Source organism: Ambystoma mexicanum, chromosome 3p (genome assembly GCF_040938575.1).
Source record: "Ambystoma mexicanum isolate Mex_15411 chromosome 3p, UKY_AmexF1_1, whole genome shotgun sequence".
In the NCBI taxonomy this organism is placed as follows: domain Eukaryota; kingdom Metazoa; phylum Chordata; class Amphibia; order Caudata; family Ambystomatidae; genus Ambystoma; species Ambystoma mexicanum.
The window spans coordinates 408,472,175-408,616,353 of NC_090925.1; positions in this window are offsets into that span (position 1 = coordinate 408,472,175).

A 144,179-nucleotide genomic window follows, 5' to 3' on the forward strand; every position below is an offset into this window, starting at 1 on the left:
TATATGTTTTCTATCTGTATGTTATAAGAGCGCTTTTCCGTAATCTTTGAGGTTTTGTTTCAATGTGACATGAGCGTTTGCATATGAATGGTGATTTTTAACATTGTTGTCACGCGGGAGGGTTATCTATGAATTTAAAATGTCTGCATACATGTATTAGTTTATATGGAGTTCTTGTTGTTGTTTAGTGAACTCAAATTCATACCTGTTTACTGAATAATCTGAAATCTCATTTTTTTTTTTCAAATTACAAGCAATGTAACCCCAATGGCGAAGACGAAACCATAGGTTAATATACGGATGTAAATCATTGGCCTGTTGCAACAGGCTCCACTATTGTTGACTTCACACATCAAGTGAATCACCATATTTTAGGGTCCTGTAAAGTGGTGGCGCACAGGAGTGTGGTGGCGGGAAATGAACGGGGAAGCCTGCCGCGCCTCCTCTTGAGAATGAGGAATAAAGAAAAAAGGACCTCATTGATATTGAGTGCCTGGAGGGAGGATAAGAGCAGAAGAGAGACTGGAACAGGCAGGGAAGCAGACGGGTAGCCCTGGAGGCTCGAGGGGATGGCACTAAATGCATATGGGAGAATGTGACATGTGCTATGCAGGGAGCCATGTGCATAGTACCATGTGTGCCTGGACATTCTGTATGATGGATGTGAAGCAGAACCAGGGCTGGTGCTGTGACAGGGGAAATTGAGGTGGGTTCCTAGGGCGCCACTAACAGAGGCGTACCATTTTGGTCCTGAAAACATGAAATCTTGTCTCACTCTTTCGAGCGAACGGGGCCAAAATAACATTTCCCGGCGTTAATCATTGAACCAACGTCACGCATTACAACCCACATCGCCCGTTCTAAAATTCTTGCGAAATGGCAACCTGAAACTCCCATCCACCCTCAAAGGAACTAGGCCTACTGCAATTTTTGAAGACATGAAGAATGAGGAACATATGGAGGGTTGGATGAAGCTTCTGGGGGGCCAGGTGCAAGGAATTTTGCCACCCTAGGCAAACTGTCACATTGGCGCCCCTCCCACTCCAGATCCTAACCGTTCTCAACCAACCATCATTTTGTTACCGATTGCCGCAAACCACCTTCTACTTGGTTCAGTGAAACAGTGCCGCAAAGTCCTCTTCCATCCAATGTGATGAGCTGTAGAAAGACCAGATTTGTGGCAGCTATTTACCAATTTTATAAATGTTTTAAAAATTACTGTACCACATTTCCTGAGAAGGCTATTTAAATCACCCCCTAGTATCATCCTGAAGGCTGTTGGATAATAGGCATTTGGGAACAGGATTGAATAATCATCTACAGAACCTCCTAGAAATGCAACTAAAACATAGGAAAGTAAGCCATAAAATAGTGGGTTGAGCACTCACTGCTGCAATCTGTGTGTGATCTGCAGGTCCATGTTGGAATCCCGGCATGGCCATCTCAGCCTTTTATTCATCCGAGGACGATAAATGAGTACCAGCTTTGTTTGGATGATATGTTGTATCTAAATATGTTTCATGTAGGTTCCAGGTCTATGCACTCACAATGTAGGCACTTAAGTAGACTGAGTGACAGAGAGCAACTGTGATCACACCATTTTGGTAAAGTGGGTCATCCCGTTTTCTGAACCAGTTCTCCTGTTACATGCATGCGTTTCAACAGTTTGACACAAATATCTCATAGATCCTTCCAAATAGGAGGGATTGTCTTTCGAAGTCCCACCTTACAGAAAATCTCCCCCAACAAACATAGCAAAACATTTGGTTGGCTTTTCTGGGAAACAGCTGCGGCTCATATGTGAATCTGGCAATATACAATATAGAAGGTTATGGAAACATGTTATGCAAAACATGGCCAATTTGCTTTTAGAGGAGAAATGACCACAGGGGAAATGTATATCTTCAAAACGTTAACGCCGTAAAAAAGGTTGCTCAAAACATTAGAAACACATCTGTGTAACTCTACAAAGTGGCAAGGTAAAAAACGAGGAAGGACATGCTGAGAATTAAAATTTGAAAAGTAGACAAACTTAATGAAACAAACCCCACTTCCACATTTCAAAAAAGATGAACTGTTCATTTTTATTTTTAAAGCGCTAAGTCACGTAAAAGCATGCTCCCAGTTTAAAGGGCTGAAGACAGCTGTTGGCACTTGTCGGCCCCATTGATTTTCCTGAGCCACCTCCCTCCTTTCTTGTAGCCGGAAAGAAGTTGGAGGGGACACTGGAAGCTCAAATGGGCACATGTTTCCGCACGCAGGCAGATGGGGTTAACTCGGCCCGCCCAGCATGAAAATTGTGGTGGAGACTAGATTTACCCGGCATTGTATTATCAGATTTATAGGTGAGAGGGCAACGAGTCAAAGATGGGAGCATTGCTGTGAGATGTGGGAAGACAACAGTGGGAACAGGACAGGAGAACAAGAACAGGTAATAATAGAAAGAGAAAGGGGGGCATTGGAAACATGAGGGGATCAGACAGGGACACACACATCCAGGATAGAGAGATGGTAATATGTGCATAGGGGACAGGGGCAGGTGAGTGGTGGTAGAAGGAAGCGGCCAGACAGAGGGGTGGACTAAAGGACACAGGGATGAAGAGTGGAGATAGAAGGTCATGTAAAATAGAGAAAGGGAGATGGCACCCCAACCACAGTGTTGTGGACACCAAGATGGTTCCAGGGAGCATGGCAGAAGGATGGACGGTGTTAGGCATAGACAGAGCAAAGCTGCAAAGGCACATTGACAGGAAGACTAAATAGGGGAATGCAAAGAAGGAAAGGCACAGGCTACAAAGAATGGGAGAGGAGTGGGACAGTGACAGAAGAGCGGAGGTGTCTGGGGCTAAAATACAGGAGTAAGGCACAGACGGGGGGCAGCCAGGCAGTGAAAGAAAAGTCGTCATGCTGCATTCAAGAATATGGTCAGCCGGTGGCAGCGAGGACTGTGCAGTGTGCAACTGAGAGAGGAATGCAGGGGTTGAGTGTCCTGGCGGGCAAAGGGTCAAGTCATGTCCAGATAAACACTTACAACCAGAGCACAAAGATTATGCAGTCTATGCTAATGATGTGAGCAACTAATACAGCGAAAGCGCTTTACCAATAAAATAATTATCAGTAAATGCTTAAACAACTGATTCCATTATTTTGCATAATATTGCTGTAAGCCGCAGTGGCAGACTCGAGGCCGCCTCATGCCCCTGAGGGGCTGTTACTTTTAGAGCCTGAGCCATAGCAGGCCAGGCATAGGCATAACATTTAATTAAGACAGAGAGTGGGTTGGGGGAAAGTGCATGCATGATGTACCATGGTTTTGGTCAACAGTAGTCAGCAGGGCACATCGGTCCTCACCTGCATCAGACTTGACACTCTCTCAGCACAACATATCATAGCCAGGGCCCGGCCTCTGGCCGCTCTCACAGGCACAGCAGGGGCCGACGCCACCAGGATGGATTGGGTGGCCTAGTACGGGCACTGTCCTGGTGCACCGCACAGCAAAAGGCTGCTGTAGTTCTGCAGCTAGTGAAGGGTGCGCAGGCGGCCACCACGTCTGACCGTCCGGACCAATTCAAGTTAACAGGCTCAGGGAGCTCAGCCAGGCTGCATTCACTGACTCATACCATTGAGTCGACAATCGGTCAAGGGGGCACGGGCAGTGCTTCATGGCGTGCTAATGCGCAGATGACATTGCTGTCACGCCAATGGCACTCGTGACCCTAACTCGAACCCAAGTCCCAACCTTCATAGCACCACCTGGTCTGCTGCTGTTGCAGCAAGTCTGCAGTCAGAATAACAACAGGACAGGGACGGTGCTATCACTGCAGGCAAGGCAGTAATTAGTGTGGAGGTGTTAATGCAGCATTTTGCCACTCTAACATTTCCAACATATAGGCAAGTGCCTAACTTTGCCTAGTGATAGCACCGGCCCTGAACCTGCGCACGGTGCCCGCAGACAGACAAAACAAGCAAGTTACTAAGGGAGTTTTAGGTTTTCCCTTTTTATCACAGTCAGCTAATAAGCTCTTTCAGTAGCTTTCTCATGTGAATGTCCATCTTGTGTTACTATCCACAGAGATAGTCCGTATGGAGTGAAAAAATAGTTTTAAAATAACCCAAAAGAAAAACGATTGATTTAGAAAGACTGCTCTGAGTGGTCTTACTTAATCAAACTGGCATGCCCCTGTCGCAGAGGAGTGTGTGCAGGGGCTGACAGGCGCGGCCAGGCAAGGGAAGTCGAGGGAGCGAGGTAAGTGTTATTGTGTGTACAGGGCTGTTCAATGGGCCGGCTCTCGCCAGATCCAAGATCCAGAAACAGATGTGTAGCTGGATCTCGGGATCCGGCCAGAGTCAGCCACCCCAAACCCCTGCTCTGCGCTGGGGAGAAGAAAAAAAAGCACACGCAAGCAAACTGTAACTTCCTCTGGTGACCCCATGCAAGAGGTCACAAGAGGAAGTTACAGTCCTGAGCCACGACAAGGTTTATTTATTTATTTATGCAATGTTCGTCGGATACATGGACCCGGATTATTTATTTATTCATGCAATGTTTGTCGGATACTTGTATCCGACAAACATAGCATGAATAAATAAATATACAGGTATTCGACATACATTGCATAAATAAATACCCCCATTAACATCACACATGATGCAGCCACCCAACTGCTTTCAGAGGGGAGCTGCAGGAGCAGTGCTAGGTCTGGTTCAAGTAAAGGAAAACGTTGCTTATGGCGAACAGAAATCACTGTGTTTGAATAGTACCCACGGGGGAGTTTAAAAAAAATTAATAAATGGAATACAAATTGTGCATTTTAAAGCATATTTACTCAGCAACACTGGTCAAAACTATTATCCGCATAGTGAAGTCTGCCATGGAGGTGGTTTAAAGTGTAATTGATATATAGTTTGGAAAAGAAGCAGCATGAAAGAAATAGCGCCATTTGAAACTATTATTTTCGACATGTTCTCTGATCAGAGGTCAACTTCGAGCTCCGCCCCCCTTAATCCCACCTCCTCATTCACCGCCCCACCAAACTCCACCCCCACCCTGGCCCTTGTGGGATCCCCCACGCGTGTGTGTGTGATGTGTGTGTGAGAGAGAGAGAGAGAGAGAGAGAGAGAGAGAGAGAGAGAGAGAGGCGGTGTCTGAGTGGTGGAAAGTGAGGGGGAAGGAAAGTGAGGGGGAATGTTTTGGTCTGTGAAGGGGGTGGGATGAAAGGGGGGATTTGGGGGATAAAATCCTCCAAATTCATTGGAATCCAGCCAGCGGGGGTGTGAAAGTGTTGGTGGATTGCCTTCGAAAGGGATGGGGGCGGAAGTTAGTGTGATATTTAGGCATTTTGAAGGCCGCCACACAAAATCGACCGATTATGTTCGCCCTTCAAAATGCGGAAACATCACATAGAACCATATCGTTATGATGGTACCCTACCAATTAGGCAACTCACGGGAAGGGCACTAGGTCACCAGACAGTGCCTTCTAAATGCTAACATTTTAGCAGAACAGGAGGTCCTTTCGTGCAGCACTAACTGCAGTCTGTATGTCTATCTGCCTGCACTAAGCTCATGACAAAACGAGTGCAATGTGTACATTCTACCTGCAGACTCCTCGCCGAAGCACAATACACTATGAGCTAAAAACACATGTAAAGATGAAGCCAGATCTATTGGCTGTGCATATGTGTTTCAAATGAGTTATGTTACTGGCAAAAACAAAATCTCAACTCTCTCTGATGGTTTCTTTCTGAGCTTGTCCTTAGCTTCTGCTCTGTGCTCGAAACATATGCTTAGTATTCAACTTTCACTGGCTCATTGTTTTTTGTGGCGCCTTCCATAGTGATGGCATGTCCTGTGGCACTGCCCTATGTACAAATGAACAATAATCATGACTCAGTGCAGAGGGTATTTGAGAAGGCCTCGCTGGGTGCCTACATCGGAATCCCAGGGTAAGGGCAAGGCCAGAGAGTCACCCGGATGGTGGTTTGCTCTCTTTCTATTCAAAGAGCCAGTGGTTTTCCTTGATGATAAGAAATGTGCCCTTCAGATGCAAATGTCTGCCTTAAGGTTTACGCAGAGAGTCAGCAAATGTCCTAACATGCACTGATGTGCCCCAGAGGTCAGGTTTATGCCATGCGATTAAGTGGGTCACCTTGAGAATCAGGGATTTTCTGTGAGCATCATGAACTCACCATGAGGTTAAGCACTTCCCTCAGGGGGTGTATTTTTCAGGAATGCTGGTGATTTGCACGGAGGACCAGGATTTTCCCCGGAAGCCAAGAAACCATGTGGATAAGAGAGTTGCTCTACCTATCAGCTTGGTATTTGCTCAGAGTTTCAGAAAATGGCGCCAGTGATCAGATATTTTCGCTGCATTTCAAAGACACATTCTTGGAATTGAAATAATATTCTGCCTTCTATCGCAGTAATTGAATATGTATTGGCCTACGCCAAGTTGTCTAAAATATCATGTAAATAGACTCCGCGGCAAGGTCTTGACCTTAACGAAAAGTAATGTAAGTCGCCATCTTGGATTTAGCCGCCAATTTAGGTTCTCTTGTAATGTGGAAGTCACCCTGAACATCAAAATGGAGGCTGAATGACATTCTGAGTGAGATTCTGGCCGTTGTGACCTCCGCACACACGAATAATTAATATGCCTGCAGGCCACTTGTCGGGGCTGCGAACTGAGACCTTGTCCTATCACTGACCTATGTGTAAATGAACAACTGTATCAGCGGAACTGATCAAAATGCATACATTATAGGATTGACCTGGCAAGGAACCCTAGGCCTGATCCCAAGAATGGTTAACCCGCGAGAGGGTTGGCCAAGGGCTGGATAAAGGATATAAAAGCCCAAGTATTCCGAATGTACGGTCTCTCTACTAATGCATCGAACCCTCGTTGAAGTTCGTTACGTTACTCTGAGAGCCGAATAGCTATCCGTTTGTCAATTGACTTTGGTAACTGTTGTAGCTTTTTAATAAAGCACTTGTATGTCCTGTGTAACCTGTGTTGGTGTGTTTCTTTTGGGCTTCCCAGCCTCATATCAATTTTTATGTTTCCACAGTTGGCGCCCGAATAGGGACCCTCAAGATTGATGCCGGATCATTGAAGGTTGACGCAGACTATCGAAGCGGGATCGGACGGTGTGATTCTGCAGGCCCGACCGAACGAGACGCGATACCTCAGCAGCGCTGCACGATCCGATCCTTGGACGATAGTCATGTGGTCTGACACGGCATCTTGACGAGGGTCAATTTTTGAGGCGGGCAGATTTGTCGAAACCACCAAACACAAGGTAAAATTTGTTAGGTAAGTTCTTTGATAAACCGTACGGTCCTCCTTTGGTCAGGTGCAGTCGTGACCCGGCTCTTAATTTAACCCTGACATTTTGAATTTGGCGTATTGTATCTGCAGACACAATTATTGACCAGGTAACACCAATTTTTTGTGAAATGCCTGGGAAATTGTGTAGCTGCTTTAGGGCTCTGTTCCGCAGTGATCGACAATCTTTGGAATTTAGCCGCCCGGCACCACAGGAGGGGTCGCCGGCATGTACTATGTACTGTAAGTATGGCATTGGTTGTATAGTATTTAATGATATTTGGCACAGACAGACCAGACATGCCTCTGAATTTCAGTGGCCAATCAATGGCAGTTTTGAGATCTCCCGTATTGAATACCTAGAATCGGTCTTGCTAAAAAAGAAGGCTAGACCTGCAGCCTTTGATGTTTTACAGAATTGGAAAAAAGAAGCGTTACAGCAGCTTAAAAGTAGGGATAAACATGCACGCCGTCATAAAACAAATGCCGAAAAAGCGTTGTTATATGATAAAGAAAAACATTCAGAATCAGTTAAAAATATGGATAGGGCTTTTTCACTTGGAATCCAGAAAATGTACCCCTCTAAAGATTTTCATGTTTCCGAAGAATTTATTGAAAAATTGTTAAACGAACGCAGGCCTGGTGCCTCTGCGCCACCTCCGTATGATCCTTTCTTGGGCGCTCTGCCCATTCCTGCTGTTGTTCCTGCTGTTATTCCTGTTCCCCCTGTACAACCTATTGTTCCTATTCCTCTAGTCGTTGTCCCTCCACCTATCGCACCGCCCCTTCCTTCTGCGCCGATAGTTGCACCTTTATTAAATTTACCTGCACCTCCGCTCCCAAGTGGTCCCGTATTGACTGAAGTTGATCAAGGTGCAGGATCAAAGATCGTCACTCGTAATACTGTTTCTGCAGATAAGAAACAGTAATTGTTTGCATGGGCTAAGCACTGTATGGAGAAAGGTGATCAAGCTGATGTTTTTTCCACATTATCTAATTTGAACAGTTTTCCCGAGAAAAATGTTTTTATCGAAGGTTTGGGGACTCATTTATGTGTGATGTGGGGTACATTACAAAATTCGGATCTTCCACAAGGGGTGAGAGATCTAAATGCTTTATGTTTTTCGAGGGACACAGAGCAGAAAGTATATGGTCATGTTGGAAGATTGTTTGAGTATAGGAAGGACTTTGAAAAGTCACGAGATGAGGATGACGAAGACAATAGTATGTATGTACAGAAACGGTTCCTTCCGTGTCATAGATCGGCACCTGAGGAAGTACGAATTTGTACCAAAGATGCGATTCGATGGATCTCGGATTCATCGATTCCGCCAGATGAAGTGTATGACACGTATAGTCAGTATACAGTAGAAATACAAAGAAAGGTAATTCAGGTAATGGTACAGTACCTGCAAGAAGAATGTGTAAGAAAGAAGGTTAGTTGCCCCATAGAATTGTTGGGGACTTGTAAAAGGGCTTTTTCGCCCGACACTTCTTCGGCCGCCTTAGCGCTCGACCTGGCTCTAATGCTTAGTAAGCGGCCGGAGGTACCTATATCTCAGTTGCCTATGAGAGAGGTTCCTCCGACCTTTGTCCCAAAGGTTGAGATTCCCGCCAACGCTGGGACTGGTGCACCCGCTGTGGATATCCCTGCACATTATGTATCGCAATTCCTTCACGTCCCACTTTCACGACAGGAAGTGAACACTATTAGACAATCAGTTCCCGATATCAGGAAAAACCCGACGGGGTTTTACAAAGAGATAGATTCCGTCTTGCAGTCCTCTGTGTTCACCTTAAGTGATATTGACTTGCTATTCCCTGTACTCCTACCCGTAGATGTATGGACGCAGGTTCGAACAATAGACGATGTGCCAGGGTTGGGAGATACGTGGGCTAATATGATTAGGATTGATGGGGAAAGACCAGCAGGTGAGAAACCACCACAGGTAATACTTACTTTGCCTGATAGAATTGTCGCAAAATTAAAAACTATAATTCCAGAGAAAAGAATTATTTGGGACAAGCTTACGGCCTGTGTTCAAGGGAAAACTGAAGGTGCCACCGAATTCTTTAACAGATTCGAGCAGGTATTTTCTGACTTCAGTGGGCAGGATTTGGGTACAGAGTCTGGGAAAAGGTTGTTTGTGGACAAATTTGTGCGTGGATTGTTGCCCGACATCCAGTCACAGATTATGTCCTCTGAGAGCGCTTGGCAGGCAAAATCTCAATCTGAGGTTTTGCACATGGCTCAGTATTATGAGAACCGTGCTAATAATGAGAAGGAGAAAATAGAAAAGAGGAAAGGAGATTTGAAAACCAAAGTATTATTACAACAAATTGTTAGAAACCCCAGAGGAGGCACGACACAGACCAGAGGTCAGTATGTCCCAAAAGGAAATGCTCCTTTGGGTTCTGTGAATATTAATCAATGTGCTTATTGCCGCCAGGAAGGTCATTGGCGAGCACAGTGCCCCGTCCTTCGACAAAGGTCAAACAGTGCATTTGGGAGTATGGGTAGACGACCTAGGGGCCGCCCTGGAGCAGGGGGCCCTGATAGAGGTCAGTTTTTGCAAGATCCTCAGCAACCTTTTTCATGGGAAAATCAGACCTCGAGTGTGGACTCGAGGAACATATTTGATCACCCTTCTGCTGCCTACCTTTCTGAAGAGCTTCCTTCTGACGATACTCTATTTCATTAGGACTGCCCGAAGCAGGGTTTGGAACCTTCACCTATTCCCGTTAATCAGAAAGGCCCCTATGTTGAATTATTAGTAGGGAATAGGAAACACCAGTTTTTGATAGACACTGGAGCACAGAAGTGCTCCATTGATCATTCTCGGGCTCCAAACATTCCACTGTCAGGGCAAACAAATGTTTCCGTAGGGTTTTCTGGTATACCAATTGTCTGTCTGGTTTCTTCACCGGTGTCTGTTTCTTTGGGTCCCTTTACGGACCATTGCCCTTTTCTTCTCACTTCGAACTGTGGAGAGAATTTGCTGGGGTTGAATTTGTTGAAGAAATTGAATGCAGTAATTCATTGTTCCTCTGATGGAGTACAGCTGACGGTTTCACCACAGCAACTTCCTAATTCTCAGTTTCTGATTCGACCTTTACCTCCTGAGTTTAGCATTGTCCCAGAATGTTTATGGGTGGTTGACGACAATGATGTTGGGGTACTGCAGATTGAGCCCGTTAAAATAGTTTTGAAACATGGAGTTAAACTACCACGCATTCCGCAGTATAAAATATCAGTTGAGGGCGAGCGTGCTTTAAAATGCATTGTCTCCGATTTTGTGCATCGTGGGGTGATCAAGGAGATTACAGGTAGTTTGTGTAACAGTCCGATCTTGCCTGTATATAAGAAAGGCGACAATGCAATCCCATACCGGTTCATAATTGATCTTCGTGCTATTAACAGAGTTGTCGCCCCACAATTTCCAATCGTGCCTGATGTGACGACGATATTGACAATGATCCCTGCTACGGCTACGCACTTCAGCTTTGTGGATTTAAAAAATGCTTTCTTTAGCATTCCTCTACATAAGGAAAGTAGATATTTGTTTGCGTTCACCTTGGGGGGACGCTCATTTACATTTACTAGGGCACCTCACGGGTATACTGAAAGTCCAAGCATTTATAGTAGAGCTTTGAAAGAGCAGCTCGACACCCTTGAGTTGCCACCTACTTGTACACTGCTTCAATATGTTGATGATTTGCTTTTGGCTGCAGACTCTGAAAGTGCTTGTAAGGAAGGCACTATACTGTTGCTTGTTCATCTAGCAAAAAATGGTCATAAAGCTTCGCTGAAAAAATTTCAATATTGCTGTCAGGAGGTGGCCTATTTAGGGTACCTCCTGTCAAAGGAGGGAAGAAGATTGACACCTGAAAGAATAAAACACATTTCTGGCATGTCTGTTCCAAATAGACAGAAGGAAGTCAGAGCCTTAATACGTATGGCTTCTTACTGTAGGTTGTGGATCCCGAACTTTTCGCTAGTGATAAAACCGATGTTGGCTTTGACGAAGAAGGGCATTTCTCTGCCACTGCCATGGAAATCGGAACATCAACGATCATTTGAGCTTCTCAAAACCGCGTTATGCTCTGCACCGGTTCTGGGTACTCCAAATTATGACAAGGCCTTTGTGTTGTTTGTGCATGAATGTGATGGATGTGCTTTGGCTGTGTTAACACAGGAACACGGAGGGAAAAATAGGCCGTGCGGCTACTACTCCTCCGCCCTTGATCCTGTCGCATGCGCTTTGCCAAGATGTTTGCGAGCTGTCGCTGCTGCTGCCGCATCTGTAAAACAGAGTGAGGGAATGGTCCTAGGCCATGATTTGATTTTGATGGTACCTCACTCTGTAGATATCCTATTGAACAAAACCCAAAAGCAACACCTCACTTCTGCACGGTTAACAAGGTATGAATTAATTCTGTTTGCCCCGCACATTCAAATTAAGAGGTGTTGTGTTCTTAATCCGGCTGAACTCTTACCTTTCCCGCAAAACACTGTTTGCGGTGATGAAGAATTACATGACTGTCTGTATACCACTGAACAAGAAACGAAGGGAAGGATAGATCTTATAGATACTCCTTTGGACAATGCAGAAGGGGAGCTGTTTTGTGATGGCTCTTGCTTCAAACTTTCAGATGGTACATCTACAGCTGCTTACGCAGTTACTACATTGAGTAAAGTTGTTGAAACTAAGAGAATTTCGCATAACTCCGCGCAGGCCGCAGAGATTATAGCATTGACCCGAGCTTGTGAACTCTCTGAAGGGCGTATAGTAAATATATATACTGATAGCCAGTACGCCTTTGGATGGCTCACAACTTTGGGAGGCTCTGGTCGGAAAGAGGGTTCCTGACCTCACATGGGACCAAGATTCAGCATGGCCCCTTGATAGTGCAATTGCTCTCGGCACTCTCGCTCCCTAGGCAGTTAGCGATCATGAAATGTGCAGCACATCGTAAGGTCATATTTGATGTGGGAAAAGGGAACGCCTTTGCGGACCTGATAGCCAGGCAAACGGCCACAGACCTTAGCACAGACATGTATGCGCTAAGGGAAACAAAAGATGCCTATGTAATGGATGAAGGTATTGGGTCTGTGCGGGATATTCAAACTGATGCTACAGTAGAAGAATCTAAAAGGTGGGCCGAAGGAATGGGGAAACTAGATGATGATGGGTGTTGGGTGGATACATCTGAAGGAAAATGGTTGCTCCCTGATTCATATGTACCGGCAATTGTTACGATGGCCCACGGTCCTACACATGTGTGTGCTCAGCAGATCACGAAAATGTTAGAACACGTTTGGGTGAATAACAAGATTCTGGAGACCTGCTAACATTTGGGGTCTCCCAAAACCTAAAACCCTGAGAGAGGTGGAAAATGTATTGCTTGTAGACTACTGTAACCAGTTAACTAAAAACCTGTATTTCATTTATCACCAGGTGTATTCAGCTTTACCTGTACGGTTCACGGGCCCAGGACACGATATACAGCCTGGAAGTTGGGTCCTAGTGAAGGCCTACGAAAGCTCTTCCTGTCTCGCTCCTCGTTGGAAGGGACCCTACCAGGTGCTGTTGGTCACCCGGACAGCAGTGCGGGTGGCTGGGAAGAAACACTGGATCCACGCGACGCATGTCAAGAAACTTCCTCACCCGACGCCACACGTTACAGAAGAAGCAGATCCCCTCGCTGATGCTACAGTCCCTGATCTTGGAGTAGCAAACAGCGCTGTGAGTGCGTCGGAGAATTTCTCTGAGCCCGTGGAGCTTGGGGAACAGTCCATTTCGTCTCCGCACTCTTTTGAAAAATCACTTCCGGAAAACATTGTTTCGAGTTCTGCGACTTCCGTCGCCTCCAATACGTCACTTCCCTCAGGAAGTGATGACGCCTTGTTTTCGGATCAAACAATCTTGGGTACCACCAGGTACAACCTTCGACGAAGAAAATAGAACTACGGCACGGGTTTTTCCGTGCATTTGGGAAAGAGAAGTGATTGAAAGTTTTCTTTTGTATAAGAAAGTTTCTGTTGAACAACAGGAAGAAAAGGGATTCTGCTGGCTAGGGTTGGGAAGGACTAAGAAATCACGCGACCGTAGCGTCGCCAGCAACGAACATTGGGGTCGTCGATTGAGGAACTACAATGCCTGCCACCTCCACTGCTGCTCCCCGCACTAGACTTGTGAATAAGGGGGTGACCAACTTTGACAATGAACAATGTGCCTGGGCCCCGAAAACGTATTACTGTGTTTTGATAACGATAATTGTTATTTTTGCAATTACTGCTGTAGGACTTTGGTACTTTGAAGAAATATATCCTCTAAAACCTCTACTACCGACCGAGATTGTACCAACTGCTTTGACTCCCTCTGTACACCTTCACACTCTGTCCCCTAGAGACTCCCAACATAGACAAAAGTATCATAATAACACTCTAATGATAGTAATGAATGCAACGCATGCCATTTTTAATAAGAGTAATTGTTGGATTTGCACTCATTTACCGCAACATGGGAACAAGGGGCTAGGATGGTATATTCACCCTTTATCTTTAACGACTGCTTGCTATGCCTCTCTTAGAGCACTATTCTTTGGCCGTTGGAATGATAGCATCTCAGGGAACTTTGATGGAACTAATTTGAATGATTTCGAGAAACGTGAATTAACTCCCCTGGGATGCTCGCTTTTTGCAAATAAAAGTAAACCTAATGTCGCTTCTATTAGGCCGTCTGATAAACTGTCTCTTCCTTTTCAAACTTTAATTTCCTTTAAAATGGCTCCGATAGGCAATAAGGACGCCGTGCCTCCTTCTTACTCTATAAATCATAGCCTTGACTCGGTCCCCTTTTGTGTACAAAGAAATGGCACTCGGCCAATGGGAGATTTTGAAGGTTGTATGAACATTGTAAATTTGACTGGAGAAAACAGGCCTCTGTATGTAGGGGGGCCTGTTTATTTTGTTTGTGGTAGTTTAGCATTTCCCTGGTTGCCCAAGGATTGACAGGGAACCTGTTATTTAGGAATCCTGTTAGCCGGGGTATTTGTAGCTAGTACATTGGAGGTTTCTAGGGCTCGCCCACGGCGGGACAAGAACGGAGATACCCCTGGGCAAGTATTGGGAGATATAGCAAAATCAGTTGTGCCCTTTTGGGGACAAATAACAAACTCTGAGAACATTAGGGGATTAGCAATGGTGCTGGAGAGAACGATCAACCGGACCACGGACATACTCTACAATATGACACTAGAACAAAAAGCAATAAGATTGGTAGCACTCCAAAATCGGATGGCATTAGATGTCATTCTGGCAGAACGAGGTGGAGTATGCAAATTTGTGGGGTCCGCTTGCTGGGTTTTCGTTCCAGATTCCTCGCCGACAATTTTTAAAGCAATACAGAACTTGCATATTCTTAGTTCTGAAGTACATATCCCTGTAGGAGATTGGAATCTTAGCACCTGGTTCTGGGATTCTTTACGATCTTGGGGTTGGAAGGTGCTTTCTGTTATTCTGGTTATTTTGGGGATCCTGCTATTCCTTTGTTGCTGTTTTCAATGTCTTCCGAGTATATGTGGAATGCTAGGGGGATGTTGTGCCCAAGCAGTGAGAACAATAGGGCATAGAATATATGCCCCAGATACAGCATCCAAAGAGTTTGTGTTACAAGAGGTTCTGATGAACGACCTAATGGCTATAGATATTACAGACAATGATTCGGGATGTATGGATGACAATACATGGAGTTATTTGCAAAAGTATTAGAAATGATATTAGCACTTGGCATAGGCCAAAAGGAGGGTCTGTTGGAATTGAAATAATATTATGCCTTCTATCACAGTAATTGAATGTCTATTGGCCTACACCAAGTTGTCTAAAATATCATGTAAATAGACTCCGCGGCAAGGTCTTGACCTTAACGAAAAGTAATGTAAGTCGCCATCTTGGATTTAGCCGCCATTTTAGGTTCTCTTGTAATGTGGAAGTCACCCTGAACATCAAAATGGAGGCTGAATGACATTCTGAGTGAGATTCTGGCCGTTGTGACCTCCGCACACACGAATAATTAATATGCCTGCAGGCCACTTGTCGGGGTCGCGAACTGAGACCTTGTCCTAACACTGACCTATGTGTAAATGAACAACTGTATCAGCGGAACTGATCAAAATGCATACATTATAGGATTGACCTGGCAAGGAACCCTAGGCCTGATCCCAAGAATGGTTAACCCGCGAGGGGGTTGGCCAAGGGCTGGATAAAGGATATAAAAGCCCAAGTATTCCGAATGTACGGTCTCTCTACTAATGCATCGAACCCTCGTTGAAGTTCGTTACGTTACTCTGAGAGCCGAATAGCTATCCGTTTGTCAATTGACTTTGGTAACTGTTGTAGCTTTTTAATAAAGCACTTGTATGTCCTTTGTAACCTGTGTTGGTGTGTTTCTTTTGGGCTTCCCAGCCTCATATCAATTTTTATGTTTTCACAACATGATGACAGCCAGATATATTTTGTATGGCCAAGGCTTTGCCCTGAGGGCTAAAGATTTCCCTGGAGGGACAGGGCTTGGATCTCAGGAACGGAGATTTCACTTGAAGAGCAGAGCTTTATACTGAGGGTGTGAAATGTGCCTGAGGCCATGGGTTTATGGATGAAACCTTGGACGTTCAGGGTCATTTTCTCCAAGTCTCCTGACTGTCCCTTGTTCACTTGTTCTTGTCGTCAGATTCCTTTCTGGTCATGCCAAGAGAACATAAAGTTCACAGGTGCATGTATAATAATAAATCTACTTATGTAAGTATCCATTCATTCTTGTAATATCTCGCCTTACATGGGGTTTACCTAAGACACATGTTGAAGACCCACTGGTCTCTGCTATGCATGTGAGCTGGTGCTTTGGATTAGTTCTGCTGGCCTTGGCGTCACTCCTTTGATCCCTTCTCCTGCAGATATGTAGCTCAAGCCACAGACAAGCCGAAAATGACCAAAGGGTAAGAATCAGGAGGCTATACTCAGCAACCACGCTCCTCTGTCCTCAGATGTCAGCTGCTGTCCCTGGGAGCCCCCCCTGCTTATTATTCTGAGGCAGTGCGGGCCTTCCTGAGGAAGCACTGCTTTCTCTTGATTGATGTCTGGTCTCAACAGAGGGCTATTGCATGTGCCTGATCTTCTGTCCTCCAGGGTACGCCTGCTATTAACGGTGCCGGTGCTTCCGTGATGGTCTGCCTACTGTCGCCGCTGTGCCTCAGACCTGCCGGGCACAGCAACTCCGGCAGGCAGACCCGTAGTGTGCCTGTCTAGTAACAACGGTGCCGTTAGGCTTACCGGCACCATTGTTACCAGACCGGCACACTTGTAATGAGGCCCATTTTGGTTGCTTTCCTAGGCCTGACTGGGGATGGCCCGATCATGAAGCGCATCCAGCCCCACAGCAGAATGGAGCGCTTGGGGCGACTTATAAATGCCAAATTGTTTCTTTCTGGGCATGACAGAGACTAACGTTGAGCAGCCACTTCATCTAATAACAATCTGACCAGTAGCTCGAAACACTGGTAGAGAGGCACAGAAACACCGTGTCCCTGGGCAGCACATGGTGAGCGTTGCGATCTTATCCCATGAGATAAGTTAAGAACCTCATTGAATGACTGCCAGGCTCCCGTAGCCCCGGCACATGGCTGAGGAGAGAAGACACGAGCTCTGATAAGCTCTCAGGGTACTTCATTCTTGAAAGGGACACCAATGGGAGGATACACTAGGTGGGCGGTATCAACTCATTTTGTAGTTACCCTTGCAGTCTCATTAACCTTTGCTCTGTACATGGGATATCAAAGGGACAGTGGGCAAGAGGTTTTACCCCATGCTGGCCAGTCCCAGTTTAGCAGGTATTGTGGCAGTCTTCATATGTGCAAAAGAACATTCTGTTTCATTGTATCTCATTCTTTTTATACTTAAATAGCCCTGGGGCACCAACCACGTGGTTACAAATCGACCTAGTTAGACATATTTCAACAATAGGTTTGCAACCATGCCCCATGTGCATGTGACCTCATGCCATCACCGAGAGCATATCACAGTCCTCACAAGGAATGTCATTTACCTTGCATACGTCTACATGTAGGCCAGCTTAAAATAAGTATCACATGTGCTAGGTGCATGAATACATTCAGACCTCATAGCAAGCATAACCAGGCTTCGTTGGTGATTTGAGTGACATCTCACCCCCCTTCAATTTTACTTTGAAATTCTCCAAATGGAAACCCTTATGAAAGCTTAAGGACTTCAGCCCTTAGGGACAAAGCCACAATCACAGACAGCTCTGCATTTCACACACCACCAAGAAACCTGAAGCATGTCTGGGGTGATCAGATGGATCCATTCCACCAGGGTACTTTGCTTACAGTCCTCTGCTCATGTTTAACCAGAACTTGCTTTCTGGAGTTTGTAGTTTTGATTCAGGTTAACTGAACCCACTGAATGATTTCACCAATGTATGGTTCCTTGGTTGTTATGGCATGTGCCTGTCTATATCGCTGGAGTGGATACGTTATTTCAGGTGCACCTGTGGCCTATGTGAGTGTTGGAAGGCTGTGCATGGAGTAAAGGGCTACAATGGAACTGGATGGCAAGAGTCTCTGGACTAGAAGGTGATCATGACTATTGGTGGGTCGCATGATGTTTAGGTGTTCCACGACCGGTAAAGTAGATAAAACCACAACCTTAGTCTGGAACATCATTATGGCTTTGGAGATATGGCGTTAAACAATTGGAATGCCCCTGTTAGAAGCCCTGCATTCCACTGAGGACCCGGCGTATCGCTGCGTGAAGTCATACACCCTAATGTATCAGAAGTCAGCAGAAAGAGTAACCTCTCCAGTGTGGTAAGAAGAGGGGCTGCAACTGATTATTCATTTATTTATGTTCTGTGGGTTCTACAATACATTTTATGACCCCTGCTTCAGAATACAAAGCACAGCGAGAGGACAGAAGAGTGGAGAGTGAATGGGGGTCAAAGGGAGGGATGGCATGAAAGGAGAAAGGGTAACTCATTATCGCTAAAGGAAAGTTGCATTCCTGCAAACCTAAGTACCTATGTAGATGGTGATTTATGAGACATTTTTAATGCTGTAAATAAGGCAACAAGTCACAGCCTTATCATCACATGACTCCCCAAAACAGTGTTAATACTGCCATTGGCAACAGCTGGCATCATTTTCACACTGTTGTGCACAGCTTCTTTTGTCTTGCCAAACACTGCTGTGATTGGATTAGACACATTGGGCCTCGTTAGGACCCTGGCGGTAGGGGATTAACGGGGCCGGTAGAACTACCAGCCCCGTTAACCCCCTACCGCCTCATTACGAGGTCTGCTCGCCAGACCCTCTAAGGACGCCTGGTAAAACCAGGTATCCTTAGCGGGTTCCGCGAGCTGACTAGGATGCTAACAACGGGCCCGTAATTAACGGGCCCGTTGTTAGCATTATCCCCATTCCCATTGAGCCTTATGGGGGCTGAAATGGGAATGGGGATGTACCGGGTCCGGGTTCCTTGAATGGGGAAATACCGGGCCCTCCAAGGTCGGAATGGCCCGGTATTTCCCCATTCAGAGAACCCCGACCCGGTACCCGGAATGGGGAAGCCATGCCGCAAAAAGCGGCATGGTTACCTCCAGGATTGTAATGAGGCCCATTATCTTTGGCACCCATTACTGTAATGGCCAATGCATCTTCTGCACCAACCACCATATCCGAGTCCCTGCAAACCATCTTTTCGGACGGCTAATAAAGTATTGGGAGCTTCTCCTCGATGTTATCGAACCCCATCAATGCATAATTATTGGCAACTGCAATTTGAGGCTCCAACTTCTGAAGGATTGGCATAGCACTGATGATGGCCACTGCCGTGATGGCCATTACTCCTTTTTCTACCACCTCACAAACAGACTTCAGATAAGGGTGATGCTCCTTGGTGTTAAAATATGCCGAGGACACCATTCCGTAGGTTGAGCTCACCAGCGGGGAGGCTGACCCCTCCTCGGATGCAACATTCTGCTGATGTTCAACTGCTACCAACAACATGCTGGCACCCCAATCTCAAATCCTGTTTGCAATAAGATCAGACGCTTGGGTTCCTCTACTGCACTTTCACTGCCTATCCAGCTAACACAATGACCACGGCATTATAGTTACATGACGTGTCCCGTAGCTTGGCCTGGGCATCTCCCAGGGAGAATGATAAGTGCTTAAAAGGCAGACTAATTTTATTATCTTTGGCCGATGGTGGGGATTGATGACCGAAAGACAGTCACCGTGAGTTATGGGAAGAACTTCATTGAGATGACGGTGGGATTAGGCAGGCAAAGGATTGTTAGACATGCTAGAATATATCTAATTTCGCAGAGCCTCAGTGAGCCATTATGCACTTTGAGGCCACCGATGAAAGAAGTCTACTGCTACTCATTTAAAGAAATTGCCCTGGCGGGGAACCAGTAGCAGTTGGTAGGGTGTAGAGAGCAGCAAAGGTGGTCAGACATTTAGACCCAAAGATCCAAATTGACCTTTGGATGTTGAAGATGACCCTGTGCACCAATGGGAGGCAATGTAGGTATTTAAAGACTCAGGAAATGCGCTGCTGTCCCCTGATGCCCATAATCATCAAAGCCTCTCTGGTCTGAATGAATCACAGCTGCATGAAAGTTATTTAGGCTACAAGAGACTCAGCTTTGGGTTCTCTTCGGCGGCGGAAATTTTCCAGAATGAGATACACCAGGTAATTAAGCACGTTCCAGAATGTCTCAATTATAGTGATGACATCCTAGTGTTTGGTGCCACTCAGGAATCTTATGATGATGCATTGCGGCGAGTGTGCATGGCACTGAAAGAGCCAAATCTAACCCTGAATGTTGACTAATGTGAACTCAACAAGACAACGCTCAAATTCTTTAGGCACATGGCCTCATTACGAGGCTGGCGACAGCCATGCTTGTAATATAGGCACGGCTGCCGCCGTTATGCTTTTTTTCCGGCATCCATGAATGGGCAATTACCGTGTCATGCCGAGTTTGGCGGACCCGGTAATTGCCCATTTGCGGGTGCCGGTAATAAGGAACTGCCCATCCCCATTTGGCCCCATAGGGCAGAATGGTAATGGGGAAGGTGGTAGCACCGGTACCGTTAATAATGGTACTGGTGCTACCATCATGCTCTGCTCGTGGGTGCCAGTACGGCCACCAGGTCAGACCTGGTGGCTACAAGGGAACCCGAGAGCAGAACTCCTAGTATGGCGGCACGGTAGCAAAGGTGCCGATAGTGATACCAGCGCCATTGTTGCCTTACTGCCATACTAGTAATGAGGCCCATTTTCTTGCAAGAAGGCCTCCAACCTGAAATGGAAAAAGTTCAAGCACTTGTAGAAGTGCCTCCACCACAATCTGTTTCAGCCATCTGTTCTTTCATAGGGAATGGCTGGTTACTGCACCAGATATATACAGGACTTTGCATCCATTAGCACCCCGCAAAGACATCTAACAGGAAAGGGACAAGAATGTGCATGGTCAAATGACTGTGAGGACACTTTTCAGGAAATAAAACCCTGAATCGCATCGGCCTTGTACATGGTGTACTACGATCCAAACCTGGAAATGGAACTGACCATTGATGCGAGTCCAGTCGGCTTAGGGACAATCCTTGCACAATTCAAGTCTGGCTCTCCTTCTTCAGAATCACACCGAGTCGTAGCATATGCCAGTCGCAGCCTATCGCCATCAGAATGCGCGTACTCACAGCTAGAAAAAGAGAGTTTAGCTGTATTATGGGCCTGTGAGCCCTTCCACCTATTTCTGTATGGACAACATTTCACCCTCATTACAGACCATCAAGCCCTCACGCCCATATACAGAAAATCAACAGCAAAAATGCCCCCACGAATTGCCAGGTGGGTACTCCGCCTCCAAGAATACTCCTTCAAAATATTGCACTGACCCGGAAAAGAAAACAACGCGGCCGATTTCTTGTCAAGATACCCTCTGCATGCAAAAGACAAATCACAATCTCGCAAGGCAGATCAATATGTAAATGTTATCATCACCAACGCACTTCCCAAGTCACTCACCATTCCAGAACTACTCCACAACCTGAACAAGGACAGGGTCCTCTCCATAGTGAAAGAAAAAGTACTTTCCGGCAGATAGCTCGATGCAAAACAAATGGAAATGACACTGTCGGAGCAAAAACAGAAACACCTCTGAACACTCAATCTTCTGAAGCATTTTCTGTCACTGTGCCAGGAAGGTCTGCTACTAAAGGAAGACTGGATAGTGATTCCATACACACTACAGGACCGAGTCATTGACATTGTCAACACTGGACACAGGAGAATAGTTTCCACCAAACGACTACTGCAAACAAAAGTGTGGTTTCCCCAAATGGACACGAAAGTGGAAGAAACCTTGGGGAAGTGTACAATATGCAAGGCGGTTGCTTCGTGCACATTCCCAGAACTTCTAAAGATGAAAGCCAAGCCAACTCAAGTATGGAGTGAATTGGCACTTGACATCTTTTGTTCCCTTCCTTACGGCAAGCACGTCTTGGTAATCATGGATGAAATGTCACGGTTTCCATAGGTACACTTGATACGCTCCATGGCAGCACATGCTGTCATTCCAGCTGTAGACAAAACTTTTACTGATTATGGCATCCCAACATTCGTAAAGTCCAACAATGGTCCACTGTTTAGCAGACAAGAATGCAGAATGTTTGCCGAACACTTAGGATCCCAACACAGGAAGATCACACTGCTATGGCTACAGGCGAATGGCACCGTAGAACGTTTTATGGCAAATCTGAAACACATCCTGCAAATATGCCACATCACCAGATGATCACTCATGCAAGCGATCTTCAATTTACTGCGGGACTATCGGAACACACCTCACAACTCCACGGGAGTGTGTCCGTCAGAACTCATGTTCGGCAGAATCGTCAGAAGCAACATCCCGCACTCTAGCACAGATGAAACAACCGCGGACACAGAAAAGAACAGAGAGAGAGCAAAGAAAAAATGAAGACATACTCAAATGCAAGGAGAAGTGCAAAAGAACCAGAAGTATGCATCGGGGATCAAGTACTTGTGCATCAAGAACAAGGGTCCAAAGAGACACCGGCATTTAGTACCCAACCCATGACAGTCCCCCACATCAAGGGATCCATGGTGAGAGCAGCAAGTCCGCACGGTACGGTCACCAGAAACGCCTCGTTTTTCAAATGGATAGAAAGTGAAGCAACCCTGCAGAATGAAGGGAGTGCTTCATCTGATGTTGCCTCCGACAGCTGCTCTGATTTCATGGACGCTGATGTGGACACAGACAATAGTGACAGTGAGAGGGATGATCACCTCGCAGGGATTTGCAGCCCATCCAAAAGAACAATACGAAGACCCACAAGATGGATAGAAGAGATGGGTTAAAGTCAGAAGTTAATTATTAAAGCGAAGGGGAGATATAGTGTCCTCTTTCTATATCCTCTGTGTTAAAGGAGGACACAGTCCTCTGTCCATGCGTAGCGCCTACGCTCGACATGGGTAGGCGGAGCTACCGCCAAATGTTTCAGCAGTTGCCGTTTGGGATTGAAGAAGTTAACACGCAATACGAAACGGCTCATTGTCTTTATTTGATATGCATGTCTAATATTTCAGTGTCTCCGCATAGATTTAACAATGTAGATTTTAAGGAGCCAAGATGATATTGTCAAACCTTGGGGTAATGCGTAGGGGGAACACCATTAATTGCAGAGTACTTAGCCCTGTTCAATTTTTCAGGGTCTATCTTTGAGGCATGATGGCAATCATTTATGGGTCTCTCCATTAATTTCCATCACCGGTTGTAGAATAGTCTACCAGGTCCTAAATAGCAAAAAGTCCTAAGTGAATGAGGGCCGCTGGGCGGCTGTTGTCCAAGGAGCAAAGGAGAATGTCACTCATATACTTCATCTGTTATTCCTGACCATCCTGTGTGGTGGGGCCTGATTGGCAGTTGTGGAAATGAGTATTCACTTTGCGGAACTTCTGAACTTGGAGTCAGATGGCTATCTTCATAATTTTCACTTCCAGGGAGAGGTTAACAATTCAGCGCTATTTAGAGAGGGTCGTTGGATCGACCATACTATTCTTTAGTATAGAGATGACTATTGCTTGCCTCAGCGGGGCTAGACACACCATTGCGTGAAAGTTAGAGCTGTAGAAGGCGGGGTTTCAGAAATCTAGCATATCAATGTGTTCTTTCATGAAGCTGATAGGGCACAGGCATCTCTGAACAGAAGAAGGAATTATCCAGGTGACAAATTCCAGATTTCCAAATAAGTGGCACATTGGATCGAGCTGTAAAGCATGACAACAGGGTGCTCAAAGTCTTGGCTAACATTGGGTTGGAGTACAGTGCAACGCAGTGTTCGATATTGGCGATTTTGGACACACATAAATTGGGTAGCTTCTGTGTTGGCTCAAGATTTGACTGCAGGATCCTGGGTGAAGGCTGTTTATTGGTAACATTAAATAGTTATCTAGTTTTATTGGGGTAATTCAAGATGCTCCCGTGAAAGCACTTCCTCTTCCTGAAGAGGATAGTGTGTTTGTAGGTGTTTGCTTGTATCAGAAAGTTGTCATGTCATCATTTACTAAAGATTTTAACCCTTTGCATTCCAGCTACCTCCCTGTCGTTTTAGCTGTGTCGATTCTCTATTAAACCATCCATCGGATGCCTTGGTAGGGGGGTTTCACCCTCATAAACACTCATGGTTCTAGGATGTATATGGAATTGCAGACTTTATCAAGCGAGTTCTTGACAAAGTGATCAGGAGATGAGGACAACTAGAGTGCGGTCAGAGGTGTCACAATGGTATTGGTGAAAGACTCCATACTAACGACTGGGTGAACATAGGTTGCAGACTAGAATTATTAGATTTGTTTTGCCTCTATTCCGGGGGAGTAAACCAGGGATCAATGGGTGCACTGAAAAATCTAGTGCATTGTGCAAACCTCAATAGGAGGCAGGTTAACGGTGAACATCCGATCCAAGTACGGCCGTGATGGTGGGTTGGTCCTGTTAGCAATATTGAGAAGTCAAGGTTGATATTATCGATTCACAGATTGAAGTCTTCTAGTGCTATTAGTTGTATGTGTGTGTGTGCACAGTCTAGAGTGCTAGACATGGACTGTAGCCAGTTATCAGTAAATGCTGAATGCAGACATATCTGTCCTGGTTAAAGATAAAGACAACAACTAACATAATGATTGGACATTGAATTAAAGCTAACAGCTGTAGACTACATTTGGTCCTTTGGTAAAGAGGTAAAAAAGCAAGATGAGATCCTCGGCTTACACTGTTGTTGCTAGGAGTAAGCATAGTATATGCAAGACTTCAGAACCTCAAACGTGCTTGTGTGTCGGTGATGCGCTCCTTGAAACTGGTCTCAGGAGGTGGTGCATCCAATGTAGTGTACCGCATTCATTTTCAGCTTGTGATACAGGTGGTGGCCTTTGAAACTTTTCTCAGTGAATTAGCAAACACAAGCAGATTAGTGCTCAATGATGCTGCAATATACTCTATTTACAAAAGACTAGATATTTGGCAAGGCCAGCTAATGAAAAGATGGCAGATAGTGGTGTGGCCAATAAGCCATGCAAAAGAGGTGATGGCTGGAAGGTTTAGAATAAAGTTTAAACTCTGGCATTGCTCTGGCTTACCTCTCCATTGGACATCTGTTGCCCGTGAACTAGCTTCCTGCTGCTGCTGCCACTGCTGCTGGTTGGGATACCAGCTGTCTGCCTTCAGTGACACCATCTCACGGCCTCACGCTCGCTTCCTGGAGGAGGCGGAGCGTCATCACGATCACATGACAGGTCACGTGATTTCAGTTGCCGGCACAAAAAGGAGCACAGACCACCCTTGCGGCGTTAAGCCCATCAGGGGTAAAGGCCGCTGACTGTTGTGTGACTGTTAGGTGGCTGAGAGGGGCAGACCCGTGGGGTGTGCCGAGCAGTCTTTAAAGACACATTTCATTCAACCAGGAGATTGAGTTTCCCTCTCTCCTGGTGCAAAGAGAGAGGAGCTGCACGACGATGGGACGCCTGAAAAGTGACACCTCAGATCCAGGGGCGGATGAAAGGGTGAAAACCCGACAACAGGTAAGGCAGCGGATTGCTTCTTATCCAGTCCCTGCTGGGGGCCAATCACCAACTACGGAAGGCCTCAATAAAGGCATGTTGCCTTGGAGACAAAGCCGATTGGCCTTCCCGAATAAAATAGTCCCGGAGAAGGACCAGCACCTGGAGACTGAAACGGCCAGTGAAGACCTCGCACTGACGGCCGTAACACCCGATGATGGAGATCATGACCAAATCACTAGCAAGGTCAGATTCGCCCAAGATCAGACCCCTCCTGGAGTGGGAAAGGGCCAGGCAGGGGTAACGCAGTTAGTTTTGCCAAACGAACAGGGTGACAAGAAAAGCCCCCAGAGGTCTCTGGAGACTGATGAGGCCCTGAACGAGTCCATCTATTCAGAAACGCTCAGTGGGGAAGACCTTGTTGAGGAATTGCCCGACACAATCGAAGAGAATCTGACCATTGAACAACCAGAGCCGGAGGCTCCACTAGAGAAGGTGCTGTGAGTGGGGGGGAAAGGGGTCAAAACATCTGACCCAATCACAGCAGAGGAGGGGGTTGACCAAAAAGACAAATCAGGAGCCTGTCCCAAAGCAGGGGAGGCAGTAACCCCCCGGGACAAAACACCAACCAAGAAGGGGGTGACCACAGTACCCTCGATTACTGAGAAAGAGATGCCCCAGAAAAAATTGACCACCCAGTGCATACTCTCTAGTTGGGGGGAACCCCCACGACCAAATGAGGTGCAGGGGCAGAGAATGTTCGACGCAAACATTTTGAATGTCTCGTGATCACAGGGAACAGAGAAATGGCCCTTTGCCTACCCTTTTTCCCCAAAGTGGCTGCAACGGCACGACCCAGGATAAGCTTAGTAACTCAAATCTCGCTGCTAAATTAATCCTGGACATCTCAAACATTACTGATAAAATAATAAGGGAGAAAAGGAGGAGTCGTTCATTCATCAAGGATAAATTGGCAGCGCTTGATGACGAGGTGGACCTGACAGACCAACTGGATGCAAATACCTCACAAAGAGGGGGAAATTTACAGCAAAATACAGGTCCCAGACAAACGGATAACAGAAGTAAAGCTCCGCAGGGGCCGTTGAAAATGATACAGCCTATGACTATTGATGACAATTCTATGGAAAAAATAAGCGATCTATTCTGCAAGGGAAAAGGGGACGACATGGCTCATATTCAGAATGTGATGATGGCATCCTTGAACATCACACTTGCCCCCTTCTTGAAGCTTTATGAGTCCATGAACGAAAACTTGCAGTTCCTACACACCTTAGCATTAAAAACTGAGGAAGGAATGGGGGAAATTGTAAGCTTCACGAAGCAACTGGATATGAGACTGCAAAAAGAATCTGACTTGTCACATCAGTGGCAAAATCGCCTTTGTGACCTGGCGCGCCAGGAATCCAATGATAAGCAACTCTTGATGGAAGCCATACTTGAGGATCATAAGTGGATAAGGAAGCAAAACCAGCAGTCCTCTTTGAAAACAGATCCCAAACGAAACTCTGAAAGGGATCAGGACCCGGAAGCGTCGAGGGGGAAAAACCCTGAAGTGATCAATGCAAAAGAAAAAACAGGCGGTCCCCTAATATTAGGGAAGGGCTTAAAGACAACTAGACCCAATAATTCAGACTGCCTGTTGATAATAGACGACGAGGAAAAGAAATCAACGTATGCGATCTTCAAAGAACCTCCGTATCAAGCATAGAAAAGGAGTGTCTGCCCAGAAGATCCTTCCAAAGAAAAGAAAGGAATAAGTCAAAAGAAAGCAAAAAATCAAGCTCAAAAGCGCAAAGCAAATGGATCCAGAGCATTCTTGAGGAACATCAAATTGCCTATTGGGGAGAGGGAGGAGCCCTTACCTAAGAAGCCAAGGAGAGAATTCAGTCTGTCAGGACCATCAAAGGGGAAACCAGCGAGCCAACAGAATGAAAAAGATTCTGATATAAGTGTCTGCTTGAGTGACCTCATAGAAACAGCTGAAGAACTCAAAGAGGATGAGCTGTGGGACAACATCAGCTTATCTGAATGGCAAGAAATAGACAACCATTTGGACTATGCCCTGATGGAAAAAAAACAAGAAAACCCGAAGACCAAAGGAAAGAGAAACCCAATGAAAAAATACAAACTATGAAGTTGACAACCAAAGACTCAAAGGTCCTGTAAGCGATATTCAATCAACACTACAGCCAAGTCAATGCCTAGTCTGGGATGCTGAGGAAAACCCTTATTAATGTATTGTTATGTCTAGTCCAGTACTCTGGATGACCACCCTTGTATAACACCCCCCTCTTAGAATCCCCCTGACCCCACTGAGCCAAGAAGTAGGTTTGTTTTGCAAATTAAAAGGTTTATTTGAGAATTTAAACAATATATATATATCACACTTTATAATAAATTAATATCTGATAGTACACTTAGACATATGATGTTGATCAACAATGGGTAATCTGGCACTAGCACACTTCTTTACAATCAATGAGGAGTTAGTATAGGATGGATAAAGTAGCAAAAATACTTTTATGGTTTCAAGGGAAAAGCAATGAGGAATAAAATGCAGTACAGAAATACTTGATATGATTTTAGCAAACGATAAGATAATCACTTTTTCTCTGGCAATTCACCCCCCTACCCTATGCAATGTAAGAAATGGAAGGAGATGGAAAGAGGAGCACACAGTTCTCAGGAATGCAATCAAATACAATACGTAATTCAGTTCCCCCCCAGCAAGCTTAGAGGAAACAGGTAGGAGTTTGAAACACCGGCCCAAAATGCTTTTTAAATGTGATGGCAATGGATGGGAAAATGTGCCAACTGATTTTAATTCCCTCTAGAGATTCAGGGTGAGTGGGAGATGCGTGTTGGTATTAGTTCAGGCTCACTTTAGCGATGCTCTATGAGTTATTACCAAGTTGCAAATGGATTTTAACAAAAGAAAGAATGGAGCTGCTATTTTGACAAGTGGAGAAATTGAGCCAAAATCGCAAATCGCGGTAAATTTCGCGAGTGTGTGAATCGCGATTGCGGTAAAAGTAAAAGGAGTAGGAAGTCGGTTCTAGGCTTGTTGGAAAGCTTAGATACTAAGCTTTCAGAGGAAAGTTAAATCTCGTTCCTAGCCCAAATGGCTCGTTCCAGAGATACGGACGATTAAATAAAGGTAGTTTTTCGGATTTAAAGTAAACTCAAAATGACAGGTGACAGCTTGCAGCTGCAGAATTGACAGGTGACAGTTGTGCAGCTTTAAAAATGACAGATGACACGATTTCTAGGAGGCAGTTCTACTTAGGTTAAAATAGTTTGGATTAGATTATTTTAACTAAGAGATTGGTTCTGCACAGTTCTGCTAGGTACTCGCAATATAAATTTGAACTAGGCCTCGTCACGGATCTGGTCAGCATGTCTGGCTGCGGTTCTGTCTGCTCGGCGGGTCAATCAGGCACCGGTTCTGCTCACAGCTATCTGGGTCAGCTCTGCTCTGCTGGTCTAGCCTCTCTGGATTCTGGATGTAACACTGCTTTCTGGGTACTGCTACAGGTTCTTGCAAAAGTTCTCGGCAAAACTTCAAACAGCTCAACCGGCTGTTGAATAGTTTGGTTAGTTTTGAGGCCTGTTGAAGAGGATTCAGCTGGTGGATTCAGGCCTCTCTGCTACAAATTCTGGAGTTAATTTCTGCTACAGGTTCTGGAGATTGATGGATTTGAAGTCTGGATCTCTTGATGTGAAGTCGTCGGTCAGCATGCTCCGCAGCAAATGGAATTGAATGTCTCTACCTGTCCCAGCAGTCTCTTTTTATGTGTTTTGGAAAGTGGGTGTGTGCGTTGGTCATAACTAAACCTGCCCCTCTCACTTATCATTGGCCAATTCCTCCTCTCTCCCTTGATTGGGGGAAGGAAATGTGAGTCAGAGTGATGCTGTAGGTTTTATGGTCAAAGGAACCTCCCCTTGTCAGATTGCACACAAATCTATTTCTGACCCAAATACATATTTATCTATGTACCATTTTTCTAATATTATAGGTCCAGTTAACATATTTTCTGTAGCACCAAACCATCCGATCCCTGTCTTTGTACGATGTTGTGTCCACTGATGACAGAATTCTCCCCTTTTCATCCAGATAACGACCTCTAAACCTTTCCAGATTTTACACAAATGTGCACCAGGGATATGGGTTACAGATGATAAAGTGTCAGATTTTTAACATGCATACATTTGGAGTGAGACCCTATTTTCCGCTAGCAACCCCCCAGAATACACCACAGGGTCCTAACGCCTCTCAAAATGTTCACAGAAAAATCACAAAAATAATGATATTACTTATATAATTCTGACAAGTCCGCACTATGAGTTATCTATCTTTTTAAAATTATGCCCTGGTCATAAAGGGGTGTGGCTTCCCCCATCACAGGGTGGAATAACTGTTTTATCCACTTCCCCCAAGCCAGCTTGTTCACAGAGGCACAGCTGCCCCCCAGTTTCTCCCAAGAGGAAGCTATTTTACGACGCCCCCAATATAACATTTGCCTGAGTCCAGGACAGGCCTTTGTTCAACTCCCTGTAGTCCCCAGCTGCTCCACCCCTAATCTAATCAGAGAGGTGACAACTCCTTTTGGCAAGGGGAAGAGTGGCTGAGCAGGTTTCAACTCCTGTCGGGGGTAGTTGTCAGGCAGAATCCAGTTTCATTAAGCCAGGTTTCAGCTAAATGTCACTTTTTGTTGCCAGTTTTCTACATTCAAATCAAACTGACAATTTTTACATATACATTAAATAATTACTTCCTTCAAGTCATTTCAGAATATAGTTTTACATTGTATCCACCTCTTAGCAAGTCTTTCCTTGGCCTGGTTTTGTTTCATTTGTTCAGTTTTACACAAAAGTCTGGTGGTTTTAAAACGCCGGCTTTCTGATAGTGGTGAGTACTGGTAATGCAACCATTTTTGGGATTAAGAAAATGAATTCCCCACAGTTCTGAATTGCTTTTTGGCAATCAGCATTGCCATTCCCAATGGTTTCAGGCTACTGTGTGTGCAGCCCAATGGTGGTTTTAGGCAGTGCCCTCCTGTGCTCACATAGGCAAAAATGGGTGGCAGCCTATTCTTCATGTTTTCCCTGTGCACTCTCTGGGGAGTTCTGGCCATCATGATGTTTTCCATGCCAGTACTGCACAGTTTTTTGGTAGGGCTTGGATGCATGGGTAAAAACATCCCACAGTCCCAACCGTCTGAAAGAGGAGCATCGAAATGAGAAAAGAAGCCCAGTGAAAGGTACCAAGAAAACAGATCTCATAGGAGGTGTGACTCTCGAAAAAGCCACCAAAGGAAGAAAGGGGACAGGTACCATGGAAACAGAGGGAGATCTCCCCACGAATATTGTGACGAAAGATTTAATGATAGCAAAGAAAGGAAGAGAGACATCATAGCTAAAGAGCCTCGATTAACTATAACGGACTGGAAAAGGAGCCCTAATAACACAACAAAAAATCCAGAGTTATTAAAGCAGCTGGAAGTCAGGCGAAATGAAAGACTCCGTACAAGCCAACACAATCAGCGGTATTCGAAAGAGAGAAAAACTCCAAGACATAGGAACCGAGAAAAGAAAACCAAAGTAAGCCAGCAAGGAGATGAACGGGACACTGTGGGTAAGCAAGGTCAATTTCATACATTGAGACTGGAACGGATGTGGAGTGATAGAAAACAGATAGTGCTGAACAGGGTGAGGGTGATGGCACTATTTAAAGATCTACCATCAACCTTGAGAATCCATAGTGACGATGTGGCAATAGTCGAGTTTATCGATGAAAAAAAGCCGGACGTGGTCCTACTACATCTGAGGACAAGAAAAGTAAAAGAAAATCTGTGGGGGTTAAGGTATAACCTTGAGTCCTGGGGATACAGACTCGATGACCCAGGAAGAAAAAGTGATCAACGAGAGGTAAAGTCCGTCAGACCTCCTACAGTGAGGGTGGAAAACATTATGAAAACCCTTGAAAGGAAAGCTGAGAACACAAGGCAAAATGTAGGGTTAAAACAAAAGTCAAGTGCCAGACAACACCAGGCTACAAGGGATCGCTGCTCAGATCCAACGAGCAATATAAACACCTACCAAAAGGCCACAGAGGATCATTTAACAAAACTGAGATATACAATTGATAATTCAAACCAGAGGGAAAAAGGGACTGCAATCAGTACTCAGAGACTGAAAGAAAGGGAAACAAGAAGCAAACCCGCTATCATACTAGAAAAAAGAGACAATAGACTAATTGCAGTGGAAAAGGAATCAAACCACTATTGGCATCATGGAACACACAGGGTTTTGGTCATCTCTACTCGGGGGAGAGTAATTTCCTAGTGAAATATGAATTAATTTGCATACAAGAGAGCTGGATCAGAAGAACTCCAGTGTGTGAAGGCTATCAAGTCTACATAAATCCGGCACAGAAAGGACCCTTAGGAAGACCGAGGGCAGGGCTGGTAACCCTAGTGAAGGAGGATTGTCAACTGCAAGTACTAGAACAGCAAACCCCGAACCCGTTCCTACAGATACTTAAAGTGGTGAAAAACAGAGGTAGAAATGAAAGGAGACTCCTTCTAATAAATACATATTGAAATAGCCACGAGTAAATATCTAATGGAGATAATGAGGGCTATCGATGCAGCAATGTTAGAGGATGAGGGCCAATTGATTATTTTATGTGGGGACCTAAATATTAAACTGCTGGATAAAAAGGGACTGTTGAAAAGAAGACAGACTCTGCCGCCTAATGAAAAACTCTGGCTCGCTGAAATGGACACCAGGGAGATGTCTATGTTGAATGGTCAAACAGTAGGGGACATCCCAGGATCAAACACCTGGTCAGCGAACTCGAGGGCGGCCTGCCTTGACTACTGTTTCGTCGCCAGAAATACCTTACCCTGGATAAACTCCTTCAAAGTAGTCCATCAGATGGTCAGTGACCATGCTCTGCTTGAAATTGAGCTTCTCTGGAAGACGGAAGAGCCTAAGTACCGAAACTTTCCTGAATTGGAGTTATCGGGCGGACGCACAAGGCTAAAAATCAAAGCAAGCGCTATTCCCCTACTAGTAGAGAAACTGAAACATAACGTCGAAGAAAACCAAGACACTGTGGACTATGGCTGCCTTTTGAAGGAATTTGAGATTAAGATTGGCCCTAACAAAAAACAATAAGGAAACATGCACACAGCAAAATTTTGGTGGTGAAACGAAGAGAACACCGTACAGAATTGAGGCGTCTCTGGAAAAGCTCCCTCATTAATAAAGAGGAACTCATAAGACTCTGTAAACAGGCCTATAAAAACTGGCTAAAATCCACCAGGATGTGGAGAGCACAATTAGATGCTGAAAAAATGATGGCAGCAATAACCACGTCTAACTCAAGGTCCTTATGGGAGATAATCAATAAAGGGGGAGAAGTCCAGGCTGCATTGACATCTAGTAATGTGTCAAAGGAGGATTGGGTGAAGTTCTATACAGATCTCTTTCAGCAGAAAGACCCGATTAAGACAGAGCAAAGATCAGGAAAGGTATGGTCAATTGACATTGATCGGGAAGATATCCTAGCAAGGATACAAAAGTTGAGTTCATCTCGAGCGGCAGGCCCGGACGGCATCTCTAACTGCATGCTCAAGGAAAACAAGGAAGAGTGGGCAGATTTCATCTTAATATTATTCCAGCAAATCTTAAGAACAAGATCAATACCCCAATCCTGGAAGGAGGCCCTAATAGTGCCTATATATAAGAAAGGAGATCGTAACAACCCGAGGAACTACAGGCCTATCGCCCTACTCGATTGTATAGGGAAATTGTTCTGCTCCATTCTGCTGAGAGATCTGAAAAATTGGGCAATAAAGACAGGGATCCTCGACAAGAGGCAAACGGCATTTATGAGCGGCGTGGGAACATCATTGAACCTATTCATCCTGAATATACTCAAGCTACGAGCATTAGAACAAAAGAAAAATATATACCTGGGCTTTGTCGATCTGGAACAGGCCTTAGATGGGATCTGCAGAGAACTCCTATGGGCTAAATTAAGAAAGTGGAATTGCCCGCAGGATCTGCTTGAGGCAATTCAGGAACTATATACCAATACTTCAGTTCAGATAGTTGTCACAAAACAAGGAGACCTGACAGAAAAAATACCGACATCTAAGGGCATAAAGCAAGGGTGTGCACTGGCACCTTTCCTGTCCATTCTGTACTTAGCAGACATGAGAGAATCCCAGGACCAAATCTGTGCATTTCCTCCATTATTTCAGGATGAAGCCCTCTCATGGATGGTATACGCAGATGATGTTGTATTTGTGGATCAAACCACCATAGGTCTACAAAGGCGAATTGTGGAATTTAAGTCCTACTTAAATCAAAATCACCTGAAGGTAAACGTAAAAAAATTCATGATCTTAATTATGCAGTCGGCGCATGGAGCAAGAGCCAGAAAACAGAAAAAGGGATTCATCTGGTCATTGGACAACCACCCACTGGAAATAGTGGACTCAACAGTTTACCTGGGGGTACTAATCAATAAGAACATCAATGAGCAAGGGCAATTAGATTCCATCAAAGCAAAGTTGAAAAAACTAACTAATCAGGCTCGAGCTCTCCACCTACGCTACGATCTTTCTCAATGCTGCCAGTAATCACATTTTACAAACAAAAGGTAGTGGCAAGCTTAACATACGGAGCAGAATCCCTGCTAAATCTCCATTGGAAAATATGGGATGTGCTAGAGGCATCTTTCTGGAGAAGGGTACTCAGGCTCCCGAATTGCCTCCCTGTCTCGATAATAAGACACAAATTAAGATTACAATCGATGGAGTCAATGGTCCTGTGGAAGACCCTTTCTTTATATCGGAAGTGTATCCTCGATAAGCCGTCCATTCCATTCGAACTACTAGCCAAAAAAGAGATAAAAAAGAAAGACTTTCCTTTTGAGACTTGGAAACAGAACTGTCGCAAAATATTGGAATATTACCACTTCAAAATTGCTATGCTAAAAGAAAACCCTGAAAAAGCGAAGAAAAACATGCGGAAAAACGACTGGATCTCCACGGAAAATCGGAAAATGCAGAACAAACTGCCACAACTTTACGTGGGAATGAAGAGCACTGAACGAACCTCCCCCCTATTTACGCCGATTTCCCTCTTCAAAATAAAGGGATTTATTGATGAGATGCAGATTAAACATCCTGCCAACAAGAGAGGTCCAATGGATAAGGAAACAAATCCTAGTGGAAGACGCAAGATGCCGTTTCTGTAATGATCCGGAGAAACAGTGGAACATTGGCTGTTTTTTTGTCTACAATTAAGCGCCCAAAGGAGCCTATATTTAGGCGAATGGGTGGTTAATATCAATGCAACAATGGCTGAGGAATACTGGGAACGAATCATGATGGTGCAAAAAATCGGCCCCACCCTAGAAGCCCTAACATTCATAGAATCGATCCTAAAGGGACCAAAGGACGGAAATGTGGAATCTTAAAAGGACGGACTAACATTAAAACATTAAGCATAAGGATGGGGGGGCTGGGGAAAAGGACTTGGATCATCTTTCTTTTGTTAAAGGTTGAAAAGAAATTTAACCAATAAAAAAAAAATAAAAAAAACTAAAACAAAAAATTGCTCTGGACAACCCTGCATTCCATCGTTCTTCACCTGCTAAGTCATTACAAAAGGAGAAAGACCGTATGCAAATCAGGTTTGGTTCCACCCCCAAAGGGCCAGTCCAGCCCAAACTGTTTGGTCACATCCCTTCTGCATGAAACCACAAGCATCCCCACAAATGTATCGGCCTCATTGGGCATCATCAGGCGTAGAATACAGGGACTAGAAATAGTAGAGTGGAACCGAGGACTATCATGTGTGGTCAAAGCAAACCTGTGTGCTTACATCCTATATACATTTCTATCCAATTACAGAAGAAATACAGTAAATGTTTGAAACTCATTAACTGCTCCTTTTAATCTGACAAAGCAGGAATCATTTTGAAAAGAGCGGTTTAGGAAACAGATCCAGTCCTGTGACTTATGAATCGCCCTCAATGTCAGTATCATTCTCCGTTGTACGGGAGATGTGGGCACTGCCAGTGTTCAGTTAGAAGTAGAAGTGAGACTGTGGGATCACCTGTGCTAAGGGAGGCATGTAGTTGTTCACGAAATGCAGTAACATCAGGGGCGCCATTATCGACTCTACATGTGATGACATGTATGGAGGACAAGCTTGTAACGATTGGAATGTGCTGGCTTTGGGCAATGAAGAAGAACTGGTTGCACTTTTGGTTTTCCCGATATATAAAAGACCACATGGGCACCTTATTCCATATACCACCCATTTAGAGTTGCAGTTGGTGAAATTTCTAAGTTCGCACTTTCTACCCTTAAGATCTACGTATTTCATATTGGATGTAAGCCATAGTGTCGACACTATGGCAACTACCACCAGTAGTGGGTCATTATACCTGCGGTAACTGTTCAGTATGTAAACTTACATCCAATATGAAATACGTAGATCCTAAGGGTAGAAAGTGGGAACTTAGAAATTTCACCAACTGCAACTCTAAATGGGTGGTATATGGAATAAGGTGCCCAAAAGGCCGATACGACAGAGGATCTGTGAACACAGGTCCTGTGTAAAAAATCAGGTTCCTGAAAAACCTTTGGTGGCACATTTTATACATTGGTTCATTATTGAAGTGATTCTTCCACAACCAAGAGGGGGAGATAGGGATCTCAAACTCAGGCAGGCCGAACAGAAATGGATTTATTCATTAGATACGGTCAAAGCTGGTTCGAACATTTCCATTGAATGGGCTCTGTTTATTCATTCTAAAAAATAACAGACTGATACTCATTGGGATATATGGAGGAGAAGAGATGCCCAATTTCTGTATGAGGTAAGGTAATGTTTCATGCGCCTTGACCGCCGGGCTATATGCACCCACATTATGATTTTCCTTGTTGGGCACCCAATATAAGCAACAGTGCTTGGGCCGAGCTCGCCATTCAAATTCACTTATGGTTGTGTAAGGTATCATGTACCAATAAGATTTCACTGAGGTATTTAGTTAATACCACCAGATTTGATCTTTCTTGGCATCGGTTTTTCCATTCTTTATGGGGTTGTGCGGAGGCCGATACATAAGCGGCAGATTTTGCTCCCCGTTCCAATATGGCAGAGGGTCGTAAGTCATGTGACCTTGCACGCACACGTACGTCACATGTAACGTGATGCTGTTTACCCTTTAAACCGGAACAGGGAGTCTCACAGGCACACAGCACTGGAGACGTTTGAGGTGTACCCATTGATGGACAGAGTAGTGCAAGCACGCTTTTCCCGTATGAGGTAAGAACCATGAAAGAGAAACTTGGCAGTCGATAGACACGGACGATCAGACGTTTCTGAATCCTCTCCCCCTTCTGATTCTACAGGCATTAGAACCACCGGCACTCGTAAAGCGAGAACTCAGTGAAAGTGGAGTCTCCCGCGTGCAGCTAGTCAGAATAAGATATATCTTGAAAATCTCTAAACCGGTAAGGTGGGTGAAGGATAATATGCAGTGTCTTATTCCCATTAAATGATAATCATTAAACTTAGAGAAATGTATTTTCTTTGTCTTAGAATTATACGGCTTAAGGCCGAATGCAGACAGCAAGAATAGCCACTTTGGTGACACAGAGAAGAATGTCTCTCGCCGAGGGCAGATGTAGCGTACAGTCCACCTAATATTTTGGCGAACGAAGCAACTTCTAGGTAAATTATGATGAAGTTTGAATCACGAGTGATCCCGGGTTCATAACATTCAATGACAACGGTTAGGAAAAGGATGTAAACACTGGGAAATGTTGATATACCAATCACATTGGCTAGAAGTGATACATATGCAAACATTCAGAGAAAGATATAGATATGCGAAATACAAAGAGACCGCAGGTTAAAGAAATGAAATTGGAGTGGTGTACAAAGATACTATGATGTAACATATCCTTTCACTTGTATTAGAAAATAGAGATGAAGTTGATACAGATCCGATGTATGAAATGTCATGTTTTAAGTTATATTACCATGTTTTTTAGAATGTTTATATGTTTTTATTTATTTCTTTGTGTCTTTAGAAGTATTGGAACCATGGCTGATACCACGCAATGTTATACGTGACACACTGGAAAGTATAAGTGCCCTGAAGACAGAACCAGCAGAATATGTATTGGGGATGATTCCGTATATGTATTTCTGTAACAATTATGATCTATGCTGGTCCTAGAAACACATAAACACAGTGTTGGCACATTTTTCTTGCCCATGTAAATTAGGAAGGGCATAAATAACATCATTGAGGGTTAACACACAGACCTCCTAGTGGAGCATGGAAAGGGCTTTTGACATACGAATTCCCAGTCCAGATAGACAAGTCATATATAACACAGAGGAATGTATTCCAAATGATTTTGTTGTATATTTGTTTTTAGTACAATACTGTTGAGTACAATATGTTGTTGAAAATATTTAAAAATTAAAATATGTATATTTTTTGATAAATTACATGGTTATTCGGCCTTCTTTTGAGTAGGGGGTTATCATGACTTGATACATTGGTATCTGTGAACACTCGCTCTTAGTGAAAAGGATAGGAAGTTGGTTTGTGGGAACTTGCTGTTTTGAGGTCTGAGTCATACCAGGAGTTGCACTTGTCTTTGGGCTTCAGGCAGATCCTCATGACAGGGGCAAGAACATCGGGAGTATCAGATATAGCAGAGTGGAAACTGGAGAGAGCTGTGTCAGGGTGTGAAAGTGGCAGCAAAAGCCTCAACTGACACACGCTTCATGGGTTGGATAACTGAGAAGGTAGATTTCTTCTTACTTACAGGACCACAGTCTCGGGAATCCAATTTGTCAACAGCGGGGCACACCACCCTAGGAAGCAGGTATGCCGAACATGAGTCTCACTCCTCTGACACCAGCCCGACGACCGGCAGGAACACAGACTTCACAGGGCCATAGGAAGGGAACAGGCACAGCAGATGCCAACCAGACTGTGTAGGTGAAGCTCCACAACCACCAGCGAGTGAAAAGGGGGTGGGGCTAAGCAGGGTTTTTAACTCTGTGTGCCACTGTAGCCAGCCCCCTGGGAAAGCACATGGGTAGATTGGCCAGAGGTGTCAGATGCTACTAGGGACCAGGGGGAAGGAGGAGGATGCAGAGAGCAAGGAAAGCCCGGGTATAAAAGACCTGTACTGACAAGTGTGGACGAAGCATGTTTGGGTGAGTTCAGGAGGAGAGTTGGAGGACCAAGAGACCAGCTATACATTGGAGCACAGTTCTGAGGGGTTGCTGGAGACATTTGATGAGAGTACAGGTAAGGTAGTGTGTGTGAGAGAAAGTGGTACCAAGCTTGAGAGAGTTAACTGTTTGTTGTGGCAGTGTATTATTAATACTATTATTATTATTATTGTTATTTTGATTATTATTATTATGGTATTTCTTGAGTGTGGACCCAGCTTTGAGAAGCAATGAAGCGCATTACAGAGGTAGACAACAATACAAATGCATAACAGAGCGCTTTACAGCGGTAGACAACAATACAGATGCATAACAGAGCGCTTTTTAGAGGTAACAACAGAACAGATATACAGTGGGGGGCAGGATACAGAGTGGCACAGAGGAGTGGTGCAGCTGAACCAGCTGGCGGGGAGGACACGGGCAGGTGGCATCTAGCAAGTCAGGTGGTGCAAGGTGCAACGTGATGGCCTAGGTTTTGAGGAGGAGAAACTCCTTGAAGAGGTGGGTCTTGAATTTCTTTTTGACGGGGAAGAGGGTCCATAGTCTTGGGGCATAGACAGATAAGGCTTGTTTTCTGGTCCTTTCCTTTTTGCAGCATCAGATTTCAAGTCTGCACGTGTCCTGGCTTTTGGTGATGCACTCCCCACCGGAAATGCTGTTTTTCTCCACAAGGTAGCTGGTTGACGTGAGGGCGATTAGCTTATAGATGATGCTGCAGGACTTGAAGGAGATTTTTGCATGCAGTGGGAGCCGGGAAAGGTTGATGAGGGCTATGGAGATATGGTTGCATCTGCGTAGACCCTTGATGAGGCGTGCAACCATGTGCAGGACCCTTCTCAGGGGCACAAGGGAGGCCTCCGAGGAGTGCATTGCCCCCATCCAAGTGGGACAGGACCAGGCCTTGTATGGTGGACTAAAGCTGAGGAACTGACTTTCTGCAGAAGGGAAAGCTGATACCAAGCTGTCTGAGTTTTTATGGAATTTGAGTGATTTGGCCACGGCTGAAAGTACCGCTGGCAAATCATTCGCATGAGAAAGGTGCGAACTACCAAATGTTTGCACCTTTCTCATGCGAACGCACATACATTCTCACACCCACACACACAACACACCCACAACACACCCATAACACCCCCCCCACCCACACCCTCAGCACACCCCCACCCACACCCAACATAAGCAAACCCCACTTACCTTCATCTTCACGCTGGTTCCCTGCAGTGCCAGTTCCCTTTCACTTCCGTGATCGGGAGCCGGCGCTGAAGGGTCCTTTTGTTTTCTTTTTTTTGTAATGGAAGGCTGCGGGGGTGGCCCCGCAACCCCTGCTCACTATACCATGAAGGATAGTGAGCGGTGCGATGCGGTGGACACCCCAGCAGTCCCCGTTTGTTTGTTCAATGCTGCCACCAAAGGTTCAAACTTTTGGTGTTCGAACCTTTGGTTGTAACATTTTTTGAACTTTTTTTTAGGTACTTTCAACCTAAACCGTTTTCATGTGCATCTTGAAGGAGAAGTGTTTGGCGATGTGGAACTCGAGGGACTTGGCACAGGAGGTGAGCTTCGGTGTGAAGCCCTCAGTGTTCATGGTTGATTTCCAGATCTGTATGTCTGAGTGTTCAGTGTTGTTGGTGAGGAGTAGGAATTCGGTCTTGGAGGGGTTGAGCTTCAAGTATGCACTGTACATGCAAGACTGGATCAGCCAGAGGTAGGTTTTAAGCCTATGGATGTCCTTGATGGAGTCAATTTTGAGGTATAGCTGTGCGTCATCGACATATTGGTGGATGTGGATGTTGTGTGTGGCAAGGGGGGCTCCCAGCAGCTCCATGCATAGATTGGAGATCACTGGGGTGAGGATTGAACCCTGCAGGATTCCACAGGTGATGGGTAGCATTGGTGACCTAGTCCATCTAAACAAACTGCTGGCGTTTGGCAAGGTAGGACTTGAATCAGGGTAGGACAAGGTTGCTGATACCCAAGCACCGATGTAGGGTGTCCGTAAGCGGCTGGTGGTCTACTGTGTCGAAAGCAGCCGAGAGGTTGAGTAGAACCAGGAGGCATGGGTGGGCATCATCATAGACATTGAGGGTGTTATCGACGATCTCCATGGTTGCTGTCTCCATGCTGCATCTGGGTCTGAACCTGGATTGGAAGGTTTGGAGGAGATTGTTGGTGTCGATATGTTGCTGCAGTTGTGTGGCTACCGCTTTCTCAATGAGTTTACCTAGGAAGGAAAGATTGGTAATGGGGCCATAGTTACCTAGGTTGTCGGAATCCAGAGTGGGTTTCTTTAGTAGAGGGTGGATTTGTCCTGTTTTTAGGGTCGATGGGAAGGTACCTTGAGTTAGGGAGCAGTTGATGATCTCCAGGTAGAGAAGGACAGCTTCTCCAGGCAGCGCCTTGAGGATGGATGCTGGGATGAGGTCATCTATATCCGATGTGGCTCTGAGGGTGTCCAGGGTTTCTACCATGTCCTCTGTTGAGAGTGTCTTGAATGTTGACCAGGGTATGGAGATTTCACAAGAAGGGATGTGAGGCGGATCTGTGGATGCAGAGCTAGTGTCTATGTGCGGGCAAATCTTGCTGATTTTGTCGAAGATGGTGTAGATTGCAGTGGATTCTTCGATGGAGTGTGGTATGGCAGGGTTGGGTAGCCGGTGGACGCAGTGTTTGACCGTTTTGAAGAGGGCTCTGCTTTGTTTGTCGTCTTCTGCTATGGAATATTGATAGTAGGAGGCCCTGGCTGTGTTGATTAGTTGTAGGTGGGTTGCTCTGAATTCCTTGGTCGGATGCGGTCCTGTAGCAGCGCCAGGTTTTCTCTTGTTTCCTGATGACTCTTTTGCTGAGGTTCAGTTATTGCGTGTACCAGGGTGCTGATGATTTTGGTTTCCAGGTGGGTTGTTTCAGAGGCGCGTGTTGGTCGATGGAGCTTGAGAGGGTGGAGTTGGGTGCTTCCAGAAGAGGGTTGCAGTTTCGATGTGGGTGTTTGGTCCATGTAAGGTGGAGGTTGGCGAGGTTTTCCATGAGGGCTTCCACCAGGAAATTCTTGAAAGACCTCAAGGTTTGTCTGTTGAATTTCTGCTGGGAGTGCTTGACTGGTGTGGGGTGCAGGATGTTGAAAGTCACGCCTAGGTGGTCAGACCAGTCAAGCGGGAGAGGAGAGCTTGAGTGGAGGGAGGACAGTGCAGTGACGATTAGGTTGTGGATGTTACCTTTCTCGTGTTTTGGGTCTTTGTGTGCTCTGTGAGGCTAAGGGTGTCGAGAAGGCTGAGGAGAGCTTCCTTCATCGATTTGGTGCCCTTGTTGCCTGCGAGGTTGAAGTCACCTAGGAAGATGTTGTTGGTGTGCGTGAGTGACATGGTGGTGACCAGGTCGGTGAAGTCTGTGATGAAGATGGTGTTGGGTTTGGGTGGTCTGTAGATTAGATGGAAGGTGACTGTGTCCACTGGGGAGAGCGGGAAGTAGCAGGAGAGGACATTGAAGGAGCCAATGTTGTCAACGTCAAGTCTGGTCCAGGGCCAGGAGGTCTTGTGGGTGACTGCAAGGCATCCACCTGTCGGGTTCAGCCGGTCTCTGTGTTGTAAGCTGTAGCTATTGGGGACAAGGACGTCTATGAGGTAAGTGGAGGTGGGTGTCAGCCAAGTCTCTGTGATGAAGATGGCATCAAGGTTGTGTGTAGTGACGAGGTTGGCCAGGTCTGATGCATTAGTTATAACTGAGCAGACGCCGGTGAGCATCAACGTCTGTGTTGTTGATGGTGAGAGGGTGCTGATGGGCTTGGGGCTGATGCGGGTGAGGTTGCTGCATTCCTGAGTCCATGTCTTAAAGGAGGGGCGTTCCTGAGTCCATGTCTTAAAGGGGGGCCATGTTGTTGATGCTGGAGTTGCCTGGTGATGATGGGGATTGTCTGTGGGTGCAGAGGTAGAAAGAACATGTTGGCGCATGCTTACCTGTTGTCTGAGCAGAGGTTCGGTCCCTGAAGAGGTGCAAACAGGAATTGGCCTTTTCTTCATCTGTCCTTACCTTTGGATGCCTGGGTGAGGGACACCCTTGATCTAAGAGTTAACAGCTGAAAGGAAGAGACAGGACTAAGAAGGTGGGTGGGATTTAGGCCACGTGACCTAGATCCACTTGCACCTGCTCACCAACTGCAAAGGAAAATAGGCTTTAGGGCTGCTTACGTAGGGTACAAGGGCAGAAAAACAGGAAGGCATCAACAGTTTAAACTGTATGTTAGAGTGAGTGATAGCAGAGACAGATGGGGGTTGGAGATATGAAATAGTGAGAGTAGAGGGTGAAGATAGATAGTGGGAAGAGGGATTGGTATATAGGCAGGGCATGAAAGAGAGAGGAAATGTGAGAAAAAGAGAGAAGAGACAGATGTAGAGGGTGAGGTTGGAGAATCGGAAGGACTATTAGGAAGGATAGAGAGGGGGAAAGAGGGGAGGAGAGGGAGAAAGATCAGAGGGACATAAAGGCAGAGAGAGTCAGTAGGGAATAGTAGGAGGGAGCAAGAGAAGGAAGGAGAGTGAGAAAGTTCAGAGGGATAGAGATGAGCGAGAGTGAAGGGGGAGAGTGAGTATGACCAGAGAGGAAGAGGGAGAGAGAGAGTGAGAGAGAGAGAGAGAGAGAGAGAGAGAGGAAGGGGGGAAGAAGTTGGAGGTAGAAAGAAAACAAATGAAGAGAACAAGATGCATAGAGAGAGAGGGAAGACAGGAGAGGAGAGAGAAGGCATGGGTAGGGGAGAATTAGAGAGACAGAGTAGAAGGGGCAATACTATAGAGAGGAGAGAGAGAAGAGTGTGTGAGAGTGTGTGTGAGTGAAGGCACCATCTGGAACAGCATCTGTTATTCAGTGGATCATCATCAGAGTAAGTATTCCTTAGAAAAGTAGTATGGCAGATAATGCTATGGCCTTTAGGCCCTCACCGAAAGCCCAGGATACAACCAGGCAATAGGGGCTACCTTTCATTAGTCTTGTGCTATGACCAGCTGGGGAATAGGAAAGCCTGGGCTGGGGTGGAGGGAGCCCTTGAGAGGTTGAGGGCTAGACCAAGGACCCCGTACTCTGGCCTGCCTGCAGTTCATCATCAGCCAAACTGCAAAATACAAAAATAAAATACCTAAACTGTATAACCGAATCCTTGACTTATTGAAGCCATCGGTGACAGCAGTTACTTTACATCTGTCACTAGCATGGGGGTTTTAGTAGTAGTAGTGGTAGTGTGTCATTTGTATAGCGCCTTTCACCATTAGTATGGCCACAACATGCTGTTGGTTAAGTGCCCTCAGGGTACCGCTGTCCAGGTATGGGAAGATTGAGGAGTGCTGCTATGTGTGTGTGCATATTGGCCCATACAGAGATATGATGGGTTGGTCAAGTCCCTGCTAACCACCCATGTCGAGATGGCATGTGGATGGGTGGCAAGGTGTGCTCTACAGAGCGTATGCTATAGCAAGATAGTCATTATGTGTGCAGCTACCTGTCAAATGTGTGTTGTGAACAGAAGCTGCATTCTAATGGCAGAGGTGGTGTGCAGAGAGTCTTCGGTTATTGTATGATAGCGGATGTGTGCGGGTAGGTGACCGTGCCTTCGGCTAGATTTCCATATGCATGGAGTGCAACACATTGCCCACCCTTAAAATCAAAGTGCAACACATTGTCCACACTCAAAATCCATCCAAGTGCAACACATTGCCTACCCTCAAAATCAATCTAAGTGCAACACATTGCCCACATTCTAAATCCATCTAAGTGCAACACATTGCCCACACTCAAAATCCATCCAAGTACAACACATTGCCCACCCTCTAAATCCATCTTAATGCAACACATTGCCCACCATCTAAATACATCAAAATGCAACACATTACCCACCCTCAAAATCCATCTACGTGCTACCCATAAATCAATCTACGTGCAACACATTGCCCTCTCCTCCAGAGGCAAGGCTGCCCTAGTGGAGTACGTAAAGAGGGGGTGTCCCAGGTCACGTGGGTTACCATTGTTTAATCAGCAGGTGGTTCAGAGGGAGTGGGGAGGGGTGGAAAGAGGAGGCTGGGTGCCATGAAAACAAATGACACGGGAGGCAGGGGGAAACACAAGACCACGCTCAAGGAGAGAAAACAAACGAAGAGCACAGAATAAAAGCTCACCTTTGGGCGCTCTGCACACGGCTTGGTGTACCAAGACAGGAATTGGGGTAGAGGAGCTCAAGAAATGTGACTTTGATTGTACGTCTGTAGATTCCCGAAGATCATGTCAAACCGCCTTAGGTTTTAGTTGCTGGGTTGGAGTATGATAGTAACACGGGCATGAGCTGATGGTATAATTGTCTAGTTTGGGAGTCTCTTCACAATCTTCAGTCTTAGCCCTCTTGGGCGTATGGCCACCTACGTGGCAGATAGGTAAGATGGGAGACAACCTGTGAAGCTCTTCAGCCATTCTTCTGTACCTGTGTTGTATAGAGCAAGTAGGCTATACGCCCACTACCAGTAATAGATAGGCCAGCTGAGAAGCTCTTTTTCAATGTGTCTGTACATGTGTTGTGTATAACAGATGGGATGTATAGCCAGAGATAGGAGAGTTGCAAGGCAAATTGTGCTGTTTGTCTTCCATTATTCTGTGCCTGTGTGTTGTGTGTAGCAGATTATATTTGCATTCATGTGTATTTCTGGTAAATTTAAGAGGGCAGAGCATTTAAAGTATGGCTTCTGTTTCTCGATATGATGTTTGCTAGGTAGCTAATTTGAAAGCTGTTTGCACCTGTCTTGCAAAGACTCTTGTTACCTTTTTGGGAATAATTGCTTATGAGTAATGCGCTCTCTTCTTGTCTCCCACCTCTGGCCACCCTGCTTCCGCAACCTGTGCCTTCAACAAGTACGCATTTAGGTTGTGGCACGAGTTGAGGACTGGATGGTTCTTCTATTCCTGCGTGCCATGTGGGCTTTACCCCCACCCTTTACCATCCCCTATCCTTGGTCAAATATATGAATTATTTGAGATTCACTTTTGCCCCTACTATCCTATAGGTTCTCATTTTTAAAAGTTACTGTACCCTGTATGAATAGGCAAGCTGCTACATAGTGCCGCACCATCTGTAACGCTTTAGACTGGCTGGGACTTTTTAGCCAACTTCACTTTACATGCCGGTATTTGTGAGACATACAGATAATGGGTAAAAGGAAGCTAAGTATTGTCTGAAATACCATGGCTGGCAAAAGGTGTCCCACATGCCAGGGGGGCAGCTGTTAGCAATGGCAATGAAAAGTACTTGCTGACATCTTTATGAGAATGAGCCATCACAAGGAAACGCTGAGGAGGGCACATGCTATAAGAGAGTGATAGGTCTTCTTTCTCAGAAGCGAGAGGCATTTGGATTGGGTGGTCGGTCTCTTCAGTGGATTTTCTATGCACTTCAGTGCCCTCTACTGGAGACCAGTGCATCACAGCCTAGCTGGAAAACGGAAGCCAGTGGTACCCCTTAAGTGCCAAGGACCAGTATGCTCCTCCTTTTTGCATAGACTTGAACAGTGGCCTGGAATCCTGCAATGTCAGGGACACTTTCTTAACACTTGTCTACTGGCATACAATTCTGTAGTGTTTACTGTTGTCATTTCTGCCAGTATCAGGATCCTTCTCTGAGAATGTGGGCAGAGGCTTAGGAATGCTTTCAGGACAGTTCACGGGTAATTCACGGTGAATGTGTCCGACACTGCGAGCTACATGTGGTGTGCATGTGTGGTTTGGTGCCCTTTGCATACGTGCATACTGCCCACTAGCATGGAAATTAGCTCTAACAGGAACCAAAAGAATGTGTATATAAATCAGTTGCAATCGTGACAGCAGCCAGTTGGTTTCAGTCAGGTCAACCTCTACTGGATCCAGTTTCTTTCTTATCCAGGCAGTGCGGATTCTAGCGACTCCCCTTGTCCTACATAGTGTCTAACTGTGCACAGGTCATTTCTTGGTTCTCCCTATAAATAATTTCTCCTTTTTTGACTCCTCAATTCATACCGCACCATGTGCATGATATTGTATCATAAGGGCGATTCTTCTGCAAAATGAGCGGATGTACCCAGAATACAACAGGAAGAGGCAGATCATGGATTCAGCACATGCATAAACCTCCACCGTAGATTTACAACCCTGTGGATGTCTGTTTGAGGCCGTTGAGGACTCTACGACGGAGGAAATGTCAGACCTAAACGTGTATACAGAGGAAACCTGTTGTCTCGTTCATCCCAAAAAGAAGCAGCCACATTGTTATGTGCTATGAGATTGTAGGGTAGGCAGATGCATCCTGCTTACAGAGCTCCACACTGCTGTGTGAGCCAGGACACCGTGCGTGGGAAAGACCCTGTCACTGCTCCTTGCAGATATTAAGCAAGTCCCTGTCTGAGGAAAGATGGAAAGACCCTCCTTCCAGTGCTTTAAGTGGGCAAGGGCCAGCCGAGGCCAGGCCCTGGCAGTCTCCAAAAAGTGGGGCTGAGCCGGTACCCTCCGGTCCCACCGCAACATTGGCGGGACACATTATCCCGCCGCGGCGACAGCCGCAGCTGCAACAGGAGATGCACCTGCCATTAAGTCAGGCAAGCTGACAGAAATGCCAGCTTCCTCTGGTGACCCCTCACGCAGGGTCACCAGAGGAAGCTACTGTCCTTTGGTTCCCCACCCCTTCCCCAGGTCGCCGAGGCATCTTTAAACCTCTTGGAACCTGGGAACTCCTCGACATATTAGAGGTTTATAAAAGATGGCTTGAAAAGTACACAATTCAAGCCATCTTTTATAAACATAGAAACGTTTTAAAAAGATGGCTTGAAAAGTATTCAAACCGTAAAGTATGCACACAAATATATATAAATGTTAAATATTTGTGTGCATTATATATGGTTTGTTTACTTTGCAAGCCATCTTGAAGTACACAAACCATAGTAAGGAACGCAAACAAATATATAAAAGTAATCATTTATATATTTATGTGCTCACCTTACTATGGTTTGTGTTCTTTTCAAGGCATCTTTTCTAAACATAGAAATATGTTATATATTGATATGTTTAGAAAAGATGGCTTGCATAGTACACAAACCATAGTAAGGTACGCACATAAATATGTAACATTTATATATATCCGTGTGCATACTTCACGGTTTGTGTGCTTTTTTAGGCCACGCCCATCTCACAAGCCACCCCCCAAAATGAGGGCCCCCATCAATTTCTTACCCCACTTAAAGCCCTGCCTCCTTCTCACACCATGCCCCTGGCAAAGTGGGAACTCTCTGATGAGAAAGGGGAATACTTCCCTATGATTTGTTGTGGGAGGGCCCCAGTTCATGCCCACATGTGAAAGCTATGCTTAATGTTGCCTTAAGGAGCAGGGGCCTGGGTGGCATGGATGTGCAGCTCTAGTCTTTGGGGCTCCATGTCCACGTGGCCTCTTGTCTGTCATTAGGGACTTTGTGACTCTGTGTCTCCTGGATTGGCTGATTGCTGCTTGGGACTGATTCCTCTGGAAGACAAACACTCCAGGATGAGATGGTATTTGTCTACTCCATCCCACCTTCCTTTAAGCATCGCAATATCTGTTTGTTTGGAAGAAGTGGATCTACTGACATGACCTCCTTGTCTGTGGAATCCATGCCAATGCATAGACATTTTATAAACTGAAGGTCTACTTGACCTCTTCTTTGAGTCACTTTTGTGAACAATCACGCCAAATGTCATTGCAAGTTCCCCAGGGCTGCACTGCAGTAGCCAATGGGCTATGCTTTTCTTCAATTATAGGCATATCTACAGTGAGTACTCACCCATTGCTTAGGGCCCTTGTTACCGCTGGGCTTAGAACGTCCAATATTCCAGGTCACGTTACAATGAACATTAACCGGGTCCTTTAGATCTCAACCCCCTCAACTGTGGTGAACCAATCTCCTCCCCAAATCTCTGTCATAGATGCTTGGGTTGCGACAGTGACGTTTTGCATCTCTCATACTTCTTCTCACTCTTACATTTTCTAAGTGCAGAAGTCATATACAAATGAATCCAGGAAATGATATAAGCATGCGTGGAGGTGTGGCAAGACTGTAGTCAGGTGGCCTTGCACAGGTTCTGGATTGATACCTTATGTTTATCTCAGCCAGACAACCCCCAGCCGGCTGTGAGTTAGACTCCAGTGCAGAAGGTCTGAGGAATAACACTGCGGCCTTATCTATCCCATGGAGAATCATTCAGAACCCATCCTTCTGGGCTGGGGTTTGGGGCGTCCCTGAATCCCAGGTGTCCATAGATAGGATCATTCCATTTTCCAATTATCCCCCTTTGATCACCAGCACCTTCTATGAGAATCCTTGTACCACCTGTATACTTAGATGGACATTTTAACTGTTCCAAACTGGATCCACAGGCTCTAGAGACATCTGGGATCTGTGTAAATGTACGCATTCTGGTCAGGAGCGGGTAACGTCAATAGAGATAAGGTCGCCAGTTAGCAAAGCATCCTTCATAGATGTGAGGAGAAGGCAGAACTGGCCCCGCTGATGGACCACATAGATCCGAAATGCATTGGCCGTAGCTTCTTCCCCTCTGACAAGTAGATATAAAGATTAACTCTATAGAAATGTTGTAGTTATTTTATACATGGTGTATGCATTGATATACCTAATGGATAAGAGGCAGTAGTGTTGACTACACAGAAAGCGTCTCCGGATTCGGTGTAGGCACACCGGAATTGTTATTTCTGGATCAAACCTGTGCCATCCTTTAAGTTGTATACTCCGGTCGACACAGGACCTTGGTACATCACAGTCTAGAAACAAAAGGCACTGCTTCACGGTCTAATTAGGTTACATCATTTTACGCAATTGTTTTCTCTGTTCATAAAGCGGCAAAGCTCACACTGCAGCTCATGTTGGCTGCTGAGGCCATTTTCCGGACTTTATGGATGGCACGGGCCCCTTGGTCTTCAAGCAAGTCTTGTCATCCTTCTTGAAATGCTTTCTTTGGCACAGATATGGCTGACAATAATCTCCAATCCTTTGATGTCTGTCCCTTAAGTTAGCAGCTTGTCCTAATATTTCTCCCGATCAGCACATGCCCATTCCAACAAGGCCAGTTGCTCAAGAGCGATGTCTGCAGAACTGAGAAGACACGGGCCTCCTTCACTGGCGTGGGTCCATCCACACCCATTGCTAGCATTGAGTTGGAATGCTATTAGCTTGTCTACTGAGGATCCATGCCATGATTGGTGGGTCCATCTGCACTCAAACAAATCAACACTGAAACAGCTACGCTTTTGGTCAAGGTATGCCCAACCCCTCTGCTCTTTGGTGTCAGTCCAATTTCTATATAGATCAGGAGTCTGCAACTTTCGACTATGACTCCCATGGTCCTGTACCGTTTACTCTGCTAGCCAGCACTGATGGGTTTTTTAGTCTAATGGTTGCAGACCCCTGATCTAGAGCAAGACTCTGTACACAGTGGGGAAAAGAAACCAGAGTGTTTGCGGCTCGTTGGGAAACACATGCATCTATTTTGTGTTTTCACTCGCCGCCCCTGTCATTGCAAATGCATGCAACAAATCCACAAACGTTCATCACGTACAGTGGGCGAAGGCTGACATCACTGCACTGATAGTTTGGTGTAAACAGATTTGAAACACGTCAGTGTTTCCTAGATATTTCATAAATCCGCAGAGAAACTAAATTGACAATTTTCCAAAACATTTACATTGGCTCAGATTCTACTCTAACCTCTATGTGTCGGCACTGCATAGGTTTTGTGAGAAGTTCCGACTGCTTCTGGCACAAAAAAAAAATACACTCCACATCCTCAGAACACACTGCAATTCCAAAGGTGGACGACTCACCACAGATCAGGGATACAGAATATGGATGGCTCGCCGTAGCAAAATCTACTCAAACGAAAATAACCTGGCCATGAGAAAGAATGGGAACACAAACCTTCTTCGGGCCTTGGACCAGTACTTCCGCAGGCTGGAAGCGCTGAGTCATCATTTGCTTCACGTGGTCTGCAATGCAAGACTCCTCATTCATTCATGCATACTATCAAGTAGTGGTTGGTTACCAGGAGCACCCCCCCAGACCCGATCAAGTCAGACACACTACTAATGCTGTTTACCGAAACAAGGTGCATAACATCTGTCCTTTCCAAATAATAGATAGCACATGGTGGAAGCTTCCGTGCATGTGTGTCTGATGCCCAAGAACTGCACTCCAGGCACATATGCACAGAACGAATGTGACGGCGTGGGATTAGGAAGCTGCAGAACCCCAACGACTTGCCAGCCCACTGGAAATCTGCATGGTTGAATACAGGAGTCAGTACCATCAGAAAGTCGTCCTACGAGCTGAGTGCCATCCCGAGTCCACTTACTGGCCTCTCCCGGGAGAAGGTCTGTGTGTAAATGCGCGTGCCTGTGTTTGTGCGTGCAGGTGTGTGTTAGTGTGTACGGGTGTGTGTGTGTGTGTGTATATATGCCTAGTAGTGTATTTGTAAGTGGGGGTGAGATGAGGGAACAATAATTTCACTACCTGTCATGTCTTGGGAGTAGAGGATCGGCACCACCTGGTAATTTTCTGGGGCTAATGTGAAACTGCTATGGTAACTGTCCGAGGTCAATGCTGAAACTTACATCACAATATGCTTTACTCGAACAAAATTGTAATGCTGCTGTTGAACCTGGCATAGTGATATTCTGGAGGCAATGGGAGACAGACATTCTACTTTTCTGGAAACAGTCCACAGCCTGGGCTTACAATGTACTTAACTAGGGTAGATCTTGTATAGTTAGTCAGGTAGATCAACGAATAAAGCACTAGCAGCAGGATGCTCTGCTATGCATACATCACAAAATAAGAATTGCAGCCGGGCCGACTCAGACCTTCACCATTCCAAAGCTCGGTCATTGATGATTATTACATTGATAACATTAAGGGCCACAATAAATTATTATTACTGCACTGTTGAAATTATTACGGAGGTGATGTTCCCTTCACATGGTCATTTTCTGAGGGCATTGAGTCAGCATGACAATGTTCTAAACTGACATGGGCCTAATGAAATTGACATAACAATTTTCTGTAGGCAATGTGATTCAATGAGCGTACTATAGCGGGGCTTGAGTGTTTGGTTAGGAACTATCCCTGCTTATGCTTATCCTAGACTAGACGTTGCCTGACCTGTGCCTGGGTAGGTTGTCAGGACAGGCAACTGTTTGATACGCTCGAGGCATGCTGACTTTCCCTTCAGATCCCTTGCATGCAGGTTACCCACAAGCATCATCTGTATTCATTGGCTATTTAGCTCGTAGTACCTCCTTTTTCGTTAAATGTTTACTAACAGAGCTCTGGCTCTAAAATCAAATGAACTGGCACACCTGGCACACCCAGAATATTGCTTTCCCCTGATCATGTGATGCCAAGCACGAGCCGTGTCTCTGAAGTTCTGAGAAGGAGTGTGCACAGAAGTCAACGCCTTCAGGATGAAAGACTGGCCATTATTGAGAATATGGGATCTCTTATGAGTGATACCACAACTAGCTTGAAGCTGTTTAAGGCAAAAGCTGGCTCTTGAAAGGATCTTGAGGATCTGTGGGAGGTTGCACCCATTAGAGGGCTGACCAGCTGCTCAAGTAACCCAGCTCAACACTCGGTAGCTGTGGATAAAGTGATGCAGTCTCCTACGAAGTCTGGAGAATGTGGTCATGGATGTGCTCACACAGCCTCATATGGAAACGAAGAGATCTGAAAATAGACAAATGGGGTCCAATACCTGGCAATTTATTAAAGAGAAAAGTATTTTCGATCTCACCCAGTGTAAGAACAGCATGAACTTTAGCCTACGTGTGGAATATTTTGATGATATTACATCACAGACTAGTCCAGATAGGTTTGATATAGCCTGTTAGACTCAGGGGCACGGTGCAAGCTTGGATAAGGCTTGCCAATGCGACTTCACTATTATGCAGGCATATTCTCATATGCGGGCTACAATGCTTAAACCTGTTTCGATGAATTGGGATAGTGTGATAATTGGTGATGCTGAAAACAATAAACACGAATCAACAGTGACAGGACCAGATGCCTCTGTTACGATGGCTGTCCCTAGAGTCTCCGTGCCTGTGGCTACTCCATCTTTGCACAGTCCTACTAATCTGAAGCACCTCGGGGATAATATGGCCGTATTCCCCTTTGAAAAAGATATTCCCATTGAAAAATCTGAAATGCCTAAGATTTTAGATCCCAATTTAAGGAAGCTAGCTAGAGATCATAGAAACCTTATTATTACAAACGCAGACAGACCATAGAGACAAGAAACCAGAGAAGCCCTTAGAAACAAGAGCTTGCTCTGGTTGCGTAGCAGAGTGGGTCCTGGTTGTGTCAGAGCACAAGACCTCAGATTCTTACATACAGTTCAGGTCAAGGACTAGTGCCAAGGGATTAACAAAGACTGTATCGTCATTGGTTGCAGCCAGACTAATCTCCCTAATCTCCCTCCACTTTTTGAGACTGTGCAAAAATTGTTAACTTCACATTATCTGCGACTAATCTAAAAAATTGTCTTGGATTAATTATGATTCGTTTTTTATCTATGTTTTAATTCTATAATGTTTATGGTATTAATCTCCTGATGCCCTGGGATATGTTTGACCACAAGATTTTTATTTGTGGTCTGTTAGTGTTTTTGTGTTTGTAGCGCCCTTAGGGCCGGTACTGTGACGCTATAGAAATAAAGAAAATAAACTTAACTCTAACATTGGTTGCTGGTGCTACAGATACAATGGGAGACCAGAAGCTTCAGGTACCTGGGGATCGAGGTGTACCATACAACTGAACTGGAATATAAGCATAACACCGAGAAGGCACTGGCCAACGTAGAGAATAGCATGAGGTTCTGGGCTAAACTCCCATTTGCCATGATGGGGAGAGTTGCATTGCTGAAGATGGTAGTGCTGCCTAGACTGCTGCACTTCTTCGGTAACATACTGCACATGATACCGAGGCGCGTCTTTGTCAAGCTGGAGAGCATGAGCAGAGGGTTTGTATGGCACAATTCCAGGAACAGGATAGCTTTGTGGAAGCTTCAGAATACATATGATCGTGGGGGCATTAAATTGCCCAACTTTTAGGATTATTATTTGGCCAGTCAGTTACAGTATGTGGCCAGGTGGCTGTCGGAAGACCCAACATCAGAGTCCAGACTGCTGAGAGCTGAAAGTAGTCTGTTCTTCTTAAAAGAATGGATATGGGTGCCAAAGCCACAGCAGGACAGGAAGGTGGTGTTGTTAGACCTAGGGTGGGAGATCTGGCAAAGGGCATGTCTGATCATGGGGAACCTGAACCCATGCTCCCCACAAACCCTGATTGTAGCGTTGAAGGGAGTTTGAGATTGGTGGTCCGCAAACAGTGGGAACCGGTAGGAATAGCCACGCTGGGGGATATCTGGCAAGAGGGGAAGGCAGTGGAGTTTGACTCATTAATGACAGAAACTGGTCTACATCGGAGACAGTATATTGCCTACACTAGACTGGTGCGGAAAGTGAGGGATACATGCTCATGCATGGTCAGAAGTAGTGTTGGAGGAATTGCCTGACACAGCCGTGGAAACGTTCTATGACGTGTTGGAAAGTGGTCACAAGGTCTCCCGATTCTATGAACTAATGATGTCAAAGGTGGGGAAGGTGGTGCTCCAGCTAAGGAGGGACTGGGAAGAGGAAGCGGGGGATCTTATGAGTGACGGGTTGTGGGAGAGGGTCCAGAGATACCACAAGAAGGTGTCTAGAAATGCACGGCTGCAGCAAACCTAGTTGTACATCACACACAGGGCCTACCTGACCCCCCAGAGGATTGCTAAATTCAAGAATGCAGGAACACAAACTTGCCCCAAATGCGGGGGGGGGCAGGAATGATACACATGTTCTGGGGGTGTCCGGAGATAAGGAAATTCTGGGGGGAGGTGGCCCACCACTTGTCCGAGAAGGGGATTAAACTAGATGTGTAATCCGAATGGGTGTGCATGGTGGGAGGATTCCCTAGACCGCGTAAGCTAGAACACGTCAGTAAAATCAAAGACCTGGCCTACATACTGGCCAAGCGTAGAATCGCCATGGGTTGGAAAGCAACTAACAGAGTGAGGGTGGAAGTATGGTGGCACGACCTACAAAAATGATTTGCCGCTGAAACAGCAGTATGGCGCGAGGCAGCCAATGTGGGGGGGAGAAGAAGCAGAGACACTGGGAGCCTGGAGGCATTTAGTGGCCACACTGTCGGAACCTACCTCAACTGCCATTGAGGAAGAAGATACACTGGCGGGAGAGAGGAGGGGGGTACCCCAAGAGGAGACAGCCACAGTGGGTGATAAAGAGTACGCTCGAGGGGCGGGGGAGAAACGGGTAAGCACGATGCAACATATGTGAAGACTGAAAATTATGGTTTGGTTTGTTTTGGTTGTTGTGTTTGTTTGGAAAATCAATAAAAAACTGTTTTAAAAAACTCTAACATTGGTTCGTATTTTAAAGGCAATGAGAACCTTTTATGGTGCTTGTCTGGGGTGATATAAAACTGTAATGGGGCATTTTTCCATGGTCATTGTGAAGCTGTCTCGGGCCGTTTTCTGGGAGCAATGGGGAGTTGGCATGACCATTTTCTGGAGGCTATTTAAAACTGCAATGACAGTTTTTTGAAAGCTATGTGAAACTACGCCTGGATATTTGGGGAGCAGTGTAAAACTATAATTTTCTGAGACAAAGTACAATTAATATGGATATTGAACTCTCAATCAAACAAACGTATTGGTACCTTGACCAATGAAAACACTGGGCCTCATTATAAGTTTGCTGGTCCAGAAACAACGGTGCTGGTAAGCTTACTGGCACTGTTGTTACCGGACCGGCAAACTACAGGTTTGCCTCCCGGAGCCGCTGTGCCCGATAGGTCTGACCCTGCCAGGTACAGCGGCCACGGTAGGCAGACCCGACACTAAAGCACCATCACCGTTAACAACGGTGCCGGTGTTTCCGTGGTGCCTATTCCCAAAGAGTCCAATAGGACTCCATGGGAACGGGGACTTACAATTTGCCGGTGTCTGACTTTCCGGCCCCTGGGGTTGTATTCTCTCGGTGGCACCGGGAAGTCAGGTGTCGGTAAATAATTACGGGTCTGGTGGCAACCTGCCGGAAGCACCGGCACGGTTACCGCTGGACCCGTAATGCGGCCCACTGACTTTAGAAACGATTGAGGATCTGATGAGAAGCTGGCGTGGATCGCCCAATAGAGAGAGATTATAGAACAATGATTTTACGGAATGTGCTCCTCCTGACGCTGTGAATACAGCAGAACTACCCAGGGTTCAGGAAAGTCTTCGAACTCTCCTGTTTCATAAGGCTTTCTCCCAGTCACAATCAAGAGCTCTATACGCAGGGCCCTGAGTACTCCCATAATATGTGCCCCGGAGTCTACCTATCTCTTACTGAGATTCCCAAAGGACTTTCTGGTTCTGACGTAATAGCTTTGCCTCCAGAAACAGCAAAGCTTCATCCTGCCCCTTACAACCCGGAGCCCTTCAAGACATCATGCCTCAGCATAGGCCTACTGCGTAACCATGTGATAACTTTGCCTGCAGAAACAGGAATGGACAATTCCTCTGCTGACTTTAATGATTGTGTCTACCCTCCCCTCCCAGGTTGGCCCACCTACCCCTCGTCCAATGCGCTTCCTCCCCTCGCCCCCTTGTCTTCAGCACGGCAGTCAGAAGCATGCGGTTTTCATGTGGTACTTTAGACCTCCCAGAGCAGTACATTGCAGCCCCGTCCATGGCTCTGAAAGACGGGCTGGAGCCTGCTGTTTCTCTGCCAGTCAGATAACAAGGCAGGTTAAGCTCTTGCACCAGCTACTTGTGGCCTGCCTGCAGGACAAGGTTTGAATCCAGACAGGGCCAACTCAGTCCTTCATCCTTCCCAGGTAGGTACATTGATTACCAATACATTGCGTCACGATAATACTGATTATTGTAGTGCTTGAAAGTGAGAGGACCAAATCATGAAGCACTATATTCAAAAAGTCATACTTATTCGACAGTAAAATTTGTTTTCCTTGGAACATCCAACAAAAATACAAAAATAATATTTGACAGCCAGTGTTTGCATCATTACCCAATACATATGTTTTGTGAATATTATGAAAACCTGCCTGTTTTTTTTTCTAACATTCGACAAGCCTGCACCTGGTTTGGAAAGTCGCATGAGCTGTGGCACTAAGCAGCTTTCGAAAATTAAACTGAACTCTCCCTGTCCGAATAAAAAGTGAGAAGAAAGCCACCAACTTGATAGAAGAAAGGAAGGGCTATCAGTGGACTCAGTGTTTACTGACACAGATTTCCCTCAGCTGCCTGCTCTGTCGCCTGCAGTCTCACCTCGCGCACTGCCGCCGGTGTTTTAATAGCCTCGATATTGAATTGGAACTGGCTTCAAAGACACTCGTTAGATGCATTTATCATTTGACATACGAACAGAATGAGTTAAGGTAGCAATTCAGCGCCTGCTGGCGGAGGGATTTGTCAGAACAGCTTACTCACCTCTCTCAGGGACCTGGGCCTGTTTGTAAGGGCGGAGGCTTTTTTTCATTTACCGGCGGATGTGAGGGTGCAGCCCGCTGCCGAGGACCACAGAGCACGTCCAATGGAGAGAGCTGATCAAACGGCCCATAAATTGCAAGGGGCAAGTCGCCGCTTCCCGACCCAGCGAATAGTGAAATCCAATCAGATTTTCAAAATGACCAGCACAGTATTCTCCATTGAAATTCCTTGTATATGTTCTCATACATATTCTGTTTTGGGCATTCTGAAACACGGATTGCTGTTTACTAATCGCTGGATTGGGGACCTCAGTCCTAGGAAGCAGCTAACATGTTTTAGAGCGGGCAGCTAACTGAAATCAGAATGAGGTGGGGTTCTAAATACATTATGGAGGAGGCCAGGGAAGTCCCCAACGTGCCAGTCACCAGAGGACTGGCCATTAGGGCGGTTCCATGTCATTTCATCGCCTGTAATTTCATCCTGTCATTTTAACGTGCACATTCCATCGAAAATACTCTTTTTTGGGGGCTGGGGATCCCCACAAACCCCCCTCACACACTTATTTTTGCTATTGCCTACCCGCCCAATCCCTTATCTGCCCTTTCCCACCCCCCTAAAAAATTCGATGAGCACATTCGATGGAATGTGCACGTTAAAATGCCTGGGGATGAACATGCAGGCGATGAAAGGACGTCGTACCATTAGGGTGCGGGTACAGTTAGTCATTTTTGCATGTTACTGTGTTTTGCTAATTCTTAGTGAGTTTTTGGCGCTTAATCAGCCTTAATCAGGATGGGTTTTTCTTTCATATAGTCTGAGGATGGCAAATACATTGAGGTGTATTGCACACAATATCAGTTATTTAATTTAATTGTATTTATTTTTATTTTTTAGCATTTGTAAAGCACACGCGAACCCGCGGGAAACTGGGTGCTGGTTACATGAGGTGCGTTAGAACAAGATGAAGGTACCAAGTATCAATGAAATGTTAAATTGAAAAGTCAGGGCATTCGAGTAGTATAAAAGGAATCAGCGAAGTGTCATGGCAGGTGGAGCAACGGCCAATTGAGGAGCCACGTCTTAAGTTGTTTCCTAAGGATTTGGAGGTTGGTTTTGTTCTGAGAGCAAGTGGTAGGGAATTCCAAAGGAGGGGGGCAGTGACAGGGAAGCTTGATCCTCCAGCTCTTGCTCTTTTGAATCTGGGAACGGCCAGCGTGTGACTTTTGCAGGTGCGTGTAGGTCTGACATGTTTCGTCAGGGCCAGCCTTTGTGAGAGGTAGGATGGTGCAGCTTTGGAGAGGCATTGATGGGTCATGGCCAGGGTCTTGAATTTAATACGGTCTTGAATTGGAAACCTGTGGACTTTTTTTCTGTGGGCAGTGATGTAATCGTATTTTGAGAGGTTGAGGGCAACCCTCATGGCATTGTTCTGGATAACTTGTCATTTGGTCTGCTTTTGTTCGGTGGTGCCGGCGAAAAGAACGTTGCAGCTAACCAGTTTCATGCCGATGATGGCTCGTGCAATAATAAGGTGGTTGTCAGAGGTGAGGAAGGGTTTGCAGGCGTTCAATAGTTTGGAGGAGAGGGCAGCAGAAGAGGCTATAGCATTTACATGTCGTGTCATGTTGAGGGTGGCATTGAGGTAGACACCTAGTGTTTCAATGACTGGGGATACAGGGATAGCGTTCTGGTAAATCAGGAATGAGTGGTAGGCTGGGTCAAGTTTGGAGAGGGTGGTATGAGTGCCACTGATTAGGATTTCCGTTTTGTGTCTTCAATCAGAGATTGTAAGATGCCATCCAGGCCTCCATGGTCTCATTGATGGAGTTCAGATTGATGGTATCTTTTGTATAGGTACCAGGGAGGGGGATACTGATCTGGGTGTCGTCGGCGTAGTTGATATAGGAGATGCCCATGGTGTCAAGGTGGTCAAAGTGGGGTTTGGTTTAAATGTTGTAAAGGGTACAGGAGACACAAGATGCTTGAGGGACACTGTAGAAGACAGGAGTCAGGGGCGAATGAGTTGGTGATGTAGACATGAGAGGATCTGTTGGCTAGGAAAGAGGCAATCCATTTGGTGGCAGGGGGGGAGAAATTAGCAGCTGTGATGAGGTGATGGCAGAGTGTGTTGTGGTCAACATCACATCTATGGTGTGCAGTGTATCATAGGCCATTGAAACACTCTCTGTCTCTCACTCTCTCTCTGTGCTCTTTCTCTCTGTACATTACTCTACATCGTGGTCTCTTTCTGTGTCGGTGAGCATTCTTTGTCAGCTGCTCGTTTGCGACTCACCACAGTCATTTGTGGTAGCTTCACTGCAAGAGAAAAAAACAAACAGCTATTTTATTTAATTGTACTATGTGAAATGGATGTTAAAAAGTTGTCTTTTTCATTTCTAATGATCACTTCCAGTTTATCTGTCTTACTAAACAAAGCACATTATCAAAACCTCAATTAACAATGTACATAGTTGTTTGTTTATTTACTCGTATAGCGCACCTGACACAGGGGTATCTGGGCCCTAGTGATTAAGAAGACGGCTACAAGTTACACAGTTCCCACGCTTATTACAAACGGCAAAAGTACAGGCAAGATGCAGTTGATACACATAGTACAAGCATATGTTCAGACAAGGCACATGCATGCGTTGAGGTGAGGGTGCCTTTGCCTAGCCCCGGATGCGTAGCTAAGAGAGAGGAAAGTTCATTCTTATTCAGAAGCCAGGTGATGGCACTGCTCCTGAATTTATTGAAGGTTTGGGTGAATTTGATGCCAGGTGGGAGTGGGCATACATTGTTACACTCTGACTATACTCTTTTGAAATACCCCTGTGAAAAAGGACAAAGGGAAAATCGCACCAATGAGGGTTTCCTGCCTTCTTTGAAATGGATCAAAGAGGATTTTGGCAACATAAGCATTACCGCAGATGTTTACGTATGACAAATGGTATTACCCAAATTGTTCGTTTACAATTGTTCGAATGAACAATTAACCGAATTTAAAGGGTCACAATTGACCTTTTCACAATTGACCGTATATATATATATATCGGTCTGGTAATATATATATATATAGGGGTTTTGGGGGGTCTGGCATTGGGTGGGGTTTGTGGGGGGTTTCCCCCCACATATATGTTACAATTGACCTTCACAATTCGGTCAATTGTGAAAAGGTCAATTGTAATTCGAACAGTTGTAAAACGAACAATTCGTATACAACCATGACAAATATGACTTCAATAAAAGGGCTGTATGCTTAAATAACAAAATGCATAATGCACAGTTAGGCTTGGTGCTGATTTCATTTTTCACAAAACGCAGCCTAAATTAAAAATGTTTATAACACTGAACCATATATACTGATTGGGATGGCATAGAACTATGATATGAGAATAAAATGGCTGAAACATCAGTCCCTATACCACGGTCACAGGCTGTTTTAAGATAATGATTCTGTTTCTCCAATAGATACTAGCTTGGTTGAAGAGCAAGGATGGCTGTGCACATGCACAGTTCCTAAATTCATAAACATATACACACACACACACCACACACAAACACACACACATTATGATGTTGTGCATACACAAATTAGTCCAATCATGTCTACAAGCTGTAGCTGTCACCTCCAACTGCTAAGCAAACTCTCCTCTACTGTGATAGCAAGAAAGAACATTACCCTATGTCCGTTTTTGGTGGCTGCATAGGGCGCTAAAAGCAGAGGAACACAGAGGCCACCAATGTGTCACAAAAAATCTCAAAAGGGAATCATTGTAAAGGATGCTGTGTACCAAAATGCAGTGGTGGCCTGCCCATAATCAGCGAAGTGTCGACGTTACAGGGGGGGGCAGGAGAAAAGGCAGGGAGGTTCACTTAGACCCTCCAGCTTATAGCAATTTTGCGATCGCACAAAATTCCATGAAAATGGCAATTATTTAAAAAAGGCACACAAACACAGGCGTTTTTTTCAAAAACACCCACGAGAAACGTCTTTTTAAAACACAAGTGGTTAAGTTTTCAAAACTATTTTGACACAATTAAGGAAATGTGCTAGCACATCTCATCACATGTGCCAAAAAAAGAGCAGTTCAATCTACGAAGGACATCTGAATCGGCGGATCTTATATGCGCCCATTCAGATGGCTTTTTCCACCTCTTACCGCATTTAAGTAAATAAGGGGGCATTTCTGCGCACTGTGCACTGCATCACAGGGTATTTCCTGAGCCTTTATTGCAACTGTATTTTTTTTGTGTGGCAGCAGAGGTATGGATCACTGGTGCCTCACTTGCCTTTTTGTTCCTCAAACTGGATAGAAATGTTTTTTTTTTGCATTGCATGTTACAGTGATAGCCCCGTCAAGGGCCTGTCATGGCGAAATGCACTAGGACCCTGTAGAACATTGTTGGGAGAGCGCTTCTGCCACTATTGCATTCAAGGCGGCTGGCCAGCACATCATTTGCACTACAGCTCAGCCCCGTGGAAATGTGCAGGTCACCTTTGAGAATAAGGTGACATGCTCATTTCCCAAATGGGTTATCTAAAAATAGCACATGCTCTGCTCTATTTTTAGATGTCCCATTGCTGAAGATCTGGACCAAAATCTAAATAAAAAATAAATAAAAATATAGTCACAATATGTGGGAGGAAAGGAGAGGGAGGGGGAGTGGGAGTGATGGGCCAGATGTGGAGCGATAGGCAAGAAAGCAGAGGAAGAGCAGTGGGCCAGAAAGCAGAGAGTTAGCACAGGTTACAGGGGGAGTGGTGGGCCAGAAAGCAGAGAGGCAGCGGTTGGCCGGAAAGAGGCAGCAAGCTGCAGATTGGAAGAAAGGATGTGTGATCAGATGGGAGAAATGATGCACGATGCAGAAGCAGCAAGAAAGAATGAAGGACTGTGGACTGCGGGTTAAATTGAGGAGCATAAGATGTGAGTTGAGAGCATGGTTTGGAGTGTGGCAGAGGCTGGGGGAGTGCAAGTTGTGACTTGACAATGTGATAGTGTGAGTATGCACATGAGTGAGCAATTTTGGAGTGTAAGCTGTGATGAGGAATTAGTGAGTGTGAGGGGTGTTGGTGGGAGACACATGTGGATGTTTGTGGGATTAAAGAACATAGAAGGGGAATATCTTCACCATGCTCATTAAACCAAAAATGTGGAGCAAAACAAATACTGTTCTGTCAAACCAGGGACATCTAGGCCTCTTGCCTTTAAATTCATCCAAAAGGTACAATTAATGAAACCTGGCTCTCTTGTAGCCTCACACACTGCCTCTTTCCTGCAGTGTGCCAATCTTACCTCCTTACACCTAATAAATGTGCTGCACAAATGTCGCAGTATGCACAATTTTGTGCAGCAAAGTTTTCCATTTCATGCCACAATATCCTGGAGGGTCTGAGAATTGTTGAGCAGTCGTGATAACGCCCTGCAGAGCAATGGCCTATCTCATTTGTTACCTGCAGGCAAAACACATGCCCAAAGGACCCATGTTTATAGGGTGTTAGACTTATCCAGCCATACACGAGAGCTTGCTGGTGTGTTCGCTCTGCTGACACAGGGAGGCAGTGTAGAACAGGGGTCTTAGGAGGCCATGAGACTCTGGAGCTTTAAAGTCCTGATCATTGGCAAAATAACACATTCTCGGGATTGTCCATTCATCTGCTATTCTGGAGACTGAAAAGCATCACAATGAGCACCAGAGATGGACTCCTATCAGGTGGCTCATGAGGCAGAGATTAGGACCACTGCAGCATTGCCTGCATGTTCGGAAGAGGGCAAGGTGGGCTCGCCCTCTCCTCAAGAGTGTGAAGTTAGGTCAGAAAACATCCTCACTTATGACATCACTGCCAATCTATGCATGTGCGTGGCACTAGTTCAGCTTTCCTGAGGGTGTGACTGACAGAGGGTAGGCAGGCAGTGTAGCATGCAACCTGTGCCAGAAGAGAATTATTCTCAGTAACCTGAGTAAGATTGCCTTGGGCGGTATCGCCCCATTACTGTGCAGACCATCACTGCGACTGTGAAAATATTGCATGTTTTACAATAAAATTATGCGAAAATATAAATGAGGGTTGGGTTAGGGTATTCATCAACGTGAGGGATGTGGAGGGGGCTGCGGGGGTCTCCCCTGCATCTATTTTTGCATAAATATGTTATATAAAAGCAATATTTCCACATTTGCAGTGATGGATGCAGTATTTCCACATAGATCATCCTTGGGCACCTCCTCGATATGCAAGCACTGTAGGCTGTGGTACAATGATGTGTTCAAGGAGCACACATCACATGCCACATATGCAGCTAGGGCAGCACCCGCCTGCAGCAGTGACCGTGGCCACAAGCAAGCATTAGAAGACACTACAGCGTGTCACTGGTCACGCTTCAGCAAGCAAACTCTGTTCACCCTGACTCTGGGCCAGCCCAACCATCTCCCTATCTCCAAATTATAGCACAGAAGAGCCTGACCCAATGACACCACTGGCTCGTACAGGCACCTTACCACCATTAGCAGTGTAGCCTCTTGTTGGTGGTGGTGGAATTCAGGGTGTGGTGCCATTTGAAATAGACCAGTTGAGGCAGAGCATTGAGGAGTGCAGGTTCATATTGCTTGCACTATGTAACATCTGTGAGTGTGAGCTGAATGGCAAGCTATTGGTAGATACCACAGAGAGTCACATGCTCCTGCACCACCCACACTGCCTTCTTCAACATGACTGGGCAAAAGGGTAGTAAAGGGGCGAGGGGGAATGGAGCACTGAAAGACCTCAGAAAAACAGTAATCAGTGGATACTCTGGTTGGTAGAGCCAAATCAATTATGGCTGAATCTCCACTGAATCCAATGTTGGTATTCACTGAATTGAGGAAGTTGAATGTAGAACTATGGAGACGTTCTTGTGTGGTTCAACGGGTTGGTGGAGCCAAATAAATGGAGGTAGGACCTCCATTTTGTGAGCGTGGTTCTAGGCCTTGGAGAATGTCTGTTCTTGTAGAGGCACATACGCTGAGGATGAAGGAAAATCTAAAGATTTACTTTTGCAATGCACTCAACCACTACTTTCAGAGTCAAAGTCTCAACCACATTTCCCAATGCTGCTCTCTCCACGCGACTGTAGCTGGGTCAGACATGCATCTTCATCGTCTGAGGAATCGGTTGCATGGACTTCTAAGTGACGGGCCTGGTGCTTCCTTTCTCCCTAGTCTTTGGCAATAAGAAGCTTGTTTATTTTCATAAAAGTAAGCCCTCTCGCCCATGTGTGTCAGTGAGGTGTGTTCTGTGGTTCAAGACAATAGCCCCAGCAGTGCTGAACACTCTTCCATACTGTAAGCTACGAAGGGGCAGATTAGACTTTCTATGTCTAACTGAACAAGTATAGGTTGCCCGAATGATTGCATGCCAAGCTAAAAATGCAGCAAATCATCATCACTAACCAGATGGTATGTGTCTAGAACATAGGCATCAATCATCTGCTGTGCAGTGGGCATGCTGAATTCGCATGAGGACTCTGTTGCATACAGCATATCAGATTCAGGCAGGAGCTCTATACATTTTCCCACTCTCTGAAAGTTTTCCTTGTTTCCGACTGAACTAGGGTCAAGAGTTGTGAACAATGAGCATGCACTGTCCAATACACTTATTTTCAGAGGTGGAGTCCCACACTGAGTTGTTGTTCCCTGACCTTTGGCTCTTTCTTGCATCATTACTCATGGCTAGCTTGTCCTCTTGTGAATTACAGCCCCATGCATTTTTCACATTTGCATGCACATACAGTTAAAAAGTTGCCACCTTGACTTTAAACCATGTATCACAGAAGGATGCCCAGAGATAATCCTCATTCCATTTCTTCACAAAAATGTATGGATCCCATTGGAAAGTTGGGAGCAAATTCATAGCTAGTTGCCTCTCTTATGCTTCGCCAAACAGTTCATGTTACTTATTTATTTATTTATTCATATTTTTAAAGTGCACATCAGCCCAAGGGCATCGTGGCGCTGTTACAGATATACATTGCTGGTTACAAGGGAGGCTTAACAGTTACCTTGAAGTTTGCATTTACGGTTCACCTTAAAGTTACATAGAATTTGCATTTACAGTACTGCTTAGAGTTTCGACGGACGAGGAGAGCTTGGAGGCTTATGGCGTAGTGAGGGGTTCCATGAATAGTGTGGTTTTGAGGGATTTGCAAAAGGAGTACAAAGAGGGTTCTGCTCTGAGTGCGTTGGGCTGGGCATTCCAGAGTTTAGGTGCTATGTGGGGGAAGCCAATGTAGTGGAAAGTTCTAATTCCAGCCGATGCACCAGTGGCAGCAACTTGCTGAGTGATGGAGCATGCAGCTAACTCGCTGGTGGCATCAGGAAAGAACAAACCTTGACCATCATTTGCCACTTTGTGGATGTTAAGTAGGCAACATCCATTTGATGGCTCTGGCTATTGCAGCGGTCAGTCACTGCGTTGCACTGTTCTCTAAGATGCAGCAGTTCTACCTATTCAGCATGGCAAGTTTCAGCTGCTTGTAAGGGAGATTCTAGTACAACTCCAACATATTCCTGTCACTATAGGAGTGGCTAAAGTGGGTGCAGATCGTCTGGGCCACAATTTATTTATTTTATTTATTTATTTTAGCATTTGTATAGTGCACCAAACCTATAGGCATAAAGGCGCTGTTACATATATGTAACTTGCATTGCTCTACGTTATGGTTATGGTTACGGTTACTTTCCTTGCTTGAGGTTACGTTATTGTTACAGTACATCACATTACATACATGTTACTTACATTGCTTAGGGCTATGGTAATGGTTGCAGGTACTTTCAATTCTTAAGGTAGTGGTTGCAGTTATTGCATATTACATACATGTTACTGTCATTTCTTAAGGTAACGATAATGGCTGCTGTGACTTTCATTGCTTAAGGTTACGGTTGGTTGCAGTTAGAGCATATTACATACATTACTTAAGAATGCTTAAGGTTACGGTTACCTATATGATTTAAGGTTACGGTTAAGGTTACAGTTACATCCATAGCTTAGGGTTACATTTGCAGTTACCGTTACAGGACAACAAATTAGGCCAGAGGAACAGCGTGGTGCTGCCCTGTACGATTAGACCTTAGATTGTTCTTAGTTACTAAGGAGCGAAGCCAAGTGTCCAGGATCTGAGGCATATGGATTTGCATTGTAATGACCGTGTCCTGTTTCTTTGTATTTTTACTTTTCGTTCCTCCCACTCATCTTGTCCAGGAGGTCACTGGATTTGGACTGCTTTTATGCTTCACCATTTCAGGCACCCGGATGAGGATGAGCAGATTTAGTGTGGGAGTATGGGTGCTGGGACAGGTCGTGTGATTACCTTGAATGGCTGGAAGGAAGGCCAGGGTTGAAGAGGTGGGAAGTACCCAGGTGAGTGGCTTGGTGAGCACCAATGTCCTGCAGTTTGCTAAAGAACTGTCCGCCCGTCCAAGGCTGCTCAGGCTTGCTAGTATCATCAGGAATGTGCCTTATGGTTGGAACAGTCTTTGCCGTCTAAGAAGGTGTCCTGCTGAAGGTACTCCATCCTCAAGGATCCTAGGGTGGGAATCCACTATTCATCAATAGGGCAATGGTGGGAAGAGGAGGCAGGGGTATAGTGAATGCCCCCCGTGCTGTTCTCCTGGGCTGGTTGGCAGTCCTCCCTTTTATGGCCTTTTCAGCTTGCATGTTGTCCCCTCTTATGCTCACCTCGATGGTGGTTTTGGTCATTATTATTAAAGGGGGTGACCTTCACCCCTTTCCCTTCCGTGCTGGTGTCCCCCTACCATCAGAACTTTCTGAGAGCCTTAGGCATGACCTCCTACCTCTGCAGATCACCTTGCTTCGGTGGCGCCAGCTGTTGATTGACAGGCCCCGGTTTCCAGGCGTATTTTACATTCCCCATCAGCGAGGATGCCTGCTGGGTGAGTCATGAAGCTGTTGCAGCAACTGCTGGGTCAGTCCTGTCAGAATGAGCTCCTTTTCTGGTACTTCAATGAACTTGGACGGATATTAGCCCTCTGCTGGCTTTCGTTATGTCAGGCCTTCACCAGTGCCAGAGGTGGGCCCCCGCTCTCTTTTTGGTGTTGTTCGGAACTCATTGCAGGGTCAGGCCAGGCCTTCATTCCACTGTCCCTTCAGTGACCCGTAACTGCAGAGTCCCTGAGTTGATTTCGGGCATATTTCTCTCCAGCACGCCGGGGTGCTTTCTCCACTTCCCAGCAGCGTTGTAATGTCAATTGATGGGGTATTAGCGGGGCTTGGGACTCTTGAGCTCCCCGGTGGGTTCAGAGCAGCGCGGCTCTGCTGGCGGGTACTGGAAAATGAAGCAGATCACCACAAGATGGAGGACAGGGGCAGATTAGGGCACATGCAGGTTTTGCCGATACTCGGAACCGCTACAAAACTAGATACGTTTTCAGCTATCACAAAGCTCATTGTAAACGACAAAGAGTGGATCAATGTGTAATAAAACCCTTCACTTTCTTCCAGCAATCAACTCCTCCGTGAAAACTGCTGTGAAGTCTTTCCATACACAAGATGGTCTGCTGGTTAATGACATTTGGTACTTGCTGTCCTAGGCTTTGCTGACAAGAGCAATGGAGGAACGTGAGCCAGTGTCCGGTGATGGTGATGCAATCTTCCCCTTGAGGGCTGGTCCATTGTTAAGTGCACTTTCTTACACTCACAGTGGTCCAATGCCATTCCCACTGCTTCGGTGGCATGGTCTTAGAGATGTGGCCCTGATGCTTGCGTGACATAGTTGTGACTCGGAACTTTACTTTGAGGATCAACGAAGCCAAGGATCTGACTACGGCAGTGGTGCGCTACAATATAATAGGGCAGTAAATCTGTTGCCAACATCACACCAAGGCTGTCATTCAATAGACTGAGTTCTTTTTGTATTTTGTGATATTTTGTGACATGCCCAAATCCTCACCAACAGCAGGCCAGTGCGCTTTGGGTGAAACAACAAGATGTCTTCATGTTCCAACAGGGCTTGTGAAAATCTGTGAACCAGCAAGTTTCTTCATTGTAGTGGTGCTGGATAGTGGTGAAAATGTGCCCCTTGCCTGCAATTTAATTGTGCTGGGAGGCTGGCCAACCCCTTTCCTTGTGCAAAGTATGCGGATGATGATGTCTCATATGGGCACCCATAGTAGACGTCCTCACACGGGTACCAAGCTTCTCTTGCAGGACTCTTTTCTTGCACATATGGTACATGGCAATATTAACTTCACACTTCTGATCTTTTTGGAGGGCTAAGATGGGCCCTTACTGTTTCTTCTTTTTGGGTTCTGCTCAGTGTACTTTGCAGTGGACGCTGTGTGGGGGCTCTTGAATGAGGGGCCGGTGCTGCAACTGACTGCAAAGTTGCACTACCATTAGCACGTATTTTTACTATCTATTTTGGAAAAGACTATTCACGGTGTACACCGGCACATGGGGAATGCCTGAAACTTGCTTCCTGTATTCAGTGCTTACACTTGACAAATGCATCCGTTCACTAATGCCTGCACCCTCTTCATCTGTCTCTTGGTCTCCCTCACTATCTCGGGAATTACCAACATATAGGCGTCTGAGACTTGATCTTGAATAAGGGGATGGAGCATCATTTTGTCATGCTCTGCATCACCATCTGCGGGGCAAACAACAAGGAAATAACAGATGGGGAATTTCCAGGACTCACCTCTCCGTCGTCCATGGTTTGGTTTCTTTGAACTAATGTCATATCTTCTCCCTCTTTCACTGGGTTGGTGGCTGCACACATTCCTTGTCCTTGCATCTTGAACTCCATCTTATGACACCTAATGTATGTCCAGAGGAGCTAAACTCACAATTATATTTCTTCCTGATGAACCAGGTTCTTTTGAGAGAGATAACCCTGTTCTTTGCATAGCAAGGAATGTGCAGCTACTGATTGAATTATGTGAATGGCCATAGACCCATGCAGTATCTGGGCTTCTCCGACCAAAAGCGCTGCTGTTTCTGTTGTAAGTGAAAAATGCCCAGGCAGTATTCCTCCCCTGACCTAACTCCTACCACCTTTGGTACTGCAGAAGATTTAGACATGTTCAATTAAGTCACACTTCCCTTCAATAAATGAATGTGACGTTCTCAGGACGTTGGACTTCTCCTATGCCTATTAAATGCATATGGGGTTCTCAGTGATGTTAAGTATTTCAATCCGGCAATACACCCTGGTCTCAGCCTAGTTTGCAGCACACAACTGAAATGCCTATTTTGTTATATATGTAGGTTCAATATTTGTGAGGTACACTCCTCATATCATACTCCTTTTTCAAATAGCCTGGGTCACGGTGGACCAGGAACCAGGCTGATTGGTAAAGGTATTATTTATTTATTTAAAATTCAAGAAAATCATACACTTTTTAATATATGGGGCAGCAATCACCAATGTGGTGACAATAACAATAGGAATGTAGGCAATGCACTTAAATTAACCCTTTAGCAACACAGATAAAAACCACCAGAGAATAGAGACAGTTTTAGGATTTCCTCCTGCAATGTTCCTCAACACACACATAATCAATTCTAAATAGATATAAGGAAGCAGCAGGTCATCAGGAATGAGGAATAAGAAACACAATTCTAATCCAACCTTCCCTCCCCAAACAAGAGAGAAAAACGGATTTGAAACACCTGCAATGTCAAAATGACACTCGGAAATGCCTGAATAAAACAATGATTGTGTGCAAAAATCCTTAAATAAGTACAAATCTATACTGGAGCAACACTGGAAAGTTACAAGAAGTCATAAGCAATAGATTGAGCAAAAGCATACAATTTGAAATTGAATGGAAGGTTTAAAACAATTTATAATTGAAATAACACGTGTAAAACTTTTTGATAAAAACGGATGAAATTCACTTTTTTGGAGTGTTTAGGTTGGGGTGTAGCTATAGATCTTAGGTACAATCAGGAGGTAAAATGAGTGTCTTGCTATTAAACTGAGGGAGAAATGCAAGGTAGTATGAGGTGCGTTTTTAGAAAAATCAGGCAGTGAAAACAGAAAAGAAAATCAATTTCGACAAGAATAATATTACTCCATACTAGAGCATTCAGGCTAGAATACCAAAGAGGGACACAGTAAGCTCCAGGGTTGATTCATGACTTCAACCCTAGTTCCCCAGCGCCCGCCCTGGCAGAACCAGTCCTATCACTCATGATAGGATTGATAGCTTAGGATTTACAAGACAAGATAAGAATGACTAAGAAATGGTATTTAGCAAAATAAATCAATGACAGGGTTGCAATAAGTATTCTGACAATGTTACAAGTTATTAAGGTAAGGATAGGATGATTTAGAGATTGGGATAGGACAAGGCAAGGTATACCATGATTTTCTATGGTTCCTATTGATACTTACAGTCCACTTTTTAGGTTTTGGATATTGGACAGTCAAGGGTTCTGGTCATGACAAGAAAAAGCTCCTGGTGAGACAGCTGGGCAGTTAGGTCACCGGAGGGCACTGGACTGGCACTGGACCGGCACTGGACTGGCACTTCTGGATACTACAGATCAGCTGGATGGCAGGTTTGCATTTAGTGAGCAGCAAGCAAGGTTAAATTCAGGATGCTTTCCCAAAACACCACAGCTTCCCTTTGTTATAGGGATAATTAAAAACTGAAGCTTAGTTGAAGCAGGATCAGCAAGGTTTGGCATTGTGGTGGGATCTGGATTCTAGATGGATAATTGCAAGAAGACAGGAACAGACAGGATGCTGGGCAGGAAATCAGGAATCAGTCAGGAATCAGTCTGTTGAGCCTAGTCACGGCCCTTATTTATAATGCCAGATGACACCATAACAGTATGTGACAGGGGCAGGATTCACTACCCACGCCCCTAAAGATAGGATAGGACAAGGGTAGAAGTCTCCGCCTAGCTCTTCGCTGATTGGATTTCAGGAAAAGGATGTCATGTTTTTGAGGTGATTTTTACTGTATCTAGAAACTTCCACATTTACTTTGCTGAAAATCCAATTTTGGCAAAAACACATACTTCTGCAGTTGCAACATCTTAGTAAGTCAGATACATAGGTTACATATTTTGTGCTGCACAGATCAGTCCAATCCTCAAATCTGTGCGACCTTGCTTCACCTTTCTGATACATTTTGGTAATTTTAAACATGAAAGTGTTGGCCTAAAATTCCCCAATTTTATACATTAAAGCCCCGGATTATCCCAAGAAACAGTTCAAGTGGCATGAGACATCTAGAAGCCTCAGATCTTCCAACATAGGCCTACTGCAAACTACCACAACAAAAAAGCAACACGGCCTAGGCAAGGCTTTCCCGACCATAAGCATCAAAAAATGGAACGAACTACCTACCCCACTGAAGCTTGAATCCAACTACATTCAATTCAGGAAGAAACTGAAAACACTACTATTCAAATAAATCCTGGAATCAGGTTAACTTGATCACTACGAATAATGACCCTTTTCTCACTTTGTCCCATTTGAAAATCTGTTATCCTGTCTTTTCGTAAGCGCTCCGATGCCTGCGGGCTTTAGCGCTATACAAACAAATAAATAAAACAAATATCCCCAGGGATCTATGTACACAATGTTAAGTTTACAACATGGATTTGTTTTGTAATACAACATATATCACCATTTCTTTCCAGAGTGTGACAAGACATTCTACCAAGTTTTAAAATACAGGCCAGAATTCCACTTTTACGCTGTGAAAATTCAAAATTATTACCAATTTTGACAGCCGAGATACAAGTCTTTTAAAGTTCTTTATAAAATAGTCTTAGGACAAATGGGAGTCATTGTCTGTCATGTTTATTCTTCCCCGCTGACACCAGCTGGCAGTTTCTTTCAAGCAGGATTTGGGCCTCTCTCTTAATTGAATGTTTTATTGCCCCTCCACTTGACAGGTGAACGTCCCAGGACTGCAATTGTCCCAGCCTGGGGCACAAGCGAATGTCTGATGAGCTTGTGAAGTTTCTTTGTCCTGGTCCATTCAAGGTTTTTCAGGCTGACCATTAGCACTTTTGGTGTCCTGGAAGTTTATGGTGTGTCTCTCTTCCAGAAGGAAGTTACAGGGCTGGAGCTTGAACAACTGGTATTTCTTGAGAGCTCGTAAACTCAGCCTATGTGTTTTAACATTTATTCTCTCATTTTAAGTCTTGAATTAAACAAACCTGGGGAATCAAAATAGCCTATATATGTATTATCACCAGCCACATAATCCTTTTACATTGATAAATAAGCAGGCCTTCACTCAATAATTTACTTTTAAATAGGCAATTGTTTCTTCAGTCAGCAAAACCCATTTTTACCACATGTGTTATAAACTGCAAGCATTTCTTTCTTTTAAATTCGGTTTTCATCTCCAGCAGATCTGCACGCTGCCGTGCAGCTATAGTTATTCTCTTGAATGCTGGAGTTGTTCTGCAGCATGGATACATTGAAAAAGGTATGGCTCAGCTATTTAGAGTCTTTCTCTGGACAGCTGATTTTTAGATACTTTTACAAAGCAAATAGACGTGTTTGCCGTGTAAAATGAAAACAAAGCCCATTGGTGATTTCTTTCCAAGCTAAGATGACGGGGCCTGTCATCCAGGAACTAGGCCCGGTTTTGCTGAGACACAATGGATGGTCCTGGGCATTGCAGGGCCTTTTTAATCACAGCAGCTTAATAGTAAATGGATGGATTTAGCATCACACAGTACTTTTAAAAGAGAGAAAAAGGTGTCATTTTAAAGGGAATTTTGGGGTTTTTCAGCCAGGCAATTTACTTAATTCCATGTTAAATGTTGCAGAGCACACTGGCCCACCATTCCTGCAGTGTGTACTCTGTTCCCCCCGCCTGAAATGTGTGTGGCAGGGTGGTGCAGCCATTTTTCTGGTGGTTGTAAAAATGCAATTTTGAGATCGTTACGCGCACAGGAGTCAATGCAGCCATTTTGCTGTTTCTTGCATGAATGCAGCACAGTGATGTGGGGCAATGCGTTGAGTGGATCAATATATCCCACACACCCTCCCCCCCTCAACTTCTCCTGGGCTTTCTAAGTCGAGGGGGAGTCGGGCAAGTGGGATTTCTTTCTTGAAAAAAAAACAGTTTCAGTCGGGTACGAGTCCTTCTTCCATCAGCAAACGATGCAACACGATCCCCTCGCCGCCTCTGGTTGGAACGTGGAACGATACCCCCAGCCTTCTCTTTGGTTTTCTTTTCTGGTGTGGAGTGACACCCCGGATTTCCTTGGGTTTCTCCTTCCGGGTCCCTGAGGAGGTCCTCCTTGGCAATGACGGTGCAACCAGTGCAAATCTAGGAATGGAGCACAAACAGGTTATTACAATTTTCCCACTAACTGTCCACCAATTGGGTTGACAGCAGTGGGAGACACAGGCATTCAGTTATGATTAAACGATTTCTATGTTTCAGATGTATTCCCCACTGAGTTTTCTGTAGACTCCTCTATTTGCTGCAAAGTGTTCCTGGGGTGGCAACCCTTTAGCTGATTGATGTGGACCCACTTCTCACCTGTCAAGTCACCTTTGGGGATGCAGATTCTGAAAGCGACTGGTGAGTTTTTGTCTACAATTTTAAAAGATCCCCACCAGCTAGGCAAACATTTGCGCTCTTTGGTCTGGATCCTTTGGAAATTGTACAAGTAGACCCTGTCTCCTACTTGGTATTCCTTTTTGGTTGTCTTTAGATCATGATGAGTCTTCGTGCTATCTGCAGATCTTTCTAGATTCTGCTGAGCGTACGCAAAAGCATGCAAGTGTTTTCCCAGATTTTCAACATACTCATGAGTTGTGGAGGCATTTATCAGGGTCTTCTCTTGTATTCTATAGAGTAGATGCCAGGGTAGCACCATCCTTCATCCAGTCACAAGCTCAAATGGAAACATCTTAGTTGCAGAAGAAGGGGTAGATCTGATGGCCATCAGGACAAACGGTAATCAGATGTCCCAACTTGGCCCAAAGTCTGCCACAAACCTTTTTAGTATGCTCACAATGGTTTTATTGTACCTCTCTACTCAACCACTAGAGGACTGCGGTATGCAATGTGTAGTTTCCTTTTTGCCCAATTATCTCCAACATCTTTGTCATCACTTTGCTGGTGAAGTGACTACCTCGGTCTCACTCAATCCTTTGGGGTAGGCCAAAATACGAGAAGATGTGATTGATCATCAGGGCAGCTGCTGGTTCTGCCTTGCAATGGGGCCGGCAGACATTCCACCCATTTGGTAAACAAGCATGTTACGGTTAACATGTACTTGTACCCCTAGAGGAGTGAATCACTATCCCGATGAAATCTACTTGTAAATCTGACCAAGGCAGTGTCAGCCCCCTCTTCTGGAGGGGGGCTTGGTGTGTGAGTGATGTTGGCTGAAATTGTGCACACACAAAACACCTCTTCAAGTATTGGTCGAGGTCCTGCCCCATGTGTGTCCAGTATGCAAGCTCTCATAAGATTTCTAATGTATTATGAACCCCCAATGACCGGCTGTGGCCGCATCATGGGCATGACTTAGCATCAGGCTTCAGAATGAGGTAGGGACCACCCGCTGGCCACAGCCAGATATGGATCTCCTTACCAACAAACCGTCTTGGATTTGGAACATTTTTGGACATTTCATCAACACCCTGAGGTCCTCTTTCCCAATGTAATCAGTATCCGTCAGGGGAAAGTTCTCAGGATCCTCAATGTGTTGATAAAACTTGATGTTGGACAGCAGTGAGGATGGCTTGATGAACTGCCATCAACTCTGCCACCTAACTACTACAGGGACTGATTTTGTACCCAACGGAGGGTTGTGGGGCATCATTCACCCAAGCATTCCCAACGCCGGCCACCAGTTCCTTTTCCACGTTGTTGTCAACATGGTAGGAACACCAGTCCACATAGACTGTGGGCATTCCCTCACACTTGTCTTTTTCATAGACTTTGTGCAGGGGAATTCAGGTACGCCTCCATGTTGTCCTTGGTTTTAAGACTTTCGTCCTCAAGACAGTTTTCTCTGGCACAATCATGCAAGTCAGCCAGACCTTGCACGAGGGGACTCTTCTTGTGTTGGTTTTGGCCAAATCTGACATCCACAGGAAAGTTTTGCATTGACAGAATCCAGGAAGTATTTCTGAAATTACTCACATTTCTGGCCCGGATTCTGTCACTTTGAAGATATTGCAAAGGGTGGTGTGCAGTCTCCACTATGATGTGTTCCTCCTGGATGAACGAGCGGTAATCTTTCAATGCCCACACCGTTGCCAGGAGTGCCTTCTCACAATCGTTGAATTTTTCCTCCACAGAGTATAAAGTCTTACTTGCATAAGAGATGACTTTATTGACCTTGTCATGCTTTTGATATAATACTGCTGTCAAGCATGTATTCGAGAACCCTGCCTCCAAGAAGAACTCCTTCTTTTTGACAGGGTAAGCTAGACAAGGCGCTTGTGAGAGGCTTATTTTGAGTTGCTTTACTGCCTAAGCTTGTTCCCGACCCCACCCCCACTTGACCCCCCCTTCAACAGATGGATCAAGGGGTCTTGTGATCTCTGTGTAATCCTCAATTAACTTCCTACTGTAATTAGTCAGTCCAAGGAGGCTCCTTAGCTCACGCAGAGTTGTGGGGTCTTTGAGTTTTAGGAGTGCTTCCACTTTCTTTTGCTGGGGACAGAGACCCTCAGGAGTTATCTCATGCCCCAGGAAATTGACACAGGCCCTGCACCACTGTGCCTTTTGAAAGGAGAGTTTTGCTCCGGCAACCCTCAACTGTGTCAGAACATAACGGATTTCCGCTATGTGTTCTCACACAGTTGAGCTTTTGATCAGGACATCATCTACATAGGCCAGGTTAACCCTTTCACCCAAGTCGGGCATGGCCTTATGCAAGAAGATGTTAAATTTGTTGCCGGAGTTGATATATCCGAAGGGAGTCTGGGTCCATGTGTACTGCTGCCCCCGAAGGTAAGGGCCAGCTTGTATTGGTCCTCCCTACTGACAGGCACGGTCCAGTGCCCATTGGTCAGGTCAATGGCAGTGTATACCCTTGACCCCTGGATCTGTGCCAGCACTTGGTCAATGTAGGGGTGAGGCCATTGGGACATGTGGAGTCATTTGTTCAGCTCGGTCAGGTCAGCACAGAGTTTCCACTGGCCGTTAGGTTTTAAAATCCCCAGCACCGGATTATTAAAGGTGCTGTGGACTGGATGAATTATCCCATGGGAATCAAGGTTTTTGATAATTTCCTTCAGGGATTCCATGAATGCGAGAGGCAAGCGGTATTGCTTCACAAACACTGGAGTCATACCAGGGTCCGTGGGAATTTTTGTTGAATGGATTTGGGTGCGACCACAGTCATATGAGTCCACTGCAAAGAGATCTTGAAAATCTAAGAAAACTTGTTTCAACTCTTGCATTTGCTCCGGAGTCTCACTGGCATGAGCTAGGTTGACTCGCTCTTCAACCATTTGCCTGAAGCCTGGAAAAACCTCCGGTTTGGCTATTTCAGCAGCCACCTCCAGCTGAGTGGAGAGATCCTTGATTAAAGTATTGACCTGGACAGAGGGTTTCAAGCAAGAGAGGCAGTCCTTGTGGACCTGGAAGATCACTTCATCCCGCCTGATGTCACAGGTCACCTCTTCCTCACCCTAAGGGCAGGAAGAGTACACCAGAAATTCCCCCCCTTGCCAGGTGAAGATCCTTTCTGGTGTTATGTTATTGTCACTATCACTGTCAAAACAGTAATTGGGGATTGGTCCTATCAGTTCATTACCTAGATCTATGGAAAAATGTTGGTCATCAACCGCCATTCCAATAATGGTGCCTGCACCCAGAGTGATACACCTAAGGTCGCTGCTATCCATCAGTATTGGAATGGTGTTGTGTTCTACATTGACTAATGGTGTTGGGTTTATCCCCAAACCCTGCTGTTGGAGATGGGCATTGAGGTGTACATATGTGTCAGGATTTTGCAGTTTCTGTCCTCTTTTAATTTTTAATTCAAGTGGGAATACTTGTGTCTGTCCTGGGATGGTGACCTCCTCTCCAATTTGAACTTCAACTGCATACGGCAGCAATTGGGCTGACCAAAATGCTTTTTCTGAATCATTAAAGTCCATGGGATTACCCCCGAATCGGGACCAGGCTTTGTAATTTATCAGATCCAAATTAACGGCAAAACGATTGAGAATGTCACTGCCTAAATAAAATGCAGCCGGGACATCTGGCACAATCCAAGAATTATGTACTATGCTTTTGTTGCCTATAGAACTTTTGAGCATACACCTGCTAGGCAGGAGATGTTTGGAATTGGGAGTTTCCAGGTCCATTTCCCATTTATCAATCAATTTAAAAGTGGGAATGGCTGGATCTTTTGGGAGTTTTCGGAACATGGCTTTGCTGATGAAGCTCTTACCATTGTTCACGCACACTCGGGCGAGAACAGATTCCTTCCCCTCATTTAACTCAATAGGGATGAACAGCTATTCTCTAATTTTCTGAATGTCAGCAAAACTTTGAGCTGGTTTCTCATCACTTTTGACTATGGAATTGGGATAATCAGATTGTGAATTGGTATAGAATTTCGAAGTATTTCCTTCCAGTGTAGAATGCCACTTGAAACTGGAAGGAAGGTTGATTTTCAGAAATGGAGAGGAGTTCCCATCACCAGTTTGTTGTCCTACAGCAATTACCGTCACGTCAGGTGCTTGGTTATTCTGGAAATTAAGCTCAATATGATCAGGTTTTTGTTCAACCATGTGGCATGTGCTATTCAAACTAACATGGTTGAAACTATGTTTAAATGTTTACGGCCTGTTAGTCTGGGTCCAGAGGACCTTGTTCACACAGTCTATTAAGGGTGACAACCTTTGCAGGATGTCATTCCCTAGTAGACAGGGTGTGCCCTCTTGAGTTACGACTGTGACAGGGTGTTTCACCTTATGTCGACCAATTTTTCTTTCCAAATCCGCAGTCCCCGTGACAGGAATTTCATTCCCATCGAAGTTTTGAAGTTGTCCAGGAAGAGGGGTGAGAGGGATCTGGTATCTCTCCCCCCTTCCTGAATTTAGCTCATCAAAGGCCCTCTTTGACAGAAGAGTGGCTTGGGATCCAATGTCCACCAGTGTCGAAAATATACATTGCCCTAGCACTTGGACTATGGCATAAAATCTACCCTCCTTCTCCTCCAATGGGCAAAGGTAATGGGCATTCCTGGCAAGTTTGGTGGTCAATTTCCTTATTTTATTTCCCGACACAGGGGTAGTTTGGTCATGATTCGGTGTTGGAGTTTGGGGATCTGAAAGAAGAATTTGACATTGGGATATGTGGGGAGTTTTAGGCTCCCCTACTTCTGAATCTGGGCCGCCCCCCCCCCTTTTTGGAGGCAGTCCCCAGACTTGGTTTGGACAGTGTCGTTTCCTTGATGCTCATTTTGGGGTTCAATGATGGGCGATTCTGACTCAGTCCCCACATTCACCGAGTCTTCTTTTGGATCTCTTGGGAGCCATTTTTTTTTTTTTGGGAGGAGTTCCCCCGTCCCTGAAGGAGAAGATCTTTTTCCCAGAATCCTCTGAGGATTCCTCTCCTTCAAATTGGAGGTCTCTACCCTCATCCACAAAATGGGTCTTTTTGGGTTCTTTATTTCTCCTACCCGCCCTCTGTTGCTTGGGTGGCAGGTTTTCAGGGGCAGGAGATTTTGTTTCTAGTTCCTGGGTGTCCAGGGGCTTTTCACGAGTAAGGAAGGAAGCTTCCTTTAGAGCTTTAAACCTCCCTTACCCCCGTGCCTCCTCCTTTGGAACCAGTGCGTTGTCGGGGTTCCCTTCCCATCATTGTTCTGGAGTACCTGACCCTTGGTTTGTAGGGGTTCAGAGCCAACATGTTCATCTGAGGTTTCTGTTGAGCCGTCAACATGCGACCCAGATCCTGGGACAGGTTCTGGACCTGGCGCTCTAGTTGAGAAACCCGTTCCGGTTGGTACAGAGGTCTCTGGTCAACCTTAGGTGACTCACGGGAAGGGTAACTATCCCTTCTCCCATAGTACCCTGGGTATTGAGAATTTTGGTAACCCTCTACCCTTCGCCTCCCTTCTCCCGGATTGGGCTGTCTGGGCTCCTGAAAGCGGGAAAAGAAAGGACGGTTGTCCTGCAGGTCGGGTTTTGTGGGTACCCGGGAAAGAAACTCATTTGGGGGATTACTGGCCTCCTGGGGAAAGTTAGGGCTGGGGGAGTCCAAACATACCCCATGATTGGTCTGTTACCCTTGTATCAGGGGCTAATGTAATCAGGGGAGTTACGGGTCCTATTTGTGGGATTACCTCCCTGACTACCACTTGTCTGGGATTGGCTTGAGGGCCTTCTGGGTCTTTGATTGGGTTGATTCGGAACAGGTATATTTTTAGACCCCCTTATCTCCAGATCTAGAATGGGGGCAACCTTCACCTCCGCCACCTTAGTAGCAGCAGGAGTGTTGGCTGGTTTAGGGTTTTTGTTTGGATTTTTATTATCCGCCTTATTATCCGCCAGTTTCTGTACCTCATAAATGTGGGTCGCCTGTTCTATGATCCAGCCCAGTGATCTTTTCTCATGAAAGTCCCTCACCAGCTGGATCATTATATATTTTGGGAGGGCATGAAAGAAGGTGGTGATGAACTCCCGACTATCTGTGTGCACCCTCCTTGTGGTCTGTGGAAAGGCGTGTTTGAGCTCCTGTACAAATTCTTGTGGAGCCTGATCTTCCCCGCACTGCAGATTGTAGGCCGCCTTGCGGGCCTCTTGGGGGTTTCTTTGTGCAAAGAAATGTTTCAAGATGGACATCCTGTAGGTGGACCATCTTGAGTGGTTCTGGTCCTCCAGTCCCAAAAAGAAGCTGGAGTATTCAGGGGAGAATGCCCATTTCACATACTCTATGCGATTCTGGCTGTCCTTCATATGAAACATATCCATCATTTGCTCATATAATTTTAGGTGTTCCGAGACAGAATACTTTGCATTTTTATGATATGGAGTTATAACACTCCTAATGGCCTTGATCTGCCTAATGTGATCTTTGTGCATGGCTCTCTTAAGTTTGTTTGCCTTCTTTGTTTTTGTCACCCGAGTACACTCGTCCTCAGACTCAGAGGCGGTACTACTGGAGGTGGCTTCTTGATCCTCTAGGCACTCCCTGATTCTGCGAGCTTGAGAAGGGCTCACAGAATGTTGGGGCCTAGTTTCTCTTTTCCTGTGGTGCTCAGAAGAGTCTTCTGACTCTTCCCTGCTCCCAAGATTGGTGGATTACCCCCCCACTGCCCTAACTGGGTAGAGATCTTCAGGATACTCTTTTTGGGCTTTATTTCCTTTAGTTCCCCACCAAATTTCAGAAACGGGTCCCTTGGAAGTCAGTATTTTAGTGGATCTAATTCCCTAACTCTCCCCTCATAGGAGTCAGAGATATCAGCCCTAACATTTGGGTATCTGTACAGGGACGCCCGCCCTTCAATGTATGGGGGGGTGGGGCACTGATCTGTCAGTCCCATCTTACCAACCCTATTGAATTCTGCCATTCCCATGGCCCCTGGTTCATATGAGCCAATAGACATGAAGCCGGCAGTGTTTATGGTATTGAAGGGGTTTGAGTCCCTGGGTACAGAGGTCCTTATGTTATGATCAGGGGTTGCCCTGTCTCTCTCCACCTGTTCAGAGTCCCTCCAATTAGAATTTAGTCTTGCACCCTCTTTCTCTAATCTTGCTACCTTTTCTTTTTCAGCACCTATTTCCTGGTGATAAGCAAAAATCTGGGCCTTTTGTTAATCTATCAATGCCTTACTGGTCTCAATGATTCAATCTGAACTGCTATTTGTTGGTGGAGTGCATCAATCTTTTCACAGAGGGCTTCATTGTCCCTCTGTGCTTCCTGCATGTTTTGGGAGTACTGGGACATTCTCTGTTGCACGTGATTCATCTCCTGGGTTTGTGTGTCTTTGGCTTGGGTGTTCTCTTTCAGAGCACCTTCTACCTGCCTGGTGTGCTCCATTAGCTTCCCATGCTCAGTTCTTAGTACCTTTAGCTCCTGGAGGGCCAACTTACTTTCCTGTAACTCGGTTTGTAACTCGCTTATTTCCGGGACTATGGCGTCTTTCTCTTGTTTGTTTGCTTGTTTGTTCTTGATTTAGGGTGCCCGTTTGCTCCACCAGGTCCTCTCTTTGTTTTTTGATAATATTGGATTTCTGGCACTCTTAGTCAAATTCCTCTTGAGAGTGGAGGTCTCTCATAATTAATTTATTATTTTCCTCCTTCAGTTTGTCTATCTGGTCTTGTAGGATAAACATCTGCTCCGCGCAGTCTCTATTAAAATGTAATTGTTGCGCCTGTTTGTGTTGACTCTGTTGCAGAGAGTCAACCCTTTCATTACACTCCTCTTTCAGTGCCTGTAATTGGGTGTCTTGCTCTGCCTTCTTTTGCTGTAGGAGAGCCAGTTCCTCTTTTAATCTTGTGACACCATCCCTAGATTCTGCCTCCAATTCTTGGCTCTCCCATAATTTCTTTTCTGCAGAATTTAAATCAGTCTGGATTTTCTCTAAGGATTCAATTTGGTTCTGTGCCAGAACTGTGTTTTCAGCATGCTTTTCCCGTATCACTCCTATGTGGAGGTATAGGTAGGCCCCAATCCTGGCAATTTTGCTTTGCTCCTCTTTAATTTTTGGGGCCATGTATAATTCACTGAGAGCTTGGTGTAATGGGCCATTGTCCTGCCATGTATCCAGGCCCATGGAGGTGACCTGTTCTGTGATTTCCTCTAGCCAGACATGTTCAATCTGTTCTGGCCACCCAACTTGACAAAAAGCTTGTGCGGGAGGTGCTCCCTAGCCATAATGATTTTTACTGGAATCGCCCTTTTGGAAATGTCAATTTCTTAATTAATTATTTCAGGGTTGATTTAATTTTACTTTTACAGACCGGCCTGGTCTTGGAGTATTTGTTTTAGGAGGCGCTTCTACAGTGTAACACAGTATTCTAACCACGCAAAGTATCACTACCCTGCAGGTTAGTCTGCTGTGCTATACTGTTTAGGGTGCTAACCAACTCAAAATCTCGGCACGAGCCCCCAAATCTGTTAAGTATTTCAATCCGGCGATACACCCTTGTGTCTGCCTAGAATGCAGTGCACAACTGAAATGCTTATTTTGTTATATATGGAGGTTCAATATTTGAGAGATACACTACTCATATGACAACCCTTTTTCAAATAGCCTGTGTCACGGTGGACCAGGAACCAGGCTGGTTGGTAAAGGTCATATTTATTTATTTATTTAAAATTCAAGAAAATCATACACTTTTTAATATATGGGGCAGCAATCACCCATGTAGTGACAATAGCAATAGGGATGTAGGCAATGCACTTAAATTAACCCTTTAACAACACAGAGAGAAAACACCAGAGAATAGAAACTCTTTTGAATTTTTAGAAAGATAGCACTCAAGTTAGGATATCCCTCTGCAATACTCCTCAATATTCACAAATTATCAATTCTAAATAGATATAAGGAAGCAGCAGGTCATCAGGAATGAGGAATAAGAAACAAAATTCAAATCCAACCTTCCCTCCTCAAACAAGAGAGAAAAACGGGTTTGAAACCCCTGCAATGTTAAAATGACACTCGGAAATGGCTGAATAAAACAATCAATGTGTGCAAAAATCCTTAAATAAGTACAAATCTATACTGGAGCAACACTGGAAAGTTACAAGCAGTCATAAGCAATAGATTGAGCAAAAGCATACAATTTGAAATTGAATGGAAGGTTTAAAACAATTTATAATCGAAATAACAAGTGTAAAACTTTGCAAAAATGCTCATTCCCGCCTGAAATTAACCAAACGGTTTTTGATAAAAACGGGTTAAATTCACTGATTTGGAGTGTTTTGGTTGGGGTGTAGCAATAGATCATAGGTACAATCAGGAGGTGAAATGAAGTCTCTAGCTATTAAACTGAGGGAGCTATGCAAGGAAGTATGAGGTGCGTTTTTAGAAAAATCAGGTAGTGAAAACAGAAAAGAAAATCAATTTGGATAAGAATAGTTTTACTCTATACTAGAGCATGTTTGAACCGGAAGTGGCTGTTCGTTAGAGCTCAGTGCGGCTTAATTCTAAGAGTTGTGCATCCTGTACGGCCTGCCTGAGACGGGTGGAAACTAGGTGAGGTCCCTTACTCTAGCCTCCACCTCCAACGAGACTTCCAACGAGACTAGAGGCTAGTCACGAAGCCGGTGCAGCGTCTCGGAGTTTGGAATTTGGAGTTGTCGGAGCCTGCCCTCCTGGCCCACGAGGTATGGGAGACCGTGAGACCGTGAGCCGTAAGGAAAGGGGGGGCGGAGGAACAGCTGACTGTGCGGTGGAGCGACGAATAAACTTGCTGCCCGAGTGAGGTGGACTAAGGGCATTGGTCCCTCCTCGCTGAAGGGTGCATGTCTCCTGTCATCCCAGGAGCATTCACACAATAAAGGTAACCCCTGTGCCCGTGCCTCTACCTGAATACCTGAGTACTTGAGTAAAACCAGCTAATTGCTTGGATTTGATTTAGGGGCTCTATCTTAGCCGCCCTGTTCACTAAATATTGGTATTGCCTTGTGATGCTCGTTTTGACCTCTGACTAACAGAGTGCTGGGGAAAGACGGTTTTGTTTTGTTAGTGTGCATATTCTTTTACTGTCTGAAAGGGGCTGAAAGCTGTGTTTGGAGAGGTGCAGGGGCTGAGTGGAACTTAGCGGGAGCCTGCGGAGCATTGACTCTTTGATCCTGCATTACCAGCTTCCATTGCCTTTCTCCTTCAATCAGTTTAAGCCTTGAGCTGCAGGGCACCACCAAATACATTGGCACCTACTGATTCCTGCCAGAGAAAGAGATTGTCTGTTTAACAGACGTATGCCTCTAATGATCTGAAGAGTGGATGACGATATGGTGAGGGGTTGATTTATAATATATTTTGATTGACCTTTAAACATCAATAGAGAATCCTGTCCTGTGCCAACAGTGAGTATCAGCGAGTGAATCTCTGTAATATACGGCACTGGTTCCATTTGATAGTTCTCTAGATGGATGGTGAGCCCTGTGGAAACGATTAGATAATCTTCTACTAACTGTGGTGATCACTGATGTGAAAAGCTGACTGAGAACCTACTTTTCGACTAAGCTTACTTATAGCAGTTATTGGTGTACTGTTAGCTACTAATTCCTCCGGGACTTGAACAACTAGTCTGTATTCTGGAAAGTAATAGCAGAGTTACAGCAACTAACACAGAAGCAGAATGTCCCCCCGACGAAAACTTACAAAGAATAAGTACAATTTGCGTAATAAGCAGTCTAAGGCATCCACTGATAAAACTAGGAAAGGCAATGCAAATAACAAACATAAATAGCAAACGCCAATAAGCAAAGGTACTATTACAAATTTTTGCCCGCAGAACACCTCTGCTGAACCCATTTCAGATATTCCTGAAAAGGCCAGAGGGTCCAATCAGAGTGTAAATATTGTGCACGACAATTCTTCAGTATTAATGATTGACAAACTTTCGTCATTGGAGCTTTGTCTTTCTGTTCAAAGATCACTGATTCCTGTCTTAAATAGTTTGACCGTAGACAAGGAAAATGACGCGACATTGAAAACAGTTACACCCCTGCGTCAATTCCTGAAAGGTTATCTATGTCCCCGGATTTGGCGAGACGTTCAGAAACAACTGAAGCAGAATCTAATATGCGCTCTTTTTCAGATACGGATACCCTGGCTTAGATGCAATCTACTATGGTTTCACCGCAGTTTGCATTAAAAATATTGCTAAAACTATGTGCCTGCATTTTGGAAAACACAATTAACCTGGCTGTAGCAAATACAAAAGAGAAAGTATGGATTGAGAAGACTGGCAATTTGCGGTACCGTACTTAGCGCCTTCCCCATTCCCATAGAGCCCTATGGGGCGAAAATGGGAATGGGGAAGTGCCATGGTTCAATGGGGAATTACCGCCCCACCAACCTTGGAATGGGGTGGTAATTCCCCATTGAACCATGGTGGACCCGTTACAACACTGGCACCAACCATGATGCTAATAGTGCCATGGTTTAGCGCCAGTGTTGTAATGAGTGTTTTAACCTTTATTCTCTCATTTTAAGTCTTGAATTAAACACACCTGGGGAATCAAAATAGCCTATGTATGTATTATCACCAGCCACATAATCCTTTTACATTGCTAAATAAGCAGACCTTCACTCAATAATTTACTTTTAGATAGGCACTTTTTTCTTCAGTCAGCAAAACCCATTTTACCACATGTGTTAAAAACTGCAAGCATTTCTTTCTTTTAAATTCGGTTTTCATCTCCAGCAGATTCACACAATGCCATGCAGCTATAGTTATTCTCTTGAATGCTGGAGTTGTTCTGCAGCATGGATACATTGAAACAGGCATGGCTCGGCTATTTAGAGTATTTCTCTGAACAGCTGATTTTTAGATTCTTTTGCAAAGCAAATAGACATGTTTTCCATTTAAAATGAAAACAAAGCCCCTGGTTGATTTCTTTCCAAGCTAAGATGACTGGGCTTGTCATCCAGGGACTAGACCCGGTTTTGCTGAGACACAATGGATGGTCCTGGGCATTGCAGAGCCTTTTTAATCACAGCAGTTTCATAGTAAAGGGATGGATTCAGCCTCACACAGCACTTTTAAAAGAGAGAAAAACGTTTCATTTTAAAGGGAATTTTGAGGTTTTTCAGCAAGGCAATGTTGCCTATTTACTTAATTCCATGTTAAATGTTGCAGAGCACACTGGCACATTCCTGCAGTGTGTACTCTGTTTCCCCCCCACCTTAAATGTGTGTGGCAGGGTGGTGCAGCCATTTTTCTGGTGGTTGTAAAAACACAATTTTTAGATCCTGGTGCGCACAGGAGTCAACGCAGCCATTTTGCTGTTTCTTACACCAATGCAGCACAGTGATGTGGGGCAATGCGTTGAGTGGGTCAATATATCCCACAGTGATTTGGCCGTATAATATAGCTCATAAACACACATGGGGTTTTCGGTGCTTTTGACATTCTCCTCCACCTGCAACTTGCATGTGAAGTTCTCATTGCATTGGCACGTTCATCTAGTAAATGCACATGGGTTCTAAGTGCTTAAACTTTCTCTATAGTCTCTCAGTTCTTTGGCCTTGTCCTACAACTACAAGATGCAAATGGGGTTCTCAGTATGTTAGCCATTTCCAACACTCAGTAAATGCAGGTGCCGGTCTAGGTGCTTTGGCATTCCTTGTGCCTAGTGAATGCACATGAGGTGTTCAGTGCTTTGACCTTCCCCTCTGATTGAAAAATACGCATGGGTTCCTCAGTGCTTTGACCTTCTCCTATGCCTAGTAAATTTATGTGGGGTTCTCAGTATTTTGGCCTTCTATGAAGCCTAGTAGATGAACATGGGGTTCTCAATGCTTTGGCCTTCTCATATGCCTAGTAAATACATGTGGGGTTCTCAGTGTTGTAAACATAAACAGGGAACCTGATCCGTACATCAATAACCTCTTAATCACCAAAGTAGTATATACTATAACACACAAGGGTGACCCCAAATAGCACCAGACACTTTTTAGGCTGTGAGTTAATCAACAAAACCCTTTTTCTAAAACTGTCGCTGTCCCTCTAAGAACTAAAATAACCCTGGAATCCAAGCTACCCTAGGGAACGGTGTTGTGCTGCCTATCTGACAGGGATAGCAGTAGAAATGTCCCTCCACTAAGCTCAACGCTAGTTATCTAAACCACCTTACATATAAATGTGGGTTTCTTGCAGTTTCTCAAAACCGCCAATGGTGCAGGACTCACTTTAGGATGCTGCAGGACCCATCTATCTGGCTTTTAAAAGGGCAATTGTTTTCTTTTATTCCACCCACCCTTAAATATGCGTTCATGAAATTTGTCCTTTACTCAATTCTTATGCTGGCATATAGCCAACTGTAACCATTCCTATAATCATGTACTGTTTGCAAAGCAATGGTTAAAAACCAAAAAGTCCAAAAGGATATGCACTCAGTCAATCAACCAGTTTCAGTGACATGTAGATAGTCACTTTCTTCAGAACCATCAACAGCGGGGATATTACTCTTTTAGGAATCACTTTCCTTCCTTGGGCGGTGGTGAACTGGTAAGAATTGAGCAACCTCTCTTACCTGTTCTACCCAAGCTATGGCCAGATTCAAAATTCACTATTAGATCTCCTCAGATTGACACCAACCTCCCTACACTATCAACTAAGCAATGTGCCAATAGTATACACATCCTGCCCACTCCATGTAGACTCCCCAGCCCCACAAAAAATAGAATTAATAGAGTATGCTCTAGACTCGGAACCTATCGTCAGCCTACATTCAGTGCCAATCCTAAAAAATCTTCACTAACTAATGCAAATAACAGTCTTGCATCTAGTAAAGACTCCTTCAAAACTACAAATAACCAAAATGAGAAATCTAAGCAGCCTAAACCTACTGCCCCCCCTACACTCGTTGCCACTCAAACGATAAAGAGAGCTTTAATAAATGCTAGATCTATGGTAGCACACACGACAGACATAACCAACCTAATCATAGCTGAAAACCTTGACCTGTTAGCCATAACAGAATCATGGCTGCATGCAGCTGCAGGCTCGTCACTTCTACTTGTGTTCTACTTGTGTTACCTGACAAATAGTGTGGGAGTATGGGTGCTGGGACAGGTCGTGTGATTACCTTGAATGGCTGGAAGGAAGGCCAGGGTTGAAGAGGTGGGAAGTACCCAGGTGAGTGGCTTGGTGAGCACCAATGTCCTGCAGTTTGCTAAAGAACTGTCCGCCCGTCCAAGGCTGCTCAGGCTTGCTAGTATCATCTGGAATGTGCCTTATGGTTGGAACAGTCTTTGCCGTCTAAGAAGGTGTCCTGCTGAAGGTACTCCATCCTCAAGGATCCTAGGGTGGGAATCCACTATTCATCAATAGGGCAATGGTGGGAAGAGGAGGCAGGGGTATAGTGAATGCCCCCCGTGCTGTTCTCCTGGGCTGGTTGGCAGTCCTCCCTTTTATGGCCTTTTCAGCTTGCATGTTGCCCCCTCTTATGCTCACCTCGATGGTGGTTTTGGTCATTATTATTAAAGGGGGTGACCTTCACCCCTTTCCCTTCCGTGCTGGTGTCCCCCTACCATCAGAACTTTCTGAGAGCCTTAGGCATGACCTCCTACCTCTGCAGATCACCTTGCTTCGGTGGCGCCAGCTGTTGATTGACAGGCCCCGGTTTCCAGGCGGATTTTACATTCCCCATCAGCGAGGATGCCTGCTGGGTGAGTCATGAAGCTGTTGCAGCAACTGCTGGGTCAGTCCTGTCAGAATGAGCTCCTTTTCTGGTACTTCAATGAACTTGGACGGATATTAGCCCTCTGCTGGCTTTCGTTATGTCAGGCCTTCACCAGTGCCAGAGGTGGGCCCCCGCTCTCTTTTTGGTGTTGTTCGGAACTCATTGCAGGGTCAGGCCAGGCCTTCATTCCACTGTCCCTTCAGTCACCCGTAACTGCAGAGTCCCTGAGTTGATTTCGGGCATATTTCTCTCCAGCACGCCGGGGTGCTTTCTCCACTTCCCAGCAACGTTGTAATGTCAATTGATGGGGTATTAGCGGGGCTCGGGACTCTTGAGCTCCCCGGTGGGCTCAGAGCAGCGCGGCTCTGCTGGCGGGTACTGGCAAATGAAGCAGATCACCACAAGATGGAGGACTGGGGCAGATTAGGGCACATGCAGGTTTTGCCGATACTCGGAACCGCTACAAAATTAGATACGTTTTCAGCTATCACAAAGATCATTGTAAACGACAAAGAGTGGGTCAATGTGTAATAACACCCTTCACTTCCTTCCAGCAATCAACTCCTCTGTGAGAACTGCTGTGAAGTCTTTCCATACACAATATGGTCTGCTGGTTAATGACATTTGGTACTTGCTGTCCTAGGCTTTGCTGACAAGAGCAATGGAGGAACGTGAGCCAGTGTCCGGTGATGGTGATGCAATCTTCCCCTTGAGGGCTGGTCCATTGTTAAGTGCACTTTCTTACACTCACAGTGGTTCAATGCCATTCCCACTGCTTCGGTGGCATGGTCTTAGAGATGTGGCCCTGACGCTTGCGTGACATAGTTGTGACTTGGAACTTTACTTTGAGGATCAACGAAGCCAAGGATCTGACTACGGCAGTGGTGCGCTACAATATAATAGGGCAGTAAATCTGTTGCCAACATCACACCAAGGCTGTCATTCAATAGACTGAGTTCTTTTTGTATTTTGTGATATTTTGTGACATGCCCAAATCCTCACCAACAGCAGGCCAGTGCGCTTTGGGTGAAACAACAAGATGTCTTCATGTTCCAACAGGGCTTGTGAAAATCTGTGAACCAGCAAGTTTCTTCATTATAGTGGTGCTGGATAGTGGTGAAAATGTGCCCCTTGCCTGCAATTTAATTGTGCTGGGAAGCTGGCCAACCCCTTTCCTTGTGCAAAGTATGCGGATGATGATGTCTCATATGGGCACCCATAGTAGATGTCCTCACACGGGTACCAAGCTTCTCTTGCAGGACTCTTTTCTTGCACATATGGTGCATGGCAATATTAACTTCACACTTCTGATCTTTTTGGAGGGCTAAGATGGGCCCTTACTGTTTCTTCTTTTTGGGTTCTGCTCAGTGTACTTTGCAGTGGACGCTGTGTGGGGGCTCTTGAATGAGGGGCCGGTGCTGCAACTGACTGCAAAGTTGCACTACCATTAGCACGTATTTTTACTATCTATTTTGGAAAAGACTATTCACGGTGTACACCGGCACATGGGGAATGCCTGAAACTTGCTTCCTGTATTCAGTGCTTACACTTGACAAATGCATCGGTTCACTAATGCCTGCACCCTCTTCATCTGTCTCTTGGTCTCCCTCACTATCTCGGGAATTACCAACATATAGGCGTCTGAGACTTGATCTTGAATAAGGGGATGGAGCATCATTTTGTCATGCTCTGCATCACCATCTGCGGGGCAATCAACAAGGAAATAACAGATGGGGAATTTCCAGGACTCACCTCTCCGTCGTCCATGGTTTGGTTTCTTTGAACTAATGCCATATCTTCTCCCTCTTTCACTGGGTTGGTGGCTGCACACATTCCTTGTCCTTGCATCCTGAACTCCATCTTATGACACCTAATGTATGTCCAGAGGAGCTAAACTCACAATTATATTTCTTCCTGATGAACCAGGTTCTTTTGAGAGAGATAACCCTGTCCTTTGCATAGCAAGGAATGTGCAGCTACTGACTGAATTATGTGAATGGCCATAGACCCATGCAGTATCTGGGCTTCTCCGACCAAAAGCGCTGCTGTTTCTGTTGTAAGTGAAAAATGCCCAACAGATGTATTCCTCCCCTGACCTAACACCTACCACCTTTGGTACTGCAGAAGATTTAGACATGTTCAATTAAGTCACACTTCCCTTCAATAAATGAATGTGACGTTCTCAGGACGTTGGCCTTCTCCTATGCCTATTAAATGCATATGGGGTTCTCAGTGATGTTAAGTATTTCAATCCGGCAATCCGGCAGTCTCAGCCTAGTTTGCAGCACACAACTGAAATGCCTATTTTGTTATATATGTAGGTTCAACATTTGTGAGGTACACTCCTCATATCATACCCCTTTTTCAAATAGCCTGGGTCACGGTGGACCAGGAACCAGGCTGATTGGTAAAGGTATTATTTATTTATTTAAAATTCAAGAAAATCATACACTTTTTAATATATGGGGCAGCAATCACCAATGGGGTGACAATAACAATAGGAATGTAGGCAATGCACTTAAATTAACCCTTTAGCAACACAGATAAAAAACACCAGAGAATAGAGACAGTTTTAGGATTTCCTCCTGCAATGTTCCTCAACACACACATAATCAATTCTAAATAGATATAAGGAAGCAGCAGGTCATCAGGAATGAGGAATAAGAAACACAATTCGAATCCAACCTTCCCTCCCCAAACAAGAGAGAAAAACGGATTTGAAACACCTGCAATGTCAAAATGACACTCGGAAATGGCTTAATAAAACAATGATTGTGTGCAAAAATCCTCAAATAAGTACAAATCTATACTGGAGCAACACTGGAAAGTTACAAGCAGTCATAAGCAATAGATTGAGCAAAAGCATTCAATTCGAAATTGAACGGAAGGTTTAAAACAATTTATAATTGAAATAACACGTGTAAAACTTTTTTGATGAAAACGGATGAGTTCACTTTTTTGGAGTGTTTAGGTTGGGGTGTAGCTATAGATCTTAGGTACAATCAGGAGGTAAAATGAGTGTCTTGCTATTAAACTAAGGGAGAAATGCAAGGTAGTATGAGGTGCGTTTTTAGAAAAATCAGGCAGTGAAAACAAAAGAAAATCAATTTGGACAAGAATAATATTACTCCATACTAGAGCATTCAGGCTAGAATACCAAAGAGGGACACAGTAAGATCCAGGGTTGATTCATGACTTCAACCCTAGTTCCCCAGCGCCCGCCCTGGCAGAACCAGTCCTATCACTCATGATAGGATTGATAGCTTAGGATTTACAAGACAAGATAAGAATGGCTAAGAAATGGTATTTAGCAAAATAAATCAATGACAGGGTTGCAATAAGTATTCTGACAATGTTGCAAGTTATTAAGGTAAGGATAGGATGATTTAGAGATTGGGATAGGACAAGGCAAGGTATACCATGATTTTGTATGGTTCCTATTGATACTTACAGTCCACTTTTTAGGTTTTGGATATTGGACAGTCAAGGGTTCTGGTCATGACAAGAAAAAGCTCCTGGTGAGACAGCTGGGCAGTTAGGTCACCGGAGGGCACTGGACTGGCACTGGACTGGCACTTCTGGATACTACAGATCAGCTGGATGGCAGGTTTGCATTTAGTGAGCAGCAAGCAAGGTTAAATTCAGGATGCTTTCCCAAAGCACCACAGCTTCCCTTTGTTATAGGGATAATTAAAAACTGAAGCTTAGTTGAAGCAGGATCAGCAAGGTTTGGCATTGTGGTTGGGATCTGGATTCTAGATGGATAATTGCAAGAAGACAGGAACAGACAGGATGCTGGGCAGGAAATCAGGAATCAGTCAGGAATCAGTCTGTTGAGCCTAGTCACGGCCCTTATTTATAATGCCAGATGACACCATAACAGTATGTGACAGGGGCAGGATTCACTACCCACGCCCCTAAAGATAGGATAGGACAAGGGTAGAAGTCTCCGCCTAGCTCTTCGCTGATTGGATTTCAGGAAAAGGATGTCATGTTTTTGAGGTGATTTTTACTGTATCTAGAAACTTCCACATTTACTTTGCTGAAAATCCAATTTTGGCAAAAACACATACTTCTGCAGTTGCAACATCTTAGTAAGTCAGATACATAGGTTACATATTTTGTGCTGCACAGATCAGTCCAATCCTCAAATCTGTGCGACCTTGCTTCACCTTTCTGATACATTTTGGTAATTTTAAACATGAAAGTGTTGGCCTAAAATTCCCCAATTTTATACATTAAAGCCCCGGATTATCCCAAGAAACAGTTCAAGTGGCATGAGACATCTAGGTGCCTCAGATCTTCCAACATAGGCCTACTGCAAACTACCACAACAAAAAAGCAACACGGCCTAGGCAAGGCTTTCCCGACCATAAGCATCAAAAAATGGAATGAACTACCTACCCCACTGAAGCTTGAATCCAACTACATTCAATTCAGGAAGAAACTGAAAACACTACTATTCAAATAAATCCTGGAATCAGGTTAACTTGATCACTACGAATAATGACCCTTTTCTCACTTTGTCCCGTTTGAAAATCTGTTGTCCTGTCTTTTCGTAAGCCCTCTGATGCCTGCGGGCTTTAGCGCTATACAAACAAATAAATAAAATAAATATCCCCAGGGATCTATGTACACAATGTTAAGTTTGCAACATGGATTTGTTTTGTAATACAACATATATCACCATTTCTTTCCAGAGTGTGACAAGACATTCTACCAAGTTTTAAAATACAGGCCAGAATTCCACTTACGCTGTGAAAATTCAAAACTTTTACCAATTTTGACAGCCGAGATACAAGTCTTTTAAAGTTCTTTATAAAATAGTCTTAGGACAAATGGGAGTCATTGTCTGTCATGTTTATTCTTCCCCGCTGACACCAGCTGTCAGTTTCTTTCAAGCAGGATTTGGGTCTCTCTCTTAATTGAATGTTTTATTGCCCCTCCACTTGACAGGTGAACGTCCCAGGACTGCAATTGTCCCAGCCTGGGGCACAAACAAATGTCTGATGAGCTTGTGAAGTTTCTTTGTCCTGGTCCATTCAAGGTTTTTCAGGCTGACAATTAGCACTTTTGGTGTCCTGGAAGTTTATGGTGTGTCTCTCTTCCAGAAGGAAGTTACAGGGCTGGAGCTTGAACAACTGGTATTTCTTGAGAGCTCGCAAACTCAGCCTATGTGTTTTAACATTTATTCTCTCATTTTAAGTCTTGAATTAAACAAACCTGGGGAATCAAAATAGCCTATATATGTATTATCACCAGCCACATAATCCTTTTACATTGATAAATAAGCAGGCCTTCACTCAATAATTTACTTTTAAATAGGCAATTGTTTCTTCAGTCAGCAAAACCCATTTTTACCACATGTGTTATAAACTGCAAGCATTTCTTTCTTTTAAATTCGGTTTTCATCTCCAGCAGATCTGCACGCTGCCGTGCAGCTATAGTTATTCTCTTGAATGCTGGAGTTGTTCTGCAGCATGGATACATTGAAAAAGGTATGGCTCAGCTATTTAGGGTCTTTCTCTGGACAGCTGATTTTTAGATACTTTTACAAAGCAAATAGACGTGTTTCCCGTGTAAAATGAAAACAAAGCCCATTGGTGATTTCTTTCCAAGCTAAGATGATGGGGCCTGTCATCCAGGAACTAGGCCCGGGTTTGCTGAGACACAATGGATGGTCCTGGGCATTGCAGGGCCTTTTTAATCACAGCAGCTTCATAGTAAATGGATGGATTTAGCATCACACAGTACTTTTAAAAGAGAGAAAAAGGTGTCATTTTAAAGGGAATTTTGGGGTTTTTCAGCCAGGCAATTTACTTAATTCCATGTTAAATGTTGCAGAGCACACTGGCCCACCATTCCTGCAGTGTGTACTCTGTTCCCCCCGCCTGAAATGTGTGTGGCAGGGTGGTGCAGCCATTTTTCTGGTGGTTGTAAAAATGCAATTTTGAGATCCTTACGCGCACAGGAGTCAATGCAGCCATTTTGCTGTTTCTTGCATGAATGCAGCACAGTGATGTGTGGCAATGCGTTGAGTGGATCAATATATCCCACACATCTATCCTGGGCTTTCTAAGTCGAGGGGGAGTCGGGCAAGTGAGATTTCTTTCTTGAAAAAAAAACAGTTTCAGTCGGGTACGAGTCCTTCTTCCATCAGCAAACGATGCAACACGATCCCCTCGCCGCCTCTGGTTGGAACGTGGAACGATACCCTCCGCCTTCTCTTTTGTTTTCTTTTCTGGTGTGGAGTGACACCCCGGATTTCCTTGGGTTTCTCCTTCCGGGTCCCTGAGGAGGTCCTCCTTGGCAATGACTGTGCAACCAGTGCAAATCTAGGAATGGAGCACAAACAGGTTATTACAATTTTCCCACTAACTGCCCACCAATTGGGTTGACAGCAGTGGGAGACACAGGCATTCAGTTATGATTAAACGATTTCTATGTTTCAGATGTATTCCCCACTGAGTTTTCTGTAGACTCCTCTATTTGCTGCAAAGTGTTCCTGGGGTGGCAACCCTTTAGCTGATTGATGTGGACCCACTTCTCTCCTGTCAAGTCACCTTTAGGGATGCAGATTCTGAAAGCGACTGGTGAGTTTTTGTCTACAATTTTAAAAGATCCCCACCAGCTAGGCAAACATTTGCGCTCTTTGGTCTGGATCCTTTGGAAATTGTACAAGTAGACCCTGTCTCCTACTTGGTATTCCTTTTTGGTTGTCTTTAGATCATGATGAGTCTTCGTGCTATCTGCAGATCTTTCTAGATTCTGCTGGGCGTACGCAAAAGCATGCACGTGTTTTCCCAGATTTTCAACATACTCATGAGTTGTGGAGGCATTTATCAGGGTCTTCTCTTGTATTCTATAGAGTAGATGCCGGGGTAGCACCATCCTTCATCCAGTCATAAGCTCAAATGGAAACATCTTAGTTGCAGAAGAAGGGGTAGATCTGATGGCCATCAGGACAAGTGGTAATCAGATGTCCCAACTTGGCCCAAAGTCTGCCACAAACCTTTTTAGTATGCTCACAATGGTTTTATTGTACCTCTCAACTCAACCACTAGAGGACTGCGGTATGCAATGTGTAGTTTCCTTTTTGCCCCAATTATCTCCAACATCTTTGTCATCACTTTGCTGGTGAAGTGACTACCTCGGTCTCACTCAATCCTTTGGGGTAGGCCAGAATACGAGAAGATGTGATTGATCATCAGGGCAGCTGCTGGTTCTGCCTTGCAATGGGGCTGGCAGGCATTCCACCCATTTGGTAAACAAGCATGTTATGGTTAACATGTACTTGTACCCCTAGAGGAGTGAATCACTATCCCGATGAAATGTACTTGTAAATCTGACCAAGGCAGTGTCAGCCCCCTCTTCTGGAGGGGGGCTTGGTGTGTGAGTGATGTTGGCTGAAATTGTGCACACACAAAACACCCCTTCAAGTATTGGTCGAGGTCCTGCCCCATGTGTGTCCAGTATGCAAGCTCTCATAAGATTTCTAATGTAGTATGAACCCCCAATGACCGGCTGTGGCCGCATCATGGGCATGACTTAGCATCAGGCTTCAGAATGAGGTAGGGACCACCCGCTGGCCACAGCCAGATATGGATCTCCTTACCAACAAACCGTCTTAGATTCAGAACATTTTTGGACATTTCATCAACACCCTGAGGTCCTCTTTCCCAATGTAATCAGTATCCGTCAGGGGAAAGTTCTCAGGATCCTCAATGTGTTGATAAAACTTGATGTTGGACAGCAGTGAGGATGGCTTGATGAACTGCCATCAACTCTGCCACCTAACTACTACAGGGACTGATTTTGTACCCAACGGAGGGTTGTGGGGCATCATTCACCCAAGCATTCCCAACGCCGGCCACCAGTTCCATTTTCCATGTTGTTGTCAACATGGTAGGAACACCAGTCCACATAGACTGTGGGCATTCCCTCACACTTGTCTTTTTCATAGACTTTGTGCAGGGGAATTCAGGTACGCCTCCATGTTGTCCTTGGTTTTAAGACTTTCGTCCTCAAGACAGTTTTCTCTGGCACAATCATGCAAGTCAGCCAGACCTTGCACGAGGGGACTCTTCTTGTGTTGGTTTTGGCCAAATCTGACATCCACAGGAAAGATTTGCATTGACAGAATCCAGGAAGTATTTCTGAAATTACTCACATTTCTGGCCCGGATTCTGTCACTTTGAAGATATTGCAAAGGGTGGTGTGCAGTCTCCACTATGATGTGTTCCTCCTGGATGAACGAGCGGTAATCTTTCAATGCCCACACCGTTGCCAGGAGTGCCTTCTCACAATCGTTGAATTTTTCCTCCACAGAGTATAAAGTCTTACTTGCATAAGAGATGACTTTATTGACCTTGTCATGCTTTTGATATAATACTGCTGTCAAGCATGTATTCGAGAACCCTGCCTCCAAGAAGAACTCCTTCTTTTTGACAGGGTAAGCTAGACAAGGCGCTTGTGAGAGGCTTATTTTGAGTTGCTTTACTGCCTAAGCTTGTTCCCGACCCCACTCCCACTTGACCCCCCCTTCAACAGATGGATCAAGGGGTCTTGTGATCTCTGTGTAATCCTCAATTAACTTCCTACTGTAATTAGTCAGTCCAAGGAGGCTCCTTAGCTCACGCAGAGTTGTGGGGTCTTTGGGTTTTAGGAGTGCTTCCACTTGCTTTTGCTGGGGACAGAGACCCTCAGGAGTTAACTCATGCCCCAGGAAATTGACACAGGCCCTGCACCACTGTACCTTTTGAAAGGAGAGTTATGCTCCGGCAATCCTCAACTGTGTCAGAACATAACGGATTTCCGCTATGTGTTCCCACGCAGTTGAACTTTTGATCAGGACATCATCTACATAGGCCAGGTTAACCCTTTTACCCAAGTCGGGCATGGCCTTATGCAAGAAGGTGTTAAATTTGTTGCCAGAGTTGATATATCCGAAGGGAGTCTGGGTCCATGTGTACTGCTGCCCCCAAAGGTAAAGGCCAGCTTGTATTGGTCCTCCCTACTGACAGGCACGGTCCAGTGCCCATTGGTGAGGTCAATGGCAGTGTATACCCTTGACCCCTGGATCTGTGCCAGCCCTTGGTCAATGTAGGGCCGAGGCCATCGGGACATGTGGAGTCAATTGTTCAGCTCGGTCAGGTCAGCACAGAGTCTCCACTGGCCGTTAGGTTTTAAAATCCCCAGCACCGGATTATTAAAGGTGCTGTGGACTGGATGAATTATCCCATGGGAATCAAGGTTTTTGATAATTTCCTTCAGGGATTCCATGAATGCGAGAGGCAAGCAGTATTGCTTCACAAACACTGGAGTCATACCAGGGTCCGTGGGAATTTTTGTTGTATGGATTTGGGTGCGACCACAGTCATATGAGTCCACTGCAAAGAGATCTTGAAAATCTAAGAAAACTTGTTTCAACTCTTGCATTTGCTCCGGATTCTCACTGGCATGAGCTAGGTTGACTCGCTCTTCAACCATTTGCCTGAAGCCCTGAAAAACTTACGGTTTGGCTATTTCAGCGGCCACCTCCAGCTGAGTGGAGAGATCCTTGATTAAAGTATTGACCTGGACAGAGGGTTTCAAGCAAGAGAGGCAGTCCTTGTGGACCTGGAAGATCACTTCATCCCGCCTGATGTCACAGGTCACCTCTTCCTCACCCTAAGGGCAGGAAGAGTACACCAGAAATTCCCCCCTTGCCAGGTGAAGATCCTTTCTGGTGTTATGTTATTGTCACTATCACTGTCAAAACAGTAATTGGGGATTGGTCCTATCAGTTCATTACCTAGATCTATGGAAATACGTTGGTCATCAACCGCCATTCCAATAATGGTGCCAGCACCCAGAGTGATACACCTAAGGTCGCTGCTATCCATCAGTATTGGAATGGTGTTGTGTTCTACATTGAATAATGGTGTTGGGTTTATCCCCAAACCCTGCTGTTGGAGATGGGCATTGAGGTGTACATATGCGTCAGGATTTTGCAGTTTCTGTCCTCTTTTAATTTTTAATTCAAGTGGGAATACTTGTGTCTGTCCTGGGATGGTGACCTCCTCTCCAATTTGAACTTCAACTGCATACGGCAGCAATTGGGCTGACCAAAATGCTTTTTCTGAATCATCAAAGTCCATGGGATTACCCCCTAATCGGGACCAGGCTTTGTAATTTATCAGATCCAAATTAATGGCAAAACGATTGAGAATGTCACTGCCTAAATAAAATGCAGCAGGGACATCTGGCACAATCCAAGAATTATGTACTATGCTTTTGTTGCCTATAGAAATTTTGAGCATACACCTGCTAGGCAGGAGATGTTTGGAATTGGGAGTTTCCAGGTCCATTTCCCATTTATCAATCAATTTAAAAGTGGGAATGGCTGGATCTTTTGGGAGTTTTCGGAACATGGCTTTGCTGATGAAGCTCTTACCATTGTTCACGCACACTCGGGCGAGAACAGATTCCTTCCCCTCATTTAACTCAATAGGGATGAACAGCTATTCTCTAATTTTCTGAATGTCAGCAAAACTTTGAGCTGGTTTCTCATCACTTTTGTCTATGGAATTGGGATAATCAGATTGTGAATTGGTATAGAATTTCGAAGTATTTCCTTCCAGTGTAGAATGCCACTTGAAACTGGAAGGAAGGTTGATTTTCAGAAATGGAGAGGAGTTCCCATCACCAGTTTGTTGTCCTACAGCAATTACTGTTACGTCAGGTGCTTGGTTATTCTGGAAATTAAGCTCAATATGATCAGGTTTTTGTTCAACCATGTGGCATGTGCTATTCAAACTAACATGGTTGAAACTATGTTTAAATGTTTATGGCCTGTTAGTCTGGGTCCAGAGGACCTTGTTCACCCAGTCTATCAAGGGTGACAACCTTTGCAGGATATCATTCCCTAGTAGACAGGGTGTGCTCTCTTGAGTTACGACTGTGACAGGGTGTTTCACCTTATGTCGACCAATTTTTCTTTCCAAATCCGCAGTCCCTGTGACAGGAATTTCATTCCCATCGAAGTTTTGAAGTTGTCCAGGAAGAGGGGTGAGAGGGATCTGGTATCTCTCCCCCCTTCCTGAATTTAGCTCATCAAAGGCCCTCTTTGACAGAAGAGTGGCTTGGGATCGAATGTCCACCAGTGCCGAAAATATACATTGCCCTAGCACTTGGACTATGGCATGAAATCTACCCTCCTTCTCCTCCAATGGGCAAAGGTAATGGGCATTCCTGGCAAGTTTGGTGGTCAATTTCCTTATTTTATTTCCCGACACAGGGGTAGTTTGGTCATGATTCGGTGTTGGAGTTTGGGGATCTGAAAGAAGAATTTGACATTGGGATATGTGGGGAGTTTTAGGCTCCCCTACTTCTGAATCTGGGCCGCCCCCCCCTTTTTGGAGGCAGTCCCCAGACTTGGTTTGGACAGTGTCATTTCCTTGATGCTCATTTTGGGGTTCAATGATGGGCGATTCTGACTCAGTCCCCACATTCACCGAGTCTTCTTTTGGATCTCTTGAGAACCATTTTTTTTTTTTGGGAGGAGTTCCCCCGTCCCTGAAGGAGAAGATCTTTTTCCCAGAATCCTCTGAGGATTCCTCTCCTTCAAATTGGAGGCCTCTACCCTCATCCCTCATCCACAAAATGGGTCTTTTTGGGTTCTTTATTTCTCCTACCCGCCCTCTGTTCCTTGGGTGGCAGGTTTTCGGGGCAGGAGATTTTGTTTCTGGTTCCTGGGTGTCCAGGGGCTTTTCACGAGTAAGGAAGGAAGCTTCCTTTAGAGCTTTAAACCTCCCTTACCCCCGTGCCTCCTCCTTTGGAACCAGTGCGTTGTCGGGGTTCCCTTCCCATCATTGTTCTGGAATACCCGACCCTTGGTTTGTAGGGGTTCTGAGCCACCATGTTCATCTGAGGTTTCTGTTGAGCCGTCAACATGCGACCCAGATCCTGGGACAGGTTCTGGACCTGGCGCTCCAGTTGAGACACCCGTTCCGGTTGGTACAGAGGTCTCTGGTCAACCTTAGGTGACTCACGGGAAGGGTAACTATCCCTTCTCCCATAGTACCCTGGGTATTGAGAATTTTGGTAACCCTCTACCCTTGGCCTCCCTTCTCCCGGATTGGGCTGTCTGGGCTCCTGAAAGCGGGATAAGAAAGGATGGTTGTCCTGCAGGTCGGGTTTTGTGGGTACCGGGGAAAGAAACTAATTTGGGGGATTACTGGCCTCCTGGGGAAAGTTAGGGCTGGGGGAGTCCAAACATACCCCATGATTGGTCTGTTACCCTTGTATCAGGGGCTAATGTAATCAGGGGAGTTAGGGGTCCTATTTGTGGGATTACCTCCCTGACTACCACCTGTCTGGGATTGGCTTGAGGGCCTTCTGGGTCTTTGATTGGGTTGATTCGGAACAGGTATATTTTTAGGCCCCCTTATCTCCAGATCTAGAATGGGGGCAACCTTTACCTCCGCCACCTTAGCAGCAGCAGGAGTGTTGGCTGGTTTAGGGTTTCTGTTTGGATTTTTATTATCCGCCTTATTATCCGCCAGTTTCTGTACCTCATAAATGTGGGTCGCCTGTTCTATGATCCAGCCCAGTGATCTTTTCTCATGAAAGTCCCTCACCAGCTGGATCATTATATATTTTGGGAGGGCATGAAAGAAGGTGGTGATGAACTCCCGACTATCTGTGTGCACCCTCCTTGTGGTCTGTGGAAAGGCGTGTTTGAGCTCCTGCACAAATTCTTGTGGAGCCTGATCTTCCCCGCACTGCAGATTGTAGGCCGCCTTGCGGGCCTCTTGGGGGTTTCTTTGTGCAAAGAAATGTTTCAAGATGGACATCCTGTAGGTGGACCATCTTGAGTGGTTCTGGTCCTCCAGTCCCAAAAAGAAGCTGGAGTATTCAGGGGAGAATGCCCATTTCACATACTCTGTGCGATTCTGGCTGTCCTTCATATGAAACATATCCATCATTTGCTCATATAATTCTAGGTGTTCCGAGACAGAATACTTTGCATTTTTATGATATGGAGTTATAACACTCCTAATGGCCTTGATCTGCCTAATGTGATCTTTGTGCATGGCTCTCTTAAGTTTGTTTGCCTTCTTTGTTTTTGTCACCCGAGTACACTCGTCCTCAGACTCAGAGGCGGTGCTACTGGAGGTGGCTTCTTGATCCTCTAGGCACTCCCTGATTCTGCGAGCTTGAGAAGGGCTCACAGAATGTTGGGGCCTAGTTTCTCTTTTCCTGTGGTGCTCAGAAGAGTCTTCTGACTCTTCCCTGCTCCCAAGATTGGTGGATTAACCCCCCACTGCCCTAACTGGGTAGATATCTTCAGGATACTCTTTTTGGGCTTTATTTCCTTTAGTTCCCCACCAAATTTCAGAAACGGGTCCCTTGGAAGTCAGTATTTTAGTGGATCTAATTCCATAACTCTCCCCTCATAGGAGTCTTCCTTGTCAGAGATATCAGCCCTAACATTTGGGTATCTGTACAGGGACGCCCGCCCTTCAATTTATGGGGGGGGGGTGGGGCACTGATCTGTCAGTCCCATCTTACCAACCCTATTGAATTCTGCCATTCCCATGGCCCCTGGTTCATATGAGCCAATAGACATGAAGCCGGCAGTGTTTATGGTATTGAAGGGGTTTGAGTCCCTGGGTACAGAGGTCCTTATGTTATGATAAGGGGTTGCCCTGTCTCTCTCCACCTGTTCAGAGTCCCTCCAATTAGAATTTAGTCTTGCACCCTCTTTCTCTAATCTTGATACCTTTTCTTTTTCAGCACCTATTTCCTGGTGATAAGCAAAAATCTGGGCCTTTTGTTAATCTATCAATGCCTTACTGGTCTCAATGATTCAATCTGAACTGCTATTTGTTGGTGGAGTGCATCAATCCTTTCACAGAGGGCTTCATTGTCCCTCTGTGCTTCCTGCATGTTTTGGGAGTACTGGGACATTCTCTGTTGCACGTGATTCATCTCCTGGGTTTGTGTGTCTTTGGCTTGGGTGTTCTCTTTCAGAGCACCTTCTACCTGCCTGGTGTGCTCCATTAGTTTCCCATGCTCAGTTCTTAGTACCTTTAGCTCCTGGAGGGCCAACTTACTTTCCTGTAACTCGGTTTGTAACTCGCTTATTTCCTGGACTAGGGCGTCTTTCTCTTGTTTGTTTGCTTGTTTGTTCTTGATTTAGGGTGCCCGTTTGCTCCACCAGGTCCTCTATTTGTTTTTTGATAATATTGGATTTCTGGCACTCTTGGTCAAATTCCTCTTGAGAGTGGAGGTCTCTCATAATTAATTTATTATTTTCCTCCTTCAGTTTGTCTATCTGGTCTTGTAGGATAAACATCTGCTCCGCGCAGTCTCTATTAAAATGTAATTGTTGCGCCAGTTTGTGTTGACTCTGTTGCAGAGAGTCAACCCTTTCATTACACTCCTCTTTCAGTGCCTGTAATTGGGTGTCTTGCTCTGCCTTCTTTTGCTGTAGGAGAGCCAGTTCCTCTTTTAATCTTGTGACACCATCCCTAGATTCTGCCTCCAATTCTTGGCTCTCCCATAATTTCTTTTCTGCAGAATTTAAATCAGTCTGGATTTTCTCTAAGGATTCAATTTGGTTCTGTGCCAGAACTGTGTTTTCAGCATGCTTTTCCCGTATCACTCCTATGTGGAGGTATGGGTAGGCCCCAATCCTGGCAATTTTGCTTTGCTCCTCTTTAATTTTTGGGGCCATGTATAATTCACTGAGAGCTTGGTGTAATGGGCCATTGTCCTGCCATGTATCCAGGTCCATGGAGGTGACCTGTTCTCTGATTTCCTCTAGCCAGACATGTTCAATCTGTTCTGGCCACCCACCTTAACAAAAAGCTTGTGCGGGAGGTGCTCCCTAGCCATAATGATTTTTACTGGAATCGCCCTTTTGGAACTGTAAATTTCTTAATTAATTATTTCAGGGTTGATTTAATTTTACTTTTACAGACCGGCCTGGTCTTGGAGTATTTGTTTTAGGAGGCGCTTCTACAGTGTAGCACAGTATTCTAACCACGCAAAGTATCACTACCCTGCAGGTTAGTCTGCTGTGCTATACTGTTTAGGGTGCTAACCAACTCAAAATCTCGGCACGAGCCCCCAAATCTGTTAAGTATTTCAATCCGGCGATACACCCTTGTGTCTGCCTAGAATGCAGTGCACAACTGAAATGCTTATTTTGTTATATATGGAGGTTCAATATTTGAGAGATACACTACTCATATGACAACCCTTTTTCAAATAGCCTGTGTCACGGTGGACCAGGAACCAGGCTGGTTGGTAAAGGTCATATTTATTTATTTATTTATTTATTTAAAATTCAAGAAAATCATACACTTTTTAATATATGGGGCAGCAATCACCCATGTAGTGACAATAGCAATAGGGATGTAGGCATTGCACTTAAATTAACCCTTTAACAACACAGAGAGAAAACACCAGAGAATAGAAACTCTTTTGAATTTTTAGAAAGATAGCACTCAAGTTAGGATATCCCTCTGCAATACTCCTCAATATTCACAAATTATCAATTCTAAATAGATATAAGGAAGCAGCAGGTCATCAGGAATGAGGAATAAGAAACAAAATTCAAATCCAACCTTCCCTCCTCAAACAAGAGAGAAAAACGGGTTTGAAACCCCTGCAATGTTAAAATGGCACTCGGAAATGGCTGAATAAAACAATCAATGTGTGCAAAAATCCTTAAATAAGTACAAATCTATACTGGAGCAACACTGGAAAGTTACAAGCAGTCATAAGCAATAGATTGAGCAAAAGCATACAATTTGAAATTGAATGGAAGGTTTAAAACAATTTATAATCGAAATAACACGTGTAAAACTTTGCAAAAATGCTCATTCCCGCCTGAAATTAACCAAACGGTTTTTGATAAAAACGGGTTAAATTCACTGATTTGGAGTGTTTTGGTTGGGGTGTAGCAATAGATCATAGGTACAATCAGGAGGTGAAATGAAGTCTCTAGCTATTAAACTGAGGGAGCTATGCAAGGAAGTATGAGGTGCGTTTTTAGAAAAATCAGGTAGTGAAAACAGAAAAGAAAATCAATTTGGATAAGAATAGTTTTACTCTATACTAGAGCATGTTTGAACCGGAAGTGGCTGTTCGTTAGAGCTCAGTGCGGCTTAATTCTAAGAGTTGTGCATCCTGTACGGCCTGCCTGAGACGGGTGGAAACTAGGTGAGGTCCCTTACTCTAGCCTCCACCTCCAACGAGACTTCCAACGAGACTAGAGGCTAGTCACGAAGCCGGTGCAGCGTCTCGGAGTTTGGAATTTGGAGTTGTCGGAGCCTGCCCTCCTGGCCCACGAGGTATGGGAGACCGTGAGACCGTGAGCCGTAAGGAAAGGGGGGGCGGAGGAACAGCTGACTGTGCGGTGGAGCGACGAATAAACTTGCTGCCCGAGTGAGGTGGACTAAGGGCATTGGTCCCTCCTCGCTGAAGGGTGCATGTCTCCTGTAATCCCAGGAGCATTCACACAATAAAGGTAACCCCTGTGCCCGTGCCTCTACCTGAATACCTGAGTACCTGAGTAAAACCAGCTAATTGCTTGGATTTGATTTAGGGGCTCTATCTTAGCCGCCCTGTTCACTAAATATTGGTATTGCCTTGTGATGCTCGTTTTGACCTCTGACTAACAGAGTGCTGGGGAAAGACGGTTTTGTTTTGTTAGTGTGCATATTCTTTTACTGTCTGAAAGGGGCTGAAAGCTGTGTTTGGAGAGGTGCAGGGGCTGAGTGGAACTTAGCGGGAGCCTGCGGAGCATTGACTCTTTGATCCTGCATTACCAGCTTCCATTGCCTTTCTCCTTCAATCAGTTTAAGCCTTGAGCTGCAGGGCACCACCAAATACATTGGCACCTACTGATTCCTGCCAGAGAAAGAGATTGTCTGTTTAACAGACGTATGCCTCTAATGATCTGAAGAGTGGATGACGATATGGTGAGGGGTTGATTTATAATATATTTTGATTGACCTTTAAACATCAATAGAGAATCCTGTCCTGTGCCAACAGTGAGTATCAGCGAGTGAATCTCTGTAATATACGGCACTGGTTCCATTTGATAGTTCTCTAGATGGATGGTGAGCCCTGTGGAAACGATTAGATAAACTTCTACTAACTGTGGTGATCACTGATGTGAAAAGCTGACTGAGAACCTACTTTTCGACTAAGCTTACTTATAGCAGTTATTGGTGTACTGTTAGCTACTAATTCCTCCGGGGCTTGAACAACTAGTCTGTATTCTGGAAAGTAATAGCAGAGTTACAGCAACTAACACAGAAGCAGAATGTCCCCCCGACGAAAACTTACAAAGAATAAGTACAATTTGCGTAATAAGCAGTCTAAGGCATCCACTGATAAAACTAGGAAAGGCAATGCAAATAACAAACATAAATAGCAAACGCCAATAAGCAAAGGTACTATTACAAATTTTTGCCCGCAGAACACCTCTGCTGAACCCATTTCAGATATTCCTGAAAAGGCCAGAGGGTCCAATCAGAGTGTAAATATTGTGCACGACAATTCTTCAGTATTAATGATTGACAAACTTTCGTCATTGGAGCTTTGTCTTTCTGTTCAAAGATCACTGATTCCTGTCTTAAATAGTTTGACCGTAGACAAGGAAAATTACGCGACATTGAAAACAGTTACACCCCTGCGTCAATTCCTGAAAGGTTATCTATGTCCCCGGATTTGGCGAGACGTTCAGAAACAACTGAAGCAGAATCTAATATGCGCTCTTTTTCAGATACGAATACCCTGGCTTAGATGCAATCTACTATGGTTTCACCGCAGTTTGCATTAAAAATATTGCTAAAACTATGTGCCTGCATTTTGGAAAACACAATTAACCTGGCTGTAGCAAATACAAAAGAGAAAGTATGGATTGAGAAGACTGGCAATTTGCGGTACCGTACTTAGCGCCTTCCCCATTCCCATAGAGCCCTATGGGGCGAAAATGGGAATGGGGAAGTGCCATGGTTCAATGGGGAATTACCGCCCCACCAACCTTGGAATGGGGTGGTAATTCCCCATTGAACCATGGTGGACCCGTTACAACACTGGCACCAACCATGATGCTAATAGTGCCATGGTTTAGCGCCAGTGTTGTAATGAGGGCCTATGTGTTTTAACCTTTATTCTCTCATTTTAAGTCTTGAATTAAACACACCTGGGGAATCAAAATAGCCTATGTATGTATTATCACCAGCCACATAATCCTTTTACATTGCTAAATAAGCAGACCTTCACTCAATAATTTACTTTTAGATAGGCACTTTTTTCTTCAGTCAGCAAAACCCATTTTACCACATGTGTTAAAAACTGCAAGCATTTCTTTCTTTTAAATTCGGTTTTCATCTCCAGCAGATTCACACAATGCCATGCAGCTATAGTTATTCTCTTGAATGCTGGAGTTGTTCTGCAGCATGGATACATTGAAACAGGCATGGCTCGGCTATTTAGAGTATTTCTCTGAACAGCTGATTTTTAGATACTTTTGCAAAGCAAATAGACATGTTTTCCATTTAAAATGAAAACAAAGCCCCTGGTTGATTTCTTTCCAAGCTAAGATGACTGGGCTTGTCATCCAGGGACTAGACCCGGTTTTGCTGAGACACAATGGATGGACCTGGGCATTGCAGAGCCTTTTTAATCACAGCAGTTTCATAGTAAAGGGATGGATTCAGCCTCACACAGCACTTTTAAAAGAGAGAAAAACGTTTCATTTTAAAGGGAATTTTGAGGTTTTTCAGCAAGGCAATGTTGCCTATTTACTTAATTCCATGTTAAATGTTGCAGAGCACACTGGCACATTCCTGCAGTGTGTACTCTGTTTCCCCCCCACCTGAAATGTGTGTGGCAGGGTGGTGCAGCCATTTTTCTGGTGGTTGTAAAAACACAATTTTTAGATCCTGGTGCGCACAGGAGTCAACGCAGCCATTTTGCTGTTTCTTACACCAATGCAGCACAGTGATGTGGGGCAATGCGTTGAGTGGGTCAATATATCCCACAGTGATTTGGCCGTATAATATAGCTCATAAACACACATGGGGTTTTCGGTGCTTTTGACATTCTCCTCCACCTGCAACTTGCATGTGAAGTTCTCATTGCATTGGCACATTCATCTAGTAAATGCACATGGGTTCTAAGTGCTTAAACTTTCTCTATAGTCTCTCAGTTCTTTGGCCTTGTCCTACAACTACAAGATGCAAATGTGGTTCTCAGTATGTTAGCCATTTCCAACACTCAGTAAATGCAGGTGCAGGTCTAGGTGCTTTGGCATTCCTTGTGCCTAGTGAATGCACATGAGGTGTTCAGTGCTTTGACCTTCCCCTCTGATTGAAAAATACGCATGGGTTCCTCAGTGCTTTGACCTTCTCCTATGCCTAGTAAATTTATGTGGGGTTCTCAGTATTTTGGCCTTCTATGAAGCCTAGTAGATGAACATGGGGTTCTCAATGCTTTGGCCTTCTCATATGCCTAGTAAATACATGTGGGGTTCTCAGTGTTGTAAACATAAACAGGGAACCTGATCCGTACATCAATAACCTCTTAATCACCAAAGTAGTATATACTATAACACACAACGGTGACCCCAAATAGCACCAGACACTTTTTAGGCTGTGAGTTAATCAACAAAACCCTTTTTCTAAAACTGTCGCTGTCCCTCTAAGAACTAAAATAACCCTGGAATACAAGCTACCCTAGGGAACGGTGTTGTGCTGCCTATCTGACAGGGATAGCAGTAGAAATGTCCCTCCACTAAGCTCAACGCTAGTTATCTAAACCACCTTACATATAAATGTGGGTTTCTTGCAGTTTCTCAAAACCGCCAATGGTGCAGGACTCACTTTAGGATGCTGCAGGACCCATCTATCTGGCTTTTAAAAGGGCAATTGTTTTCTTTTATTCCACCCACCCTTAAATATGCGTTCATGAAATTTGTCCTTTACTCAATTCTTATGCTGGCATATAGCCAACTGTAACCATTCCTATAATCATGTACTGTTTGCAAAGCAATGGTTAAAAACCAAAAAGTCCAAAAGGATATGCACTCAGTCAATCAACCAGTTTCAGTGACATGTAGATAGTCACTTTCTTCAGAACCATCAACAGCGGGGATATTACTCTTTTAGGAATCACTTTCCTTCCTTGGGCGGTGGTGAACTGGTAAGAATTGAGCAACCTCTCTTACCTGTTCTACCCAAGCTATGGCCAGATTCAAAATTCACTATTAGATCTCCTCAGATTGACACCAACCTCCCTACACTATCAACTAAGCAATGTGCCAATAGTATACACATCCTGCCCACTCCATGTAGACTCCCCAGCCCCACAAAAAATAGAATTAATAGAGTATGCTCTAGACTCGGAACCTATCGTCAGCCTACATTCAGTGCCAATCCTAAAAAATCTTCACTAACTAATGCAAATAACAGTCTTGCATCTAGTAAAGACTCCTTCAAAACTACAAATAACCAAAATGAGAAATCTAAGCAGCCTAAACCTACTGCCCCCCCTACACTCGTTGCCACTCAAACGATAAAGAGAGCTTTAATAAATGCTAGATCTATGGTAGCACACACGACAGACATAACCAACCTAATCATAGCTGAAAACCTTGACCTGTTAGCCATAACAGAATCATGGCTGCATGCAGCTGCAGGCTCATCACCTCTACTTGTGTTACCTGACAAATACTCGATCATTAGAGTAGTTAGGCCAAACTCTAGAGGAGGAGGCATTGCCATCATATCCAAGACTAACGTAAATTTAAGACTAGCTACCTCACCTACATTCCCATCCTTCGAATTACTCACAGCTAAACTACCTGTCTCAAACACGCGTGCCATAACGGTCCACCTAATTTACAGACCTCCAGGGCTCCTGAGCTCAATTGAGGAACATATGATGACACTACTTTTGGATAACATTAAAACATCATCGCAAATATTAATATTAGGAGACTTTAATCTAGGATTTAACGACCCGAACGATCACCAAGCACTAAAAATAGCTAACACCCTCTCAGAACAAGGTCTTAACCAAACAGTTACCCAACCTACCCATGACAAAGGGTGGACCCCAGATTGGCTAGCAGACCTAAACTGTGATACTGTAATTACTGCGGTTACGCCACAACCCTGGACAGACCATCACTTTCTCTCATTTGATGTTTTAGCAAATACTCCTAAAATCAAATCCAACCTTATAGCGCCACCATGACCTACAAGGAACAAACGTAACATCACGGCAGAAGCCATTATGCCACATGTGATCCCTCTCCTTAACTCCACAGAGAACATCACAGGTCCAAACCTACTAGTTGATGTTTACAGCCATGGGTGGAATGTCCTATAGGGAAAAGCATTGAGCTTGCTGAAAATGTGTGCTATGGGGCCACTTTGAACTTTATTTCCAGGGCCCCTTTTGGACCCCAGTCATTATTTCCAGGGCCTCTTCTAGTTCCCAGTCCACCCCTGTTTACAGCTCCACAATGACGAAAGCGCTAGACATTATCGCCCCTCTTAAAATGCGTAAAGGTAAACCTAAAGCACAACTGAACTCTTGGTTCACCCCAGAGCTAAAAGCCTTATGTACTGAAAAGAGAAAGCTGGAAACCTTATGGAAGCACGTCCCTACTTCAGAGAATAAAACTAACTTGTCAAACCTTTCTGCTAAATATAAAGAACAGATACTTCAAACTAAACGAGAAATGTATAATAACAGAATCAACCAAGATAGCTCTAGTACCAAAGAGCTCTTCATTATCTTTAGAGAATTGGAGACGCCTGATTCCCCTGCAGATCCATGCCTAAAAGACAAACTCTGGTGCACAAGCATGCAGAATGCTATTACCAACAAAATAGTTACATTACAAACTAAAATGGCCGATTAACATCAAAACTTAACTAACCCAGACACCCCACACCCCACCCCACCCAAAACCTTCTGACTAAACCCTCCCAAGGATTTAAATTTTCCAAAGTCTCTGTCCCGAAAGTACAAAAAATCATTGCTTCCCATAGGTGCCAAGTTGAAAGTTGCCCGGCCCAACTCATCTGAGATGCAGCCAGTGACTGTGTGCAGTTGTTAACTAAATTAATAAATGCCTCATTGACATCAGGCATCGTTCCTAGTAACCTAAAGGAATCTTGGGTACTACCACTATTGAAAAAACTAGTGCTGGACCCTATGATGCCTACAAATTACAGGCCAATCACCATGGTCCCATTCTTACTGAAAATTTCGGACAGGGTTGCATATCTGCAAATCCAACACTACCTAGAGGTGAATCAGCTCCTAGGAATTCAGCAATCTGGCTTTAGACCTCAAAACGGCACCGAAATGGCGCTGATTGACTTAAAAAGCCAGATTGACAAACTCAAAGATAAAGGGAAAATTGCACTACTGCTACTATTAGACCTATCGGCCGCATTTGACTTGGTTGACCACAGAGTTCTCGGAAATTACCTTGCCACAGCAGCCCATTTCTCCCAAGATGCAATCACATGGATTGAATCGTTCCTAAATAACAGGACTCTGAGAGTCTTCGCAAAATCGGCTGCAGCAGACCCAATCCCTATCACATGTGGAGTACCTCAAGGTTCTTGCTTGTGTTCAACCATGTACAATATTTTCACAAAGCTGTTATTCGATGATCTGGATCATCTGGGTGTCACCTACACTAACTATGCAGATGACACCCAGATTCTCCTCCCTTTAACGCGTATCTACAATTCTGATATAAGGCTAGTGAACAAAATCTATCTGATCATTCAGGCATGGATGGCCACCCATGGACTCTGCCTGAATGATGATGAAACAGAGCTCCTCCTCCTAGGTTCCTCAGCCAACTTTAGTAAACTCAACTCAGACTATTCCTCCTTCAATATAGATGGGAACAACATTCTTGTGGCCAAAGAGGTAAAAACACTAGATTTTTACCTTGACTGCTGGAGCCTACATGGGCAAACTGATAAGGGCCTGCAAACCGATGCTCTCCACGGCAAGTTGTCTTACCCTGGCCAGAGCCCTCATCTTGTCTAAACTAGATTATTGTAATGGACTATACTTGGGTGCCAGTAGGTTTGTGCTTAACAAACTTCAGATCATGCAAAATAACGCACTTAGAACTGCTATGAGCATCTGTAGGAGAGATCACATTTATGAATTAAGAAGACAGCATAAATGGTTATCTATCAAGGAGAAGATCCAGTTGAAAATCATGTCCCTTACATTCAAATCCTTGAATCATGCTGCCCCGCCCTACCTAACGGAGAAATTCACCATCAGATCCTCCACACAGCACACCAGATCAGCCAATACCATTTGCTTGCTAGTCCCAATATATACATTTAAAGAAACAGGGGGGAGGAGCTTCCCAATCATGGCAGCCCAGCTATGGAACTCACTCCCTCCCACCCTGAAAACTCCTCAGTCATTTACAAACTTTAGGAGAAACTCTAACACCTGGCTAACTATGACGAACAGACTAACTAGGACTTTGCAAGCCTAAAATTTCCTAAACTTGCATACTGCACTTTATGCGTTGTTCACACCACATCAAATGTATTTGCTTCACTCTTAAATGTATGTAATTTTTGCAGCGGCCGATATGTCTATGCTTTGTACCTGTTCTCAATGTACTTCACTATAAGGTACAACTGATACTTGCCTATTCTGTAACAACTAAGAGTAATTTGCTCCAATGCACCCAGTTACCTCCATGCTTGGTGCGCTATGTAAATAAATAAACAAACAAACAAACCTATGTGAGACCAAAGGCTGCTTGCAATCTTTACTGTTGCAGCACCGTACATGAGGCTGCCACCTGCATGTGGTGCACATCTTGTGCAGATTTTATGAAAGTTCTCAGTGTTGTGCCTTCTCCTCTGCCTATAAAATGCATGTGGGGTTCTTATTGCTTTGGCCTCCTCTTCAGCCTACAAAATGCATGTTGGTTTCTCAGTGATTTGGCCTCCTCATGTGCCTAGTAAATTCATGTGGGGTTCTCAGTGCTTTGACCTTCTGTGCCTTGAAAATGCACGTGGCGTACTCAGTGTGTTGGCCTTCTCCTACATCTACAAAATGTACACAGGTTTCTCAGTGCTTTGGCACTCTTCTACACTAGTAAATGCATGCAGAGTTCTCAGTGTATTGGCCATCTGCATGTCTCGTAAAGGGATGTGGGGTTCTCAGAGTGTTGGCCTTCTCCTATGCCTAGTAAATGCATGGGGGGTTCTCAGTGGCATGGCCTATTCTTTTGCCTAGAAATGCACACAAGGTTCTCAGTGCTTTGGCGTTCTCCTATGCTTAGTTAATGTATGTGGGGTTCTCAGTGTTTTGGCCTTCTCTTATGCCTTGTAAATAAATGTGGGGTACTCAGTATGTTGGCCTTCTCCTAATACTACAAAATGCACACATGTTTCTCAGTGTTCTGGCACTCTGCTACACCAGTAAATGCATGTGGAATTCCCAGTGCTTTGGCTTTCCATATGACCCGTGAAGGGACGTGGGGTTTTCAGTGTTTTGGCTTTCTACTATGCCTTGTAAATGCATGTGAGGTACTCAGTGTGTTGGTCTTCTCCTATGTCTACAAAATGCACATGGGTTTCTCAGTGATTTGGCACGCTCCCACACCAGTAAATGTAGGTGTAGTTCTCAGTGTTTTGGCCTTCTGTATGAATCGTGAAGGCATGTGATGGTCTCAGGGCTTCAGCTTTCTCCTATGCCTACTAAATATGCATGGCGTTCTAAGTGCTTTGGCCTTCCCCTATGTCTAGTAAATGCACATGGGTTCTCAGTGCTTTGCCTTCTCCTCCACTTACAAATTTCATGTTGGTTCTCAGAGCTCTGGACTTTCCAGCCTGTAAAATGCAAGTGAGGTTCTCAGTGCTTTGTCCATCACCTTTATCTAGTAACTGTGTGTGGGGTTCTCAGTGCTTTGGCCTTCCCCTAAGCCTAGTAAATGCATGTGGGGTTTTCAGTGATGTGCCTTCTACTCTGCCTAGAAAATGCATATGGGGTTCTTAGTGCTTTGGCCTTTTCTTCATCCTACACAATGTATGTGGGGTTCTCAGTGATTTGGCATTCCTGTATACCTAGTAAATGCACATGGGATTCTCAGTGTTTTAGCCTTCTGCTGTCCGTAATAAATCAACGCGCGATTATCAGTGCTTTAGCCTCCTCCAATGCCCACAAATGCAACCGGGTTGTACTGCCCCTCCACCCACAATTTCCAATCAGAAATGGGTTGTACTGCTCCCAATCAACAATTCACACCCCACAAATCATGAACCCAAGCACCTCCCAAATAAATACAACCTTACACTTCCTACTCTGTGTTATCAATTTAATTCTACTCTCACCTAAGTATCCTACAAATCCTTTCCCTAACAAGCATGAGGCACTCCTGCCTCTGAAAAAGCCAAACATCAACTCTCCCGAGATTTTACTTGCCTGTATTAAAATATATGTAATGTCGAGCCCAGTAGAACTTCATATCTCGAACCTCGGATAATGCTTGCAAAGTTCAACCATGGTGGTTCCGGTGGAAACCAGGTTCACGTTTTGCCCAAACCATCCTGTTCATGTTACACTCCTGCTTCACTTAGGTACCAGTTCTGTACTAGATGTCTTTGATTCCACTCCATATAGGTATGAGCCTGTTCAAGAAGTATATTCCAGTCCAGCTCTTACCACAACCCAGCCTGAAATTATTGCTAAGCCTTTTCCCTTGTCTTGGTATGTATTTTGCAGAGTACTGTATATGCTAAAATGCTTTCTCCTGAATCCCTGTGTGACTTCAGTCTCAGCTCTGCTTGATAACAGGGGGTCTTACAAGACATGACAAGCTGTGATTCTGCTCTGCAAAGCCTCCTGCGGCTCATGCGGCAGCAGGTGTCAGTCGATAGGAGAGAATGACAACTCTGTCCCTGCTCTCTTTTGCTGTGCAAGATTATGAGCGCCCAACGTGAGAAGGAAGACTAGGCTGCCTGCAATTAAGATTGAATGAAAGAAAACGTGTGTGTGATTATGTTTGTGCGGCAATAGACGAAATGTGCAGCAGAAATTAGGGCAATGAGAGTAACAAGAGGTAGTAGAGTGGGCAATGTAAAATGGCAGAGGTCAGTCCTCTTGACAATGCGAGTGCCATAGGGTAACCCAGGGGGCAAAGAGGGGTGGCCTGGTGGGCTTCTGAGGGTCAGGGCAACAGGATGTGATATCAGGAAGTATGGGACCATGGTAGTGGGATATGGCAACAAAGGGGGCAATGGGGCATTGTATTGGACAGTTCTGGGAACCAATAGAGTAACACAGGGCAATACAATGGGCAATGGGTGTAAATTATGCTGTTCCAGAGGTGATATGCTTGTTGCATGGGGAAATTGAGGGGACAATGTAATGAGATTCGGGCCGTGAGAGTAATGTGTGGCAATGCAGGACCAATGGGGTTTGATATGGGGAAGTTCTAGAGAAAAAATGGGACAGCCCTTGCGCAACTAAGGGTGCAGGGGTATGTGGCATGGTGTGGTCTGGGGCAGAAAAGTGGCAATGAGAAATACACGAATTGTGAGATTTGGAATTTCCGTGGCAATGTGGCTGCAACGAGGCAACTCGGGGAGCAGTGGAACATGTCATTGGGCAGTTCTGGTGCATGATGGGTGACATATAAAAATACAGGAGTCGTGGGGCATAACATGGAGCAGATATGGGTCAGTATGGGTGTCATGAGACATTTAAAGTGGCAAAGGAAAACGCCATAGTGCAATTCAGGGCAAAATGGAATGTGAAATGGAGCAGTTCTTGGTGAATTATGAGTGCATTGGGACAACGTAAGGCGCCATGGCATGGGGCAATACATGGGTGTATGGGACAAGACACATGGAAGTCTGGATCAAAATGAGTGCCATGGGACACTACAGGGAGCAAAGGACCTGACATGGACAATTCAAGGGGCAAACGGTTATGACATGGAAAAATACATGGGGCAATGTGATTGCATAGGGCAACCTAGGGGCTAAGGGATGCATTACTGGACACCTCTGAGTGCCATCAGAGTGGATTGTGGCAATACGGGGGTAACTGTGATGTGAAACATAGCGTATATGCCAGCAGTGTGACTGTGGTAGGGAAAGGTAGGGGTCAAAGGGACATAGCATGGGGATTTCAGGGTGCAATGTGGTGTGAAATGGGGCGGTTCTTTAGAGCAATCTAAGTGTCATGGGGAATATCAGGGGGCAAATTGATGTGGTATGTATCAGTTATGGGGCCTATACCTGTGAAATGGCCAATACAGGGGCCAATGGAGGTGCCAGTGTAAAGGTCTGGGGACAATATAAGCAACGTGGGCAAAACAGGGCCAATGAGATGTGGCACATTACCATTCGGGGGAAATATTAGTGCCCTTGGTCATTTTGGGGGTAGTGAGTGGTGACAGTGGACAATTCTAGCAACAATTTGAGTGCACTGGGGCAATTCAGGGACAATGCTATGCGGCATGGGGCTGTTCTGGGGGTAATAGGTACAAGTGGAATGTAATTGGGCAATAGGAGGTGCCATGGTGCACATATGAGGGGAATGTGGGTTCAGAGGAAAGGAAAGTGAAATAGAGCAATTCAGAGGTCAATGTGATGTGACATGGGCCAGTTTTGGTGCCAATGTAGGTGTGCCAGCTTGGCATTGTGCTTATCAGAAGGAACTCAGCCATGACATAACTGAGGCTGGCATAATCATTTTCTAGACACGGTGTATATTTGTCCGTTTTGCCCCCAGAAAATTGTGAGAACAACTAAAAATGCCACATTAGTGGTGCACCTGTAAAATAAATTATAATGCCAGCCTGGTAATGACTATCATGATTATGGGCCTCATTACAACCCTGCATTAAGGGGTTAATGGCTCCGTAAAAGGCTGCAGCGCCGTTAAACCCTTAACGCCGGATTCACACTTTAACGGCTGCTTTTTGCAGGTGTTAAAGTCCAACCCGCGAAGGGACCTTGGTGCTAATTACGGCACCGTAATTTACGGTGCCGTAATTAGCGCCTTCCCCATTCCTATTGAGCCCTATGGGCCAGAAATGGGAATGGCGAAGGGGCCATGGTGAATGGGGATTTACCGCCCCGCCAACCTTGGAATGGGGCGGTAAATCCGCCATCCACCATGGCGGAATCCGGCATGGACCATGGTGCTAATAGCACCATGGTCCAACACAAGGGTTGTAATGAGGCCCTATGTGTTTTACTGCAGCAACACTGCAATGTTTTTTCTTGAAATTGGCATCACCATTTTCCGGAAGGAATGTAGCTGCCATCGTGATGAGTTCCCCTTCCCACCTACCCTGAGACTGGATGATCTGCTCTCCCCTTTCCTCCCCCGGTTGCTTGCAGTACCCTTGCTGCCAGATTGCCCACCTTCCTTCTTCCCCCTCCCCTGTTGTTAGCTAACCACTCCCTTGTATTGATCCCTTGCAATCTGCTTCCCTCGCCATGAACTGCCCCTATGACCTGTAAAGCACCCTGTTCTTTCCTGAAGCTTGGTCTGTTCTCAGAAAACACTGTAATAACAATAATAATTAGCACCCGGAGGGGGGAGAGGGGTCAATGGGGCGTCCCAGCCAATCAGAAATCTCGGAATGTGGCCTTTACCTCATGATATTGCTTGTGTTTTGAGCCTCCTGAAAAGCGTGAGGCTGCCATCTTCCCAGCCAGTCAACAGGTAAATCAGCCTGCTACCCCTTCCCTCAAACTCTTCACCTCCAAATTCAATTCCCCTGCCTACTCCCCACACCTGAACTCCTCCCCCCTTACCTGCAGCTGCCTTGTTCCTCGCCAGTGTCTGGAACACTTGGTGTTCTGATACGCCCCCACCACAGCAATCGGCACAATAGAAAGGCAGAAGGGACTACGAGTATGACCATGGCGGCCATATTGTTTTGTATTTATTTATAAGTAGAAAACTGGCAACAACAGCTATTAGCACCCTTCAAAAGCATGCTGGAATGCTAATAGCAATACACTCTTCCATGCATCAGCCCCTCCTGCACTCTGTGGTTTATTGCTTAATTTCAATGATAATATTATTAACATAATAATATAAGTATTATTAATAATACATTTGTTTTACTGTGACAATACTGAAATCTCTTTGTTCAGACTGCCATCACTATTTTATAGGGTTGATGTAGAATTAAGCAGCAACACGTATTTCACTAGAGCAACACTTTGATGACATTGAAAACGGTATCCTATTTTGATAATGACCAGCATGAGAACATGTTTTGTAGGAGTAACACTGGTATTTTTCAGACTGGCATCACACTTACCAGTGGCCAACGTATACATACATTTTCTTTGTCTTGATGTCTCAACATTGCCCCAGGAAAATGTGTTGCCTATTAAAATATGTCATGTCAATGTTACCCCACTAAAATCCTTTATCATGCTAGAATTATAATACATTTTAATGGGGAAACAGAAGTGATGCTTATTTGAGATTGACATTACAATTTTCTGGGGTCAAGGAAGAACGCAGCATATTATTGGCTTATTGGGGCAGGACTATCATGCAAAGTGCTCCTGAAAATGTCATGCATTTGATAGTATGCAATTACAGGGAGAGCGGTAAACTTTCTTGGTAATGTGTACATTTGGATGCTAATGTTTCAACTGACGGCCAAATGGCATATTGATGTGAATTTAGGGGGATTTTGTACTTGGTGTGTGGTGGCAAGACACTTGCAGCTAACTCTGTTTTTTTTATGTGCTGTCAGTTCTTATTTTATTTTATTAACTAGCACAGGGACAATGGTGTTCTTTAAATAATACATCTCTTGGCACAATATTTAAAACTGGTGTAATTTCTACTGGCCCATGATGTATGACTTTCACGTTCCCAGTGAGGTAGCGGTACAGTGCATAAGACAATGCATCAGTCAGGGTTGCAGTGCCCCAATGCAGGATCACCTCAAATGGTCCGGCGTAACAAGACCTGACATTACCTTGGTCTACGCAAGACCATAGGGCCTCATTACACGTTTGCGAGTGCGGAAATAACATGGCGTAATAACGTCAGAATTACCTCCAGCCAAGAGCTGGAATAAATTCCGCCACCACACCAGCAAAAAACAGTATTACTGGCCCCAGTGTTACCGGTGCTGGTAATACTGGTAAATGTCCACATTGAATCTTATGGGGCTCAATGGAATGGGCATTTACCACCTTTACCAGCACTTGTAATCTGCTGGTAATTCCGGAAGACCAAGTGCCGGTAACGGTATTACCGCTTGGTGGTATGCCGCAGGATTTACCTCGCTGTATGTTTTATGGCTCCTTTACTCACTCAGCTCACTGCGCATCAGACAGTCCAGTGGCTATGTGAAGGGCAGATGAACAAGTGGTGCCCCACCGCCTCTCATAATGTACTTCATCATGGCTCAGAAACTATTCCGATTGGAATTCCATAAAGTCCTGCTTCTTCTGCTACACTTCAAATGCTCAGAGCTACCAGAACTGCAAGTACCTGTGATGTAATTGAGATTCATGTATGCTCTCTAGCTAATTAGGGTATTTAAGCTGTCTAGAGGGCATTACTGCATATTAACGCTGTTGCCACACTTATTAACCGGTATGCTAATTTACATTGAGTCTTGACTCTTCTTCATCACAGACTTCAAACATTAAGGGTGTCTTCTGTGAGGCAGGCACCCAATTATCCTACGATAACATGTTTAAAAGGTGCGGTTCACACCCTCAGCACCGCTTGGAGGGGGTACCAAGCATCACGCATATATCTTGCATCTACCCAGGGGAGGAGGGGACACCTATACTTTTGACGAGGAAGCGTAAACCACATTGTTGATAATGATAAAGAACCAAGGACAGCAGGATCAAAGGTTGCACTGGTACCCCTACATTTATCCCATAGAGTGACCTCTAAAGAGGGGCAGCTACAATGTAGAATGCCTTACCATTAAAGGTAGGATCATTTTATTCTTTGCTTTAGATTGAGATTGCGACTTAACACTTTCCTGTGCCAGCTTGAATCGCTCAGACATACCTCAGGATATAGGTGTGCTACAGAAATGTCCCTCATCAAGATATCAAGCCTTCTGCTTGGGTCGGAGCTGGGGAGTGGGTGTGAGTGTTGGATCGAACAGCGGTGAGTGCAGAGCGGAGGACGGAGCGGCAGCAATTGTGGGGACCACAGGCCTTCGGATCTGCATGCGCCGGGTCTCGCAGCATTGGCATAGCTCATACTGACATGCCGCCCACAAGTCCAGCAGAGGCGGGGTGCTCTGCCAAAGGTGCCTGCAAGAGCACCCTTGCCAGGGGCAGCATTAAGAAACCTAGGCAACATCTCCAGGGCACTGTGGCCCTTAGGGCGACCGACTGTAATTAAAAATCCTCCAGGCTGCTCATTTGGAACCTGCCCTCACATGGCATGGGAGATCTTGCAGGATATCAAGACCGAGCTGCACTTGTAGAGCTCACCCATTATGGCCCTTCAGGAGGCCAGTGACCACTACCTAGTCAGGCTCTGAGGATATCCACGCCAAGAGAGTGACCTTCATGCCCACGGACCTCTGTCTTTCTTAAACTAGGAGTCTGGACTTTGAAGTCCACGTTATTTCAGCTCGTATTTACCATCTACAGTCATTTTCAGATTTGATTTACTATATGGAGTTGTTTACTGGGTCTTTGACTGGCGTACCTTTGCTGTGTTGGACTTTTATTATCCTTAGAATTTTTCAGACCTGCTGTCCTATAATATGTTACCTTTTTCTGGAGGGGTAACTTTGTTTCTCTTTTGTAATTTTTTATTATGTTGCCTGACCTTCGCTTCCATTTTTTCTGCGGACCTTAGATTAATATGGCTTTCACCTCCACTGTCGGGGTGGACATGGTCTTTAATGGCCCGCCAGCCTGGGCCCAGGTATTGCGATGGCCTCCACAAGAGTTGTGTGCCAGTAAAAGCCATGTCTGCCCCCCACAGCAGGGGTGAAAGGCATTCACACTGTGGGGTTTAAACGGGGTGTGAATGGTCATTTTTTCCCTCAGGAGATTGGCGTCGCTTGCACAGCGAATCGGCTTGGGGAACAAAATATATAAAATACAGTCGCTGCCATAGGGAAAAGGGATCAAGTCCCTTTTCCATTTCTATGGCTGTACGGAGACAGGAGGAGCACCAAGACTGGAGCACAAAGCTGCAGTCCAGCAGGTAAGTGGAAAGGGAACAAAGTGGTGGGGAAGGTGTGAGGATTGTTTTGGCAGGCAGGAGGGGATGGGAACCAACCATGAGAAGCTCCCTGTTGCCTCACCACATTAAACAAAAAAACAAAAATTTGGCGCAACCCGGGGAAGCGACTCGTGTGGCTGAAAGCAGTGGGCGGAGAATGTGTATTCTTGTCCGCTGTTCCGGCCACCTGATTGACAAAGCATCCTTCCTGAGTGCGAATTTTCTTTCTGTTTGGTATTCTATCACTCTTTTGTTCTTTCCTTTTTATCCTGTTTATTGATTGTCATTATATCATTGTATTGTACCATACCGTACATTTTTGGAAGGCACTATAGAAGCAAAATAATACAAACAAACAAGCAAATTAACATATTAAGGTAAGCCCAACTCTCAAGACCTCGGCTGAGGTGATCCATTTGCAAGCCACCCATGAGGAAGTCATGCCCCTTATGGACCCTCCCAGGATGAGCAGGACAGTGGACCTGAGCCGATTTATAAGCCATGTATATTACCACCCTAATCTATTGAATGTGGGCTGCATTGGAGGGTGTCTTTCCCTGTGACCCCGGATGAAAGGTGTGACGGTACAAGCAAAAATACTTCAACCACCACCAACGACAACCACCATTGTAGTCACTTCCATTTCACTTTATTGAGAAAGCAAAAAGGTAAAATACTACCACCTCAGGGCTGGGCAGGCCGAAACCATTACTCCACTTGGAGCAGAACCCCAGGCAGAACGGTTTGCATTCCAAAGCCAGAGAGGTTAACACTCCAAAGACAAGGCATAGTGTGCAGGGGTACATAGAGGGTCACACACGTCCCCCTTTCATTGAACACAAGTTAATTATTGCAATTTTGCTAATCAATATAACTGTGCACAATCATCGCCGAGGCAACCATGATACAGAATTATCTTTCATATAATCCAACCACCTTCACTATGTTGCTTGTATTCCATATTTGCCCTTTCTCTATCTCCACAGTGTAGTCTCCAATCGCAACTGGTTGAAAATATCGCCAGAGACCCTTCGCCACTCAAGATGGTTTACTCACCCTCACTAAACACTCACCTTAACATCTATTTTCCCAGACATCTTGAGTTTATCCACTTTCAAGAAGCCCTTGCAAGATAGTCAAAACCCTGACACAATCTTGGATGTTATAAGTCTGATTCGAACAGTTAAGCTGTTCACCAATGTGTTTTTATACACACTCTTTTCATCCTGAACAGGGATGTGTTTTCACTGTATTATTTTAAGCATAGGCATACTGACAGAAATTCCATTTAATGAGGTGAGCGGAAGTCTTTTTATTATGTCTATGCTTAATACCAAAAGACAGAACCTAACTTGCTCATGTTGTTCAGCATTTAAAGGTAGTAACTAGGTATATTGGCATTATTTAAATACTCTTTGTAAAATTTCAGCACAATTCAAGATGGTGTTCTCAGCATTTCATTATGTTCTGTAATTTGCCAAAGTACTTACATAAAAACCAAAATATACAGTAAATACTTGTCAACGCTGTACATTGTGTATAAGTTGTATCCACACTTTTACATTAATCATGGACACAGTAGATAGAATTCTGTTCACTCTAGAGAACTTAAGTCTTCTACTATGTTTGTATTTGATTTATTACATTGCATTATTTTGCATGTGCAAGTGCTGGCATGTTGGGGAAAAGCCATCTGAGATATTTTCTTAAAGGAGCAATTGTTGGCATACTAGGGCAAAGTCATCTGAGGTGTGTCCTTACAGGAGCAAATGCTGGCATGTTGGAGCAAAGCAATTGTGGGTATGTCCTTAATGGAACAACCACTGGAATGTCTGTGTAAAGACATCACATGGGTCTTTAAAGGGGAAAATGCTAATATTTAGGGGGAAAGCCATTGAGGTGTGCCCTTAAAAGGGAATGGTAGGCATTCTGGAACAAAGCCATTACAGGTGTCTCCTTATAGAAGCAAATGCTGGCACATTGGTAAAAATCCATCACAGTTGTGTCTCTGCATGAGAAAAAGCTTGTAATATTTGGGGTAAAGCCATCATAGGTCTGTCCTTACAGGGAAGAACGCTGGCAAGATGATACAAACGCATCACAGGTATCTTTTTACAGGGGCAAATTCTGGCATTTCCAGGCAAAGCAATTACAGCTGTGTCCTTATAAGGCAAAATTATGGTAGTATTTGGGGCAAAGTCATCACAGGCGTGTCCTTACATCGACAAATACTGGCAATATTTGGGCAAAGCCTTCATACCTGTGTCCTTTAATGGGCAAATGCTGGTATTTTGGCCAAAGCCATCACAGGTGTGTCCTTAAAAGTGCACATACTGGCATTACCGGGCAAAGACATCACAGTTGTGTTCTTACATGAGGAAATGCTGGTAATACCTGGGCAAAGTGATCACTGGTGTGTCTTTAAAGCAGCAAATATTTCCACTATTTAGGCAAAGCCATCACAGGTGTGTCCTTAAAGGGTCAAATAATGGCAATATTGGGTAAAGTTACTATGAAAGTAGGTTGTTTGTTTAGGTGGGTGAATCATGCTTTGCTGGCAAAGTATCTGCTGCTAGTCAGTAAATGTTAAAAAATCATCCAATATTTCCACAATTTGTCATATACATGGCTTAGGGCCTCATTACCGCCTTACTACGAGGTCCCTTAGCGGGTTGGTGCTTTAACGCCTGCTTTTTGCAGGCGTTAAAAACCAACCCGCTAAGGGACCTTGGTGCTAGTTACGGCACCGCAAAATTGCGGTGCCGTAATTAGCACCTTCCCCATTCCCATTATGCCCTATGGGGCAAAAATGGGAATGGGGAAGGGCAGTGGTGGAAGGGGGAATTACCGCCCCGCCTTGGTGGAATGGGGCGGTAATTCCCCTTTCCACCAAGGCGGTGCCGGTATTTTACCGGCATGGACCAAGGTGCTAATAGCACCTTGGTCCTCCGCCTTCCGTGTAATGAGGCCCTTAGTCTAGTTCATATAGTAGTGACTGTTTGCAGCTGACACGTGTTTCGACCCAAGGTCGTCTTCAAGGCTGACATTATAACATGATTAGATATGTTAATAAGGAAAAAAAAACAAGCTAAACAATTCCAAGGAGGAAAAATTAATTTACCATTATATACCATGTTCGTAAGTTTGGGACAAGTAGGTGACACAATGGAAAAGAACAGACAAAACATATAGAACATAAGTCAGGCATATATTAATTATGTACTCCCAGATTTCTTAGCTGTTGATAAGTTGTAGGTTATCTGTTTGAGTCCCAGCTGATGCTGTAAGTGGTCCATGTCCTACTTCATGAGATTACTAGTGAAGGGTACATGGCACACGCTACGAATATCCCCATTCTGGGTGTGTGTTATCTATTCATGCAAAGGCATTAGTTATTCCCATGTGCCTCATTAGGGACTAGTGGTAACTGGGGTTGTTACCCAGCAGACAATTTAAGGTGAAAGGGGTTGTCCCCAAGTGATAACACTGCGTGCCTGTATTGTTATGCCCTCAGGAAGTTTTTGGGTTAAATTTAAGGACTCACTAAAGGTGATGAGCTTATGTTTCCTATATGGCAGAAACAGGAAGAAAAGAGGAAAAATGTATACGTATGGGTATACCTTACATTTGGTGAGTGGGTCTGTAGCATTCTCTAATGGATGTTGTCCCACTGATCACTTTCCCTATAAGAGCGAGTAGGTTCTTGAGCGAGGATGAAATGTAATGTTGACAGGTACTGGTGTCTTTGTAGGTCACTAGAGAAAATGCGAGTATGTTTATTGTATACCACTGGTAATGAGGTCCTGTGAGTCAGGCGTGTACCTCCTGAATGGTCTCCTCTGAGACCTAATGCCATAAATCCTCTAGAGCGTACCTGGTAGGTGTTATCCTTTCTTTCAAGTAGCCTTGTGGCGTGTATGTATACTGTCTCTTATATAATTCTGCAAAAAACAGAACCAATGAATTCCATATCACATTAAGCATGGCGCAATGCCTGCATGTTAATTGTAGTAGAAATCCTCACTTGAAATGTAATGTAATTCATCCAGTGTTGGGGATCTGGTGGCTAGCCCCGGTTTATCCCCCCCAACGTAACATATAGCTGGAAAGAGACTTGTGTAATGGCGGATTGCCACATGTGTTGTACAAATAACTGCAAAGCAGTTCTGCTAAGAAGTTAGGCATGTAAGAAAGTGTTCCTCCCTTGTTAGGATTCTATTAATCATCCAACAAAAGTGGAAATATCAAAGTTTCTCAGTATGTTCTGGGTCTCTCAACACCATCAGCCACAGTCTTAAGTGTTCTTTCCACTTGTTGGAGATCAGTGGCTTCTATTAGATCTGTGCCTCTGGGGCTTGGAGCTCTCAGCCAGCATGGGGTGGTCCTTTGGAGGTTCTTCCAGGCCTTGGACAACCACAGAAGGAAAGTGGCTTGTTCAGGTCAGTCGCTGAGACGGAGACTGGCTGGCAGCTATTAAGGGATACCTCTCTGTTCCCTGCCGTTGCACCATTCTCAGCAATCTACACTAACAGCCGTCCATCCCCTGAAAAGCCTTCTCAGCATCCATTTGAGAGCTCATATCCAAGGGGACATTCACTGACTCTTCATGCACTTCCTTGACACTTTTCTGCTTCTTATACCTCCGCCCCCAATTTCACACAACTGTAGCTGAGGGTATTTTTTTCCATCTTTTTCAATCACTTTCTCCAATCTTCTTCTCACTTCCTCCTCCTTATGGCTCTTATTTACAACCTTGTCCTTCTCCTTAATCTTCCATCTCAGCTTGTTGGTTCACCAGTTCCTCCTTTGATCTTATTCCATCCTTTTCCTCCTCTTATCTTCCTATTACTTCCTCCTCTGGTCAGAATTTCTCCTCCACTTCTCCAGTTCCACTTTTCACCCCTTCCTCTGATCTTATCCTCTCATCCTCCACTCCTTTTTTTCACCATCCTCTCCACTCCCAATTCCCTCTGCTCTTCAGGCCTCCCTTGATCCTCCAGCCTCGCCTCTCTCCAGACTTCACCAAACTCACACCATCTTCTTCAATATCCCATTCCTGTGCCGTTTCATGGGCTCCTTTTATACACGTCGTCTCTTTCTCCATCGACCAGGCTCCCTATGGGGCCTGCATTTGTGTATGTCATGTGGGTTGATACTGCAGGATTGGCTGGATTTCAATATGCATGTAATAACGGTGCCTCTAATGGAGGAGTACAAGGTTCATTCTTCCTCCAATCTATGAAGCCTTTCTGCAATTGTTTGTGTTTTTGTGTACCGTTCGATGAAGCCCAGGAGCAGCAGTCCGCTGGGCTGGTCTGACATGTATAATGTTCCAATGGCAGTGGCTTTCCGGGCAAGCGTGGACTCTCAACTGCATTTGTTTCACAGCTCTCCTACTTGGTGAAATGACCACTTTGTTGGGCTAAGACAGAATGTTTCCACACCTTGGGGCAACAGTGGCAGCACCCTGGGAATACATTTCAGAAATGCTCTGTTTCTTTATCTCTTAAAGGGACGGATGTTTCTGTTCCAGACATGTAAAGAGCCGTGATCCCTGGCCCACATGTTCAGGGTTGAACTGAAGATCCTCCCCACACCAGTCCCAGGCCCTGAATAACAAGGTGGGTGACAACATGTGGCCCCCTCAGTCACCTCTCCACACACTGCCCTGGTCAGGCAGAGGACATTGTCACACCGCATGAATTCTAGACTGATTCTCCTCTCAGTGCACTGCCCAGTGGGTGCTTGTCAACCTTTTAGGCACCAGAATCCATCACCAAGACTCTGGCATATACTGCCTCCTCATACTCCCCACCATAGACACTGACGGCATAATGGATTATTAGCCCTTTCTGGAATGGCATTTGATTGTGGATGATAAACAGAAGTCCACTTATGCTAAATTCTATGTTTCACCCAACATTGTTGCATGAGTCTGCTTGTGATTTCAGGAGCACTGTCAGTGATAATTCAAGTGGGTTACCCTTCAAATATCACCCAAAGAAATGTGATCACCACCTCAATTGTTGCTTCCTGCATAATCTTGTACTCCTCCCACCCATTGTATAATGCATTATTCTAGCACACAATGGCCCTCATTACGACCCTTGCGGAAATTAACTGACATGACCGCCATAGCGTAAATAGCGTTTCCGCCACTGCACGATGGAGGAAAGTGCGGCTAATTCTGACCCATCGGGCACGAGCATTACGCCATGGCGGAAGTGCAAAGTCTGCGATGGCGGAAATGACCCCAAAACGCCCCTTACCGCCGTCGTACGTCGCCCTAGGTGCAATTCCGCCACCCATCTTAGCGGTCACCGTAATGAGCGGTCAGCGCAAAATACGGTCACCGTAAATATACGGAAACGGAAGTAAAAACATGGGGCCGGAACGGGAAACAGCACGCCGTACACCTATAAAATCAGAATCCCAACACAACCATTAAAAATCCGACCCTGAGACACATCCCAACCCGTTAGCCACCCCAGTCAAAAAAATAAATATGGGAAAAGTTGCTAAAAAAGCGTGCGACCGCAAGCGGCAGGTCCACTTCTCCCACGAGGAACTCACCGTGCTCACAGAGACCCTCCAGGAGAATGCTGCCATCGTCTTCTCTACGCAAATGACCAGGACGGCACTTGCTAACAAGAAGGCCATATGGGCGCTGGTGGCACAGCGGGTAAGTGCGGTGGGGACCGCACCCCGCAACCCACAGCAATGCAGAAAGCGATGGGACGACCTACGGATACGCGTCCGGAGCATACTCTCTGCCAACCGGAACATTGCCACAGCTACCGGGGGAGGATCGGAATCACCCATCAAGTTGACCCCCTGGGAAGAAATCTGTGCCTCCACCATTGGAATGGAGAGCATAGAGGGAGTCGGAGGGATGGAGAAAGGAGTGCAGACATCAGAAGAATCAGGTAGGTGGCCCAAATAAAACTATGCCAAATCCTCAATTACCAACCATGTGAAGTACCATGTGTCCCCATAGTGCAATAGAAACACATGTTCAGGAGAACGACCACATACATTGCCATGACAGCGCCCCTTAAAAGTCAGATCAAATAAATAAATATTTAAAAATCCCAAAAACACACTCTACATGTGCAGCATGCACACCCTAACTGCAGACTGCAAAATAACTGCATCCCCAATGCACACAAAAATGAGACCACCTCCAAGGCCCTGACCCAAATCACCCCCAGGTACCACCCCAATGCATGTGATACAATTGCCATTACAATTACCACAGACCCATGAATAACGCTCGCCCTCCTTTACTCCACCACAGGGTCCGATTCCAACGACGAGCTTCAGGACACCCCTACCAGCACACCTGCAAAGAGGGCCAAGACCAACGGCCAAAGACCCTCCACCTCAGCTGCACGGATCAAGGCACGGCAGCAGCACGAATCGAGTGGCAGCACACTGGAGGGGACATCAACAGGCACCCCAGCAGCCAGCATGTCCACAACAGCAGCACCACAGGTCCCCCCAATGGATGCCACAGAAGGCACTGCTTCTGGTGGCAGCAGCACCCTAGGTGACACTGCATTCATGCCAGCATGCTCCGACACAGAAAACGGTGCTGCCGAAGTAGGACACATCCATGACCTGTCTCAATCCCCCTGTTTGTATCATCCCGTACACCATGAGGAAACCACGCAGGGGCACCCACAAGACGACGACTGGCCAACCCCCACAAGGCCTGTTGCAAGGCAACATGAGGCGTCCAGCCCCTCTGTGACACCACCGCAAATGGGCATGGCCCAGCAGAGGCAACAGTCCCTCGAGCAGATGATAGTGCAACAGCAGCAAATGGCCACGCTCCTCAAGGAGCATGCTGATGAATGTGGGGGTTCTAAGGCAGCCATTGAAACATCTACTGAGACACTTAGGGCAGAAATGGAGCGAAGTACAGAGACACTAAGGGCACAAATGGAGAGAAGTACCGAGAGCCTGAGGGGACAAATGGAGAGAAGCACCGAGAGCCTGAGGGGGGAACTGCATGCGACGTCCAAAGACGTATGTGGTGAACTTGCCGCTGTGCGCCGTGTGCTCACTGAGCTCTCACAAACCCTTAGGGACATGCATGGACGTGAGCAGGCAGAGACATCATCCGTTGCAAGTTCCATCCAGGGCAGCCCCCAACGTAGATCTGGGAGGAACCGGCGCTCCACAGGCAGGGGTGCCCCTGATACCCGGAGAGGGGGCTTGCAATAGCGTCTGCCCACTGACAATGAGCGTCATTGGACACTGGTGTTCGGGGGGTGGGTAGGAGGGTGGAGGGGGTGTGTTGTGCTTCTTTGGGTGGCGGGTCGATTGGGTGTGTAATGTCATTTCACATCTGCAATACAAATCTTCATATTCATCCAATGAGATGTGTGGACATTGATCTCTGTGTACGAGGCCTATCTTGGCGTACAGTCCACATTGTGCATGTTCCAGACACACACAGTGCCACAAGTCCCGTGTCCATGTAACAGCCACCAGGCGTGAGTGCTAGAAGCATGCATCTATGAGATTCTGACGTAATTCACGGGTCTCCTGTGCCTCGCGGACCCCTTGAGGTGCTGCCACATCCCCACCCTCATCATGACCATCTTCAGGTGCTTGCAGTTCTGCGTCGGGGGGCATGGCCACATTCCTACGTACGCACATGTTGTGTAGCATGACACATGCCATGACCATCTTTGCCACCTTCTCATGGCGGTACAGGAGTGCCCCGCCAGACCTGCTGAGGCAGCGGAAACGAGCCTTCAGTAGGCCGAATGCCTGTTCTATGACCACACGGGTACGTGAGTGGGCATGGTTGTAGTCCTCCTCATGCTGGTCCTGTGGGTTCCGGATTGGTGTAAGGAGCCATCTCTTCAGTGGATACCCGCAATCACCTGTATGTGGACAAGAAAGGATGTTTGTGGAATGTCATTGCTACGTACGCACCCCCCCCTTCCTGCCAGGTCATTCACGCATCACCTACCCCACATACTCATGCATTAAATGAGACTCACCGAGTAGCCAGGATCGGCGCCCTGCGTGTCGTTCCATGTAGCGTGGTATTCTAGAGTTCCGCAAGACCATAGAATCATGTGTTGATCCTGGAAATCGGGCAGAACAATGTGTAAAGATCCTGTTGGAGTCACACACCATTTGTACATTGATAGAATGATTTTGTTTCCGGTTGCGGTACTGGGCCTCCATGGCATGTGGGACAACCAATTCCACATGGGTGCAGTCGATGGCACCAATGCAACCCGGTATGCCGCCAAGTGCATGGAATCCCACTTTTGTGTTTGTAAGCTCCTGCTCCGAGCGTGGTAAAGTGATGTAGTCGTCTGAGTGCTTCAGGAGGGCATCAAGCACTTGGAATAGTGTCCATGAGAATAGTGGCTGTGAAATGCCATGCAACTGTCCGACTGTGTGCTGGTAGGTGCCTGTGGCCAGGAAGTGGAGTACAGACACCACCTTCAGTAGGGGTGGGATGGCGGTTGGGCTATCTATCATGCTGACAAGGTCAGCGTGTGTCATGTCGACAATGGCGGTTATGGTGTCCCGGTCCAAACGGTAGAGGGTGTGGATCTGCTCAGCTGTGAGGTTGAACGGATTAGCTCGGAGGCGTGGGATTGCGGGCTGCCTGCGTGGTGGTAGTGGCTGTGCTGGTGGGGCTTGCTGGCCATGCCTTGCCCTCCTCCTCCTCCTCCTCCTCCTCCTCCTCCTGCGTCTCCTCTGTGCGGCCGGTTGTTGTAGTAGTTGGCGTTCGTCTTCTTCTTGAAGTTGGAGTACTTGCAGTGCAATCAGGTCCCCCAGGCCCAACATCGCTAGTCCTGCCGGTAGCATTCTGGAGTGGGTGTGGTTGGGGGAGGGGGTTGGGTGTGCAATTTATGTGTTTTCAGGCTGTATAGCCTTCACCTGTGGTGATTCATTCCACCTGTGTCAGCTGCAATGCCTTTCGTGCGAGCACGTCCCGCACACGACGCTGCAATTCGACGCATGGCATCTTGCATTTGCAATCATGTTCTTAATCCCGGTGGCTGTGGAATATTGGTTTATATGTTAATTCTGCTATGGTCCCATTGTTGCACATACTATATTTGCATTCGCGAGCAGACTTGTGAAGGGTCAGTGGAATGTAGTGCTCGATCAACGGTGGACCCTCATGCAGCACTGTACCGACGTTCACCGACGGCGGGGAGTCCCATCAGTGATTGAGGCCAGTTACCATTTTCACACACAGCCGCACTGCATAGATGTATTTGTGAATACAAGCGTTCACAGATGCCTTTTCAACGTGATGTTGCAAATTAGGAATTCGAAGGACAGCGCTTTCGGTTTTCAACTAGCGGCGTGGAGACGCCCACAGGTCTGACTGGAAATGTAACGTTCTATTGTTGAATGTCCTTGGGACAGGGCCCATGACGGGAATGCAATGATTGATATGGTTTGAATGGGATGCGCTATAGCGTAGTGGACGATAAGGCAGGACGTTCCCGAATACATGTGACTTCACTACACAAGGAATCCGGGCAGGAGCACAGTGGATTTTGAAGGCTGCATTACGCACAGACTCAATGGAAATTTCGAATGTTATGTGAGTGAATATTCAGGCGTTTTCATAACGGGATGAGGGAATGATGAATGGATGCATGGAAAGATGATTTAATTGGGAGTCTGCCATGCCTTCCCCTGCGCTATGTGATGCAAGGCTGCCATAGTGGGACCATCGTCTGTCTGCCCTTGTTGAACCCTCCCTGTCTCGACGCGCCTTCAATCACTTGTGTCTATGCACGTTGATGATCCCATCTGATGGATCCTGTTCTGACAGGCGCATGCACACAGACACTCGTTTGAAATAGTGTATTCACCTCGATTTGTGTCGTAATGATTCGCAAGTGATTTTTGGGTGCAATTGATCCTTATGAGTGGGCTAGCATGCATATGGTTGTAGGTTTGGTGTGTTGAATGAAGTGAGTAATGCATATGGAGTTCGGATGCCCATACTATCATTTTTTTCATTTGGGTGACAGGTATCTCCTCCCCTTCTGCCGCTGCCATCTGTACGCCACTCCTGCAGATGGCTTCTACAGTCGACACCTGCAGCTTCGAGTTAATCAGTGGAGCACCATTACGATCTTATGGGACGATCGCCAATGGCCCACATGCCCTTACGCAGTACTAGTGGCTAGGTGCAGCATACCTAGCTTCCAGCTGGACTAGTGCCTACTTCATGGGACGGCCCTGCGGTCCTAGGCGCTTCCATGTTGCCTTTTTGGACGTTGTTGTAGCCCCTGTGTGCCATGAAGGTACAGGGCGTCACACATGGGGAAGCTGGTCATTTATTGCGGATGCAGCCCACAGTAATGCTGATCATTTGTGAGTTTATGTTCAAATGGCTGTATGGGCTTGGTGATTTTGATGTGCATTAAATTTATATTCAGATATTAACCGTGTAGCGTTATTCTTTGCTAGTAATGTGGCATATTCCGATTTGTGGCGCGATGTATTGTGAGGTGTTCTGCATTGGGTTCCCGCTTCTGGGTACAGTTGTGTGGTACGTGCTTATGCTGATGGTTGGTTTGACTACTGGCATGTGTACATGGGCTGGTGCAGTCTCCCTCAGGTTACTGCTTTGAATGTTGATTTACACTGGTGGCAAGCGATGGGGGACTGTTGTTGTTTTGTGTCATGGGATTTTCAGTTCATTTTGGTGTACTTGCACCTTCAGATGCCTGTGCTGCATCAGTACGGCAATGGTGTGTTGCCAATTGTGGATGGCCACTCACAGGGCACTTGGGGCCCCTGCATGCATTTGTTCGTTGGCATGCATGGGTGACTTGTACATTTCACTGGTTGCATGGTGTGACTGCATTGCGCCTACGAGGAGTTGTGCAATGTGGCCAGGGAGTGGAGTACAGGCACTCAGTAGGGCCATTACGGTTGGTTTGCGATGCCGTAGTTCTCGCCATGGCGGAATGGTACTTTCCCCCATGCTTGATGGCGTTAGGTGAATGTCCGCTGGGGTCAGCATTCGCGTACCGTTGCGCCATGGCGGATATTGCGGTTTTGCACGGCGCGCGTGCGCGTACTTGGTGCAGTTAGCGTTGGCGTTCACTACGGTGTCGCTAATCGCATCGTACTTTACGGTGACGGGTCATGATCGCAACGGGCGGTATTCGATGGCGGTATTACATTTCCGCCATCGTTTTTCGTATTCCGCAAGGGTCGTAATGAGGGCCAATGTATTTATTTTGTGTGTGACCCAAAAACACTGGCCTTAGTACATTCAACATGAACTCTTCACATGGAACTTCGCAGGAACTTTATATGTCCTACCGGTTGCATTTTAAGTTACAGCTTTTGTCAGTTTTTTTATATCTAATACACCCCTTCAACTGCTGTTCCATACTTAAGTAAAAGCCAGGCTCCCAATAATCAGTCAACAGCAATTCTTTCATTCTAGTGATACCTTTGTGGTCTTAATGCCTTGAAGAGCCATTGCCTTAAGCCAATGGAATACTAAGTGTTCTTCAACATTACATTCTTCCACAATGTTTCAGTAGGTGCATTGCCTTTCAGTAAGGTCAGCTTTGTCACCCCCCCACCTCCCGATACCTTCATTAAATCTAAGTAACACTTGTAGCTCCCCATCTCCTGCAGACTCTGACTGTGACACCTCCTTGTTGAGGAAGCCATCAGTAGTCACACACAACTCTCCATTTCATGAGATAGATTGCTCTTTTTCCTTGAATGGAAAAATGAGAAAGACAATCTGCAAAAAATTTGTAGTGCCAATCTCAAAATTGTGGGATTAGATTGTTGAAACCCAGTTGGCTCTTCTCCTGGAAACAACATAAAAAACAGCCTTGATGGGCTTGTGATATATTGTAATAATGGCCTCCTGGTTCCTTCAGATGCTTACAGGGCACCAGGCCCTCCTCAACCAGTCTACCCTTGCACTTGGGGTCCCCTGGCCCCTCCTCGCCCCCCAACCTGCACTTGCCCTTCTGGGCTCCCTCCCCCTGCACTAGACTGACTGGGCCTGCAACCCTTGACCCCTTCCTGACCTGTTAATCACACTTAGCATGTAGACCTTCTCCCCCTGCACTCTCTTTCTTCCCCTGGCTCTCCCCACCTGCCCTCCCCAGGCACTTGCTTAACCCACTGGTGTGTCGCCCCTCCCCTCTCCTTCGCACTTCTTGTGCGAACTTTGCACTTGCACGATCCGAATGTCACAAAGCCTAGTAGGACTGTTTTTGTTTTTGTCATCCCTGACCTCCCCCTTGTCTTGTTGCGCCTTGAAACACATTGCGTATAGGCGCATTATAAATGAACAATAAATAAAATAAATAAATAAAATAATCAAAGTAATGTGCTAGGGTGCAGGTGGTCCAAGATGGGTGACTTTATTCAGGCACAGGATACAGTAGGTAGTCAACAGGTAATCAGAAATAGGTAGGGAGAAGGCATAAGCAGGACAGAGACTCCAGGCATCCACACCATGGGGAGGACCGCTGACACTGGTTAGCTAACACCCAGAGAACTCGGGGAACATTCCATCTGAGTACATGCAGCAGCCAGGCACCCAGGATTCCACATACCCACAGACAAGCAGGCAAAATAGAAAATGACACATCTTTCTCCTTTTCATTGGAAAGAGAGGAAAAAGACACAGTACCCAACATATGTGCACAAAATAAACCACAAACGGTACCTTGTCGAATGAGAATTTATAGAATAGCACTGGAAGTAACGGCACAACGAGACGGTATCATCCATGAAACAATGGCAGACTCAATGCGACATAGGGACGACCATAGTCCTGCAATCTGCTTAACCTTATAAAGATTAAGAATAGGGCAACTCAACACCGATGACACTGCCATGCAGGGAAGACAACCTCAAGCCTGGCAATCAGAACAAACTCAACCCTAGACAGAGAATTTCTCTCAGAGAACAAATGCTTGGAACCTCTACAATAGATACGGTCAGCTCATCAGGCACTGGAAGGTAATCAGGAACAGGGGTCCCCCACCAATCTGCACAGACACTCACACGTACCGACATGCTCACTCTCTACTCTAAACCAACAAACTATACAATGCAGCTATACCCACTCAATCAATTTCGGCCTAGCTGCACACATACCTGCGCACCTCTATGAGCACCTCAACACTTTTTAGAATGCAGTGATACCCCATGAAAAACTCAGCCTAGCTGCACACATACTCTCATATTCAAGCTCCAGCAGCGCGAGGATGCAGAACACGAGGTCAACGGCTTTGCTGCACACATTCTACTGATCTCACACAAACCCTGCACCACGCCTCACATTAGAATGCAGCTACACACCATGTAAACCACACTGGCTGCACACATACTGAGTACACCCAAGAACTATTTACTACCCTACACTCTCCACCGACATGGTCCCCAATGGCGTTCAATCCACAGTGCTTTGTGATCATACCAATGGTATATGAGGCACTATACAAATGCACAATAGCATAACATAACATAGAATGTCTCTATTAGAAACATGCTAGGGCTTCCTCTTCCACCACAAAATACCTATTGATGTGCCCTCGATACATCCTAGAGGCATGAAAAACCATGACCATTTTCTAATTGCTCTTGTGATAAGACATCTCCCAGGGTCTTATGCTACTGGTGTCTGTGGCATGCAAAGTGGATACTCTTGTGTCAGATTTGCCTAGGTGTTTGTGCATATCAATTTCGACAATTATACCTTTAAAATCCTGTCTTGAGCTCATCAGAGCCTGCTAGTTTCTTAAACAATCCATACATGTTGCTAACCTTGTCATTAAAACTTGCCACACATTTTCGATCATACTCGTCCATCCAAAGAAGTACTTTATTGGGCAAGATTTTACCGACTTGATTGTGTTGACTAATGCATGTTTGGGCCTGCAATCTGCACCCTTGATGCAGTGACTGAGATAATCCACTTTGAATTGGTACTTGTTTTTCCATTCCATCAAACTACATTTGCACAGAACCCTCAACATATGCTTTCACTTTCTTTATTTAGGTTAGTCTAACACATTGTTCTCTTAGCAGGGACTTTGTTCTTGTTTACCTAGCACATAGACCGCTGAGCAGGGACAGTGGCCTGGTTTGTCTAGCACATTGCTTTCTTAGCAGGAATCTTTCCTAGCACATTGCTTGCTTAGCAGATGCCTTGTTCAGGTTTATCTAGCACATTGCTTTCTTAGCAGTGACTTTTTCCTGGTTTGTCTAGCACATTGCTTTCTTAGCAGAGAATCTCTTTAGGTTTGTCTAGCACATGGATCTTTTAGCAGGGACATTGTTCGGGTTTGTCTAGCAGGTTGCCCTTTTAGCAGGGATCTTGTCTAGTGCATTCCATTCTTAGTAGTAGCCCTATACACGTGTATCTTTCACATGACTTACTTAGAAGTACATTTTTCCTGCTTTGTCTAGCACATAGACCACTTAGCAGGGACCGTGTCCAGGTTTGTATAGCACATTGCTTTCTTTGCAGGGACCTTTTTCTGGTTTGTCTAGCATCTTGACTTCTTTTTAGTACTTCCTCTCATCCTCTATGGTGTAGTGTAATTTAGTTATATCCTCCTCTATTGCTGCTGTTATTGTTATATAGAGTTGGGGGAAGGGGTAGTTTTCCTTGTCTTTGCAGTTTTTCTGTACATCTGAGATGCCTTTTCCTCTCAAATTATTGTTTTAATTCCCTTTGTATTGAGCAGCAAGGGTTATTCATTCCTAATCCAAGGATTAGGATTCATGCATTGTAAACAGTGTGCAGGTGGTCTCAGTGTTGGGCTGTGTCCTGCTCTCTATGCATTCAAGTGAAGCTTCCATATCACTATATGTGTTGGCACTCTACTGCATTAAATGTTGATATAAAGTTTGCTAACTGAAAAAGGAGGGCGAATCATGCCTGGCAGTGGTTTTGGCAGCGTCCTTGGATAAGGGTAATAGCTTTGTTTCAGTATTTGTTGAATAAGCCAGTAAAGGTAGGTCACCAGTCTGATCATATGTGGCTGTATTCTGTCCAAATTACTGAAAGCAGACTTTCCCTTTCCCTTTAACACAACAGGATTACATTTTAGCTCAACAGCTGCAGCTAAATGCATTTGCAGTGCACAGAGAAGAAATATGCTGTTCAAAACTAAGTGGCATGGCTGCCACAATCCGCCCTGACAGGAGCAAAGCACTGGCATGCAACAGCTATTTGGTTGGCATTGGACCAGGGCACCCTGTGCTCTCTTGATCCTTTCCTCTATAATTCGTGGTTCCATTGTCCCCCACTACAGTAACTTAAGGCAATTAGAATTTACAGCGATAGTAGGCAGGTTTGCAAGAAAATCAGGGATTCATGTTGCAAATGTGTACTCCCAAACGATGGCGCCAACGGGTCTGTCACACACATAATAGATGCTCTGCACACCCTCAACACCCACATGCAAACAAAGGACAGCATTCAGAGAAGTGACTGGTTTGACAACCTTTTCTCTTGGGCACCATCATGGATGGGGGGATTGGGAAAATGCTGGTAGCATTGATGGTGTTTGTGTTGGTGATCTTCTGCACCTGCCAGATGCGACTTCGATGCTGCACCAAAACAATGCGTAGCCCTGCAATGATGATGGTTTCAATTGGGGTACAGGGAGCACCTCACAGTACAAAAGACATACCCTGCATAGTTAGATTACACCCCCCCAGGCATGATCTCCACTCCCCCACCAGACCCCGAGAACTATGATGAACACTGGGTTGACCTAGCAATAGACGGGGATTTAAATACCTCACATGTACTCCAGAGCAGTATGCGCAAGGCGGGGGAACGTTTTTTACGATTGTCAAGAACCACCCCAGAAAGTGGCAACTCTGGGACAGATGGAAGATTAGATAAGTTCCCTGTTTACTCCAGATCCAACCAAGATGGCCGCTACTGTCAGCCACTCACCAATCCAGAGAACATTGCATTCTGGAACAACACAAATTGGAGAAGGTCCGAAATAAGCCCAAAACTGCTTCTGTTCACTGCGTTGCTACTTTCTCGGAATGCTCTTCCCGTTAGCTGAGAACCCGATCCTGGATTGCTGCCTTCCGACGCATCAGCCCAGCTGGGCCGACCCGAACCTGTATTACCTTTCCTGCCTTCCCTCTCTCTCTAGCCGCTCTTTTCTGTGGCACCCTCTCCTTTGGTGCATCTTGTGCCTTCCTTTTTCTCCCCTCAGCTCATTCTATTCCCCTCTTCCCTGCCTATTTCAGAATCTTGCTCCTGCAACCCCTATTGGGGTTCCATTTTGCAGGCTTCCTCCTATCTACCAAGAGCGGCACTTCGGCTCCTCCGCCTCCTGCGCTCCTTGCTTTTGCCTTTTATTGCCTGGCGTCCCTCACTGAAACGGCTCCTCTGTCAATGGCGCTTCTCGGCCCTGGCGTCCGTACCTCCCTTCTCCATTTCAGCGTGCACACTTTCTATACCAGAAGACAATTGGTCCTCCCTTCGACGCTCTTCTCGCTCATGCTCACCTTTAAACTCATCTCCCTTAAACCTTATTCTTCTCCCACCTGGATTTTCTATAATGGACTCTGCATACTGTTTCTCCTCACCTGATCTACGATTCATCATCACTGGACCCTTCTGTCATCCTTCACGCAAGTAATGCCTTCCTCCATCAGACGACAGACATTGCAGTTTGTTTCCCCTCATTAGGGTTGTTCCCCAATTCCGCATGACCACCTGTATCATCCAAGGGTCTGACGGTCTTGACTCTACCACTACCTCGGGTCAGTGTGCTTCTTTCATACCATTGTGATAACCATCTGTGTGCAAAGCATGGGTGCCAAGGAAGGAACATGGCCGTATCTGGAGGCTGAGAGATTGGAAAGGGGGAAAATAGAGATGGAGGACAGAGAAAGGCCTACATGTCAGTTTGTTAATGTGGGATTAATGAAAGGGGGTATGCTGAGAAGTGGGGATGATCGCCCAGCCCCCAAGAGGTCCGGATGAGGCAGAGACCTGTGAGTGTGTTGTAGGTATAAGGGAATGTTATAAGGGTTTGGGGGTGTTCGAGAAGCTGCCTTATGGGTAGATATTATCTGTTTAGGTATATATTGTGCTGGGAGTGAAACACCATCTTAGAAACTAGCTTCCACTTTGAAATCAAGGCCTAGTGTCGTGCTCCATCCTGGGCAGTAGGTCCAGGCCCAAAACATAGAGATATGAGTATACATATAGGGTTGGGTTGCAGTCGAGGCAGTAGTGAGAAAAACCAAAACCGTAGACAGTCATAAAGCTCTCATTGTTTCATACTATTAACTTTCGTATCCCAGAAGGTTTGTGCCCTACAAGGCCATGAAGGGGCAGAGAACTTCATGTGAAAAGTCCCACGAGAAGGAGGGCACAAGCCTCTGACCTTCACCAGTCCAAACCCTAAGTTATAGTGCCAAGATGCCCCGTCCCAAGACCCCAGCATTCCAGGGTATCAGCCAGTTGGAGACGGTATGCTGTGATTTTAACGGAAAAAAATAACAGAGGAAATAATTATGAAAAAATATAAAAAAATATATAATTTTTTATATAATATTTTAATTTTAAAGCTCCCCCACCTCCAGGCAGTCACACAGGTTGAGAGGGCAGGAGCCCTTCTCCCTCGTGTGCCCCAGCGGACATCCCTGCACTTCAGCGAGACCTCAGCCACAGCCACGACGACTGCAGCTTCCACGCTGTTTCACCTGGAAGCACACTTGCAGCCCTAACAGCCCGTACCTCCCAAGCAGATTTGATCCGCACTGCACACCTTCAGGCACCTGCAAGTATACAATCTTCCCAGATGGAAGACTGCGTTGCTGCCTGACCTTCCAAAATGGCTGGTGCAACGCGGCATGAGAGGGAGGCTCTCGGTTGCTAAGCAACCATAATCAACATTTTCAGCTCCGCCCCACCGGCAGGCAGAAGCCGGCGGCGGAACAAGGCCAGGTTAAAGGCCATCGCCCCCTGTTTGCCCCTGTTCGCTCCGGTGCGCAAGTTGTCTATGGTCTGCCAGTGATATGGCCCACCCCAGCTTCCTACTCAGCGCTGATCCTGAGCACAAATACGGAGGTGAGCGCAAACGTGTATTTCAGCCATCTCCTTACTCCAGACATAAGCGCTTACTATCGCGCTGCTACTTGATGTTGCAACCCACCATCCCCGCCTCCTTGTCATACCGCAATGGCCATATGGATATAAGGACCTCCTACCACCCCAGAAAAATATCCTGCATGAACCAGCAGCCCAAAACCCACAAGGAGACACAGGATGAACGTCTCTGCCCCCCCCCCGCCACCAGTAAGGCGCCAATTAGAGCCCCTCTCCTGCTGAGCATTACCTCGGAAGTTGCTCCCACGAAAGTAAGCCAATCCTATGACTTGTCTACTCCTGTCCACTCTACATTGCCACCCGATATTACTATAGGAAATGTTTATACCACTGCATCTTACCTCAATGTTGATAATTGTACCACTGCCAGCAAACCTAGTACTGCTGTAGGCACTGTTGATACCGTCGCATTTTACCTCAATGTTGATAATTGTACCACTGCCAGCAAACCTAGTACTGCTGTAGGCACTGTTGATACCGTCGCATTTTACCTCAATGTTGATAATTGTACCACTGCCAGCAAACCTAGTACTGCTGCAGGCACTGCTGATTCCGCCACATCTTACCTCAATGTTGATAATTGTAGCACTGCCAGCAAACCTAGCCATCTTTAATGCTCACTTATTAACGCGCGCTCCATCAATGCCCATGCCCTAGACATCCACAACCTCATATCTACACAAGACCTTGATATCCTCATGATAACTGAATCCTGGCTTCATGAAGCCTCAGGCCCTGCCACTATCTCTAGCCCTACCACCATGATACACCATCATTAGGCAAGATCGCACCACCCTAGGTGGTGGAGTAGCCATTAAAGCCAAAAATACCCTTGCAATAAGAAAAATAGACAAAGTTAACATCGAAAACAGTGGCTACCTGCTTACCAAAATTAAACTATCAGACCACTGCACCATCACATTGCACCTCGTCTACCGACCACCTGGTCCCATAGGTGATTTCCAGACCACTCTCACTGACCTCCTCTCCGAGGTTCCATGTAATAATGTCACCACAAAAATCTCGCCATGCAAAAATATCGCCGAAAAATGGCTGTTTTTTGTGACAACATTATTGCATGGAACATGCGGGGGACACCCCGCAACCCCCAAACTTTTTTTTTTTTTTGCCCCTGTCTCCATATATATGGTCACCCATATAATATCGCCACAACCTTTTCCCGGCTATATTATTTACGGCGACCATATATATGGGGATAATATTACCTGATACCCTCTCCGCTAACCTGAAACACACCACCAAAGCCATACTATTAGGCAACCTCAACCTAGGTCTCTATGATGCCAACGATCATTCAGCCAAAACACTTAACACAGCACTCGAAATTCTCGGGTTTATAAACACCATTACCACACCCACACACATACAAGGTCACTCCCTAGACTGGATAGCTCAGCACAACTGTCCTATCTCCATCACCGCCAACACCCCCAACCCATGGTCAGACCACCATGCCATTCACTTTAACATCCCCATTACCAGGAATAACAAAATGCATTAGCCACCTCTGCCCAAAGCACTCACCAGAAGCTCTAGGCAGCTCACCAAGGACAATCTTATCCCTTTCCTAGTCGGACCGGCATTCATACCCCCTTTCTCAGCTGATCCCGAGGTCCTAGCCAGATCCTACAAAACAGCCATTAATGCAGCTGTTGAAGCCATTGCACCACTTAAACCACGCAAGGCTAAACCTACAAGCCACACCAATGCTTGGTTTACCCCAGACCTCCTCGTACTCGGCTTGGAGAAGTGGGCAGCAATGACCCTCTGGCAAACCATGCGCAGAGAGGAGGCAAAACTCAATTTCAAATCTAAAACAAAAGAGTATGAAAAAAGCTATAATCAGGGCCAAAGCCATTTCCTTAGAAGCTAGAATCCTAGAGGCACAATCTAATATTAAAGAAGTCTTCTCGATCTTCAGAGACCTAGAGACCCCCTCACCAACACAGAACTTCACCAAGGATAAAACCTGGTGCGATGAAATCCAATTAGCTATGAACGGTAAACTCAATACCCTCCAAGCCAAAATTCAAACAACCAAGCAAACACTCAACATCCCGACCTCCAACATCACACCGCCACCCCAATCTACAGCACCAAACTCCTTCTCCTTTAATGAAATCAAAGAATCAGATCTCATAAGCATTATGAAAACCATCAAACCATCTAACTGAAAAGGAGACATATGCCCAGCCACACTCATCAAAGAATGCACCAGCCATCTCGCCCCCTTCCTCACAGCTTTTGTAAACGCTTCCTTTGCCACAAGCTAAGTCCCATCATGCCTGAAGGAAGCCTGGGTACGCCCTCTCATAAAGAAACCTTCCCTCGACCCAAGCATACCTAACAACTACCGACCCATTACCACAGTCCCTTTCCTTCTTAAAATATTGGACAAGGCGGCATACATACAAGTTCAACAATTCATTGAGGAAAACAGACTTCTTGGACTACGCCAATCAGGTTTCCGTCCAGATCACGGGACTGAGTCAGCATTATTTGACCTAAAAAACCAAATGGACGATGCAAGAGATAAAGGGAAACCTGCTCTCCTCCTCCTCTTAGATTTATCAGCAGCTTTCAACCTCGTCGACCACCAAGTCGTATGTTATCACCTCTCCACTACAGCCAACTTCTCCCCTAATGCCACAGCATGGATCGCCTCATTCCTACAAGGGAGGACCATGCAAGTCTTCTCAGACCTGGCATCAGCCTCACCCACTATTATCTTATGTTCCACAAGGATCATGCATCTCGCCCACCCTCTACAACATTTTCACTCAACCCCTATTCCTCATCCTCGACTCCCTGGTATCTCATACACAAACTACGCTGACGATACCCAGATCCTCATCACCCTAACAGGAGACTATGACAGTGACTCAAAGACTCTTAACTACATCTATAACACAATTCAAGCTTGGATGGCAGCCAACGGCATATGCCTTAATTCAGACAAAACTGAACTTCTTATAGTGGGTTCTAAAGAGACGCTCAAGAACATTGACTCCCAATTCACTCATTTTACCATTGACAGCATAAAAATACCAGTGGCAAATGCAGTAAAGACACTAGGTGTCTATCCAGACTCAAATCTAACAATGACCAGACAAGTAAACGCCATTGCCTCAACCGCAGCCTATCATGCCAAACTGCTGACAGCAGCCAGACCCTTCATATCAAAGGATAACTGCATCACAATTGCCAGAGCCATGACAGTGTCAAGACTTGACTATTGTAATGTTCTGTTCCTGGGCACTCCCTCCAAGAACTTATCTAAACTTCAAATGATACAAAACAGCGCTCTTAGAGCAGCCACTGGAATACCCAAGAAAGAGTACATCACGGAGGCCAAAAAACAGGCACATTAGCGCCCAGTAAGAGAAAGAATTGTATTTAAAGCACTTGCCATCACACACAAATGCATCCATCTCACCGCCCCGCCCCATCTCTCCGATAGGATGTACTCCACCAGATCCACCAGGCCTACCAGAACTCCCTACACAAACCTGCTCACGACCCCTAGAGTCAAGAGAGCCACAGCAAGTGGGGCAAGCTTCCCATACCTAGCAGCACTACATTGGAATGCCTTACCTCCACCCCTGCAAGCTGAAGTCTCTCACCTAGCATTCCATAAAGCGATTAAAACCATACTCTTCAACTAAACCTAACCCATACTCTACCATCACCTGAAACGCATCGACTTGTCCTAAACATAGCTCATTTCTTATGACTGTTTACTCTTTATGTACCCGCTATTGGATTATCTGTAACCTGCCTCCATTACATATATGTAACCTTTATGAAACTAAGTATGCCACAAGTAACAGTGCCATAATGCCTTTGGGCTGTATGTGCGCTATACAAATGTAAAAAATTAAATTAAAATAAATAAATGGTGGTGGGGTAAAGGGATAAAAGGTGTGGCTGTTCTGGTGGGGTTGGAAGCATGGGGAAATGAGGGGTAGTTAGGGGCAGTCCCCCCAATTAAGAAAATTAATCTGTTTTTATTTCTTTGTTAAAATTTAATTTGTTAT